This window comes from Triticum aestivum, chromosome 5B, assembly GCF_018294505.1.
Source record: "Triticum aestivum cultivar Chinese Spring chromosome 5B, IWGSC CS RefSeq v2.1, whole genome shotgun sequence".
NCBI lineage: Eukaryota > Viridiplantae > Streptophyta > Magnoliopsida > Poales > Poaceae > Triticum > Triticum aestivum.
Window position 1 is genome coordinate 183,600,786 of NC_057807.1, and position 144,179 is coordinate 183,744,964.

The following is a 144,179-nucleotide window of genomic DNA, read 5'->3' on the forward strand; positions in this document are numbered from 1 at the left end:
ATTTTTTCTAGGGTAAATGACCTTATATAAGAAGATGGGCACCGGAGGCTGGCCAGGGGGCCCACTACCCACTAGGGCATGCCAGGGGGCAGGCGCTCCCTCGTGCCTAGTGGGCACCTTGGTGGCCCCCTCTGGTATTTCATTTCTTCAATAATTCTTATATATTCCAAAATAAATCTCCGTAAATTTTCAGCTCATTTGGAGATGTGCAGAACATGTATCTCTGACATTGCTTTTTTGGGTCTAGGATTCCAGCTGCCGGTAATCTCCCTCTATGTGTAAACCTTGCATATTATGAGAGAAAAGGCATTAGAATTACTCCCAAAAGTGTTGTATTAAATAAAAACACTATAAATAATACTAGGAAAACATGTTGCAAAATGGACGTATCAACTCCCCCAAGCTTAGACATCGCTTGTCCTCATGCGAAAGCCGATATCGAAAATCTTGTCCACATGTTTAGAGAGAGAGATGTGTCAATAAAAACAAAACATGGACATAGTAGCATCATCATCATTATTTTAAAGGCAATAAACTTTATCATAAAACTTCTCATGAGCAAGTAACAATGCATCACAACATCGAAGTATAAACCATAAAATTTCTTGAAAACTAACAAACTATGTTCTCACCAACAATGCAATTGCAATTTATCATATTTTCAGGAAGGGTCTCATGTCGGAGCTTTTTAGCAAGTCCTTATACTCAACCATCATTTAGTCTTCTATGATTGCTAACACTCACAACATATATACGGAGCAAAAAGTTCCAGCCGTACACATAGAAAGTTAGGCACTTATAGTTTAGCCTCCCAACTTATTCACCTCAAGGGTGATGTCAACAATAATAAATCATATCCAACTGGATATATGTGCCTTAATATTTCCCCACCACATGATGCTTGCAAAAGATAAAATAGAAAGGAACAGAGGAGAACAATTTGACTCTTGCATAGAAAGTAAATACATAAGAGTAAAAGATAGGCCCTTCGCAGAGGGAAGCAGAGGTTGTCATGCGCTTTTTGGTTTTGGATGCACAATCTCTTAATGCAAAAGACCGTCATGTTATATCCCCCTTATGATAGCAACCTTTATTATGCAGTTCATCTGTTTTATTACTTTGCCAACACAAGTTTGTACAACGCTTATTTTCCCTTACAATAAAATATCAAACATATTTAGAAGAAATTTTTATTGCCTTATGCACCGATGACAACTTACTTGAAGGATCTTATTTAGTCCATAGGTAGGTATAGTGGACTCTCGAAACATGAAGTTGGGTTCAAGGTTTTTGGATACACAAGTAGTATCTCTACTTGGTGCGGATTTTTGGCTAGCAAAGATATTGGGCTAGCACCACATGTTGGAGGATCTATGACAATATAACTTCTATGTGAATATGAACAAACATAAATCATTACATTGTCTTCCTTGTCCAACCTTCACAATTTGACATAAAATACTAGAGCCCACAATCGTAAAATATGTCCAAGATAGTATATTTGCATGTGAATCTTCTCTTCCCTTATTAATTCTTTCATGAATGGCATCATTGACTAATGCTATGTTTGTCACTTTCAATTAATTTCACCACTTATACTTTTCCTTGTGTAATGTCATTACTTTCCATAAGATTAGCATATGATCCTTTTCATTATTTTCTTTATTTTGATTGAAACATAAAAGTAAAGAAGCAAAATCTCAAACTAATCTTTATTATATAGCTCTCAACTTGATTACATACACTACTGCAGGATGCTGCTAACACGACACTACGATGAGATACCCTTCGAGAAAACTGTGTGTAATGCAATAATCGCAAATAGTGATGTAAAAAACCATCAAAAAAGATGGAAAATGTTTGCGATGGCGGAGACATCAAACACGGTTCAGATTTTAGTTACGTGTGCGATGTGGGGCATAGATTTCAATTCCATGAACTGTTTGCGATGAGGCAGAAGAACAGAAATGGGCAGCCAGATGAAGGTGTGTGCGATATACGACATACGGTTCACTTGGATGAACTGTTTGTGATTAGGCGGAACAAAAGAAACGGTCAGCCAGATCAAGGTGTGTGTGATAGAGGGCAAACAATTCACTCGGATGAATTGTTTGTGTTGAGCCAAGATAACAGAAACGGTTCAATATGTGATACGTGGCAAACAAGTCTGTAATCAGAAATGTGTGCGAAGACCGATAATAACACAGACGATTGCTGCTAATAAGACGTTTGTGTTGTGCGTTGGGATTGCATACAGAACAACAACATATATACACACACACTTATAAGGACATGTTGCATAACCAAATTAAACATCCAATTACATAGGTGACTACTACACACACATGACATTTGCACACATCAAAGTAAACTATTACATGCATAATTACATAGGCGGATACTACACACATGACATTTCCACACACGAAAGTCAACTATATGTTACATGCATAATTAACTAGGATAAACGATCATCTGATCATCATTTACTTCTTGTGACGCTTGCCAGTACTGCTCTGTTTGTGGCTCGATCCGTCCTCATCAATTTTGGTAACGACGCACTTCCTCATGTCAAAGATCCGCTTGTGCATCTCGTAGCATGTGTACATGCTCTTGGCCGAGAACTTGAGGTGAGGTTCACTAATTGCCGCAACCAGGCCCCGTGCCAGGATACAGGACGTGTTCTGTTGGCATCCTGCTTCATCTTTTCATAGTATGGGTCGATGATGGTCGAGGCGAGTTCAACCATGGAGTCCTTCTTCGTGCTGCCCCAGACCCATTAGTGCTCACGGATTTCGACAAGATTCTTGCAGGCCAAGCCCGTAACTCTGAGCTATTTTACATCGTCGGTGGTTTCCACCGTAGCGAACTTGTAGTCGGTGCTGTTGACAAACTTGGCAAAACAGTCGCAAGGCTCTATGGCCATGCAGTAGTGGTAGATGAGGACGTGATGGCGCACTCACAACTAGGCGACGCCAACCTTCTGATCTATGTTGGGACAACTGTCGGTGTACAGGAGGTCGATGCCGACTACCTTGTACTTGTTTCGAGCAAGCAACTACTCAACGGTGTTGATGTAGTCATCCACCATGGTTGGGTCGGTACACCACTGAGAGATTTGTCTCCCTCATGTGGGTCTCCACTTTATGCTCGCCAAAATTCATTGGAGTGCTGCTAGACATCCCCTCTCTATGTGTCATCGTGGGTGTGCTTGTTGTGTTGTCGGGCGCGATCGAAAGGTTGAAGAGACTAAGCTTATTATAATGGCCGCGGGAATTAAAGGGGAAGTCGGACGACTTGCAATATCGGCACACTCGGATGGCAGTTCTAATTTGCAGCGCGTAACTCCATCGTGCCGCACGAAACTGCATCATGGCGATGGGCGCGGTGCAACTGCATGCACATGGCACTACTGGAATCTGTCATGTTGCCGTCCGCCATGTCTTTGCCATCGGCCAGCTGACGGCAAAGAAGCTCTTTGCCATCCGCTTCCGCAAAGCGGACGACAAAGAAAGTGCAGATGGCAAAAATGCTATTTGCCGTCAGCTGCTTCTTTGCCGTCTGTCAGCTGACGGCAAAAAGCTAGAAGGCAGACAGCAAAGAGCCAGGTGGGCCCCACAGGGCACGGCGTGGCTTGGTTAGATTCTTTGCCGTCAGCTAGCTGACGACAAAAGAGGTCATTACTTTGTCGTCTACTGGCCGACGGCAATGTTAGTCCTTTGCCATCTGCTTGCGGATGGCAAAGAGGAGACGTGGGCCCTAACGGTGGCCCTTGTTGCCATCTGCTAACCGACGACAAAGAAGGCCATCTTAACGGGCCGAGCCATCTCCCCCCTCTCTCTCTTTCTCTCTCTCCCTCGCGTGCGCCCGCCTCGATCTCCTATGTCGTCGCCGCCGCCCATCCCCGCCCCACCGCCCCGTCGCCCCGCTGCGCCCCGTCACCCCGTTGCCCCGTCCGCCTGTCGCCCCGTCCGCCCCATCGCCCCGTCCGCCTGCCGCCCCGTCGCCCCATCCCCGCCCCGTTGCCACGCTGCCCAGCCGCCCAGCCGCGCCTCATCGCCCCGTCGCGCCAAGTCGCCCCGCCGCCCAGTCGCGCCCCGTCGCCCCGTTGGCCCGCCGCCCCGCCGCGCCCTGTCATCGGAGTGGCCTGCGCCGGGCCGCCCCGGTGCCGGACCCCTCCCCGAGGTCCCTACGCCGCCCCGCCCCGCTGCTGTCCTCCTCCCCGCGGCCCCTGCGCCGCCCCGCCCCACCGGCAGACCTCGCCGAAGAAGAGGTAATTTTTTCTGTTTTTTTCCTGTTTTTTTGTTCTCTATTTTCTTGATTTGTTTTAGGTTAGTGCTAGGGTTAATTAGGTGTAGGTTAGTGCTAGGTTTAGGTGTTGTTTTGAGTTTTTAGGTTTAGGTTAGTGCTAGGTTTAGGTGTAGTTTTGAGTTTTTAGGTTTAGGTTAGTGCGAGGTTTAGGTGTAGTTTTTTCCTGTTTTGTTTTAAGTTAGTGCTAGGTTTAAGAAGAGGAAAAAGGAGAAGGAAGAAGAAGAAGAAGAAGAAGAAGAAGAAGAAGAAAAGGAAAAAAGAGAAAGAAGAAGAAGAAGAAAAAGAGGGTTCCTCGATGTCGATGGTACCCTAAATAGTAAGTATCGTCAGTGCGAGGTACATGTGGCCGTCGGTGTCGAATACTACATCCACGTCCCACAAGTGACACAGGGGTCCTGCGTCCAGCAGCAATAGTTCTCGGCGTCGGTGGCGGTCGAACACCATTGCGAATTTGTCTAGCAGCCTCAGAGATGACGATTGAAAGGTAAGTGTTGAAACTTGAAACACCCAAACTAACTCAAGTCGGTTTGGTTGTTTGAAAATTTCAAAACTTGGCTTTAATCCTCATCGCAGAGGCTGCCAGACAAATTCACCAAGGTGTTGGACCATCATCGGCCACCAGAACTATTGTTGTGGGATGCCGGGCGCCGGCTTCACTTGTGGGATGTGGATCTAGTGTTCAATGCCGACCGCCTCATGTACCTTGCACCGATGGTAGTTGCTATTTAGTTTACCCGGGGATGAGCGGGTTAGAGGGTTCCTCGGTGCCGATGGTACCATAAATAGCAAGTATCATCAGTGCGAGGTACATGTGGCCGTCGGTGTCGAATACTTGCTATGTTACTCATCTTTCGATTTAAATAGGCAGTTATTTCATCGTTGCGAGGGTCTAGTGTTCGATGAGCTCCGCCCCTGCGTTCGTTGGTGAGGACAAATGACATCTCCTCCCCCCTTCATTTGCTCTATTCAGGTCATCGTGCCGATGAAACTTGCTAGCTATAGGTGTTAATCATCAGTATGCGTAACCACTATGCGTCTCCCGTTCGAAAGGGTTACATCTATAAATATGCATGCATTTGCATATTTATAATCGTGAGTCTTTCAGATTGTCCAACGTTATCCATGGACAACCTGAGTATGTGTAGATTGGGTTCGTTTTCCCATATGCTCAGCTCCGGATCCGATGCAGAATTTCGTTAGTGCCTCCCTGTTGTTCTCTGGGTACACATCCTCTCTGGTTATTTCCGAGACGTGTATCAAGAGAACAGGCGGGAGGTTTTGCCGAAATTTTGCGTCAGATCAGGAGCAGAGCATTGGAAAACAAACCCGATCTACACATACTCGGGTGGGATTAGGACCTATCCTTACCTATTAGCGTGTAGGTTGCATGGACGTAATAAAACTAACAAACTCCATTAACTGATGGGTATGGTTTGCTTAATTATATATATATATTTCTCATGTGTCCAGTAGGAAGTCAATATGAGTGATCATTTATGGATGTACACCGATTACACTAGTCAATATGTGTGGACCAAGGAATGGTTAACAAAAACTAAGGGGTTTGTTAGAGCCGCATTTGCAAATGGCAGGACATTTAGCTGGTGCCCCTGTGTCCGGTGCGACAACTGTAATCAGAGGGACGAGCTTGAAATGAGTAAACACCTGCAGAAGTTTGGTTTTACGCCTGGTTACACGGTCTGGACATTACATGGTGAGTCTGCCCAACGTGCCAGAGCCGAGGTGGTTCGTCGTTGCACCGACGAGCATGGTATCGGGACTGCAGACATGGTGCATGACTTTGATGATGCTCGGGCCTCGGACGAGGAGATGGAGGAATCTGCAAAGGCCTTCACTAAAATGTTGGAGTCCTCAAAACATCCTCTCCACGAGCACACTGAGCTTTGTCAGCTAGATGCCATCTCACAAATAATGGCTTTGAAGGCTGAATTCAACTTGGGCAGAGAATGCTACGATGCGATGATGACAGTATTCAGACGATTTCTACCCAAAGGCCATGTGCTACCTCCAAAACTGTACCAGTCAGACAAAATCCTCCATGCTCTTAAGATGCCCTATGAGAAGATACATGCCTGTGAGAAAGGATGTGTCTTATTTAGGCTTCAGTATGAGGACTTGAACTATTGTCCCATTTGCAATTCTTCCAGGCATGTTGTGGTAGACAACGGTATGGGTGAGAAGACGCAGACCAAAATACCCGTTAATGTTCTTTGGTATATGCCAATCGTACCAAGACTTCAACGTCTTTTCATGGTCGAAGAGACGGCCAGACAGATGACATGGCACAAAACGGGCAAAAGAACCAAACTAGATGCAGATGGGAATGTGGTGATGGTGCACACATCGGATGGTGAAGCGTGGAAGCGCTTCGATGCATTACATAAGGAAAAAACGTCAGATCCAAGGCATCCTCGAGTCGCCGTCAGCACAGATGGGTTCAGTGTGTTTGGTCAGATGGCAGCCTCACACAACTATTGCCCGTGTTTGTCATTCCACTCAATCTCCCCCCGGGCAGATTAAGCAAAGAAAGAACATTTTCCTGACATTGATAATTCCAGGCCCCAACTATCCGGGGAAGAATATGAATGTGTACATGCATCCGCTTAAGGACGAATTGCAAGAAGCTTGGGATAATGGGTTCAAGACATACGATGCCTTTAGCAAAGAGAACTTCATAATGCGTGCCTTGTACATGTACTCAACGCATGACTTGCCAGCGTATGCGCTAATCATTGGCTGGTGTGTGCATGGAAGGTTCCCGTGCCCCACATGCAAGGGAGCTCTTGAGTTTCGTTGGCTGACGGCGGGGCACAACTATAGGTGCTTCGACTTGCATAGACATTTTCTAGATCCTTGCCATAAGTTCAGGAAAGACAAGAAGAACTTCATGAAAGGTAGAGTTGTCAAACACTCTGCACCACCTGCGCTGACAGGCCAATAGACCCTAGATTAGTTAAACACTCTCGAGCCAGATCCAGATCGTCCAGGGTATTTCAAGCGGTATAATAAGGAACACGCTTGGACTCACAAGACATGCTTCTGGGATCTGCCTTACTTCAAAGACCTCCTTTGCCCACACAACATCGACGTGATGCACACTGAAAAGAATATCGCCGAAGCCATTTTTGGTACATTGTTCGGCATAGAGGAGAAATCAAAGGATAATACTAAGGCTAGAGACGATCAAGAGGAGCTCTGTGATAGAAATTACAAAACATGCAAGGTCCGAAAGGAAGGCGGAACTAGAATAAGCCAAAGGCACGGTTCTTGGAAGGCCAGCTATGAAGGAAATTATTTTGTGGGTGAAAATGCAGTTGATGTTCCTCGATGGGTATGCAGCAAATCTAAAGAGGGGAGCGAGTCTTGATAAATTGAAAATATTTGGTCTAAAAAGTCATGATTGGCACATATGGATAGAGCGGATAATGCCAGTGATGTTGCGTGGCTTCATCCCTGAGGATGAATGGCTTGTACTGGCAGAGCTGAGCTATTTCTTCCGTGTTCTTTGTGCGAACGAACTATCGCCTGGCCTCCTAGAATAAATGGAACAGTTGGCGCCAGAGTAGATCTGCAAGTTAGATATGATCTTTCCACCAAGCTTCTTTAATCCAATGCAACACTTGATTTTGCATCACCCGACCGAGGCACGATGGGGGGGGGGCATGCAAAATCGTTGCTGCTACTCAACTGAGAGGATGCAGAAGACGCTTCGAGAAAAATGTAAAAATAAACATAGAGTAGAAGCATCGATGGTCGATGCATTCATCACTGAGGAGGCGTCAAACTTCATGACAGCACACTACGAAGCCAAAAATCGTCATTTGCATAATCCGAAGCCTCGGTACAATGCTGACGAGCCTAAAAAGGGTCAATCCAACCTCAACCTATTCGAAGGGAACCTTGCACCATCCAGTGCTTGGAAACCAGTATCGTTGGATGTTGAAGAATGGCGGACCATTTAGCTCTATCTCTTTAACAACCTAACAGAAGTGCGGCCGTACATCGAGTAAGATCTTGTTACATTGTTTCGCAACTTCTAATTTCTTTGAACTACTCTTATTCCTAGATATTTGATGCAGTCGATACGTTGCCATATTCTCGTATTGAGCGGTGATCCAAAAGGATTCCTTCGAAGAGTATGAGCTTCTAGCAAAGCAAGGAGGCGAATATCCCGGTTTCATCTCTTGGTTCAAAAAAAACGGTAATTTCCATTAGGCCCTTTCATTTCTTTGGCTAATTTGCGACTAATGCAACAATCCTTTCTTATTAAACTTGTTGGCTAATTCAGAGATTATGGATGCCGAATTGAGACAAGTAGATAATTGTTTTGACTGTAAGGTCCGTCCATTTGACAATTATGACAACAACGGGTATCGCTTTCGTACCTATGGCAAAGAGCTATCTATGGCCAACCAAAAGTCTACAAATTGTTTTGTCTCTGCTATCGGCGAAGGAGGTGTCGTGTATTATGGAAGAGTTGAAGCAATTTATGAACTTCAATTCTATGGTGATAAGCCACCAAACGTCGTACTCTTCAGATGTTATTGGTTCCAGCCGAGGGAGACTAGAAGGACTCATGAACATATAGGGCTAGTCGAAATCAAACAAAGCACACATTTGGATGTTCCCGATGTCTATATTACGGCTCAACAGGCAACCCAAGTTTTATATCTAACGTGGGCCTGTCAAAGCGATCCAAATCTCAGTGGTTGGGATGTCGTTTATGAAGTGCCACCACATGACCTCCCCCCAATGAAGAGGATTATGAACATCACATTAACCAAGACACATATGACGAAGGAGAATTCTTCCAAGAAACACGTCTTGCCAAAAAACGTTTCAAGAAATGCTCTACTCCACCCCAGAACATTGAAGTAGACAACGATTGTGAATCCGACCCTGAGCCGGAACAAGAAGAGCCGGAAGAATAAGAAGTTACTGCTGCAGATGACCTGTCAATGCTTGAACGATTACGTAAAGGTGGCCTTCCACATGATGATGCATTTATTAATGATGATGATGAGCACGTCATTACTGATAGTGATGTGGATGATGCATTTATTAATGATGATGATGAGCACATCATTACCGATAGTGATTCTTAGGTATTCAATTTTTTATGTTGTACTTTGTATGATTTATATAGTTGGTATGTATAATTTTCTTACTTCGTATGATTGTTTCTTATACATAGTGCCATGGTATTGATTTCCGTCCCCGTCGGCCCTCGCCCGCTTTATGATTTGGATGTGGTAAATTCTATGTCATAACTATCTGTTGCATTTCACATTTATGACAATTATGGCCATCAAGTTGACATAGAGATATTTTAATCTAGGAGGTATGTGAACCGGAATTTGAAACCGACCCTCTTGTTAATAAATTAAACTTAGTTGAAAAAGAAAATGAATATTTTAAAGAAAAATTAAATGAATTGAAGAAGAGAAGATGACATTAGAGTAGTATGTTGCGGATGTCATCGATGATCACAAGATGAAGATGAATGCAATGCGCTTGAAGATGGGTGCAATGCGCCTGAGGCCTAAGAAGATTAGAAAATATGCCATTGATAATGAAGCTTGGTATCATTATGCCGTTGGATCAGTTGTTACCTTAGTTGTGATCTTCATCATATTTGTTGTGATAAGGGTAAGTTTTCTCTAATGTTTTGCTTTACAAATGGATACTTAGCTTATTTTCCTTCTAAATGGCATAATTACCTAAGTTATATAAAAAATGAGCTATACTTAGCTTATTCAGTTCATTTATGACATACTTAGGCATACTTAGGTAAAAAATGGCATGATAATCTTACGTCCAAAATGATATAGACTTACCTTATTAAAATGACATAATAACCTTACTAAACTCCAAAATGACCTATTTGCCTAGCTTAGCTCTAAAATTACCTACACTTAGCATTTTTACCTAGCTTAGCTCTAAGAAGAGGAGAGGAGAAAAAGAAAGAGAAGAAAAAAAATCTTCTTCTTCTTCTTCTTCTTCTAACTAGTCTTCTTCTTCTAACTAGTCTTCTTCTTCTAACTAGTCTTCCTCTTCTTCTAACTTTCATCTTTCCCAATTTGCAGATTTTCTTTACATGAGGAAGGCTTGGATTCATGGAGTGTACTATTCTTCTGGTGCTTCCTTGTTGTTTATGAAAACTTGTTATGTATGTCTATATGGATATGTTGTTGGAAACTTGTTTGTGGTTATGTATATATGGATATGTTGGACTTTCTTGAACTATGTTGTTGGATTTGATCAAATATGTTGTTGGACATGCTGTTGGATATGTTGGATATGTATGCATGTATATCTGTGTTTGAAACCATGTCTAATTAATTGGATTTAAATAAAAACACAGGATGTGTAGCCTCTTTGCCGTCATCTAGCGAACGACAAAGAGGACACATGGCAGTCACCTATGCAAACCGGCAACACTGGCTGCCTATTTGATCATTTTGCCGTCTGCAAGTGGATGGCAAAGTGACCAAATAGGCCTGGTAAACAGGGCCATCTATGCCATCTGCTGGCCGACGGCATAGTTGGCCATGTGGCAGCATCCCAGTGCCGCCCTAGCTAAGCTCTTTGTCGTCCGTCAGCGGACGGCAAAGAGCGCCGTTAACCCCCTAACGGCTCTCGCCCCACACCGCTGTCGTCAGACGCCGTTGTCGTCTGCTGGCCTCGGATGGCGGACGGCACAATCCTTTGCCGTCTGTTTCTACGAAGCGGACAACAAAGAAGGCCTTTGCTGGCACGTGTTCAGCCAGAAGTTTTCCGTCCGCTGGCTGACGACAAAGGACTTTGCCGTCCGGGATCGGTAAAGAAGCTGATTCCAGTAGTGTGGGGCCCCAACGTGATTGTGTGCAGGACCAACTGATGGCAGAACACGTGTGGAGGGACACGAGCAGAGTGCTCCACGGTCGCCTCAACGACGAGCCACCAACTATATGCATAGCAGTTGAACATGCAAGGAAAATGATGCGGAGCATCCCATGATCATCCCCATGGATGTATCTACATCTCCCACGACACCACTTGGACCAATGACAAGAGCTCGAGCAAAGGCTCTCCAAGATAAGGTGAACTCACCCCTCTCCGAACTACCACTTTCTACACATGAGACATGGCTACTACCTCAAGCGGAAACACTATGTGTGATCAGGTACTTGGAGGAAGGCCACGGAGCATCTACACCCAATGGACAAGACGACGAGGAAACCGAGCATGATGGACAAGAAGAAGAGCTACTGAAGAAGCTCCAGCCACCAGACGACCGGTTGGGACCGGACGTCCGCTGCTTGAAGCTCCAGCCACCGGATGACCGGTCGGGGCCAGACGTGCGACGCCTGAAGGCCCAGCCAACCCAAGTCCCAGCCAACAAAAACTACAGCGAGCGGACGTCCATCCAGGACTGGACGACCGACAACCTCTCCCAGTGAGAGGACGTCCAGCTCCCTTTGGACGACCGACTATTCTACACCTGAGCTAAATCTGCGGAAGTCCGGAGCGACCGGACGACCCGCCGTCTCCGGATGTCCGGTGTCACTTTTACAAAATGAACATAGCGGAAGTCCGAGGCCTACCGGACGTCCGGACCCTCGCGAGCGACCGGACGACCGGTAAAGGTCGGACATCCGCTGCCTGTGTGTGCACAGTTTCGGGCCCGAGGCCCATGTATCCTTTCGTTTCGCTCCCATTTGCACTTAGACGATAAATAGACCTCCTCCTGCTCCTAGCATTGGTTTAGCTCATATTTGAGAAAGAGCTTTGCTCATCCACTTGGTTACTTCTCCATCAGAGTTCATGACCTCTTCAGAGAAGATCCCCCGAGGGGATTCAAGACCCCATCATGGGAAGACCCTTCAAGACCTCCTCACGGAGAAGACCTTTGTATCGTCCTTTGTTGACTTTGGATCATGTATCACTCTTTGTGTTTCAAGGATCTATCATATGTGTGACCGAATCTTGTGGGTTCGAGTGATTATATCGTGTTTCCCCTCGTGATTTCTCCTCGTGTTCTTCGTGTTCTTTGTAGGATTCCCTCCAAACGTGAAAGATCGGGCATCTAGGGTTCTACCCTACATCATCTTGGTATCATGAGCCATGTTGATCACGTATTTGGAGCCCTACCCTTTGTTTTCTAGCTTGATTTTGTTGTGTTCTTCCCCAATTTCGAAAATCCCCACCGAAAATAGCCCTAGTCTTTTTGTGATTTTTTGGTGTGATGAAATTTTGTTGGATTTGATCCATGGATTGGCTTTGGCACGAGTGGATCTAGCTTTCCCCCATCATCTCCACCATTTCCATCCAGAAAATCGCTCGAAATTGACCAATTTCTCCACCTCCACCACGAACCCTAGCTGTTCATCCCGTGCCCAAAATCGCCCAGGCACCGGACGACCGCTTCACCTCCGGACGTCCGACATTTCCTAACAAAACTGGATTTTTTTGCTCGAAAATTTTCAGCCACTGTCCCCACTTCCGCATACGCACTACAATCCCCATTGCACCACTGCATATGCACTCCGATACCACCACCGCTTTTTGCAAGCACCACCATCGCTTACCCGCTACCAACTCCATCAATTTTGACACGTTTTGGTCTTTGAGAATTTGAGTTGTGGTTCCAGTGTCCTATTGTGTTTCGGCTATATAGGTATGGTTCGACATCAACATCACCACCGCTTATCCTCGCCAAGGTCTCGTCATCGACAACAACCATTCGACAATTTTGACACCTTTAACCGTAAGCAAGGACGGTAACCTCGATGACATCTTTGTCTACTCCTTGCCATTACATTGATAACCCCATAGCCTTACTTTTCCGTTGCTTAGCCAAGGCTAGCCTTTGAGTAGTGCCGGCAACGTGACTTGTGCACATTAGTGATCATACTTCCCATAGCATACATACCATATCATCGTGGTGCATACCTTGGTATCATCTCTTGTGTCACAAGGTTGTCATCCTATACACAATTGCTATCTTGGCTCGTGAAGTTTTGCATGAGAAAAGAGCTCAAAAGAGAAAGAGCTAAACAAGCTTTTAAGCAAAAGGGAAAGATAAGCAAAGAGCTTATAAGCAAGAACCATAGCATCATACTACATTAAGATTGTCATACTTGATCATCTTGGATCATATATATCACTGGAATACCATACATATAGCATACTTGGGATAGAAGTTGTTGCATTTTTGCTTAGGATGTTGTGCACAAGTTTCGTATCCGCCTATTGTGCAATCGTGCTAGCGTCTCTCTAGTGTTGTGCAACAAGAGCATTTTCGTGGATTCCACATTTTGGCTAATTCCTTGGTTGCACGACCCCACTTATCTATTTGCGTGTGTGTTTCCGTGTACCAAATCTTGCTATTGCTCTAATTGTTGCATTTGCAAATTTGTGAATATTTTCCAGCATTACCGAGGCTCACTAACAATTGCATCAAATTTTGTTCCACCATCCTAACCGAGCTCCATTATAAGCTTTTACTAGTGTAGGTGTGAGAACCGACAAGAATTGGTACCAATTGTGCTATTTCCTTGTTCCACATTTGAGTGATCATTGATCCATCTTCAACATCGGTCAAGGTATATTTGGTATAAGCTCTTCTCTTTCTCCCACTCACATATTTACTTGGAATGATGGATAGGCCAAGTTCTTCTACCAACCCACTCTTCATCGAGCAAGACGACGACATGTCATCCTATGTCACCAGGAGCCACCTCTTCGGTGCACAAAGAGCTTTGCATCAAGAACAACAAGCAATGATCGACCGCATCAACAATCTCGCCGCCGACTTGCGACTCTTTGAGCATCGAACAAGAGACTAGTTCGACGACAAGCTCGACGCACACAAACAAGAGAATGATGCAAGAATGGACGATATTCGTACCTTGTTGGTAAACCTCTCTTCTACCACACCGTCCTACTCAAGATGGAGCCGCTCGAGTCGACACTCCGACGACACCCTATTCGGCTCAAGTACACTGGCATTGAACACTCTATGTCGAGGTTCGCGCCAAGACTGTCAAGCAACTCACAATCCTCTACACGACAATCATCCACAAGAGCAATTCGACGAGCAAGCACATTGTCATCTCCGAAACCAAGCTATTCTTGCACAAGCACAAGAAAGGCAACATCAAAATCACCAAGAGGAAGAGCGAGCGCACCAACACCAAGACGAACAAGATGCCGAGGCTCAATGTCTTCAACAACAACAACGTGAAGCACAAGCACTTGAGGCGCAATGTGCCCTTCGAGAGTCAAGTCGAGTCGTCGCCAACCGCAACCGAGATACGTGTAATCAAGAAGAAGCACTTCGCAAAGAAATTCAAGAGCGAAACTACCAAGCAAGAGTGCATTGTCAAGTTCCTCAAGCTCCTCCACAAGCTGGATAAGCTCCTCTACAACCTCAAGTTCACCAAGAGCATGATGACTATGGAAAACCTCCACACCAAGAGCAATATCAGGTTGAAAATCATCCACGTCAAGGGCATCATAATCACCCTCGACCCCAACACAATGAAGAGCAACGCTACGGCAAGCTCAATTCACCATGCCCAAGTTCACCGGAAGCAATGATCCCGAAGAGTACCTTTCATGGGCATTAAAGGTCGACAAGATCTTTCGTTTGCACAACTATGAGAAAACAAGATCGCTATGACATCCCTTGAATTCCATGACTATGTGCTCATATGGTGGGAACAAGTCCTTGAGTGCCGAGAAGCAAGAGGTGAACCACCAATCACCACATGGGATCAAATGAATGATGTCATGCGAGCATGCTTTGTGACAACATACTTCAACCGCGACCTCTTCAAGAAACTGCAACTCCTCAAGCAAGGAACAAAGGGCGTTGAAGAATACTCCAAGGAAATGGAGATTGCCGTGATAAGAGCCAATCTCACAGAAGATGATGAGCAAACTATGGCCCGTTTCTTGAATGGCCTCAATCATCCCATCAAGAAGATTGCCGACTTCCAATCCTACTCCAACCTCATTGAGCTAGTGCATCAAGCTACCAAAGTGGAATGCCAAGTGCAAGATGACTTCAAGTATGCCAAGTACTGGTCCAAGAGCTACGGTTTCTCCAACAACCAAGCTTCAACGACTCCAACACCTTCTCCCTCAACCAAGCCATCTACAAGCAACGACGACAAGTCAAGTTACAAGAAGACTTCGACAACCTCAAGTCGCCCTCATACTACAAGCAACTTCAAGCCGAGAGTTTCATCATCTACTCCAACCGATGAGACCATCAAGATAAGTTCCATCAAGTGTTTCACATGCTGCGGCCGAGGCCAAAAGTCCTTTGAGTGCACCAACAAGCGCACCATGATCCTCAACGACGACGTAACCTATGACTCCATGAGTGAAGAGGAAATGGAAGCCCTTGAGCAAGTGGCCATGCACCGGCACGTGAACGAAGATGAAGATGATCAAGTCTTTTGTGATGAGGATTCAAGCCCCGCTCTCGTTGTCACCAAGGTCTTGACTCTTCAACATCAACAAGATGAAGACCAAAGATGCCATATCTTCCACACCAAGGCCGGCATCAATGGAAGTTCCGTCAAGGTCATCATCGATGGAGGTAGTTGCCATAACTTGGCAAGTGAGAACTATCTCCAAGCTCCAATTGGTCAAGATGAAGCACCCGCACCCCTACAAGGTTCGATGAAGACGCTTCTGACACAATCCAAGTCGAGCATATGGTACAAGTTTCCTTCAAGATAGGAGCATATGAAGACGCTTTGGAGTGTGATGTCATCCCGATGTCCGTTTGCCACCTCCTTATTGGTTGACCATGGCAATTTAACCGAGGCGTCATCCACAATGGGTGTACCAATCACTATAGCTTCAAGATGAAGGGAAAGGAGTACGTGTTACCTATGTCTCCAAGTCAAGTAATCGCCGACAAGCAAGCCACTCATCATGGAGAGAATAGTGAGAGAGCGAACCACCACAAAGAGAGTGAGCGCCACAAGCCAAAATCAAGTGCCTCCATGATGAGAGACAAGAAAAACTTAGTCCTATTTGCCACCAAAAGTGAGATGAGAGAAGTGTGTGAGAACCCATCAAGTGTTATGCACTTTGTCCTTGTGTGCAAAGATGAGGCACCAAAAACTAACACCTCTCACGATCTACCTTTAGTGTTGTCTTCTCTTTTGCAGGAATTCCAAGATGTTTTCCTCGATGAGCTACCTCCGGGTCTACCTCCACTATGAGGCATTGAGCACCGAATCGACCTCATGCCCGGAGCACCTCTACCTAACAAAGCTCCCTACCACGTCAACCCCGAGGAAACTTAGGAGATCCAATGGCAAGTGCAACAACTCATCGACAACGGTCAAGTACATGAAAGTTTCAGCCCTTGTGTCGTTCTGGTCATACTTGTTCCAAAGAAAGACAGTACTTATCGCATGGTCTCTGATTGCCGTCCCATTATCCTTTTCCACGCTTAGATGATACGCTTGGTGAGCTTAGCGGAGCCTCCATTTTCTCTAAGATTGATCTTAAGAGTGGCTACTATCAAATACGCATCCAAGAAGGTGATGAATGGAAAACCACATTTAAGACCAAATTGGCTTATATGAATGGCTTGTTATGCCAATGGGTTTATCCGAAGCACCCGGTTCTTTCATGCGAGCCATGCATTTTGTTCTTCGACCCTATATTGGTGTATTTGTTGTGGTCTATTTTGATGATATTCTTGTCTTTAGCAAATCCCTCAAAGATCATGTCACCCATCTTAGAACCATGTTGCAATCCCTTAGGAAAGAGCGCCTTTATTCTAATATGGACAAATGCCTTTTGGTGTTGATAAGTTTGTTTTCTTGGGTTTCGTTGTGTCTTCTAAGGGTGTACATGTAGATGAATCTAAGATCAATGCTATTAAAGCTTGGCCCCAACCAACCAACTTGCAACAAGTGCATAGTTTTCTTGGTTTAGCCGGTTTCTATCATAGATTTGTGAAGGATTTTAGCACCCTTGCTTCACCTTTGCATGTTTTGAGTAAGAAAAATGCGCCATTTGTTTCAGGACCATCCCAAGATACCGCATTTAATGAACTTAAGAATTTGCTTACCCATGCTCCTATGCTTGCATTACCCAGCTTTGGCAAACCTTTTGAAATTCATTGCGATGCTAGTGGTACTGGCATAAGAGGTGTGTTAACGCAAGAGAAGCGCCCCATAACATATTTTAGTGAGAAACTTTCCAGAGCGCACCTCAATTATCCCATCTATGACAAAGAGCTATATGCTTTAGTGCAAGTTTTGCGTGAATGGGAACATTATCTTCGCCCTCATGAATTTATCATTCATACTGATCATGAAACGCTTAAGTACCTAAAGGGTCAAATTAAGTTGAACAAGAGTCATGCTAAGTGGAGTGAATTCATTGAGTCATTTCCTTATGTCATCAAGTACATCAAATGTAAGGAAAATTTTGTGGCGGATGCTCTTTCCCGCATATGCATGCTTGTTACTAAACTTGAATTAAATGTCATTGGCTTTGCGCACATAAAAGACTTGTATGCACATGATCCTAATTTTACAATTCCTTATGCCAAGTGTTTGACACATACATCTTGGGAACGCTATTACATCAAGGATGATTACCTCATGAGAGCTAACAAACTTTGCATCCCCGAGTCTTCTCTTTGTTTGTTACTTTTGCAAGAATCTCATGGAGGGGGGCTAATGGGACACTTTGGATGCAACAAGACATTCACTATGCTCTCCAGGAACTATTTTTGGCCCAAGATGTTCCGCGACGTCTCATGCTTCACCAACCGATGTTCGACATGTTGCAAAGCTAAGTCAAAAGCTCAATCCCACGGTCTTTACATGCCACTTCCTATTCCATATCAACCTTGGGAAGACATTAGCATGGACTTTGTACTTGGTTTGCATAGAACTCCAAATGGAAAGGATTCCGTCTTTGTTGTTGTGGATAGATTCTCTAAGATGGCTCATTTAATACCATGCAACAAGATAGACGATGCTTCACATATTGCAAATCTTTTTTGTAGGGAAATATTGCGCCTCCATGGAGTGCCGAAGACGATTGTCTCGGACTGCGACGTCAAGTTCTTGAGTTACTTTTGGAAGACTCTATGTGCCAAGCTCGGAATGAAACTCTTGTTCTCTTCGGCATACCATCCTCAAACCGATGGCCAAACAGACGTGACGAACTGAACACTCTCCACTCTACTACGCGTGTTGATCAAGAGGAACATCAAGGAGTGGGAGGAGTGCCTACCCATCGCCGAGTACGACTACAACCGTGCAAGGCACTCTACAACCGGCAAGTACCCCTTCGAGGACGTCTACTGTTTCAACCCATTGTCCCCATTGGACATTCTTCCTCTTCCACTACAAAAGCGCATCAATATGGACGCGAGTGCACGAGCAAGATACCTCAAGAAGATGCATGAAGATACAAGGCACACCGTCGAGCGCCAAGTACAACGACTCACGACCAAGCTCAACATCAACAAGCAACCCATGATATTCAACTGTAGCAACCCGACCCGAATGGATCAAGTCTCTGTGCTTACGTGTCATCCCTGGATCAGTATGCTGACACACACAGTACTCGAGGATTTATAACAGAGGTAAATCACATGTATAAAGTAACGTAAATACTATTACCTCAATCCAAAATAACAGAAGTAACAAGGTTGTGGATTCCCATCAACACCAACGGCAAAGTTGAGTATAGGAAATCGTAACCCTAATGTATCACTTACTCGTCGTAAGATCCTGCAACATAAGACGTTGCAGCCACAAAGGGTCAGTACATTGAATGTACTGGCAAATTCACACCATAGAGCAATGATGAATAAAGGCTATCACTACATGCATATTTGGCTGGTGGAAAAGCTCTATGGTTACAGTTTTGCATAAAGCCAATTTTTCCCTACTGCAAAGGAATAAATTTATTTAACTATCATGGTGCTTGTTAAACATTGAGAATGGTTGACAGCATTCTCAATCCCAATTAAAAGTACTCATTAAAACCCAACATTATTGATTATAGTAACGTGATGAGATTCACATGATATCCAAGTTCTAGATACTCAAGATGTCCATAACCGGGGACACGGCTAACCATGATTAGTTTATACTCTCTGCAGAGGTTTGCGCACTTTTCCCCACAAGACTCGATCACCTCCATTTGATTTCTCGCACTACATGATGTTTGAGAAATGGATGACCGAGACATAGTCTTTCGGAAGCGCTAGCACCTTACATGTGGGTAGACCCGTACACCTACTTTCCCCTACATCTGCTAGTCTACCTATAAGAGTTCGCACAACTTAATCAACTATGCCAGAGCCCATAATGGCTTGTGGCTGCACACGGAAGTTTCTAGTTTGAATAATCTCATGATCCCTTTGAGCCTGGGTGGCGGTCCGAAGAAAAACAGGCAAGTCCTGGAAACCCAGGTGCCTAGACAGGCAAGTCCTGGAGTAACCAGGTGCCTCAATCCACCCAGATGTGTGTTTAAGTTGCCACCTTAAATAAACCATTAATTAACAATCTCACATCTGTCATGCAAATTCACTCACCCAATCCACGTCTATGAGCATAGCATGGCATAATAAGCAACGTAGAAGTAACTCCAGGGGTTTGAAACTAAAACAGGTACTAGGTACTACCTCAACTACTTCCCATCCCACAATTTAATTAGATCCTAGTCATGCAATGTTTGAGGATTGATCTAATGCATAAAAACTGGGTATGAGAAGAGGTATGATCAAAGTGTGAACTTGCCTGCAATGTTGATGAAGATGATTCGCACTCAAAACTCTTGATAGTTCTACTCGTCACACTCCGGTCAATCTATCGTGAGCAAGCAATGGTAACCACACATAAGCAATCACTCAAAAGATTGGAAAGAATGAAGAAGACGATTCGGAAAACATCAAAACCAAGCAAATAACTCTTGCAACATAAAACAATTTCTAACAGTACCAAAATTATTTGAATTTGGCCTTATCAGAAAGTCTAGGTCAAGAGCTTCGCTTTGCAAAAAGAATCAACTCAAACGGAGCTACGAAACTCAAGTTACGATCAAACGAAGTTCAAATACAAATATGATCTAATTCAAATTTTAAACTTTCAAAAACATGTTTAAGTTGTTTTACTGGATATAGGGGATCAAAACAAAGAAGTGGGTGTTGTTTTCGTTGGATTTGGATAAACGAGCAAAAAGTTGGGAGAGTTTGAAAAATAGGGGCCAATCTGTAAATAAAATATTCACGGATGGGTCCCTGGCCGAAAATAAAAAGAAAAAGAAAAAGCTAAAAAGTGAGAGTTTGTTTCCGATTGGTAACGAATGAAAACTGCTCACTGAAACTAACTAAACGGAAAGCGTTTGATAAATAACAGAAACGAAACGGTTTATAAGAAAAACCGATCTAGAGGATAAACCGACTAAATAAAATAAAACCGAGCGGTTTTATCGGCTTTACCGGCTCGGGTGAAATAAACCAGCGGCAGATGGATCCGGCCGGCGACGAACTCCAGCGCGGCGTTGGGATGATGGCGGCGTCCGGCGAGTGCGGGCGACGACGAGGTGGCGCGGTGGCGAGGCGCGGCGACGGCGTCGTCTCGGTGGCGCGGTGGAGCAAGGCGGCAGCAGTGGATCTCACCGACGGCGACGGCGGGTGAGACGCGCCGGCACGGCGAGATACGGGAGAGGCGGCGGTGCGATCAGAGAGAGAAGGGCCCAGGGCGGCACCCTTTGTAGGAGGGAAGGGGAGGCGCTGGCGTGGGGAAGGGGCGACCAGAGGCGGGCGGCGCTCCGACTCCGGCGAGTCCGGGTCACGCACGGGAGGAGGAGGCGGCGGCGCTGACGGGCTGGCTGGGCCTTCAGCCCAGTTCGGTCCGGAGAGGGAGTTTTTTTTTAAACAAAATTTCAGAGAACTAAATAATAAAAAACAAAATAACTAAAAACATTATATAGGCATATAATATACCAAAATTTTCAGAAAAACATTTCCTACAAGATGGACATTATTCTAGCATCAAATAAAGTCTACACAAATTCAGATAATTCAAACAGTGCTCCTGCTCTACTAAAATCCAATAAAAATCATTTTAAAAATACCAAAATGAATTCAAATTTATTTCTCTCAAATTTTATGATGTAGGGAATCATGTTACCCTAATTTCTGTATATTTTATTTTTGGAGAAAAATAACTTGAATAAAACCCAAATAACTCCAAATTGAAAATAAATTCAAAAGAACTTTGAATTTAATTGTTTGAAACTCCCAACTCATATTTCATATGTTTTGAAGAAGTCATTTTATCTTCGCTCGTGAAAATCATTCAGTTGCATAAAGTTCCTAGGTTGGAAATATTTTCCAAATGAAATTCAAATATTTTCAAATACCCTTTCATTTAATTAAATGGAAGAAGTCATATCATCTTCGCTCAAGGGTTTTGTATTTGAAAAGAATTTGAACTCACGGAGATCATAAACGCAAGATGAAAGTTTGGGAAAGTCCTTTTATTCCCTCTCATTTAACTTCCAAAAGTTTCGAATTTCACTCAATCAATCACACAACAATCAAACAAGCAATAAATCTATCTATTTATTATAACATTCCAAAATTTAGAATTTTGGGATGTTACAAACCTACCACCCTTAAAATGAATCTCGTCCTCGAGATTCGGAGAGGCTAGCAAGAAATAGGTTAGGGTTTGGGGTCTCCTCAAAAATCCATCAATCGTCTCCGAGCTCAGGTGCTACCACCCTTAGAAGCATTGTTACGGTCCCATCAATACTCATATACTCCATCCTTATTCATGACTGTGTTGGTCTTCTCAGTTCTTTAGGATAATTCCTTCTCTGGGTTCTTCCGGTAGTGGCATAACCTTTTTGTCAATTCTTCGGTCCTTTCATCTTGGTAAGATTATTCCGAGACTGGGTCTTCTTAGCTGACGGGTCTGGCGCCAATGCTAAGCAACTATCGAAAGATGCCACGTGCAAAGGCCAAGTTTTATTGGCCGACCACTCCAATGGTCGTCTTCGGATCACCAAAAAATGCCACGCCAAAGAATAATTCTTCGGCACCTTCCCCTCATACGGTAATTTACCATATGCTAACGTGATGAACCACGTTGACTAGACTCCACGTGGTAAACCATCACGCCAACACCGTGTGATATAATCACACCTATGGACAAGGCCGAACCCCGCCCTTAGAGCGGAAATCATACAGCTGCCGGAGCAGCAAGTCGTGCATGCCTGTCAAAATTTTGATATGACACCCAACTATCCGGACACCAACTGAGGAGTCCGCGGTACTTCACGATATAACGGCTGGGTTAACCAGGGTCCGATCAGGAACCCTCGGACCAACCACAAGAGGACGTTCAGCTGCCTCCAAGTATTTTCCTTTACAAACTAACTTTGACGCAGAACATGATTGGTGACGTGGAATCGGCCCGGATACACAAAGGCAGGAACATGCATGTAAATCCCCCCCCAAAGAAGGCAGTCCGGATTCACTTTAGATCAACTCACAGCCCCCTCCAGTCCGGCCATCACAGGTTCCGCCAAAAACACCTCTATTCATAATCATAAATCGTACTCATATGCATAGACATATCATCATACTACAATGTGTAGACTTAAATAACACTTACCGGCCGTTGTTTCTCATCGACGCCTCTTCGTAAAAAGAAGGCAGCCACGCCTCGTGTTACGCCCGATTATGCCAGGGGCTTTATAGTACGACAATAAAGTCCGACCACCTTCTCAGTCGCTCGGCACCTCGAACTTATAGCACTATATGCATCAGCTCCGAATCATGTCTTGGGTCATTGGTTGGGTTTGCCCGGCTCCCATGTTTTGGTACCTTACGTTCCGCTCCATCGGCTAAGGTAGCGCTAGGAGAACTACTGCGATTGTGTCCCGGTTCTGCCGGATGAGCACCTCAGTAGAGAATGCCGAAAACTGACTGTCATGATACAGTGAGAGCTGGTCAGCTGTTCGAGAGGTTGTAAAATCCTTAAAGATTTATTCCACATAACGCCATTATAAATGCAGAGTGCGACGGATCGATCTTCCAATCAGGCGCCAATAGAGCCCCTAGTTCGGCCTTCTGAACACTAGGGGTTGCGCCAACCATACTCGAATTCCTATGGCTAAGTGAGAGTGGTAAAGCCCTATAGTCCGATTGCCTGGTTCGTGGTGAGGAACACCTCCTTAAAAGGACCCAGCCATGGGATAAAGAGTGTTCAGGTATGACCCGAACACCCCCCGAATTTCCTTCATGGGGGCAGAAGCCGACGACTGGCCAACTCTCAGGATTTACATACACTAAACAGCCACACAGGAAGAACAAATGTTCAAACAAAACAGGCAATAAATAGTAAAAGTGCCATTATCCCATATTACAAATAACGGCACGAATGCCCTCAGGGAAATATAATGTCTTTGGTACACTTATCCGCCACAAGGCGGGCTCCCTTCGGTACACGTTCATAGTACAGCTCGGGCTTGTGGTGCTCCTTACCCTTTGGCGGCCCCTCAGTCATCAGCTTCTCCGTGTCAACCTTCCCCCAACGCACTTTCGCACGGGCAAACGCCATACGCGCACCCTCTATGCAGACCCATCGCTTAACAGCATCAAGCTGAGGACAGGCGCCCACAATCTGTTTCACAACTCCGAAGTAACTATTTGGAATTGGCTCCACGGGCCACAATCGGACAACCAAGTCCTTCATGGCTAGTTCGGCCGCCTGGTGCAGTTCGACCAGCTACTTCAGCTGATCGCTAAAGGGCACCGGATAGTTCGATGCCAAATACTGCGACCAGAAATCCCTCTCTGCAGACTTCTTCTCCCCGGTCCGGTAGAATTGGGCGGCATCTGATATGCTGCAAGGCAGATCCGCAAATGCCCCTGTAAAAACATGAATTCAGCTTGTCGCTTTGAGTTCTTCCCACTATCATGTAAAAATGGCCATGAATACAAAAAGCATTACCAGCCGCCACTTTTCGGGCCTCCTGAATGTCCCGCACAGTACCTTGGGCTTCTTCCCGAGCATCTTCCACGGCTTGGAGAGCTTGGGCGAATTCAGATTCTTTCCCTACTAGACTCTGCTCCAAGCCCTCGCTTTTCTTTACAGCCTCCTGGACCTCTCGCTCAGCTGCGATGACCCTGGCCTCGTGTTTCTCACGATGTGCTTGTTCAGCGATAGCCTTCTCATTGGCATCAGCCACTGCCTTCTTTAGTGCCTCATATTCGGCACTCGCTCCTAGAGCATACAATACAAATACTTTTCACTAGGCACAATTACTCATTCGTGCCAAATTCAAGACAATGTTTCAACATACCTTGCTTGTCCTCGAATTGCTTCTTCACACGGACAAGTTCCTCCTCGGCCCATTCCAGGCTCTGCTTCAGTCCGGACACTTCCGCATTATGAGAGGCCGTCTTCTCTGCAGACGCCTGTTTTCACACAAAGGGGTATACGTCATTAACAAAGACTCTTGCAAAAGCAGAGGATTTGATCCCCAGCCCGGCTCTCTCTCTATCACCGGACAGTGTATCAGGGGCTACTACTCATATTATGATGATTCCTCAAAGGTTTCTTAGGAAACATACCTCAAAGGCCTTTATAAGGCCAAGGAAGGACTCATTCAGCCCGCTCTCGGCGGACTGAATCTTTTCAACCACCGCACCCATGAGGGTCCGATGTTCATCAACGATAGACGTGTTCTTTAACGTTGTGGATAGACCGCCTAGAAGCTCTTCTTGGACAGAGGTTGCTGGCAGAGTAGGCAAGCCTCCCACCGCCGAAGGTGGCTGCTCGCCCAATCCTGGAGCCTTAGAGGTCTCCAGGACCTTGTCCGGCTCCGGGCCGAACCCGAGATCGCCCCCGCCATCGACACGCTTGGGGTCCATCGCTCCCGTGTGTCCGGCTCCAGAGATATGCCCCCCTGGTCCGTGTCCCGTTGAGACGACACCTCAGTGTCGCACCAGGGCTTTGGGGAAGGGGCCTTTGGAGGCGTCTCGCTCGCCAAGGCGTCTGAGCTTAGCGAATCCTCCGAGGAGGACTGTCCGGCGCGAGACCTCGCCGGGCTGTACGAAATATGGCGACAGTTAAAACTACTATACCCAAATAACCCCCAGACGCATGTGCGTGTTCAGATTTCGTATACTTACGACTTTTCCAGGGGCTCGGCCCTGGGGTCCCACTCCAGGTTGCTATCGGCAACCGTGGTGGATGCCTCTGGGAGGGAACCTTACCCCCTCTTGGGCGATTCGGCCTCCAGTGATGAGCAGGCCACCCTTTTCTTCCCACCTCCAGAGTGAGGCTCGTCCTCCTGTGCTTCCTCCTCTTCGTCTTCGGAAGAAGGAGCGTTGCTGGAGTCTTCGGATTTTGCGTCCAAAGCCTCACGGCGACGGAGGCCACTCCGGGTCTTTTTGACCTTCTTGGAGGCCTCTTTCTTTGGTGCCTCGTAAGGCGCTGGGACCAGCATCTTCGTCAGAAGAGCTCCGGCCGATTCCTCCAGCAGCGGGGTCGGACAATGTATCCGCTCCACCTTTTTTATCCATCCCTGGGGTTGTGATAAAGCATGATTAAAATATCTCCCTCAGGACATGCCAACCGAAGCATGGATGGACAAAGCATAGCAATAACTTACCGGGCTTGCAGAATGGGATAATTGATACCCACGGTCCTCGGAGGAGCCCGACCATGATTTGCCGGACTTAAAGAGCACCTTCCAGATATCCTTGTGGGAGGAATCATAGAGCTCCCGAAGGGTCTGGTGCTCGGTTGGGTAAAACTCCCACAAATTGCAGGCTCGACGCTGGCAAGGGAGAACCAGGCGAACTAACATCACCTGGACTACGTCGACGAGCTTGACGTCCTTGCCGACCACACTCTGAACGCACGTCTGTAGCAGCGACAGCTCATCAGACGAGGACCAGTTCGGGCCTTCTTGGGCCAGGATGTGAGCCGCAGTGGGGCTCCGGATCTGAACTCTCGAGATGCAGCCCACTTTTTGCCGCGTGGTTCGATGATATAGAACCACTGCTGCTGCCACTCCTAATGGAGTCATTGAAGGCACCCGTCGGCCAAACGACCTTGGGCATCTTGCTCACCATGGCGCCGCTGCACTCGACGTGCTCGCCACTCACCACCTCAGGCTTCACATTGAAAATCTTTAGCCACAGGCCAAAGTGAGGCGAAATCCGGAGAAAAGCCTCGCACACAACGATGAACGTCGAGATATTGAGGAAGGAGTTGGGGGAAGATCATGAAAATCAATCCCATAGTAATACATGACTCGACGAACAAATGGGGAAGGAACACGACTCTCTCGTGAGGATCCAGAGTAGGGACGACCTGTCCCGCCGGTGGGAGACGGTGGCCGATCTTCTTGGCCAGATTCCCGGCCTCCCGGAGCCTCTTGATATCCTTCTCCTGGACAGTAGAGGCCATCCATCTACCTCCTGCTCCGGATCCGGACATCTTCAGAAAACCTTTCTTCGATGCAAGAGAAGAATGCCTGGGCGTTAGGGCTCGAACAGAGGGGAATGGGCTAGCGGAAGGAGAAGGCGTGGGTAAAGAGGAAGAGACCTTATCTCTTTATAAGACGGTACAAGCTTTTTGCGCCTCCCCACTTGCCTGGTGAAACCCGCTCGCTCCCCACTCGCCGCGATTAGCGGTGCGGTTGGATTACCCATACCCGTATTGATGAGAATCCCGTGATAAGGGGACACGATCTCTGCTTTGACAAGACGTGTCAAGGAAACCGCCTCACAATATGTGTTGTGGCTGGTTGTGGGAAAACGGTTCAAATAATAACCCGACCGTAATGACACGTTGAGTTGTCTAAAAAAAAGTTGTCAGCAGATTGCATTTGTGAAATATCATTCTCTCTACGGTGGTATGTGATGATCATTTTGTAGATCTGGACACGGTCTACGTGTTCGATAATTACTTTGGAGTATTCGGAGAAGGAACCCGCCTTGCAATGCCGAAGACAAGACTGCACGCCGGACTCATCGTCATTGAAGCCTGGTTCAGGGGCTACTGCGGGAGTCCTGGATTAGGGGGTATCCGGACAGCCGGACTATATACATCGTCCGGACTATTGAAGCATGAAGATACAAGACTCAAGACTCCATCCCGTGTCCGGATGGAACTCTCCTTTGCGTGGAAGGCAAGCTTGGCGATCCGGATATTGTATTTCCTTCCTTGTAACCAACTCCATGTAAACCCTAGCCCTCTCCGGTGTATATATAAACCGGAGAGGTTGGTCCTTAGAAGGCCGATCACAATTACAATCATAATCATATAGGCTAGCTCCTAGGGTTTAGCCTCTATGATCTTGTGGTAGATCTACTCTTGTACTACTCATATCATCAATATTTTTCAAGCAGGAAGTAGGGTTTTACCTCCATCGAGAGGGCCCGAACCTGGGTAAACATTGTGTCCCTTGCTTCCTGTTACCATCAGCCTAAGACGCACAGATCGGGACCCCCTACCCGAGATCTGCCGGTTTTGACACCAACAGCTGGGCGTCAACCTGTCTATGTAAAGGGATGACCCAGCGGTGATTCAGGGCAAGAAAACAAGAGACCGAAAGCTAGGTCAAGCGTATTCGCTCCCTGGTAATTGAGACATAAGCAATACCACCTCAAACTTGATTAGGCCTTTACCTTCACCACAAGGGGCCGAACCAGTATAAACTCATGTGTCCTTTGTCCCGTTTTAACCCCTTTAATCTAAGCTAGTTGCGATGGCTCCACGACTAAGTCCTCACACTAGGACATATGCCGTGACTATTCCACGACAAGCATCTAATCATCTGCATCTTGTTGCGATGATGTTGGCCATTGCTCTCCTTCCGGATGGGTCCCTGGTCATGAATGGTTAATAAAATCTTTGTCTATTGCATATTATGGTCAAAATAGTACTACCAATCTATGAGTCCTATACGATGCGATTTCAATGAATGTACCACAAAAGCCCGAAATGTTACAAGGTTCAAATTCCAAAGTTACATGGCTCAAATTCAAAGATTACAAGGTTCAAACTGATATTTGAAATGAAATTCAGCTCATTCAGCTGGAAACGCTCGTGCTGATCAGCTGAACATGGATATAAGAGAGGTTCAAACTAAAAATTAAAATAGTAAGGCCGCTTTTGAAACCTCGTCATTTCTGCAAAGGGATCAGCCGCTGACAAGTCATGTATGGGTTTGACACAATGACTTTCAATTACTCTGTCATATGCTCTTCCAATGCGAAGTGTAGCTTTTTGGAGCCTCTTCCATTCTGCAGTAGCTGTCGGCTCTAATCAACAAGCCATTCATCTTTCCTAATTAAGTGCGTGTTCAACCTCAGTACCTTCAGCACCCTTGCTCTGGAAAGAAAGAACCTGGCGAATGTAATCTCTGGTAAGGTCCCTCGGTAGGAGTTCAAAGTAATTTTTGAGAGATGCAGATCCAGGCATTCGATGTGATTGTCGTTATAAACATTATCAATCCGGGCCTATTATTATCTGCAAAAGAAGAGAACGTGTTAGTGCCTACATGCAGTTTTGAACACAACAACATGCCTATTTGGTTTGCAGGATTTGTAAAATGCACCAACATGCCATCTTTGATCTGACATGATTAACATGGGATTTGATTACAATCTAGAAAAATGTAGCCTTCTTCACAAGAGGTTGCAGTGGATGAAAAATTCCCTAAGAAAACTAGTGTAGATGAATCTAAAGGAGAAATGCTTATGGATTGTAACCATATGAATCAAGCAAGCAATATGGGGTGGCGTTGGTGCAATAGACCCTGTGTATGTTGCTCTGACTGTGCACGGGCACGGGAACAAGATTATGGCATCAAGCCATTCCAGAATACCAGAGACCAAGATCTTCGAAATACCAGCATGTAGAACAAGAGGACCAAGATCGAGCCAGAGAAGCAAGATACCACCAGGAGAAAAGCCTCCCTTGTCGTGCAATCGGGCTTGGCAAGGACAGAGCCACCCCCGGAAGAGAGCATCCAAGATGTCCCAGCATAGGCAGGACCTGCCGGGACTCACGGAGGCGAGAAACACCTCATCAACCACCCCCCACGACCCACGTCGTCAATCAGTGCGGTGTAAAGCCACAAAGTGATTAAGTGTCAGCCATTCGCCACATGGAAGCCTATTTCTACAGGAAAACCTACAGATGATACCCGTCCTGCCACATGTTGAACAAACAGGCGTGTAACTGGAAAAACAAGCCCGACATGGCTTGCCGGGAGAGCGACGATGTGACGTTGAGCGACGCATTTAATGTGCTCTGTCAGCCTGCAGAGTTATGTATGATAGCACTGTTTGATATCTTTTTAGTGCATAATGATTGATTTGCCATTGTGGTAACCCCTTAACCTATAAAAGGAGGCCCATGGCAACCGTAGAAGGGGTTCGTGAGGCTGGAAAGTTAGGCACCCATATGCGCGTAGCCACTGCCGCCCCTGCCAGACAAGTGTACTATGCTCCACCACCATTCTTCCACCAGCAATCTACCAAAGCAGGAGTAGGGTTTTACGCCTCGCGGTGGCCTGAACCTGGGTAAAATTGCTCGTGTGATCCCTGCCGTGCTGCCCCACGCTCCTCCGCTCTTCGCGCAACATGGCATCCCTCCTGCCGAACCAGCAAGGAGCCCTGAAGGAGTCCTAGACTAGGGGGTGTCCGGATAGCCGACCTATCATCATTGGTCGGACTCCAAGACCATGAAGATACAAGATTGAAGACTTCGTCCCGTGTCCAAATGGGACTTTCCTTGGCGTGGAAGGCAAGCTTGGCGATACGGATATATAGATCTCCTACCATTGTAACCGACTCTGTGTAACCCTAGCCCTCTCCGGTGTCTATATAAACCGGAGGGTTTTAGTCCGTAGGATGAACAACAATCATACCATAGGCTAGCTTCTAGGGTTTAGCCTCCTTGATCTCGTGGTAGATATACTCTTGTACTACCCATATCATCAATATTAATCAAGCAAGAGTAGGGTTTTACCTCCACTGAGAGGGCCCGAACCTGGGTAAAAACATCGTGTCCCTTGTCTCCTGTTACCATCCACCTAGACGCACAGTTCGGGACCCCCTACCCGAGATCCGCCGGTTTTGACACCGACATTGGTGCTTTCATTGAGAGTTCCTCTGCGTCGCCGCTCATAGGCCCGATGGCTCCTTCGATCATCAACAACGACGCAGTCCAAGGTGAGACTTTTCTCCCCGGACAGATCTTCGTATTCGGCGGCTTTGCACTGCGGGCCGATTCGCTTGGCCATCTCGAGCAGATCGAAAGCTACGCCCCTAGCCATTAGGTCAGATTTGGAAGTTTGAATTATACGGCCGACATCCGCGGAGACTTGATCTTCGATGGATTCGAGCCACAGCCGAACGCGCCGCACTGTCACGATGGGCATGATTTAGCTCTGCTGTCGGACAGTGCCCTGGAGGCCGCACAAGAGTCCGCTCCGACCCTTAACTCGGAGCCGACTGCGCCGGTCGAGGATGGGTGGCTAGACACCGCCTCGGGGGCCGCTACCTCTACGGCGATGGAGCCGAATACCGACCCTTTCCCTTGCGAAGCTCCTGACTCTGAGGTGCCGGACTCCTCGCCGGACTCCGAACCTCCTGCGCCCCTACCAATCGAATCCGATTGGGCGCCGATCATGGAGTTCACCGCTGCGGACATCTTTCAGCACTCGCCCTTCGGCAACATCCTGAATTCGCTAAAGTGCCTCTCCTTATCAGGAGAGCCTTGGCTGGATTATGGCCAGGACGGTTGGGATGCGGACGACGAAGAAATTCAAAGCCCACCCACCACCCACTTCGTAGCCACTGTCGATGACTTAACCGACACGCTAGACTTGGACTCCGAAGATATCGATGGTATGGACGACGATGCCGGAGACGACCAAGAACCAGCACCCACAGGGCACTGGAAAGCCACCTCAACTCACGATGTATATATGGTGGATACACCAAAAGGAAGCAATAACAAGGAACAACGGGATGCTGCAAAGGATAATTCCCCCGAAAAACAGCCAAAGCGGCGCCGCAAGCGCCGCCCAAAGTCCCGCCTCGACAACGACAGCACCCAACAGACCCAGCCGTAGAGCAGGGCGAACCAGTGGACAACGAACATGTCACAAAGCAACCATCCGAACAGGATGAATTGGATAAACAACCCATCCCCAGCGAAAACAACAGTCCGGATGATCTCACGCCGGACACATCATTGGAGCAGGAAAACCTTCACAAAAGGCTCGTCACCATTGCACGAAGTCTGAAGAAGCAGAAGCGGCAGCTCAAAACAGCGGAAGACGTACTCAGAATGAGATAGAGCAAAGTACTCAAGACCGCAGACAAATACGGCGATAGCCGCCAAGCAAAGAGCTACCCAAAATGCAAACTATTGCCCGAATTTGACGAGGAGGCCGTAGAGCCCCCACAATCAAAAAACAAAGAGGCCGCCCGGTCGGATAGACGACCACATGACAAACAAAGAGCGGCAAGCGGCGCCGCACACAAGCCGGCATGCAATCCACATAAGGATCCTCGCAAAAAGGATGGCCCGGTCAGGTCCATCTATGGGCCAAGAAAGAAAGCTCCAGAAAGCAACACAACACGTCGAGTATTCGAAAATCACGGTACACCCAAATACAGGGGCGCCGCACACCCCCTATGTTTCACCGATGAGGTACGGGATCATGAATTTCCAGCGGGATTCAAGCCTGTAAACATAGAGGCATACGACGGAACAACAGACCCCGGAGTCTGGATTGAGGATTACATCCTACACATACATATGGCTAGAGGAGATGACCTCCATGCCATAAAATACTTACCGCTCAAGCTCAAAGGGCCAGCCCAGCATTGGCTCAAAAGCCTCCCAGAAAATACCATTGGAAGTTGGGAAGAGCTCGAGGATGCGTTTCGGGCAAATTTTCAGGGGACTTATGTCCGCCCTCCGGATGCAGATGATTTAAATCACATAACTCAACAGCCCGGAGAGTCAGCCCGCAAATTCTGGAACAGGTTCCTCACCAAAAAGAACCAAATAGTCGACTGTCCGGACGCCGAAGCCTTAGCAGCCTTCAAACATAACGTCCGAGACGAATGGCTCGCCAGACACCTCGGCCAGGAAAAGCCAAGGACAATGGCTGCACTAACAAACCTCATGACCCACTTTTGCGCGGGAGAAGATAGCTGGCTGGCAAGATGCAGCACCAGCGACCCAAGTACATCTGAGGTTAGGGATGGAAATGGGAAACCACGACGCAGAAAAGACCAGCGCCGGACTAAGGAAAATTGCCCAAAGAGCACGGCAGTCAACGCCGGGTTCAAAAGCTCTCGGCAGAACAACAAAACACTGCCTCTCAAGGACAATAGCGAAGAGCTATCCAACCTAAACAAAATCTTGGACAGGATATGTCAAATCCACAGTACCCCCGGGAAGCCTGCAAACCATACCCATAGAGATTGTTGGGTCTTCAAGCAGTCCGATCGACTTAACGCCGAACACAAGGGGCTCGACACACCAAGTGAGGACGATGACGAACCCCACAAGCAGAGCACCGGAAAACAAAAGAATTTCCCACAAGAGGTCAAAACAGTGAATTCACTTCAAGTGATAACAAGGAAAAATAGAGCGGCGCCCACTAAAGTACGCGTCGCACGGTCCACCCCAGCGGAGTCCCGAAACTGGATGTCAAAACCAATAACTTTCGACCATCAGGATTACTCCAGAAGTATCCGAAATGCGGGATGGACTGCCTTGATATTGGATCCTATAATCGACGGACTGCAATTTACACAAGTCCTAATGGATGGCGGCAGTGATCTAAACCTGCTATACCAGGACACAGTCCGCAGAATGGGGATAGACCCAACCAAAATTCGCCATAGCAACACTTCCTTTAAAGGAGTGATGCCAGGCCCATATGCCAATTGTACGGGCTCCCTAATACTAGAAGTTGTGTTCGGTTCATCTGACAACTTGCGTCGCGAAAAGTTAATCTTCCATATCGCCCCATTTAAAAGTAGCTATCAAGCACTATTGGGATGCGAAGCTTTCACCTGCTTTAACGCAATACCGCATTACGCGTCTCTTACACTTAAAATGCCCGGTCCACACGACATCATCTCATTAAAGGGTAACTTCGAGTATTCCTCGACTGCGGAGGAACGTGAGACTGCCTTGATAGGCACACACTAATCCGGCTTTGCTGATCAAAGCCCCTAAAATAGGTCATTCAGACCCCGGACACGGTTTGGCGAGTCCGGTATAAATAAACAAGGGGCTTACCAGCTGCATACCCCTTTACAAGGGGCTGCACGCATGTACAATAAGAGCCAATAAAGCTCAATTTTATTCATTTTTTGAATCATACTCTGTTTATTTTAAATACATTTTTCGCATGATCCTATTTTCAAACTAAGTTCTTCTCTTTTATAGACGAACAACGTGCTACACCCGTCCAGGATACGGCACAATGGAGACACAGGCGCAGACGTGCAGTAGGGACCCGTCGCAAGGATTCTTTTTAGATTAAGACCCTGCGTAAACCTTTTTTACTGTCTCTTGTTGATACACATCCCCCGGTTTTTTACCATAACCGAGGAGGAGGCTGGCGTTTTGGCATCGGCCGCGTCAGAAGTTTTCACGCGTACCTAGACACTAGGGGCTTAGGGCATCGTTTTGCCCGTTTTCATAAAGACCGAATACCTTAGGGAGTGTTCGGCGTCTCGAGTTAGGCCTTATATGCATCAGCTCCGAATCATGTCTTTGGTCAAATGTTAGGTTTGCCCGGCTCCTGTGTTTTGCTGCCTTACGTTCCGTTCTATCGGCTAACGCGGCACCAGGAGAACTACTACAATTGTGCCCCGGTTCGGCCTGGTGAGCACCTCAGTAGAGAAAGCCAAAAACTGATTGTCATGATATAGGAGAGACTAATCAACCACTCGATTGACCACTGGAATGTTTAGAATTCCTCCGCTTTGATGAAGGACTGTTTCCCGGTCAGGCACATACGCGCCCCGAATTCGGGGAGCGCGGTGCCCCTAGGGGCTATATAGTAGCCCCACCATAAAACTCCTATGGCTAAGTGGAAGTGATAAAGCATTATAGTCCAGTTGCCTAGTTTGCTACGCTATCACCTCCTTCACAGGACCAAGACGTTGGATTAAGTGTGAAAATGCGCTTTTTTGCAAACACCCCCGCACTATGTGCATGGGGGCTGAAGCCGAAGACTGCCATCTTTCAGGTTATATACACATATACATTAACGGCCGCACAGGAGGTATTTCAGTACTTGAAAGCACAAGTATAAAAAGCCATTATATTATATATTTGAAACATGGTTTCACAAATCATACATGTCATTTGAACATAACGGTTTTCGAGCACTGCGACTCTATCAAATGAGCGCCCTGCAGGACTTCCTCAAAATAGTTTTGGCACGGGTCTCGGGATGGTAATCGGCTTCTGTCTGAGTCTCGGGATGCAATGTCGGTGGCCTCCATCTCTGCCCAGTATGTTTTGACACGGGCGAGAGCCATCCGTGCACCCTCTATGCATGCCGACCGCTTCATCGCCTTGATATGCGGCACCACATCAAGGAACTGCTGCACCAAGCCAAAATAACTCTTCGGCTCGGGCCTTTTCGGCCACAGATGAGCCACAACATCCTTCATGGAAAGTCCAGACAACCTATTCAGCTCAGCCCACTCAGCCTTCTGATCGGTTAATTGAAGTGGACGCTCCGGACTATGGAATTGAGACCAAAAAAGCTCTTCCATTCCGTGATCCTTTTGGCCTCGGAAGTGTGCGACTGCGTCCGCCACACTCGCCGCCAAATTCAGATAAGCATCCTCCGCACCCCACAACTGGCCCAACTGAGCATACTTCGGATCCGTGAACTTCCTACGCAGCAGAAAGGGCTTTCCAGCCGCAATATCCCCGGCCTGACGTAGCTCTTCCTTTATAGCTCTCATCGCGGAGCGGGCATCCTTGGCTTCGGCGGTGGCCTTCTTTAGGTCCTCTCGCTCCGCTCGGCGTTCTCCTTCAAGAAACTCATAGCAGTCGGTAGCATCCTTCAGCTTCATGGCCATTTCGGCCATTTCCTCCCTGCTTCGGCAGTGAGCAGCCTGTTCAGCTTTTAGCTCTTCGGCCGCCTTCAAGGCAGCCGCATCACTTTTTCTGGCTTGCTCCTTGGCTCGGGCAAGCTCCGCCCGAAGGTCCTCCATAGCAGCGGCGCCATCTGCATTAAGCATACATGTTGTAAGGCATGGGCGTCAAGCTCCCTTACAAGGCGTCCGCGGAGAAGCCACATACCTTGTGACTCGTCAAGTCATTTATTGACCAGCGCGATGTCCGCATCCGCAACGTCAAGTTGCCGCTTCAGTTCGGCAACTCTATCAGTCCGGCTGGCCACCTTACGTTCCGCCACCTGAATAGGAGGGGCGACATCTTATAACTGAGATCATGATCCCTCGGCACGCTGTCGCTTTTGACAATGTATCGAGTCTCAGGGGCTACTATCTATATAGGGCGCACTTTATGTGCAAAACTGTCCAAAGGTGCATCATTTTTACGTACCTCAAACCCCGTTAGTAAACTTCTGACGGCCTCATGCAACCCGCTCTCAGCGGATGAAATCCTTTCAATCACCGTACTCATCAACGTACGGTGATCTTCTGAGATAGACGCCCGCCCGAGTAGATCCTTCAGCTCCTCCGGCCGTACACCAGTTGGTGCCGAACTCTCCGGCCCCGCCGGACTTGGGGAGACCCTCCGCGACGAGACTTCAGGGTCGTCCGCCCCGCCTGATGGTGCGGCAGATGGAGGCGTTTTTCTCTCCATCATCTCCGGACGAAGATCCCCCGAAGATGAGCTCTGCCGAGAAGGGCTGAGATCCGAACTACAAGGTAAAAACTTTGGTTATCCTCAGAAATAAAAATAGGGATGTCCCTTATTATAAAACTCCCCTTTCTACTTACGGCTCACTGGAGGGCTGATTCCCTTGGGGAAATAGTGCGACCGGGGTTTCTCCTGGCTCAGGGCCCTCTGCTGAAGACTTCTTCCCCTGCTTTGAGGCCTTGGCCTCCGGATCTTCAGAAGCGGTCCTCTTCTCCCCCTGGAGGGAGGGATTCTCGATCCCCCCTTTCTTAAGAGCCTCCTTAGCGGAGGCGGTGGTTTTTCTGTTTTCCCCTTCGCCCTCCTCTGAAGGCGCAACCTCCAGCATCTTGATTAACACAGGATCCGGCGTGGTCTCAGGGAGGGGAGCCGGACACCGTATGAGCTTTGCTTTTGCTATCCACTCCTGTTCAAGGGACAGCTGGTTAAAGGGCAAGTTTATGGTAAATGTATGGACAGCGTGTCCAGGCACAGGACTACTTACTTGAGTATCCAGGCGATTGCAGCTCAGGCCTGCATCCTCGGTCAAGTCCGGACACATCTCTTGTGATCCGAAGAACAATTTATACATCTCCACGAGCGTCGCACCCATGAAGTGTTGGAGAGCTCGCGGTCCCTCCAGATTGAATTCCCACAGGTGGAGGAGGCGACGTTTGCAGGCAGAAGGCGCCGAATCAGCATGACCTGCGCCACTACAACCAGATTGATCTCCCTCTCTTGGAGGTCTCGAATACGGCCCTGCAATAATGGCACGTCCTTGGACGGCCCCCAGTCAAGCCCTTTGTTGACCCATGACGCCAGCCGTTGTGGGGGGCCCGAGCGAAAGGCAGGCGGCGCCACCCATCTGGTGCCCCTGGGAGCGGTGATGTAGAACCACTCCTGTTGCCAAAAACTGAGCTCCTTTTGAAAACAGCCCACGGGCCACGGAGCGTGGGCACTCTTGCTTATAACTGCCCCTCCGCACTCTGCCTACCACTTCTCGATCAGATCATCTTCGGCTCCACGTTGAAGGTTTTGAGCCACAATCCGAAGTGAGGAGTGGTGTGGAGGAAGGCTTCGCATACCACAATGAACAATGAGATGTGGAGGATGGACTACGGATCCAAGTCATGGAATTCCAGCCCATAATAAAACATGAGCCCCCTCACGAAGGGGTCCATCGGGAAGCCTAAACCCGACGGAAGTGAGACGTGAACACCACGCTCTCACCAGGCTCGGGAGTGGGAATGACTTGCCCTGGGGCGGGCAGCCTATGCGAAATTTCGCCGGTTAGATACCTGGCGTCTCTCAGCTTTAGCACATCTTCTTCCGTGACGGAAGAGGGCATCCACCGGCCCTGAAGGTCGGAGCCGGACATTGTCGAAGGTCCGAAGCGCCTGAATCTGGAACCTTGGGTGTTGGAACTCGGGGCAAGGGGCGGATTCGATTGAGGATTGAAGAAAAGGAACATGCCTTGGTCTCGTTATAAAGGGGTTGAATACCAAGAGCCGTCCCCGTAACCGTTTGGGACTCGCCTTCGATGGAGGGGCCGTGCCAATCGGCGCGGTTGGGTTACCCACGTCCGTATTGATGAGAATCCCGGAATAAGGGGACACGATCTCTCCTTTGACAAGACGTGCCAAGGAAACCGCTTCGCTAAACGCGCTGAGGTGGAACAATAAAAACGATTCGAGTAAAGGCTTGGCCGTGGTGTGACGTCATGTCACGAAATACGTCAGCAGATTGAACTTATGTAGATATTATTCTCTCCACGGTGGTATGTGGAATTTATTTTGCAGAGCCGGACACTATCCTGGTTTTCACAATCTTCTATGAATTATTCGGAGGAGGAACCCGCCTTGCAATGCCGAAGACAATATGCGCGCCGGACTCGTCGTCATTGAAGCCTGGTTCAGGGGCTACTGAGGGAGTCCTGGACTAGGGGGTGTCCGGATAGCCGAACTATCATCATTGGCCGGACTCCAAGACTATGAAGATACAAGATTGAAGACTTCGTCCCGTGTCCAAATGGGACTTTCCTTGGCGTGGAAGGCAAGCTTCACGATACGGATATGTAGATCTCCTACCATTGTAACCGACTCTGTGTAATCCTAGCCCTCTCCGATGTCTATATAAACTGGAGGGTTTTAGTCTGTAGGACAAACAACAATCATACCATAGCCTAGCCTCTAGGGTTTAGCCTCCTTGATCTCGTGGTAGATCTACTCTTGTACTACCCATATCATCAATATTAATCAAGCAGGAGTAGGGTTTTACCTCCACCGAGAGGGCCCGAACCTCGGTAAAAACATTGTGTCCCTGGTCTCCTGTTACCATCCGCCTAGACGCACAGTTCGGCACCCCCTACCCAAGATCCGCCGGTTTTGACACCAACAGGCCCCTTGGTCCCATAGGTGGCCGTGGTTTCCTGCGACATCTTTGACGCTCCAGGTAGGGGATCACTTGCACAAACCTGAAAGCATGTGCAGCTCATCATGTTCATCGCCATCTTCATATTCGACGGTGCCATCAACCATGGCGACCAAGAAGAAGTCCAGTGTTTCAGCCCAACCGTCCACCTCAAAGGCCCCACCACCCGCAGCTACCAATGCTATGGGAGGTGCGGAGGCATGCGAGGATGTGGACGCCACTGGGTATGTGGTCTGTGTAAGCGGCACTGCCACCATTTTCCCAGAGGCCGAAGCAGGAGCAGGAGACATCGAGGGAGAGCGACATCAGCAATTACCCGACGGCCATGGTCCACGAGGTACGGGTGGGGGGGAATACTCTATCCACACCTCTTCCTCTCGCGGACGGGCACAACCGCAGTGATGGCGCATGGTCTGGGGCGAACCGCCGCCCTCGGTTTCCCCTGTCATGGGAGTGACCGTTGTGCATGCGCCTTCCCCTGGGCGAGTCTACCAAGCCGATGCGCCCGACGGAGCCGCTGGTCCTCAAGCGCCTTTACCGCAATGCCACACTATCCAGGTGGCCACCCCACAACAGTGGGGGTGCGGTACTGCCACTGCTGGCACCGTTAGAAGCCAAGCGATGGTACGATCCATGTCATCATCACCCATGCCGAGCATGGCTACAGAGGCCATGGTGCATGCTCAGCTGCTACTCAGGTTCCCGCTAGCAGCTGAGCAGATGGACGAGTGGTGTGCCACCATCCAGAGCCTGCTTGGTTTTGCCGAGGCCGGGGGATCATAGCGAGCTGCCCCGCCACAGCCTCCCCATGCGACGACAACGGCTCATGCTGCTGGTCAAACGAAAGGGGCCACCCCCCATGGTGCAGTCCCCGCCACGGCCACTAGTGCGAGCTCGACAACATCAAGAACCTGATAATGTCTCCATGGTTTCTTCTAACACTCGAGCGCGTCCAGATCGATGGCAAGCCCCGGAGGACAGGCGGGAGGAAGACGCGCGTGTTATCGTTGAGCAACGCCGTGACGACCGCCGCCGAACCAATGGGTGCAACGGTCCTGACGTCGACGAGCCCGTGCTCGATATCGGCGGGTGCCTTCCTTTCGAGGTTGGGTGCCCTGCCTTTAATGGTGAGCTGCACAAGTCCGTTTGCCATCCGTCCGCACATTCAAGCCAGAGATACCCGAGAAGTATGATGGGAGGCTCAACCCGGCAGAGTTTCTGAGCATCTACAACATTGCCATCCAAGCTGCCAGGGGAAGAGATGAGAAGGTATTCACCAACTACTTTCCTGTGGCTCTCAAATCCAAGGTGAGGTCTTGGTTGATGCATCTGCCGAAGAACTCCATTTCGTCATGGGCTGACCTTTCCATGAGTTCATTGGCACCTTCACTGGCGGCCATTAAGAACCAGGCTGACCCTACGATTTGCAGCTTCTCCAGCAGAAAGAAGGAGAGACACAAGAACATCCCAAGCATCCCAAACATCCATAGGAACATCCCAAACATCCATCCAACAGCTCTGATAACCGCCTTCCAGTCCAATGTGCGCAACCGCAGAATTCGTTCCTAGATGAATGTGCGGTTGCCCAAGACTGTGAAGGAGCTTTACACCCTGGTGGACAAGTGTGCTCGGATGGAGGAAGGAAGGAAGTTGCCCGGGGAGGAGCACTGCATCAACATTCATTCAAAAGATGATGATGAATCCACCAGTCAGAAGAAGAGTAAGAAGCGCAACAAGAGGCGCAAGGATAAGGCAGTTATGACTGTTGAAGGATCGGGTATGCCTAGTACCCGCAAAACTGCTAAGGGAGTCCTGGATTAGGGGGTGTCCGGATAGCCGGACTACCACCATCGACCGAACTATCATCAGCCGGACTATCATCATCGACCGGACTCCAAGACTATGAAGATACAAGATTGAAGACTCCGTCCCGTGTCCGGATGGGACTTTCCTTGGCGTGGAAGGCAAGCTTGGCGATACGGATATGTAGATTTCCTACCATTGTAACCGACTCTATGTAACCCTAGCCCTCTCCGGTGTCTATATAAACCGGATGGCTTTAGTCCGTAGGACAACAACATCAACCCTTACAATCATACCATAGGCTAGCTTCTAGGGTTTAGCCTCCTTGATCTCGTGGTAGATCCACTCTTGTAAACATCCACAATATCAATATCAATCAAGCAGGACGTAGGGTTTTACCTCCATCAAGAGGGCCCGAACCTGGGTAAAACATCGTGTCCCTTGTCTCCTGTTACCATCCGCCTAGACGCACAGTTCGGGACCCCCTACCCGAGATCCGCCGGTTTTGACACCGACATTGGTGCTTTCATTGAGAGTTCCTCTGTGTCATCACCGATAGGCTTGATGGCCTCTTCAATCAACAACGACACAGTCCTGGGTGAGACTTTTCTCCCCGGACAGATCTTCGTATTCGGCGGCTACGCACTGCGGGCCAACTCGCTTGGCCATCTGGAGCAGATCGAAAGCTACGCCCCTGGCCGTCAGATCAGGTTTGGAAGCCTAAACTTCACAGCCGATATCTGCGGGGACTTGATCTTCGACGGATCCGAGCCGCAGCCAAGTGCACCGCACTGTCACGATGGGCACAACCTAACTCTGCCGCCGGACAGCGCCTTGGAGACCGCACACGAATCTGCTCCGACCCATAGTCCGGAGCCGATCGCACCGATCGAGGACGGGTGGCTGGACACCGCCTCGGGAGCTGCAACTTTCACGGCGATGGAGCCGAACACTGACCTTCTCCTGCATAAAGCTCATGACTTCGAGGTGCCGGACTCCTTGCCGGACTCCGAACCTCCTGCGCCCCTGCCGATCGAATCCGATTGGGCGCCGATCATGGAGTTCGCCGCTACGGACATCTTTCAATACTCACCCTTCGGCGACATCTTAAATTCGCTGAAGCATCTCTCGCTATCCGGAGAGCCCTGGCCGGACTACGGCCAGGATGGTTGGGATGCGGACGACAAAGAAATTCAGATCCCACCCACCACCCACTTCGTAGCCACTGTCGACGATCTAACCGACGTGCTATACTACGACTCTGAAGACATCGACGGTATGGACGACGATGCCGGAGACGATCAAGAACCAGCGCCTATAGGGCACTAGAAAGCCACCTCTTCACATGACATATATATGGTGGACAACCCAAAAGGAGGCGATAACAAGGAACAACGGGACGCGGCAGAGGATAATCCCGCCGACAAACAACCGAAATGGCGACGCAGACACCGCCCTAAGTCCCGCCTCGATCAAAGCAGTATTCCTAACGACCCAGCAATAGAGCAGGGCAAACCAGTGGACGACGAACATGCAATCAAGCAACCGTCCGAACAGGACGAACCGGATAATCAACCCCTTCCCGGAGCAATCAACAGTCCGGACACACCACCGAAGCATAAGAACCTTCACAAAAGACTCGTCGCCACCGCAAGAAGTTTGAAGAAGGAAAAACGGAAGCTCAAAACAGCGGAAGACATACTCAGAATGAAGTGGAGAAAAGTACTCAAGACCGCAAGCAAGTATGGCAATGGCCATCAAACAAAGAGCTACCCGAAGCGCAAGCTGCTGCCAGAATTTGACGAGGAAGCCATAGAGCCCCCACAATCAAAAGATAAAGAGGCCACCTGTCCGGATAGACGGCCAGATGACAGGCCAAAAGCGGCAAACGGCGCCGCGCTCAAGCCGACTTACGATCCTGGGAAAATAGACGGCCCAACTAGGTCCATCTACGGGCCAAAAAGAGGGCCCTAGGAAGCAACACAACACGACAAGTGTTCGAAGACAGCGGCACACCCAAATACAGGGGCGCCGCACACCCACTATGTTTCACTAATGAGGTGCTGGATCATGAATTTCCAGTAGGGTTCAAACCCATAAACATAGAGGCATACGACGGCACAACAGACCCGGGAGTCTGGATAGAAGATTACATACTACACATACACATGGCTAGAGGAGATGATCTCCACACCATAAAATATCTACCCCTCAAGCTCAAAGGGCCAGCTCGGCATTGGCTCAAAAGCCTCCCAGAAAACACTGTTGGAAGTTGGGAAGAGCTTGAGGACGCGTTTAGAGCAAATGTTCAAGGGACTTATGTCCGCCCTCCGGATGCAGACGATCTAAGTCATATAACTCAACAGCCCGGAGAGTCAGCGCGCAAATTCTGGAACAGGTTCCTTACCAAAAAGAACCAAATAGTCGACTGTCCGGACGCGGAAGCCTTAGCAGCTTTTAAACACAACGTCCGAGACGAATGGCTCGCCAGACACATTGGCCAAGATAAGCCAAGAACAATGGCCGCGCTAACAAGCCTCATGACGCGCTTTTGCGCAGGAGAAGACAGCTGGCTAGCAAGATGCAGCACCAGCGACCCGAGTACATCCGAGATCAGAGATGGAAACGGAAAATCACGGCGCAGGAAGAATCAGCGCCAGAATAAAGAAAAAATCCCAAAGAGCACGGCGGTCAGCGCTGGATTCAAAAGCTCGAGGCCAAACAATAAAACACTGCCTCTTAAGGACAACAGTGACGAGCTATCCAACTTAAACCAAATTTTGGATCGGATCTGTCAAATCCATAGTACCTCCGGAAGGCCTGCAAACCATACCAACCGAAATTGTTGGGTTTTTAAATAGTCCGGCAGACTCAACGCCGAACACAAGGGGCTCGGTACGCCAAGCAAGGACGATGATGAACCCCACCAGCAGAGCACCGGAAGTCAGAAGACTTTCCCACAAGAAGTCAAAACAGTAAACTCACTTCATGTGATAGTTCGGAAATACAACACGGCACTCACTAAGACAAGTGTCGCACGGTCCACCCCAGCGGAACACCGGGATTGGATGTCAAAAACAATCACTTTCGACCATCTGGATTATTCCAGAAGTATCCGGAACGCAGGATGGACTGCTCTGATATTGGATCCCATAATAGACGGACTGCGATTTACGCAAGTTCTGATGGACGGCGGCAGTAACTTAAACTTGCTATATCCGAACACAATCCGCAGGATGGGGATAGACCCTACTACAATTCGACATAGCCGCACTTCCTTCAAAGGAGTGGCGCCAGGCCCTTACGCCAGGTGCACAGGTTCATTATTACTAGAAGTTGTGTTCGGGTCACCTGACAACTTCCGACGAGAAAAGCTAACCTTTCAGGTCGCCCCATTCAAAAGTTGCTATCAAGCACTACTGGGACGTGAAGCTTTCGTCCGCTTTAATGCAATACCACACTACGCGTCTCTTATGCTTAAAATGCCCGGTCCACGTGGCATCATTTCATTAAATGGTCGGCTAAGCCCCCAGACACGGCTGGACGGGTCCGGAATAAATAAGCTAGGGGCTACCTAGCCGCACACCCCCTCACAAGGGTTTGTGTATATAAGCTATAATGAGCTAGCATAGGCTCAGCTTTCTAAATTTATAATTCAATTTTTTATGTACCTTTTTGCATGATTTCTTTTCAAACTAAGTTCCTCTCTTTTTACAAATGAACAACATGCACACCCGTCCAGGATACGGCACAACAGAGACACAGGCGCAGACGTGTAGTAGGGACCCGTTTCAAGGATTCTTTTTAGACTAAGACCCTACGTAAACCTTTCTTACTGTCTCTTGTTGCTATAATCCCCTGGTTTCTCATTATAACCAGAGGGGAGGCTGGCGTTTTGGCATCAGCCGCGCCAGAGGAACCTGCCCGTACCTGGACACAAGGGGCTTAGGGCATTATGCTGCCCGCTATTGTAAAAGACCGAACACCTTCGGGAGTGTTCGGCGTCTCGAGTTAGGCCTTATATGCATCAGCTCCGAATCATGTCTTTGGTCAAATGTTGGGTTTGCCCGGCTCCTGTGTTTTGCTGCCTTACATTCCGTATCATCGGCTAACGCGGCACTAGGAGAACTACTGCGATTGTGCCCCAGTTCGGCTGGGCGAGCACCTCAGTAGAGAAAGCCGAAAACTGACTGTCATGATACAGCGAGAGACTGGTCAACCACTCGATCGACCAAGGGAATATTTAGAATTCCTCTGCTTTGACGAAGGGCCGTTTCCCGGTCAGGAACATACGCGCCCCAAATTCGGAGAGTGCGGTGCCTCCAGGGGCTATGTCGTAGCCCCACCCTTGAACTCCATGGCTAAGTGAAAGTGATAAAGCATTATAGTCCGGTTGCCTCGTTTGCTACGCTACCACCTCCTTTACAGGACCGAGACGTCGGATTAAGTGTGAAAACGTGCTATTTTTTTGCGAACACCCCCGCACCTTGTGCGTGGGGGCTGAAGCCGACGACTGCCATCTTTCAGGTTATACACACATATACATGAACGGCCGCATAGGAGATATTACATTACTTGAACGCACAAGTATAAAAGGCGATTACATCATAAATATTGTTTTACAACATAAAATATTCATTTGAACGTAACATTTTTTGAACACTGCGACTCTATTACACGAGCACCACGCAGCACTTCGCCAAAATAGTGCTCGGCCGGTAACCGGCTATCGTCCGAACCCGGGGTTGCAACAGCGGTGGCATCCATCTCTGTCCAATGTGCCCTCACACGGGCGAGTGCCATCCGCGCACCCTCTATGCATGCCAACCGCTTCATCACCATCATATGCGGCACCGCCCCAAGAAATTGCTGTAATAAGCCAAAGTAACTCTTCGGCTTGGGCCTATCCGGCCAGACATGGGTCACGATATCCGTCATGGCAAGCCCGGACAACCTATTCAGCTCAGCCCACTCGGCCAAACGGTCGGTCAGCGGAAGTGAACGCTCCAGACTATGGAATTGAGACCAAAACAGCTCTTCCGTCTCGTGATCCTTCTGGCTTCGAAAATGCACAACGGCATCCGCCGCACTCGCTGCTAAGTCCATATAAGGGTCCTCCGGACCCCACAGTTGGCCCAGCTGAGCATACTTTGGATCCGTAAACCTTCGGCGCAGCAGAAAAGGCTTGCCAGCTACAATGTCTCCGGCCTGGCGCAGCTCCTCCTTTATAGCCCGCATTGCAGAGCGGGCATCCTTGGCTTCGGCGGTGGCCTTCCCCAGGTCTTCTTGCCCCGCCAGGCGCTCCTTCTGAAGAGCCTCATTGCGGTCGGTAGCATCTTTTAACTTCACGGCCATTTCGGCCATCTCTTCCCTGCTTCGGTAGTGTGCGGCCCTTTCGGCCGCTAACTCTTCGGCCGCCCTCGAGGCCGCCGCATTACTCCTTCGGGCCTGCTCCTTGGCTTGAGCAAGTTCGGCCCGAAGGCTCTCCACAGCAGCGGCACTATCTGCATTTCACACACATGTTGTAAGAAGCTGGCTTCGGCTCCCTTACCAAGTGACCGCACAGAAACACTTACCTTGCGACTCATCAAGTCGCCTGTTGACCAGCGTGATGTCCGCATCCGCAACGGTGAGTTGCCGCTTTAGTTCAGCAACTTCATCAGTCCGGCTGGCCCCCGGACGACCCGCCACCTACATAGGCACGGCAAAAATTTAAACCTGCGATTTTGATCCCCGGCACGCTGTCGTTTTCGACAACCTACCGAGTCTCAGGGGCTACTATCTATACAGGGCGCATTCTATATGCAAAACTGTCAAAAGGTGTGTCATTTTTACGTACCTCAAACCCCGCCAGCAAACTCCTGACGGCATTATGCAACCCGCCTTCGGCGGATGAAATCCTTTCAATCACCACACTCATCAATGTGTGGTGATCTTCTGAGATAGACGCCTTCTCAAGCAGATCCTTCAGCCGTACACCAGTTGACGCCGAACTATCCGGCTTCGCCAAACCCGGGGGCTACCTCCTTGACGACACTTCAGGCTCGTCCGCCCTATCCGACGGCGCCCCGGACGGAGGCGTCTCGCTCTCCACCATATCTGGACGAAGGTCCCCCGAAGACGAGCTCATTTGCGAAGGACGGAGATCCGTACTACAAGGTAAAAACTTTAGTTATCCTCAGAAGCACAAATAGGGATGTCCTTTATTATGAAAATCCTTCCTTTCTACTTACGGCTCGTTGGAGGGCTGATCCTTTAAGGGAGACTGTGCGGCCGGGGCCTCCCCGGACGCAGGACCCTCTGGCGAAGATTTCCTCCCCTGTTTAGGGGCTTTGGCCCCCGGGTCCTCGGAGGCAATCCTCTTCTCCCCTTGGAGGGAGGGATTCTTGATCCCCCCTCTTTCAAGAGCCTCCTCAGGCGAGGTAGTAGCTTTTCCACTTTCCCCTTCGCCTTCCTCTGGAGGCGCAACCTCCAACATCCGGACCAGCACGGAATCCGGCGCGGTCTCTGGGAGGGGGGCCGAACACCATATCAATTTTGCTCCCGCTATCCACTCCTGTTTAGAAGGAAATTAGTCATAAGGCGAATCATCTAAAGGCAAACAAACGGTATGTCCGGTCTTGGAGCAACTTACTTGAGTATCCGGGCAATTGCAGCTTAGGCCAGCATCCTCGGTCAACTCCGGACGCGCCTCTTGCGATCCGAAGAATAATTTGTGCATCTCCAGGGGTGTCATACCCATGAAGTGTTGAAGAATCCGTGGTCCCTCCGGATTAAATTCCCATAGTCAGAGAGGACGGAGTTTGCAGGGCAAGTAACGCCTGATCGGCATAACCTGCATCACCACGACCAGATCGATTTCCCTCGCCTGGAGATCTCGAATCCGGCCCTGCAGTAGGGGCACATCCTTTGACGGCCCCCAGTTGAACCCTTGGTTGACCCACGACATCAACCGTTGTGGAGGTCCCGGGCGGAATAAGGGCGGCGGCTTTTGTTTGCGGCCCCTCGGAACGGTAATATAGAACCACTCTTGCTGCCACAAGCCGAGCTCCTCTTGGAAGGAGCCTGCGGGCCACGGGGCATCGGCCCTCCTACTGATGGCCACCCCGCCGCACTCCGCTTGACGCCCCCCGATCATCTTCGGCACCACATTGAACGTCTTCAGCCACAGGCCGAAGTGAGGGGTGACGGGGAGGAAGGCTTCACAGATGATGATAAATGCGAAGATGTGGAGGATGGACTCCGGAGCCAAATCGTGGAATTCCAACCCATAGTAAAACATGAGCCCTCTCACAAAAGGATCCGTCGGGAAGCCTAAACCCCGACGGAGGTGGGATACAAAAACAACATACTCGCCGGGCTCGGGGGTGGGGATGGTCTGCCCTTCGGCAGGCAACCTGTGCAAAATCTCGTAAGTCAGGTACTTGGCCTCCCGCAGCTTTAGCACGTCCTCCTCCGTGACAGAGGAGGGCATCCACCGGCCCTGGAGGTCGGAACCGGACATCGTTGAAGGTCCGAAGCACTCGAATCTGGGGCTCTAGGTGCTGGAACTTGGAGCAGGGAGAGGATTCGATGGAGGATTGAAGAAAACAAATGATCCTTGGTCCCGTTATAAAGAGGGAAAATACCAAGAGCCATCTCCGTGACCGTTCGGGACCCGCCTTCGATAGAGGGGGCGTGGCGACGGGCGTGGTTGGGTTACCCACGTCCGTATTGATGAGAATCCCGGGATAAGGGGAAACACGATCTCTGCTTCGACAAGACGTGCCAAGGAAACCGCTTCGCTAAATGCGCCGAGGTGGTAAAGTAAAAAACAATTCAAGTAATGCTTGGTAGTGGTGTGACGTCATGCCGCAAAAAACGTCAGCAGATTGAACTTGTGTATATATTATTCTCTCTACGGTGCAATGTGGAATTTATTTTGTAGAGTCGGACAATATCCTGGTGTTCACAATCTTCTACGGATTATTCGGAGGAGGAACCCGCCTTGCAATGCCGAACAATATGCGCACCAAATTCATCGTCATTGAAGCCTGGTTCAGGGGCTACGGAGGGAGTCCTGGATTAGGGGGTGTCCGCATAGCCGGACTACCACCATCGGCGGAACTATCATCGGCCGGACTATCATCATCGACCGGACTCCAAGACTATGAAGATACAAGATTGAAGACTCCGTCCCGTGTCCGGATGGGACTTTCCTTGGCGTGGAAGGCAAGCTTGGCGATACGGATATGTAGATCTCCTACCATTCTAACCGACTCTATGTAACCCTAGCCCTCTCCGGTGTCTATATAAACCGGATGGCTTTAGTCCGTAGGACAACAACATCAACCCTTACAATCATACCATAGGCTAGCTTCTAGGGTTTAGCCTCCTTGATCTCGTGGTAGATCCACTCCTGTAAACATCCACAATATCAATATCAATCAAGCAGGACGTAGGGTTTTACCTCCATCAAGAGGGCCCGAACCTGGGTAAAACATCGTGTCCCTTGTCTCCTGTTACCATCCGCCTAAACGCACAGTTCGGGACCCCCTACCCGAGATCCGCCGGTTTTGACACCGACAACTGCCAATGCTGAAGTCTCCAGCAAGGAAGCTGCCGTGTGCGTTGACTGCTGGGAAGCGGCGGCTGCCGAGAAGGCCAGGGAAGACGATGGGCCGTATTGCAAGATCCATGGGACCAAGGGCCATGACCTTCAAGAGTGTTATCAGGTTGAGAAGCTTGTCAAGAGGCAAAGAGCTGAGTACGAGAAGTGTGACAAGGAAAAGGGTCATAATATTGATGGCGGTAAGGGTCGAGGCGGTGAAGCAAACTGCCCCGGAAAACCTTTTCGGAACAAAGGAAAACCCGCCAGAGGTCAAGACGAGGAAGTTTGTGATAATGAGAGTGATGGAGAGGATGAAGAGGAAACTAGTGAGCAAGAGTTTCAGAAGGCCAGTGATGCCCTATGCATTAATGGGGGTGCATCCTTGCACACCTCTCACTGCCAACTCAAACGGTGGGCGTGTGAGGTCAATGTCGTGGAACCAACACCAGAGGAGCGGAAACCACTCAAATGTTCACGCACGCCCGTCATCTTACACAAAGAGGATCATCCTGACCGTACTACAACGGTAGGGTATTTGCCATTGTTGGTCTCTCCAACAATTCGCAACCTCAAGGTCACTAAGATATTGGTGGACGGCGGGGCCGTGTTGAATCTAATTTCCCCAAAGGTCATCAGCAGGCTTCAGATAGCAGAAGAAGAGTCAAAGGTCACCATCACATTTCAAGGAGTTAATACCGGCAGGAGTCATCCTAGGGGAAAGATCATGTTGCGTGTGATGTTTGTGGGGGAGTTGAACTATCGGAACAAAAGGATTGTGTTTGATGTGGTCGACCTCCCCTTGCTGTACAATGGGAGCCTTGGACAACCAGCCCTGGCCAAATTCATGGCAGCATTCCGCTATGCCTACAATACTTTGAAGATGCCTGTGCCACTTGGAATCAGCTCCGTCCCATTAGATGAGAAGGACGCAATCATTTGTATGGACAAGATGACCCAGAGTCGGTCGCGGTAGAGGCAATGGCAACAATAGTTCCTGCCAGGAAAAGCAGAGGAGAGAAAAAGGATAGCAAGGACTCTAGCAAAGAATCCTGGAAGGGTACCTCTTCAGAGTGTGCTGCACCTATTGATGATTTGCCGGAGAGTTCCAACAACAAAAGGACCAAGGTTACTGCTCCACAAGTGAAGAAGGTCCCGACAGGGCTGGCTAGCGTTGATGGTACCTTTACAATCAACGCCAGCCTCGATGACAAATAGGAAAGTGCGCTCATTGCCTTCCTGTGGGCGAATATCGATGTATTTGCCTGGCAACTATCTGATATCCCCGGTGTTCCCAGGGAGGTAATCGAGTACCACCTTGCTGTCTGCCCACACGCCAGACCTGTCAAGTAGAAAGTCCGAAAGTAGGCCTTGGAGAGGCAGCAATTTATTGCAGAAGAGATCAAGAAGCTTGAAACAGCTGGTTTGGTTAGAGGAGTGCTACATCCCACTTGGCTAGCGATTCCAGTAGTAGTCCGGTAGACCAACGGGAAATGTTGGCTTTGCATAGATTTCACATATCGCAACAAGGCTTGCCCATAGGACCGGATCTTCATGTCCAAGGAAGATGAAGAGAAGACCCCCTTCATCACCCCATGTGGTACGTACTGTTTTATCTGCATTCCATTCATATTAAAGAGTGTCGGGTCTACTTTTGCAAGGGCAGTCCAGATTGGTTCCGAGCCACGGCTGCACAGAAACATTGAAGCTTATATGGATGACATTGTGGTCAAAACCAAGGAGAGAGCAACTCTTATCCAGGATTTGGAGGAGACATTTGCAAATCTGTGCAAGATCAACTTGAAGCTCAACCCAGGGAAGTGTGTGTTTGGCGTTCCCTTTGACAAGCTACTTGGGTTATTCATGTCCCATCGGTGGATCAAAGCCAATCCCGACAAGATAAAAGCAATCGAGCAGATCCAAGCGCCAAGGATGGTTAAGGATGTGAGACGTTTGACAGGGTGTGTTGTCGCGCTAAGGAGATTCATTTCCAAGTCTGGCGAGCGCTCCCTGCCGTTCTTCAAAATCTTGAAGAAGGCAGGAACCATGAAGTGGACCCGCGAAGCTGATGCGGCCCTACAAGAGTTAAAGGCCTATTTATCTTCTATGCCCACCTTGGTGGCTCCCAAACCACAAGGGCCGTTGCTTCTATACTTAGAGGCAACCAACCAAGTGGTCAGTGCAGCCTTGGTGGCATAGCGGGAAGTGGACGAGGCAGGGAGTGAGCAAGGACCGGCAGAGTTAGATAAGGATCATATCAGAAGTGAGCACGACAGCGATGGCAACCCCAAGGACACGACAAGGAGGAAATTTGTGCAGCGCCCTATGTACTTCGTCAGTTCCTTGTTACCAGGAGCTCGATCGAGGTACTCTGGCATGAAACAATTAATCTTTGGTCTCATTATGGCCTCAAGGAAAATGCGCCACTACTTCCAAGCCCATGAGATTACGGTTGTCATCCGCTTCCCGTTGCAAAGGATACTCCAAAACACTGAGGCTATTGGCAGAATAGTGGAGTGGGCTTTGGTGTTATTGCAGAATGGACGTTGGCAAGTTTGAGAGCACATCAACAATTCAGAGCAGGGCGTTGGCAGAGTTTATTGCAGAATGGACGCCGACCCCTGATGAGGAAGTGACAGAAACAATTATCACCGGCAAGGAAGCGCCCCTAGAATGGATTATGTATTTTCATGGCGCCTTTTCCATACAAGGTGCAGGGGCTGGCGTGCTTTTTGTAGCACCCTCAGGGGAGCACTTGAAGTACATCGTCCAGATGCATTTTACCTAGGAAGAGGCAACCAACAATACAACAAAGTATGAAGGGTTCCTTGCCAGGCTCAGGTTTGCCACAGAATTGGGAATCAAGAAACTGATCATTCGAGGAGATTCACAACTTGTGGTGAGACAAGTCAGCAAGGATTACTAAAGTCCATTGATGGAGGCATACGTTGAGGAAGTGAGAATATTGGATTGCAAATAGAGCACGTACCCCGTGCAGAAAACAATATAGCTGATCATCTATAAAAGTGTGCTACACAAAAGCTTCCTGTGGAACCAGGAACTTTTGTTCTCCATCTTACTCAGCCCTCCGTATCCCCAGCAACAATGTCCTGGAAGAGGAGAAAGATGGACTCCGATAAGCCTCTCCCGGTAGAGCCTCGTGCTCCTGTTAGGGACCCCGCTAGAAACTCACAACTTGCAGGCTCGCACCCTCCCGCCGGGACCACGGTCCCGCGGACGACGAGTGTGCTCCCACAGTTGAGGAGGTGCCGCTAGTCCTCGTTGCCGAGCCCAGGCTCCAACTTGGGCAAGGCACATAGTCCACTTTCTCCAAATTGGAGAACTCCCCAATGACCAAGATGAGGCTGAAAGAGTAGCCTGGAGGGCCTGTATGTACCAGTTTGTCGATGACACACTATACAGAAGGAGGCCCAACAGTGTGAAATTGAAGTGCATTTGCCGGGAAGAAGGAAAGGAACTGCTAGCTGAGATACACAGAGGCATGTGCGGCTCCCACATTGGATCAAGGGCATTAGTTGGGAAAGCATTCCGTCAAGGATTCTATTGGCCCACAACCCTCCAAGATGCGGTCAAGCTAGTAACGAAATGTGAAGCCTACCAGTTCCATTCCAAGAACATCCACCTGCCTGCTCAAGCTCTTCAGAATCCCTTTATCATGACCATTTTCAGTCTAGGGGCTCGATATCCTATGCCCTTTTCCCCGAGCAATCCGGGGCCTTGATTTCTTGTTCGTGGTCGTCGACAAGTTTACAAAGTGGCCGGAAGTGACTCCCGTGAGAAAGGTGACTGCTAAGTTAGCTATCAAGTTCTTGAAAGAACTGGTGTGTCGTTTTGGAGTTTCGGCAAGGATCATTACTGACAATGGCACCCTGTTCATGAGCCACGCCTTCAATCAATATGTTCGGACCCTCAGAAGCAAGGTATCATTTGCCTCTATGGCACACCCCAGAAGCAATGGACAAGCAGAGAGGACGAATGCTGAAGTGTCGTGGGGCCTCAAAACAAGAACCTTTGATGCGCTACGGAAGCACGAGAATGGTGGATCAATGAGGTACCGGTAGTCCTCTGCTCCCTCATAACGACACCAAATCGAGCTACCGGGCAGACTCCCTTTTCCCTAGTCTATGCGGCGGAAGCGATTATCCCCACAGAGCTCATTTATGGGTCTCCTCGGGTGTTGCCTACGATGAAGTAGCACAAGATCAACACTGGCGTGATGATGTAGTGCTACTCGAGGAGAACCGTCTCCGGGCTGCTACGCGTGCTGCACGCTATCAGCAAGCCATGCGTCACTATCATAGCCGTAGGGTTCATACCCGGTGTTTTGAGGAAGACGACCTTGTCCTTAGGCGTGTTCAGTCAGCCAAGGGTACAAACAAGTTGATGCCAAAGTGGGAAGGCCCTTACCGGGTAGTAAGAGTCACCATTCCTGCCGCACTCCGTCTGGAGACCGGAGATGGCATTAGATTGCAAAACTTATGGAATATTAAGCATCTCCGCAAGTTCTACCCATAAGGTGCAGCTATTGGGCCCTTCCCAACAGCCACCCATTTGTACAGGCCTTGCCACGGCAGCATGTAACCCCTTGTACAAAGCCAGGGCGATGACCCTGTTCTCCAGAGAAATAAACAAAGCGCTGGGGGGGGGGCGACCAAGTTGCATGCATGCATGAGCATTCCAAGAGCATTTGCATAAGCATTTCATGAGCATCTGCATATGCATAGAGATAGGATCGCATCCTGGATCATTCTCATCTGCATAAAGTTGCAGGTTCCTACCATGAACTTGGCTTCTACAAGGAGTTGAGAAGATGGACCAACACTACGATCCCCGGCAAGCCCAACAAATAAGTTCTACCTCTTGTGCATAAGTGTCCTGTAAGCTAAAACTTGTGCATGAGAAAGCTTCACCACTCCTGGAATCTTAGGTGCTCCCACTGTTGGCTCGAACATTGCTTCAGCCTAGGTGGTCATAGTGGCCTTTCCTGAGAAAGGGTTGGCGGGGGGCTGGTCCCTTTATTTTTTGCCCGGTAGACTCCGGTCCCCCAGCAACAAAATAAAAAAGGGTACCGACAGGGCCTGCCGGGGTAGGCTCATTTATTTAACTAAAGATGCATCCCACCTCTGCATGGACATACACTTGGATGAGTTCCCAGCAAGGCTCATCTTTTTCATTAACATGATGATTATACAAGTACAAGCCTTACAGAACACATACATGGACTCGAGAGATTACATTATTTGAATTAAAGTTTGGCAAATGCCCACAAGTTTAAGATTAAGAAAAGATAAGTGCCCCATGATGCCTTTGCCACTGTCCATATCCTTCAGGAAGAGGTCGAGGAGGCCTATGGCAGACCCGGCTGGGATTCGGCGCCTCCCCAGGATCAGGATGGCGCCGCTTCTCAGCAAGGAGGAAGAAACCGGAGGGCAGGCGCGGGCGGTGACTCTACCGGAGGACCAGATAGAGGACACAGAGTCACCGACAAACACAACTCGTCGGAACGGACGCCCCCATTCTTGACGCATCATGGGTTGCCGCCACCGTCCGCATCACTACCACCCGAAGACCTCAGTTTGGCAGGCACGCCAGACACCATGCTCTCTGGTTTGCCACACAGAGAGCATGGTCGTCCCCAACGACCCTGACGTCAAAAACCACCGCACGTTCCGAAGAAATGTATGGAAACAAGAAGCCCTCCTTCACGACAAGAGGATGATGCCCAGGGGGAGTCAGATTCACCTTCGATGCCGGTGAACCTCCCCAGGACTCTTTCTCAGCATCGCACAAGAATGAAGAATGAGGAGCAACCGACTACCACGCCCCGCGTCCGCTGCAGGCCTCGGCATGGTGTTGTTCATGTCCCCTCCCACCACAATTGAGGCCACGGGTGACCCGGCGACGAGCGCACCGGAGTCGCCACCTCCGTTGCTACGACCGCGGCGCCCAAGTACCCTCCTAAGATCCAAAGGAGGTTCTGAGCTAAAGCCCGGGGGCCGGCCCCGGGCTCTCCCTTCCAACATACTCAAGACGAAGCAAGGCGGAGGAGAAGAGGGATGTGGATGAACGCCTCCACTCCTCCTCCGCTCCTCCTTTTATAGGCGGGGGACTGGGGCTGATTCCACGACGAGTAACCACCATCCTCCTCCACCAATTCAAGAAGACCGGGCCCTCGCCATAATACTCTCCCGTGCCACGTGCCTCCGTTACCTACCCTGCACGATGCATGCAGCATACGTGGCTAAGGATAAGGGCGTGGTGGGAAGAGTGAATTGGCAGTTTCTACCCCATGTGTTAAACTCATTCATAGGCCATCAAAGAGTGGTCCCACCACTATTGGCTTTACACGACGCGCGGGAAAACTAGAAACGGGCCCACACTCAAGATTAATGAAGAAGAAAAGAAGACCCCAAGAGGCTAGCCTCTTCAGCAACCCTGCCTGTGCACTTATTAGGGCCTACCCCGACGATGCCCGGCCGCACGATCAGGGCAGGCCAAGGCTTCTATCGGTGCAACAGACCCTGGGTATGTTGCCTTGACTGTGCACAGGCACAGGAACAATATTATGGCATTAGGCCATGCCAGAATACAAGATACCAAGATCTTCGAAGGACCATCATGTAGAATGAGAGGACCAAGATCGAGCCTGAGAAGCAAGATACCACCAGAAAAGAGTATCCAAGATGTCCCGGCAGGGCCTGCCGGGACTCACGGAGGCGAGAAACACCTCATCAACCACTCCCCCACAACCCACGTCCTCAATCAGTGCGGTGTCAAGCCGCAAAGTGATTAAGTGGCAGCCATTTGCCACATGGCAACCTCTTTCTATAGGGAAAACCTACAGATGACACCCATCCCGCGACATGTCAAACAAGCAGGCTTGTAGCTGGCAAAACAAGCCCAGCAAGGCTTGCTGGGCGAGCGATGATGTGACGTTGAGCAGCGCATTTAATGCGCTCTGTCAACCTGCAGAGTTAGGTATGATAGCACTGTTTGCTATCTTATCAATGCATAATGACTGATTTGCCATTGTGGTGAGCCCTTAACCTATAAAAGGAGGCCCATGGCAACTATAGAAGGGGTTCGTGAGGCTGGAAAGTTAGACACCCATACACGCGTAGCCACTGCCGCCCCTGCTGGGAAAGTGTACTACGCTCCACCACCATTCTTCCACCATCAATCCGCCAAAGCACGAGTTGGGTTTTACGCCTCACGGCGGCCTGCACCTGGGTAAAATTGCTCGTGTGATCCCTGTCGTGCTGGCACACGCTCCTCTGCTCTTTGCGCAACATGACATCCCCCCTACCGAACTAGCAAGGGGCCCCTTGGTCCCATAGGTGGTCGTGGTTTCCCTCGACAGGCGGAGGGGGGTGTATGTCCTGAAATCCTCCAAAATTTCTTCAGAAATCATAGTACATTGTCATTGTAAACTTGGGAAAAGGTGCAAAAAATCAAACACCCTTATGGTTAACATTTAACAAGAAAGGAACATCACCTCGATATACAACTTCTTTAGGCACGGAAGGCATCTCAGGAAACTGACAACTTGGTCCAGGTTGGAGCCGACAGATTCTAGTGCCAAGACCTTCACTGTGCGCAGAATCTAGGTGAAGCTTTGCTGGATGACAGACGAACATACATCTTCAAAACTAGAAATAATGTTGATATCAAGAAGGAGAGGTAGAAGGCGACTGTTGGACCTGAAAGTAGTAGTATTTAATAGAAGAGTAGCCCACCACTGTCAATTTTGGCATTGAAATGACATTGATTCTTGTTGGACCTTGTTGATCAACTACAAGTAATCTCTCAACTGAATATGTGTCCTTAATGAGCATATTGTGGTCCACCTTTTGTGATCTCTCGTTGCAGCACCAGCAACACACATAAATAGTCCGGAGAGTCCTGGAGATGATGTGGAAGGTAGTCGACCAATTCATCGCCTGAAGACGAAGGAACTCGAGTATAGTACAGCAGCGGAGCAGGCGCTCATTTTCATCCTTTGAGATGCAGACGATGACAAGCTTGAGGTGCTTCAGTCATGGTAGAAAAAGAGCGGGCGCGTTAGTAAAGGGGGGGAATGGAAGTTCATGAACTTGGCGAGGCGCAACGTGGGTGCGAAGAGGAGCGCGGACATTGGCAGCGAGTGCATATACCCATCATTAAAACTGAGCTCATCGAGCTGATCTAGGGCGGGGGATCAGAACCACTCGTCAAGCTAGGCTCGGTCCTTGCGATTGGAACCAAACTTGCCCGTGATAAGGCCTCTGATTGGTCCATGGTGACTGCAGAGGATCTGGGAAAACATATCCAAGCTTTTGCAATAGCCGTGGCAGAGCTCGTGGGCGTCGAGGAGGTTGAGAGGGATGGAGAGCCATAGGGGGCGCCACCGCCGGGAAAGGGCAGTTGTCCTTGCCCCATATTTGATTGGGAGGAGGGATATGATTACTATCAACATATCATCGGGGAGACTACCGATGAAGTCTAGGCCTGCTCGAGTCACTTGCGGTTCTTTCTCGGCCCACCTCTGCTTGTTGGCAGCCTCGTGCTCCACCTCGTCGGCGGCAAAGGAAAACTCTGTCTGCATATTCACGCCATGCTCTGGTGCTTCAGCAGCCCTGGCGTTGCCACTCCCTCCGATGGGGCGCTTTGGCGGCATCCTCATACACTGACGGCTTTGAGGACTAAGAGCGGTGTTGAGGATGCGGGCAGAGAGAGAGGATTGTGTGTATGGTGACGATGGGGGATGCCAACTTTGACGACTAAGAGCGGCGTCGAGGATGCGGGCGGACAGAGAGGATTGTGTGTGTGGCGAGGATGGGGAGGGGGTGCGGCCACTCCGGCGCACCCTTAATATGGATCTGTGGGAGCAAGGCGGGCGGCGGTTAAAGGCTGTCTTGCTTCTCGAGGAGCCTGTGCGGCGGACTTCTGACATTCCTATACCATCATTTCACGGAGCGAGGCGGGCGTGCCATTAATATGGAGCAGTGGGAGCGAGGTGGGCGGTGGTCAAAGGGCTGGCCCGCCTCCCAGCGATCCTGCGTGATGGACTGCTGGCACGCCTATTGTCATTTCACACATCTACTAGCACGCCCCACGGTGAGTGCGTAGCGAACACGCGCATGCCTCGGCCTCCCGGTCTAGCATGTGTCTCGTCAACTCACGCATGCTCGTACAGCACACCGGACGCGTGCGCGGCATATATTATATTGCTTTTTCTTTTTGATGATTAATTTTGCCGCTTTATTGCTTAACCGAAGCACGACACTTACATTGTTGGTCTAACGCACACGGTTTGAATAAAGAGTTCATTTGTGATATTGGTTGATAATTATTTATAATTTCCTGTATGTAAGAATATTATATCAAAACATGTCTCAAATTTGAAAATAATAATAATATCACGGTCTATTGGTGTCTATATGACACAACGATAAGTTTCATGAATTTCAGTTAAGTTTTGGATTTATTGAATTTTAAAATCAAGATTCTAGATGTTAGAAATTTCTTGCATGGGGACTAAACATGCACCAGGGACACGTACACATCTGATTTTGCAATCGATTTTCATGCACTATCACGGGTCTCATGTACATCAAATTTGATTTTTGCACATTTAAATCTCTAGGAAATCAATCAATGTATAAAAAACGGATAGATGTTATCTATGTTTTTCAATTTTCAACACTAAACTCCTTTGGTCGCATGTTCGCTGCCGAAAAAACTTTGACATGCATCTTTGGGCCACATGCATGTGGTGGTCCTAGGACACGCACTCGCGTGGGCCTGCAAGGTCGCTGTCCAGCACTATGACATGCGATGAGAGAGGTTAATTTGACCAACAAGGATGGTCATTTTTTGGTTTTTGTTATACGTACGGTAGGAGTATATATATAGTATACGTTGAAGAGGGTGGCCGGGGGCAATACTACTGTCGGCGTTCTGGATATGGGGGTATCCAGCCATGCCTGCATGCGGCCCACCACGTGGCTCCATCGACGGCCTGGTACGGCTCAGCTTCAGCATCAACAGCACAAGACCCTTGAGAGGGGCCAAGCCTCGCGAGGCGGACGACGCCAAGACCCACGAGGGGATCGGCCTCTTTAGGCTGGCTCCCGAGGGGCGGAGAGATCTATGCAAGGTATACCTCACGAGGCTCAGCTGACGTGAGCCATGAAGACCAAGGCCAGGCGGGCGCCAGGCGGGCGCAGAGCGCACGTTTCCTCTTTGGTGCAAAGGAGGCAGGCCGTAGGCGCTGAGTCCCGAGGAATCAGCCAAAGGTTTCCATTCGGGTGAAACAAGACCAAGACTGCCAGGACGGCAGGACGGAGGTCATCGCCGAGCCCACTGATGATGGCATAGACCTAGGGTAGGGTCATAGGCCTGACCTATACGCCCTACCCAAGGTCACTACTCTAGAAGCAAAGACATTCAAAGAACAACAGATAATACCAATTGAAGTCACCGAGTGCAATCTACTCGACCAGTCATCCCACTTGGATACCCCTCCCTCCTGGTATCACTCGACCAAGATGAAGCCATTCAAATATATGAGAAACCACTCGGCCTACAGAAGACCAGGAGTCACTCGGGACAGCAACGGTCAGGCATTCACTCCGTAGCTTTGAAACTTATTAAATACACTTTATAGCTGGCGTTATCAGTAACGTCTTGTCTTAATGTACATTGAACCCCTGTAACGGAGGTGGGATGGGGTCCTGGCGCACTCTATATAAGGCACCCCCTCCTCTAGGACAAGGGTTCGCACCCCCTGTAACACACACTCCCATATTCAAGTCGACCGCCTCAGGGCACCGAGACGCAGGGCTTTTACCTCCTCCGAGAGGGGCCTGAACTCGTAAACTCTTGCGTACAATCTCGCCATAGCTAGGGCCTTGCCTCCTCATACGTACCCCCTATTCTTACTATCAGACTTACTACCACGACACCCACCACAGCGTCACAACCAGAGGCTTTTTGCAGGAGAAGAGTACTTTTGTCAGGATAAGCGATACTACTTGTCCCCTTTCAAATACGGCCATTGTGGGATCCCTTACCACCAACATTTGGGAAGAGGACCAAGGCCACTATAAATAGGACTTAGTCACCACCATAGAGCGGCATCTGATCGGATCTGATCTAATCTGGTAGACATCTCCTCAGCTCTATCGAGCTCAAGAACACCTCACCTCCTGAGGCCAGTTCATCCTCAGCCCTCCGAGGAAATCCACCAAAACGCTAGAGTAGGGTATTACACCGCAAGGTGGCCCGAACCAGGATAAACTGTCGTGTCTCTTTGTCTCTTCGAGCTCGTCGCGCTAGGCTTAGGAGGATCGTGAATAGGCAGGCTGGGTAGGCTAAGATATCCACACGCACCCCAGAGTTTGAACCTCTCAAGGGTTTGCGGAACCCGTAATCCCATATTTGGCGCGCCAGGTAGGGGTGCGTCAGATCTTATCTTCCGTCGATCAATCCACCGCCACTCCGACACCTCCATGGCCGACGCACACCGAGCTTACGCCGAGCGTCGGGCCGCAGTTGCCGCTCGCGTTGCTCGGACGGCTCCAGCGGGTGATGGCTATGCTCGTCATGCTCCGTCTCCGATAGCCAATGCCGCCACGGGCCCTACCAGCTACGAGCAGCAAGCTTCATCGCTGCACCCGTCGGTGCACCACGACGGGCGCACCTCTACTCCGTCACTGACCCCAGCAGCTTCGTCTTCCCACACGCGTCACGGTCAGGCGGACGCCCAGGCCGCTCTACTCATTGCACAGGAGCTCCTTCGCTACTGCCCAGTTCGTGACCTCTACGAGGAGTGGCTCGAGCGGATCGCTGAGCTCATTAGCATGGCCGAGGGCTCCGCCACTCCGGCTTCCTTACTGCCTCAGCAGCCACCTACAGCGGGCGACGTGGCTCACGGGGCTCCTCCACCACCTCCGGCCCAGGGCGTCATCGTCGGGCCAAGGCGTGTGGCGCCACGGCGTGACCCACCGTGACCTGTGCCACCTCGGGAGGATGTGAGCTGCCAGGTGGTGCAGCGACTTCAAGGAGAAGTGCGCGTACTTCCAGCACCCCCGCACCAGGCCTGCATACCGCCGCAGGAGGTGGTGGTACGCGTGCACCAGGACCAGGTTCCACCCCCTCGACGGTCTGCAGTGGCCACAGCAGGATGCCGTGCATTCACCCCTGAGCTCCGCAACGTCTTCTGGCCAAGCAAGCTCAAGCCTGACCTACCTCCGCGGTACGACGGCACCGCTGAGCCCACCGAGTTCTTGCAGCTCTATGAGCTCAGCATTGAGGCGGCCATCGGCGATGAGAAGATCATGGCAAGCTGGTTCCTGATGGCCCTCAAGGATGGCGCGTGTTCTTGGCTCCTGAACCTCCCGAGGGTTCGGTTTCTTCCAGGGAGGAGATGTGTGACTGCTTCATCGCCAACTTCTAGGGCACTCGCGACCGTCCATCGACCGTGGGTGACTTACGTCGCATCAAGCAACAACCTGGAGAGACCCTGCAGAAGTATATCCAGCGCTTCAACAATGTTCGCCTCAAGATTCCCAAGGTGTCGGACGAGGCCATCATTTCGGTGTTCACTGATGGCGTCTGTGATGTCAAGATGAAGGAGTAGTTCGCTATCCATAAGGATCTCTGCACTGCTTTGGAGATGTTCAACATGGCGAACAAGTGCGCAAGGGCTAAGGAGGGGCGCCTCTCCCTCCTCGAGCTCCCTGATGTTGATCCAGAAGAGAAGAACGCCAAGCACAAGGATGTGAAGCGCAAGGGGCCGGTCATGCTTGCGGTCGAGCCAAAGACGAAGCGCGAAGCGCGGCTGCGACCACCCCAAGTCATCCAAGAGCAACCGGCCGTTCTGCGTCTTCCACAACGTTCACAGCCAGAACTGTCAGGAGCTCAGGGGCCCCCGCAATGGGCGCCTCGGTCGACCTCCCGAGCGCAATGATCGAGGCTATGGTCGTGGAGGTGGCCGAGGCGGAGGATGCTGGGACGGACGCGACCACCGTCAGGAGTGGGACGACCACCCTCAGGAGTACCGCTGGTAGGGTCAACCTCATGAGGGCACCTGGAGGGAGCAGCCTCGTGAGGAGCACCCTTAGGGCAATGCAGCTCTCCCTCCACTACCTCCACCAACAAGAAGGAATGAAGATCACCACCAGGACGAGGGGGCTGGGGGCTTCCAGGAGCCTCGAGCCAGGGCCTGCATCTTGGGCGGCTCACAGGCCCCGGCTTCCCACCGCATCTTCAAGCAGTTCACGCGTGAGGTGAATTCAACGCTCCCCAGGCCCGAAGCAACATGCCCTCTCAGGTGGTCCAAGTGCGCCATCACCTTCAGCTCCTCAGACCAGCTCAAGTGCGTGACCATTGCTGGCGCGCTCCCCATGCTCTGCTCCCCCGTCATCAGCAACGTGGTCGTCACCAAGACTCTCATTGATGGCGGAGCAGGGCTCAATGTTCTGTCTGTTGAGACATTCGACAGACTCCAAGTGCTGTACTACCAGCTTCACCCAACCAAGCCATTTTCAGGAGTGACCGACGGTTCTACACATCCGATAGGGCAGGTCCGCCTCACTGTCACCTTCGGTGAGCGCAACAACTACCGCACCGAGCTCATCGACTTCGATGTTGCCGACATGTGTCTAACCTACAATGCCATCCTAGGGTACCCAGCACTGGCCAAGTTCATGGCAGCTACGCACCACGGCTACAACATCCTCAAGATCCAGGAAGTGGCGGCGTCATCACGGTAGCGTGCCAAGAGAAGGATGCGGTGTCCTCCCTCAAGCACGCCATCCAGGCTGCAGCGGTCGAGAACCCTAAAGACGAGGGTGGTGCCCTCCCTCCTAAGGTCGCCCCCAATACGAAGAAGCTGCAGCTGGGACAGGGGTCTCATGAAGGAGCATCGCCCGAGGACGCCGCGCTGAGCCTCGCGTCCCCGGGCGCGGCACCATCACCCATCGCATAGGAAGGTGCGCCCGGTGCCCCTCTCAGGCTGGGCTCGGGGGCTCTCCTTGGGAGGGCCTCAGACCTAGCCATGGTCATGAGGGAGGCGCTCGGGCACCAAGTGGAGGTGCTCTTCAGAGCATGCTTCCCAGGAGAAGGCAACAGGCGGGAGGCACGAACAATTCAGGAGTTCATCATCAAGGCAATCGAGGAGATTCAAGAGGCAAGGGTTCTGCAAGGCGACCATTGCCTGCCACGGGGCGTGGCTCACTGCCCCGGCGATGGTAAGGAGTTCCGCGTTTGCATCGACATCCCAGGGCTCAACAGGGCCGCGTCTCGGCAGCTCAACTGGCTGTCTTGTGTCGGCCGATGCGAGGGTCCACCCCACAGTTACGTCCGCATGCCCTTCGGCCTGCCTCGCACGGCTGTGGCATTCCAACGCTACATGAGGGACGCCCTGGCGGCTCGCGAGGCCAGGCATCAGGCGATCTAGGTGGAGATGGAGGAGCACCTCCAAGAGCCTCCCGAGGCTCGGCACCAGAGTGGCTCGTGAGGAACGACTCCAGCAGTGCGCGTTTTTGGCTACCTCAACACCTCTTCAGTGACGGTACTAGGTGACATCTGTCTAGTTCATTCAGTTTGGGGGCGCCCCTGGGGCTGCATCATCCCCGGGCCGTGTGGGTCCATCCCTACGGCATGTATTCCTTTTGCATCTATTAGAGCTGGTTTACAATCCTTTGCCAGCTACCTTTAAATTATTAATTGCCTGACCAGCGCTTTGTCGCTAAGAACGTCTCGTGCCCTAGAGAGCCCTCCCGCGACCGCCTCATGATTAAGGACTGGCACGGCCTCTGTGCTTGGGTCTGTCCCTGCAGCGTCGCTAAATCCAAGAGGCTGAGCTCTGGCTCATCGGCCAGTCCCCGTGTACGTCACCTCCCATGGCCCTTGGTGCCTTGTTCTCACATGAGCTAATCGCGGGTGGATGAGTAAGGGCGCGTGACCTGGTGCCCCCGTGGCCACGGGAACCACGCGCCGATAGTTTTTCTTCAGGACCATTGCTTGCGAAGACTGGGCACGGAGTCTGTGCTCGGGTCCGTCCCTGCAGCGTCGATAAACCCAACGGTTGAGCTCTGTCTAGCGGGCCGGCCCCGTTCATGTCACCTCCTGGGGTCGTTGGTGTCTGGCCTTCTCATACAATAACCTCAGGAGACTCATTCGACGAAGGCTGCCTAACCATCTTGCAGGACTAATACAAGCACCCCCAATCAAGACCAGGTGCAACTCGCCTTGAGAAAGGGCCTCGTGAGTCCCGCGCTGGCTCATGGGTGACCATATACACCTCCTCGTGCCCTGCCGTGCAAGCCATGTGTCAGGGCGGTGCTGTACATGCCTTGGGGGTTCTTCCGAGAGGGAGGCCCCTCCCACGCACCAGTGGAAGCACCTGTCGGTGTTCTGGGAACGGGGGTCCCCAGACTTGCCTGCCTACGGCCTGCGGCGTGGCTCAAAGGGGGCCCAGCGCGGCCCATCTCCATCAACACAAGCTCAAGACCCTCGCGAGGGGCCAAGCCTCGCGGGGCGGATGACAAGGAGCTTCCTCAGGCACAGCCTCATCAGGCTGGCTCACGAGGAGGCAGAGAGTTCAAGGCGGGGTACCTCGTGAGGTGCCCATGACGCAAGCCATGACGACCAAGGGCGCCGGTCGGGCGCTAGCACGCGCAGTGTCCTCCTTTCCTCTTTGGTGCAAAGGGAGCATGCGTAGGCGAGAGCATCAAGCAAAGGCATCCATTTCGGTGCAACAAGACCAAGACTAGCCCAACGGTAGGGACAAAGTCATTGTGGAGCCCAAGCAAGCATCTCCACCAGAGCCTTTGACAGGCGAGGACCAACTTTAGTCAGGATAAGTGTACACGTTGTTCCCATTCAAAATGGCCAATTGTTGGTGCCCTTCCCGCTCAATATTTGGGAAGAGGCCCAGGGCCTTTGCCTATAAATAGGACTAGCCACCTCCAGGGTAGGGGGGATCGAGTACCTGGCATACATCTAGAATCGAGAGAGAGAGAGTATTTGGCATACATCTGGAATAGAGAGAGAGAGAGAGAAAGAGAGAGAGAGAGAGAGACTGAACTCCTCCTAGCAATGCATCGCACCAGCCAAGAACAGACCCTCGCGAGGCTGTTCTTCCTTGTATTGTTCATCATCAGCCCAAGAGGCAATCCACCACACCACACACTAGAGTAGGGTATTACACCACAATGGTGGCCTGAACCAGTATAAATCATGTGTCTCTTGTGTTGTTTCTTTCGTAGTTTAGATCCTAGCGATTCGGCGAGGAGCAGGTAGATAGAGGGCGAAATCTCCGCGTGCACCCCAGTGTTCGAACCTCAAGGATCTGTCGGAACCTGAAATCCGACATTTGGCGCGCCAGGTAGGGGTGCACCGGAATTTGCCTTCCGTCGTCCTGTTCTTCTCCGACCATCGCATCCATGTCTGACGCACGTCGGGCTCGCGCCGAGCGCCGAGCCGCCCTCGCTTCCTGCGTCGCCCAGACGGCTCCCATCGGCGGGCGCCCCCGTCGTTCCCTGTCACCTGTCGTCAACGCCGCCACCGGCCCGGCGGGGAACGAGCAGCAAGCATCGTCCCAGCATCCATCCATGAGGCGAGACGGCCACACTGCTACACCCTCGCTCACCCCCGCTGATTCTTCGTCCCGCACGCCCCGCGTGACCATGGAGGCTCGAGCTGCGCTCATCGCGGCAAACGAGCTCCTGCGCTACTGCCCAATTGAGGACGTCTATGAAGAGTGGCTCGACCGAGTCGCCGAGCTCGTCCGTGCCACTGGGGGCTCCCCCGCGCCGTCCTTCTCGCTGCACCGCGCCCCGCCCTGCGCGGACAATGAAGCTCCTGGGGCGCCTCAGCCGCCTCCCCCTCAAGAAGGCGCCCTGGCCCCGAGGCGCGCGGCCCCTGGGAGGAACCCGCTCTGTCAGGCACCAGCGCGGCAAGAGCAGAGCTGCCAAGAAGTCCCTCGCCCTCGAGAAGCTGCCCGAGCGCTCCCTGCTCCAGCACGTCAAGACCCTGCGCTGCTCCCAGCTGCAGCGCATGGGGAACCGCAGGACCAAGCTCTTCGTCGCCCAAGGCCTCCTGTGGCCACAGCGGGCTGCCGCACCTTCACCCCCGAGCTATGCAGCGTCGCGTGGCCCGGCAAGTTCAAGCTAGACCTGCCTCCTCGCTACGACGGCACGGCTGACCCTGCAGAGTTCCTCCGGCTCAATGAGCTGGGCATCGAGGCTGCCAACGGAGACGAAAAGGTCATGGTGAACTGGTTTCCCATGGCGCTCAAGGACGGGGCCCGCACCTGGCTCCTGAATCTGGCTCCAGGCACGATCTCCTCCTGGGACGAGATGCGCACCCGCTTCATCGCCAACTTCCAGGGTACTCGTGAATGGCCACCCGCCGTGAGCAACATGAGCCGTATCAATGCAGCAACCCGGGGAAACCCTGCAGAAGTACATCCAGTGCTTCAACAACGCACGCCTCAAGATCCCCAAGGTAACGGAGGAGGCCAAAAAGTCAGCCTTCTCCGGTGGCGTGCGCGACGTCAAGATGAAGGAGGAGCCGGCGATGCATGAAGACCTGTGCACCTCCTTGGAGCTGTTCAACTTGGCGACCAAGTGCGCCAGGGCTGAGGAAGGACGCCTCTCCCTCCTCGAGCTGCCTGCCGCAGACCCAGAAGAGAAGAAGCCCAAGGCCAAGGACGTGAAGCGCAAGGGGGCTGCCGTGCTCACGGCAGAGCCAGACACCAAGCGAGGCAGAGATCAGCCCGAGTCCTCCAAGGGCAGTCGGTACTGCGTGTACCACAACCTCCACACCCACAACACCAATGAATGCCAAGAGCTCTGGGCCGTGCGTGAAGGAAGGGTCGGCCGACGTCCCGACCACAGCGACCGGGGCTACGGCCGAGGAGGAGGAAGGAACGCAGGACGCTGGGAAGACCGCGGCCCACGTCAAGGGTGGCGCGACCAACCTTGCGAGGATCACTGGCAGGACCCGGCTCACGCGGGAGGCTGGAGGGATCAGCCTCGCGAGGATCGCCTGCAAGGGAACGCAGGCCTCCCTCCGCTGCCGCCGCTGCCAAGGAGAAATGAGGACCGTCATCAGGACGAGGGGGCTGGGGGCTTCCTGGAACCTCGGGCAATCGCCTGCATCCTGGGCGAAGCTCAAGCCCCAGCCTCTCAGTGCATCTTCAAGCAGTTCGCCCGCGAAGTGAATGCAGTCCTCCCCAAGCTCGAGGCCACGCGCCCTCTCATGTGGTTGGCATGCGCCATCACGTTCAGCTCAGCGGATCAGCTCAAGTGCGCGGCCACAGCCGGAGTCCTCCCGATGCTTTGTTCCCCAATCATCAACAACGTGCTAGTCACCAGGACCCTCATCGATGGCGGAGCAGGCTCAACGTCCTGTCCGTGGACACATTCAACAATCTCCAAGTACCCTACAATCAGCTTCAGCCAATCAAGCCTTTCTCCGGAGTCACCGACGGCTCCACGGTCCCAATCGGGCAGGTCCGCCTCCCTGTCACCTTCAGGGCACGCGACAACTACCGCACCGAGCTCATCGACTTCGACGTCGCCCACATTCGCCTGCCGTACAACGTCATCCTCGGGTACCCGGCGCTAGCCAAGTTCATGGCCGTAACCCACCACGGCTACAACGTTCTCAAGATGCCATGAAGTGGCGGGGTCATCACGGTGCCCTGCGAAGAGAGAGACGCAGTGTGCTCCTTGGAGCCAGCCTTTCAGGCCGCATCACTGGAAGACCCGGATCGCGGAAGCAGGAGGCTTCCCGAGGCCGCCCCCAAGAAGAAGAAGACATCGTCCGGCCCGTCCCCTCAGGAGGCAGGCCCCTCAGGGCCCGCGGCTGCTCAGGGGGAACCTCCTTCCATCGCATAGGGAAGCACGCCCTGCGCCCTCCTCAGGCAGGGCTTGGGGGCTCTCCCCTGGAGGGCCGCTGACCTCGCCAAGGTCACGAGGGAGGCGCTTGGGCACCATGTGGAGGCGTGTTTCGAAGAACGTTTCCCTCAAGAGGGAGCAAGGCAAGGAGGGCCAAACCCTCAGGAGTTCGTCAGCAAGGCCATTCAGGACCTACAGGAGTCAAGAGTCATGAGAGGCAGCCGTCGCTTACCCGCTGTGGCCCCCCATCCAGGCGAGGATGGTGGGCTGCGCGTCTGCATCGACATACCAGGGCTCAACCAAGCTGCGTCTCAGGAGCGCCTCTGGCCCTCACAAGTGGGACGCTGCAAGGGTCCGCCCCACAGCTACGTTCGCATGCCTTATGGCTTGCCGAACGCGGTTGCCGCGTACCAGCGCCTCATGAGGGCCATCCTGGAGGCTCAAGAGGTCAGGCGTTCCACAGCCCTGGTGGAGATGGAGATGGTCCGCGAGGGGCCACCAGCGCCTCCGGAGCCTCCCAAGGCCCCTTGGCCTGGGGGCTCGTGAGGATCGGCTCCCGCAGCCCACCGAGTCTGCTACATGAACACCCCTTCGTCCCCAACATCATCAGGTGACATCTTTCAAGTTTCATTTCCAGCTGGGAGCGCCCTCAGGGCCGCATTATTCCCAGGCCGCGTGGGTCCGTCCCTGTGGCGTGTATCCCTTTTTATTTCTTGTTATTAGCTTATTTTATTGGGGGCGCCCCTCGGGCTGCATCATCCCCAAGTCGCTCGGGTCTGACCCAGCGGCGTGTACGCTTCTTGCGTTTATCTTAGGGCCATGCTTCCGACCCATCATGCTTGTTATTTGGTGCCTCTCCGTGGCACCTTTTCTTCCTGGATGTCGAAAGCTTGCACGTTAAAGGGGGGGTACCTGAGCATCATGACTCAGGGCTCCTACCGGCTCTCCAGCCCTCACCCGCTGGTCTTGTCCACGGCATTGCAACCTGGCATACCAGCGACGGCTGAGACCAGCTCGAGGGCCGGGACCCGAGGACGTAGAGCACCGGCATCTAGCCAAATTTGCAGGAACACACTCCAAGATAAGGCCCAGTGCCAGGCGCAACCCGCCTTGGGGTTGGGCCCCGTGAGTCCCACGCTGGCTCATGGGTGCCCCAGTACACCTCGCTAGGCCTTTCATGCCTCGTCGCCTTTCCAAAGCAACTAACGGCTAACTATCGATTGTCACGGCGAACTCTCGTTCCTTTTGTGATGAGCCTGCAGGGTCCCCCCAAGGAGCATCGTCAGGGGAGGCCCTCACGGTGTCTTCTTCACTCTCGTCCGCGCAAACTGCTTGCACGTTAAAGGGGGGGGGGGTACTAGAGCATCGCAACCCAGGGCTCCTACTGGCTCTCCAGCCCTCACCCCCTGGCCTTGTCCACGGCATCGCGACCTGGCATACCAGCGACGGCTGAGACTCGCTCGAGGGTCGAGACCCGAGGACGTAGAGCAGAAAGGGGAGCGAAGGCGAGAGGGGAGGAGCACGCGAGGACCTCGCCAAGCAACCCCTCACCGGCCAAGGCACGGACCTGGCGCCGCACCAGGAAGCGTTTCCTGACCCTCGAGATAAGTCGCTCTCCGGAAACACTAGTTATCGCAGCACCATCCCCGCACCTAATGCAATCCCGTGTTAGCAACGTCGCTCTCCTTTCTCACCGAATGATGGCTGCTTGAGCGCTAAGGGGGACCTCCTGAGCATCGCGACTCAAGGGCTCTTACCGGACCTCGGGCCGCTCACCTCCTGGCCTTGAACACGGCATCGCGACCTGGCATACCAGCGACGGCTGAAGCCGCCTTGGGACTGGGACCTGTCGGCGCAGAGCATCAAAGCCTCACGAGGTCTGAAAGGAAGAAACTAAGCTAAGACGGATGTACAAACATCTTATTGTCAAACGGAGCTACAAACATCTTACAAGCCCCCGCGGGGTATATTCTTGGCTCCTCGCAGGAACAAGAGACGCGAATCCTAAGGAGTCCTAACTACAGGGACCATCGCGGCAGACGCCATCATCAACAGTGGGCCGTCCAGCACCGGCGCCAACCCCATCCAGATCAGGGGCGGTGACGGCCTAACGATCCTGCCCTGCTCCGGGAGGGGCGCAGGCTCGGGGGCTCGTAGCTGTCGTCACTTGTCTCCGGAGTCGCAAAGAGCTCAGCGGAGTCGCTGGATCCTCCGGTGCCCCCATCGCCTGAGGAGGTGCCAAGGGAGTGGTTGGCCGGCCTCTGTCTCGCCGCCGCAGGGTCCCGACTGCTTCTTCCGGGGCAGCACTCCAGCCGGCGACCCTCCGAATCGAAGACCTTGAAGGACATCACCGAAGCACCGTCGTACTCCAGGTGGATCGCGAGGGCGCCCCTTGTCCTACAGACCCGGGCGGCCTCACCCCAGCCTCGAGTCATGGAGACCTCGCCCGGGGCAACGACCGCGACCCCTGCCCCGGTCGCGAGGGTGCTGCAGCCGTTGTGCTGCAGCCAAAGCCCTAAGGGTTCCCCCTGCAGGATGACGAAGGCGAAGAAAGGGGGAAGGCAAATCCAAGACTTAGGAGGCGTGGCGGCGTGAAGCACGAACTCTCGGGAGGAGGCTTCAGCATGGACTCCAGGGGGAAAGACGCACACCTTCATGACCCGCCGGCACCGACGGCAGCGCCGCCCGTGGCGTTCGGCGTCGACTCCTTCAGAGCCCTCGATATGGGCGTACAAGGGAAGTGGGAACCCTGGTGGTGGCCGCTCACACCAAGTCCTCGGCACTTCCTGGCAGGCGCCCTCACCCCAATGGAAGAGGGCAAGCCGTTTCTTCGGTGGAAGCGGGTCAAGATCCTCTTGGGGAGCCTTTCCCTTCTCTGCCGTGGAGAACCGGAGGATCGGAGCCATTGAAGCAAGACGGAGCAAGGACCAGGAAGAAGGAGAAGCAAGGAGAGATAGACTGGAAGGGCACACGCCATTCCGTACATATAGCTGGCGAAGGCCAACCATCGACCTCCATGATCGCAGGTAATCATGACCTGCTTTGCATGCAGGGACTTGTCGAATCCGTGCAGTTGCCGAGGCGTCGTGGGGAAGCGGAGGCACCCACGTCCAATCAACCGCCACGCGGCGCCCAATGCCGCAGGCTGTTAGGGCCCGCGACGCTTCGCACTTGCCCTTTCGCCTCTCTGCTCGGCCAAGTCTGGGCGCGCCGTGGGCCCGGGGGCTACTGTCGACGTTCTGGGAACATGGGTCCCCAGACTTGCCTGCCTGCGGCCTACGGCGTGGCTCAAAGGGGGCCCAGCGTGGCCCATCTCCATCAACACAAGCTCAAGACCCTCGCGAGGGGCCAAGCCTCGCGGGGCGGACGACAAGGAGCTTCCTCAGGGACGGCCTCATCAGGCTGGCTCACGAGGAGGCGGAGAGTTCAAGGCGGGGTACCTCGCGAGGTGCCAATGACACAAGCCATGACGACCAAGGGCGCCAGTCGGGCGCCAGCCCGCGCAGTGTCCTCCTTTCCTCTTTGGTGCAAAGGGAGCAAGCGCAGGCGAGAGCATCAAGTAAAGGCATCCATTTCAGTGCAACAAGACCAAGACCAGCCCAACGGCAGGGAGGAAGTCATTGTGGAGCCCAAGCAAGCGTCTCCACCAGAGCCTTTGACAGGCGCGGACCAAATTTAGTCAGGATAAGTGTACCCGCTGTTCCCCTTCAAAATGGCCAATTGTTGGTGCCCTTCCCGCTCAATATTTGGAAGAGGCCCATGGCCTTTGCTTATAAATAGGACTAGCCACCTCCAGGGTAGGGGGGATCGAGTACCTGGCATACATCTAGAATCGAGAGAGAGAGTATCTGGCATACATATGGAATAGAGAGAGAGAGAGAGAGAGAGAGAGAGAGAGAGAGAGACTAAACTCCTCCTAGCAGTTCATCGCACCAGCCAAGAACAGACCCTCGCGAGGCTGTTCTTCCTTGTATTGTTCATCATCACCCCAAGAGGCAACCCACCACACCACACACTGGAGTAGGGTATTACACCACAATGGTGGCCTGAACCAGTATAAACCCTGTGTCTCTTGTGCTATTTCTTTCGTAGTTTAGATCCTAGCGATTCGGCGAGGAGCGGGTAGATAGAGGGCGAAATCTCCGCGTGCACCCCAGTGTTCGAACCTCAAGGGTCTGCCGGAACCCGAAATCCGACAGCACCATGCTCCGCGCTGGCCGTCGACACTGCCGAGGAGCAGCTATGCCCATGCAAGAGCGGAAGCGCTATGCTCCGCGCTGGTGAAAAACAACTGAGGGTGGCCTCATGGCCACATTAACCTCAAGGAGCTTCCGGACTCGGTGACCAGCCCCACCTCGCTGCTCTGGCTCAGGAGGGTAGTGAGAGGGGGCTGGGCACAAGGGCTATGCTCAGGTCACGCCTGACGTACCCCACCTCACAAGGCCTCACGGGCCTGGTCTTCGCGCGCCCCTCCCGAGCGAGAGCTCGGCGAGGAAAAGGTATGTGTCGGCGTTCTAGGAACGGGGGTCCCCAGACTTGCCTGCCTGTGGCCTGCGGCGTGGCTCGAGTGGTGGCCCAGTATGGCCCATCTTCATCAGCGCAAGACTCAAGACCCTCACGAGGGGCCAAGCCTCGCGGGGCGGACGACACAGGGCTTCCTTTGGAGCGGCCTCGCCAGGCAGGCTCGCGAGGAGGCAGAGAGATAAAGGCAGGGGTACCTCACGAGGTGCTTGTGACGCAAGCATGACGATCGAGACCAGGCGGGCGCCGGCCTGCGTAGTGTCCTTGTTTCCTCTTTGGTGCAAAGGGGGCAAGAGCAGGCGTGGAATACCGAGGCATTAGGCAAAGGTTACCATTTCAGTGCAACGAGACCAAGACCAGAAGAGCAGCAGGATGGAGGTCACCGTGGAGCCCAAGACGGCGTCATCACGAGTGCCTTTGGCAGCCGAAGACCAACTTTAGTCAGGATAACTTGTACTAGATGTTCCCCTTCAAAATGGCCGTTGTTGGCGCCCTTCCCGCTCAATATTTGAGAAGAGGACCAAGGCCTCTATAAATAGGGCTAGCCACCACAGTAGAGGCATCGAGTTCTCATCAGATCCGGAGACGATCGAACTCACCCAGGTAGCTCATCGAGCCAACTCAAGAACACCTCTCGCGAGGCTGTTCTTTCCCTGTACTATTCATCATCCGCCCCTGAGGCAATCCACCACACCACGCACTGGAGTAGAGTATTACACCACAATGGTGGCCCGAACCAGTATAAATCTTGTGTCCCTCGTGTTGTTCATCGTTTAGCTTAGATTCTCGCGAGGCGATCGGACGTGGATTGGTAGGGGGAAGATCTTCACGCCTACCCAAGAGCTCGAACCTTAAGGGTCTGCCGGAACCCAACATCCGACATTTGGCGCGCCAGGTAGGGGGGCGCCGAAGCTCTCCCTTCCGTAGGCTCACTCTCCATCAGCACCACTTCTCCCTCATGGCGGACATCGTGCTTCTGGCTCCGGCCGCTGGCGCCAGCGCTGGGGCCAGGGGGCTCCGGGCCTTGGCCCCCGCCTTACGGCAGGTGTAGTGGCCAAACAAGTTCAAGCCAGACATGCCGCCACGCTACGACGGCACGACGGATCCGCTAGGCTTCCTGCTGGCATATGAGGAGGCCCTCCTCGAGGCAGGGGGCAACAACAGGTTCATGGCTAACTGGCTGCCCATGGCCCTCACCGGCGTCCCGCGCATGTGGTTGCTCCACCTGCCAGCGGATTTTGCCGCCTCCTGGGAGGAGTTGCGTAGCCTCTTCCTCGCCCAGTATGCTGCGCCGGTGCCCCCAGGCGTCGCAGCTCTCCTAGGTGGCTCGCTGGCGCCACCTTCGAGCCGCCACGTCAAGCCATTCGTCCACCGGATTGGTGCCGTCCTCAAGCGCCGTGAAGCTCCCCCGGGCTGGGTGGCACCCAAGGCCGATTTGACCTTCAGCTCGGATGATCACCCCTCCAACACCGCCTGCTCGGACGCGCTCCCAATGCTATGCACCCGCACCATCTGCCAGGTGGTCGTCACCAGGACCCTCAACGACGGTGGTGCCGGCCTCAACATGCTCTATGTGGAGGCCTTCAGCCTCCTTCACGTGCCGCTGGAGCGACTCCAACCCAGTAGGTCCTTCTCGGGCGTCGGAGGCAGTTCCACCGGCTCCCTGGGGCAGATCCGCCACTGGGTGACCTTCGGCACCCACGACAATTTCCGCACGGAGCTGGTCGACTTCGACATCGCCCCCATCGGTCTCCTGTATAACGCCATCCTCGGCTATCCTGCCTTGGCCCAGTTCATGGCGGCGACTCAGCCGGCCTATAACCTCATGAAGGTGCCCGGGAGCAGCGGCGTCCTTACCGTGCATGGAGACGCGAGGGATGCACTGCAGGCACTCAAGCTCGCTTTCAAGGCGGCCGCAGTGGCGCAGCCCGCCAGCGCTGACGCCCTCGAGCCCAAGGGGGCTGCGCCGGCCAAGAAGAAGAGCTATTCACCCAAGACAAGGCGGAGACCAAGCAAATACCAATCGATGAAGATGCATCCTCTGGCGCCACCTTCACCATAGGCGCCAATCTCGACCCTGAGCAGGAGGAGGCCATGGTGAAATTACTGCTCACAAACAAGGAGGTGTTTGCATGGGAACCTGATAAGTTAGCAGGGGTCCGAAGAGAGGTGATTGAGCATCATCTGAATGTGTGCCCCAACGTGCGCCCTGTGAAGCAGAAGGCAAGGCGACAATCCACTGAGAAGCAGGCCTTCGTCGTCCATGAAACCCACAAGTTAGAGGCTGCAGGTGTCATTCGCGAGGTTCACTATCCTGAATGGCTGGCCAAGCCTGTTGGTGTGCCAACTAAGGGAGGGAAGGAGCGCATGTGCGCCGACTTCACCAACCTCAACAAGGCCTGCCCTCAGGATCCATTCCCACTCCCTCGCATCGACCAGATCATCGATTCCACCGCCGAGTGCGACTTGCTGTGCTTCCTCGATGCCTTCTCAAGCTATCACCAAATTAAGATGGTGGTAGAAGACATGGAGAAAACAGCCTTCCTGACCCCGTGCGGAGTACACTGCTATACCTGCATGCCGTTTGGGTTGCGCAACGCGGGCGTGACCTTTCAGCGACTGATGCACATCGCCTTGGGCCGGCAGCTCGGAAGAAACGCCGAGGCCTATGTCGATGACATCATGGTGAAGTCTTGGGAGGTGAAAACCCTGATACAGGACCTGGAAGAAACCTTCGCGAGCAACCGCGAAGTGGACCTCCGGCTCAACCGGAGAAGTGCGTATTCGGAGTCCCCTCGGGCAAGCTTTTGGGCTTCCTCGTGTCCCACGGAGGTATCGAGGCTAACCCAGAGAAGGTCAAGGCAGTCAAAGACATGAGTCCGCCGAAGACCCTCAAAGAAATGCAGAAGCTCACCGGGTGAGTAACCGCGTTGGGACGCTTCATCTCCAAGCTGGGGGAACGAGCACTGCCCTACTTCAAGCTGATGAAGAAGAAGGGCCCTTTCGAATGGACTGAAGAGGCTGACAAAGCATTCCAAGATCTCAAGAAGTACCTTACCAGCCCTCTGGTGATGGTAGCTCTGCGCCCTCAGGAGCCCTTGGTGCTCTACCGTGCAGCCACGCCCTACTCCGCCAGCGCAGCCCTGGTGGCGGTTCGGGAGGAGCGCCGGGCCAAGACCGCGCCAGTCGCAGCCCCAGCCGAAGTGGAACAAGGCCAAGAAAGCCTCGCGAAGGCCATGACCGCATCAGATGGGGATCAGCCTCAGCAGGGGGACGCACCCAAGGCGGAGGAGGCCCCGCCAGGCAATCAAGCGCTGGGGGCTCCGTCATCTCGGGAGGCGCCTTGACCTCTGGAATACGCATGCCACACCAGCACTCTCAACCTCGTCGAGCACCCTGTGTACTTCGTTAGCACAGTGCCGCGGGACGCGAGGGCGTGATACCCCATGCCTCAGAAACTCCTCCTTGCGTTGCTAGTGGCCACACGCAAGCTGCAGCACAACTTTCAAGGTCACCACATCAAGGTCGTCTCGGCATACCCCTTGGAAAGGGTACTCAGGAGCCCCAACTCAGCTGGAAGGGTCGCTGAACGGAACATTGAGTTGCAAGCATTTTAGCTGGAATTCAGCACGACTAGGGTCATCAAGTGAGCCGCACTTGCAGATTTCATGGCGGAATGGACGGAGGCACCAGGGCTCGAAGCGGGCGAGGATCGGTCACTTTCCCGAGGAAGTGAAGCACCGGACGGCTAGGTCATGTACTTTCACGGGGCGTTCTCGCGACATGGCGCAGGGGCAGGCGCAGTTCTCATATCTCCCACTCAGGACAAGCTCTATTATGTCGTGCAGCTCTGCTTCCAGCATGGAGAAAAGGTCTCCAATAACATAGCAGAATATGAGGGCCTGATAGTAGGCTTGAAAGCTGCAGCCGCTTTGGGGATAAAGCGCCTCGTCATCAAGGGCGATTCACAACTCCTCGTCAACTTCCCTAACGAGGTGTACGAGCCGAAGGACGAACACATAGAAGCATATCTTGCGGAGGTCCGCAAGATGGAAAAGCAGTTTTGGGGTGTAGAGTTGCAGCACGTGCCCTGCGGCACCAATCAAGAGGTTGATGACATCGCCTGGAGGGCGTCCAGGCGGCTGCCTCAGGAGCCCGGTGTCTTTGAGGAGACACTCTTCGGACCCTCAGCAGCACCGACACTACCAAGTATAGTGCAGCCTCGGGAGGAGCTCGCTCAGCCGCCTGCCTCGGGAGCCCCGACCTGCGGCCCGACCTCGAGAGCTCGCCCGCTCTTGGCACTAGAGCCTCAGGAGGGATGTTGGACCGCATAATTCAAAGACTACCTAACACAAGGGACTCTGCCAGAGAAGGAGGAGGATGAAGAACGCGTGGCGTGGTAGGCCATGGCTTACTGCATCCAAGACGGAGAACTCTACCGAAAGCGGCCGAATGACGTTTCCCTGCGTTGCATCTCTAGGAAGCAAGGGAAAGAGATACTGGCAGACATTCACGGTGGGGACTGTGGGCACCACTCGTCTTCGCGAACCCTCGTCGGCAAGGCGTTTCGGGGCGGGTTCTATTGGCCAACGGCACTCAATGACGCGATCGAACTGGTAAAAGCTTCTGAAGCCTATCAATTCCATGCTAAGCAGATTCATCAGCCGGCTCAGGACCTGCAAACCATCCCCCTTTCATGGCCATTTGCTGTTTGGGGACTGGACATCCTTTGCCCGTTTCCCCGGGCGCCAGGGGGCTACCGCTACCTCTACGTCGTCATTGACAAGTTCACAAAGTGGGCAAAGGTGGAAGCTGTCCGCACCATCCTGGCTGGCTCAGTGGTCAAGTTCATCAAGGGCCTCGTGAGCCCGTTGGGTGCCTAGTCGCATCATGACCGACAATGATTCGCAGTTCACCAGTAATCTCTTCAAAACATATTGTGCTAACCTTGGAATGCAGATATGCTATGCTTCGGTGGCACACCCTCGGAGTAACGGCCAGGCTGAACGCGCCAACGTGGAGGTCCTGAAAGGCCTCAAAACCCGGACCTTCAAGAAGAAGCTGGAGGCCTGCGGCAGGGGCTGGCACGACGAGCTTCAGTCCGTGCTATGGTCCATCCGCACAACCGCTACCAAGTCGATCGGCAAAACCCCGTTCTTCCTCGTCTACGGGGCTGAGGCGGTCCTTCCTCACGAGGTCAGGCATCGCTCCGTGCGGGTCCTGGCTTTCGACGAAGCACAGTAGGACGCCATGCGGGGGGTGGACCTCGTGCTGGGAGAGGAACGCCGTCGGGAGGCTGCGCTTCGGGCAGCAAGATACCAACAAGCGTTTCGGCAGTACCACTGCACAGCATCTGCCCCAGGACCCTCGAGGCCTGGCGCCACACGCTTGGAGATTCAGGAGGGGGTGCCCATCCCGAATGCGTGGAACGTCTAGCACCTCCAGAAGTTCTACCCTTGAAGAAAGGCCCAGCGCCTGTAAAGATGGCCCGGCGCATGTGAAGCTAGTCGTACCAAGAAAGGCCCGGTGCCTGTGAAGAAGGCCAACGCCTGTGAAGCCCATCGTACCAAGAAAGGCCCGGTGCCTGTGAAGAAGGCCAATGCTTGTGAAGCCCATCGCCCCAAGAAAGGCCTAGAGCTTGTGAAGAACGCCAATATGCCTGTGAAGCTCGCCGCCCGTGACACTCTCACGTAATAATGAGTTGGGGCTGTACACGCCCCGGAGTCTCCAGAGAGCCGCCCTCAGGCCTCGGGGGCTCCCGCCCACGCCCTGTGGCAGCACTTAGATCCACGCTTGTGAGAAGACGTAGAAGACTAGATTAGGTGCCGGACGTGGCCTTTTGATTTGCTTTCTGCAGTTGGCTTGTTCATCCTTATTTGAAATTTTATTGGAGTTGCTTTTAGCGTTGTTGCCATCCCCGACCCGTGATTCTCTGTCTTTGTCGCCCACCTGACTCGTTTTCTCTTTCACAAGTCTCGCGAGGGGGCTGCGTGGGTGCCCTCGCGAGTGTTTTCTGACCCAGTCTCGTGAGGCTTTCCTATCCAAGTCCACCGCGGGAGCACTCCTCCCGGTCCATGCCCCACGGGCATCGCGACGCGAACACAGGACCTGAGTCGGTTGCCCTCACGGCCAAGACCGAAAGTTACCTCTCCTGACTAACTCTTGCAGGCCACAAGGCGCATGACGAGGCCTCAGCCTCGAGAAGTAAAGACTGTGGCAAGTCCCTCCGAGCTAAGAAGTTCCTACACACGAGCACGCAACACCAAAACACAGCACGAGAATAACGAAAATAACATAATAGTTAAAGGAAACAGTCCAGCACACCCCTACGGGGCCCCACACTACTCTCTCTTTGTGCAGGAAAGGGAGGAAAACAAAATAGAGACGGCTTGCCTGGCACCGACTCATGATGAGGGCTCGTACTGCCTCCGGAGCTCAGTCAGACCCCTCCACATGCTTCATCGAGGCGCGACGACGGGCTAACCCGCTACCTCCCTCAAGGCGAGTGCGATGGTGCGTTGGCTGGTCACGGCCACTGCTGCTTGAGCTGCCACCCGAAGGGAAGCCGCCGAGGCTTGGCGAGCCGCGAACACCGCCGGCCATGCGCCCACCTTCGTCTTCATCTCGACCATCACCGAGGCTGGGCACCCGGTTGCCGTCATCATCTTCGGGGCAGTACCCAACGCGACGGCCATCTTCTCGGAACACCCTCACGTAGAGGGTGGCATCACCGTCGAACTTGAAATGCAGGGTGCACCGCCGGCTCAGGCCACGCGCGTGGGCAAACGTTTGCCAGCCGCGGGCCAGAGCCACGTTCCCGGCGACGGAGATCTCAAGTGAGGCCCAGGAGGCCCTGCTGCAGCAACCGTCCGCTTGAAGCGAGAGGCCGCCAGGAGCGCCGGCTGGGAGTTCGCCTGCAAAGAAACGGGGAAGCTAGAGCCAGCTGCCGGTTGGGTCCACTGACCACACGACAAACTCCGGCAGCACCTCCGCTGAATGGAAGCGCGGCCTGGGAGGCCGCGCAGCCACGACGCGCCTTCCCTCACCCACTAGGCGTCCATCGCCACATAGGAGAATGCAGCCGCGACCGCGGGGAGCCGCTGCGGGACTCGCAGGATGCTTGCAGGGACGACCCCGGCCGTGCTTGGGCGGGGGAGAGTGAGGCCCTTCCTGATGAGCCTTTCCCTTCTCCGCGGCCGAGAACCTCTTCGGCAGCACCATAGAACATGGCGAGCAGCTAGGATGGGGAGAAGGAAAGAAGCAAGGAGGGAGATGTACAGCAGGGGCTTGCGCTCTCTCGCATTTATAACCGGAGGAGGCCAACCATCGGCCTCCACGATCTCAGGTAATCATGGCTCATTTCTGCATGCAGGGACTTTCAAGTCGGGCAGTTGCCGAGGCAGCGTGGGGAAGCAGATGCGCCCACGTCCAATCAACCGCCACGCGGCGCCCAAGGCCGCAGGCTGTTGGGGCCCGTGGTGCTCCGCACTTGCCCCTTCGCTTCTCCGCTAAGCCAAGTCCGAGCACGCCTTGGGCCCGAGGGCTACTGTCGGTGTTCTGGGAATGGGGGTCCCCAGACTTGCCTGCCTGCGGCCTGTGGCGTGGCTCGAGTGGTGGCCCAGTACGGCCCATCTTCATCAGTGCAAGACTCAAGACCCTCGCGAGGGGCCAAGCCTCACGGGGCGGACGACACAGGGCTTCCTCACGAGCGGCCTTGCAAGGCAGGCTCGCGAGGAGGCGGAGAGATCAAGGCAGGGGTACCCGCGAGGTGCTCGTGACGCAGCCATGACGATCGAGACCAGGCGGGTGCCAGCCTGCGCAGTGTCCTTGTTTCCTCTTTGGTGCAAAGGGGGCAAGCATAGGCATGGAGTACCGAGGCATTAGGCAAAGGTTACCATTTCAGTGCAACGAGACCAAGACCAGCAGAGCGGCAGGACGGAGGTCACCGTGGAGCCCAAGACGGTGTCATCACGAGTGCCTTTCGCAGCTGAAGACCAACTTTAGTTAGGATAACTTGTACTAGATGTTCCCCTTCAAAATGGTCGTTGTTGGCGATCTTCCCGCTCAATATTTGGGAAGAGCACCAAGGCCTCTATAAATAGGGCTAGCCACCACAGTAGAGGCATCGACTTCTCATCAGATCCAAAGATGATCGAACTCACCCAAGTAGCTCATCGAGCCAGCTCAAGAACACCTCTCGCAAGGCTGCTCTTTCCCTGTACTATTCATCATCCGCCCCTGAGGCAATCCACCACACCACACACTTGAGTAGGGTATTACACCACAATGGTGGCCCGAACTAGTATAAATCTTGTGTCCCTCATGTAGTTCATCGTTTAGCTTAGATTCTCTCGAGGCGATCAGACGTGGATTGGTAGGGGGAAGATCTTTGCGCGCACCCCAGAGTTCGAACCTTAAGGGTCTGCCGGAACCCAACATCCGACAGTATGATGGTCAGTTCGTATCTGAAGGGGGACTCCTGAGCATCGCGTCTCAGGAGCCTAACTGGCCACGTAGCCCCTCACCCCTTGGGCTCATCTTGGCGATCCGGATGACCCAACAGCGGTTGAGGAATGTGCAGGGCCGGACCCTGCCGACGCAGAACGCCAAGGCCTGACTTTCACTTTTTCAAGCCGTTCGTACGTCAAGGGGGACTCCTGAGCATCGCGTCACAGGAGCTTAACTAGTCACGTAGCCCCTCAACCCTTGGGCTTGTCCTGGCGAGCCAGACAACCTAATGGCGGCTGAGGCATGCGCGGGGCCAAGCCCTACCGATGCAGAACATCAAGGCTTGCCTCCACGCCTTTTCCTAAGCTGTTCGCACATCAAGGAGGACTCCTGACCATCGCGTGTCAGGAGCCTAACTGGTCATGTAGCCCCTCACCTCTTGGGCTCATCCTGGCGATCCGGACGACCCAACGGTGGCGGAGGTATGCGCGAGTCTGGGCTCTGCCGGCGCAGAACAACAAAGCAAACGGAAAAGTTGAGGGACCATAATCTAATTATTACAAAACGTGTTGTTCCAAGCAAATAGTTTTAAATGCCTCCCCGAGGCATGCTACATGATACAGTACGAACAGGGAAGAGCAGAGTTACCAAGCCGCCTCTTCAGACCTGGTGCCGCCGTCACCCGCCAGCGGAGCCCCATCGTCAGGCGCGCCACCCATCCCCTCGGCCCCGGTCGGAGGACCGACGACCAGAAACTTGCCCAGCTTGGCATCCATGGAGCCCTTCACGGCGGCAGCAGCAGCGTCCTGGGAGCCGGAGTCCATGGCAGCAAGGATGGAGGAGAAATCAAAGCTGGCGTCCCGGACGTAGAGATGGCTGAAGACGCACATAACGGCCGAGGAAGAAAGCGAGCGCGCCTCACTTTCCACCAAAGAGCCAAACCCGTCGATAGCATCCTCGAGCACTGCAAGGACTTCAGGGAGCAGAGCAGCAGGGCTCTCCCTCGGGGTCGTCGATGTCGCCTTCTTCAAGGGATCGTCCCCAAAGAGCGGCCGCTGAGCCTTGTGGAACCTCGCCTCGAGGGAGGCGACATTGTTGCGCTCCATGGCGGCCACCTTCTTGGCCTCGGCATGGGCCGCCTGGGCCGCCTCCACCTTCTCCTTCAGCCTCGTTAGGCGGTCACACTCCGCAGCCTACCCCAAGGCCTCCTTCTTCACCTAGACGTCTTGATCGGCGACGGTAGCCTCCTGGGCCTTCAGCTTCTCCTCACGCAACTGGAGCTGGCTGGCCTGGGCAGCCTGCTGATCCTAAAGAGCCTTCAGTTCAGCCTCCACCACGCGGCACCGATCCTCGGCTTCCGTGGCCTCCTTCTGCGTGAGGTCGAGCTCGATGGCAGCCACCCCGAGCACCTTCTGGGCTTCCTCCACAGAGCCCCAGGCCGCGCGGATAGACACGTCAGCCTGAAGCCCACCAGAAATCAGCCCCAGGCGTCCCAACGCCGAGCGCCTATACGAGCCCTGAAGTTCACCCTGAAGGAGATTCAGCGCCGCCCTTGCCTCCTCCAGGGCCCCGGAGGTGGCAGGAGCGCCATGGCCCGGCTGCACACCTGCCAGGGGAGAAGACGTCCTCGGCACCAAGACAGAAGAAGCCTCAGCATCAGGAAGGACCAGGGGCTTCGGAGGCTGGGCAACCTCAGTAGCCGCAGCGAGGATGGGCGCCGGCGGGGTCAGCCCCGCGGAAGACGTTGGCACCTTCTGAGGACGGGCTTCCACGCCCTGGGGAGATAGCATCACCACCGGAGCTGCAGGGCCGCGGCAGTCTCCTTCGCCAGGGCCGTGACGGACACTCCGACGCCTTCGACCACGATGACTTCCGTGCCCACCTTCTGCTTCTTTGACGACTGCTGCCTAATGACATACGAAGACGCTAAGCATTGCATCAAGAATCAACAAACAAGGCCAATGAGAAGACTTACTGGTCGGCGAAGACATAGCTCCTCTTTAGGCCCTGAAGTGGGTGCCGAGACGGGGCATCTAGAGCTGAACTCTTGGGAGCAAGAGAACTCGCGGTAGGTGCCACTCGAGACGCCGTCGGTGAGGAGGAACGCTGCTCGGAGGAATCAGCACGGTCCTGCCCTTCTTCACGGCCGTCTGCTTGGGCTGCTTCGAGGAGGACACCCTGGATCTCGTGGTGACACCATAAGGGCGAGCCACCTCCCCCACCGGAGGCGCATCATCATCATCGTCGTCAGGACAGTCGCGGAGGAGCTCCCTCTGTCGTGGGGCAGAGGATTCCTCCACAACCTCATACTCGGTGGACTCGGAGGATTGATCGATGGAGGACAGGTCCACCAAGGAGGTAGGCAGCGGGGGATGCCCCGCCCGCATGAGCCCAAACTCATCGAAGAACGGCATGGCAGCGGCGACCTCATCCCCATCGACCTGATAGTACAACGCGAGCCAATCCTCTGGAGGATTGCTCGGGTCCTTCCCCATCAACTAAAGCAACACCTTGCTCAGCTCCTCCTCGGGAAGGGTGTCCTGGCGCAGGTGAATCCTGTCGTCGGCGCCCCCAAGCTTCCACAAGGGGCGGGAGCGATCTTGGAGCGGCGCCAAGCGCTGCGTCAAGAACTCCTTGATGAACATGGCCCCCTTCAGCTTCTCGCTCTTCAGGCCCCCTCCATCTTCTTCACCAACGGCTTCAAGGAAGGGTTGGTGATCTTTTCAGAGAGCCACCCCTTCCCGGAGGAGGGGAACTCGGTTGGCAGCTCCAGCGAGCCCTGGGAGCACATGGCATCCATCACAACCCACCTCTTTAGGGCATCCTCCACCTTCCTGACGTGGGAGATTGCGTTGCCGCCCCGGGCTGCAACGAAGCCAACGCACCCAGCGGGATGGTCGCCATTCATGTGGAGGAAAAGGAGGTGGAGGAGCATGGCGACGGAGGGCATCACCCCCACGAATGCCTCGAAGTAAAAGGCAAAAATGGACTAGAGGAGGATGGAGTTTGGATGAATGTGGAGCGCGCGGAGGCCATAATGGTGAAGGACAGCGTAGAAGAAGCGGGAGAATGGGGGCACCAGCCCTGAGTAGATGCTGTGCAGAAAGAAAGGGAAGACTGTGTTGTTCGCGGGCTCCGGCATAGCGACGGCGACCCGGAGCGCCGACCCCTTCCACTCATTGTCCTCGCTTGTCGTCAGGAGGAGCACGTTCTCGAGCTTCTCCCCGGCGACGAAGGGCGAAAGTAGCACCGGTTCATACCAGGCGGGGCCGGCAGCCGAGGCTGAGGCCGCGGTCTTCTCAGCAGCCATAGGGCGAAAGATTGGAGGGGAAAATCGGCAGATCTGGTGAATTCTTCCAGAGCTGGGAGAAGGGGATCTGGAGCAAGGCGAAGAAGATGCAATGAGAGCCTGGCGGTAGATGGCAGCCCTTTTGTCAGATGGGAACAGCTGCCGAGGCAGCATGGGGAAGCGGAGTCGCCCACGTCCCATCAATCACCGCGTGTCATCAAGGCTGCTGGCAGTTAGGGCCCGCGGCGCTCCGCACTTGCCCTTTGGCTTCGCCTCGAAGCCAAGTCCGAGCTCGCCTTGGTCCCGGGGGCTACTGTCGGTGTTCTGGATATGGGGGTATCCAGCCCTGCCTGCCTGCGGCCCACCACATGGCTCCATCGACGGCCTGGTATGGCCCATCTTCAGCATCAATAGCACAAGACCCTCGCGAGGGGCCAAGCCTCATGAGGGATCGGCCTCTTCAGGCTGGCTCCCGAGGGGCGGAGAGATCTATGCAAGGTATACCTCACGAGGCTCAGCTGACGGGAGCCATGTCGACCAAGGCCAGGCGGGCGCCAGGCGGGCGCAGTGCAGGTTTCCTCTTTGTTGCAAAGGAGGCAGGCCGCAGGAGCGGAGTCCTCAGGAATCAACCAAAGGTTTCCATTCTAGTGCAGCAAGACCAAGACCACCAGGACAGCATGACGAAGGTCATCATCGAGCCCACCGCAGCGTCATGACGAGAGGCTTTTTGCAGGCGACGACTACTTTTGTCAGGATAAGCTGTACTACTTGTCCCCTTTCAAATCCAGCCATTGTGGGATCCCTTCCCGCCAACATTTGGGTAGAGGACCAAGGCCACTATAAATAGGACTTATCCACCACCATAGAGCGGCATCTGATCGGATCTAATCTGATCTGGTAGACATCTCCTCAGCTCTATCGTGCTCAAGAGCATCACACCTCCTGAGGCCAGTTCATCCACTGTACTAGTTCATCCTCAGCCCTGCGAGGCAATCCACCAAAACGCTGGAGTAGGGTATTACATCACAAGGTGGCCCGAACTAGGATAAACTGTCGTGTCTCTTTGTCTCTTCGAGCTCGTCGCGCTAGGCTTAGGAGGATTGGGAGTAGGCAGGCTGGGTAGGTTGAGATCTCCGCACGCACCCCAGAGTTTGAACCTCTCAAGGGTTTGTGGAACCCATAATCCGACAACTACGCGTCATATAGGACACTCACTCGCATGCGATACTTCCATCCATGGGCCCGCGAGGTTGTCCTCCATCACTTTGACCCAGCAAGGAGGTTTCCTTTTGGGTTGTGTTGTGGTAGGAGTATATAGTACGCATCAAAGAGGGGAGGAGGGGGCCGGGGAAGCAGATATATACACTACAAAAAAAGACATATCCGTGACATTTTGGGCTGAACGAATTTTTTTCCTGTCATGCTTATGACACTTCTATGACGATAATTGTGACAAAACCCGGTATCATCATAGATGTGGTGGGCTCCTACTTCTATGACAAAAAATCATGACTAAAAATGAGGTTTTCAACCAGGGCGGGCCGGAGATGCAGCTGCATGACATTCTTTGGGCCGTCCACGACGGAAAAACCGTGGTAGAAGCGAGGGCAAGGAAAATATCGGGGAGTTCCCGGTTACGGTGGGTGGTCGGGACCGAGCGATGCATGGAGGGATTGCGCGTTTCTCTCATACACGGACACGTGTGGGTGCGAGGCGTTGGGCTCTAACTGAACCCAAGCGAGGCGTTCGCCTACTGAACCCGAGCGATTGCACTGGCTACGCATTACTAAACCCGAGCGATCGATCAATCCCTGGCTGTTAACTGAACTCGATCGAGTGATTCCTTCGCTACTGCTGTTAACTGAAGCTAATCGAACCTGCTGCCTCTTGATGAACAGTGAGTGTTGTTGGGGGTTGGATGAAAAGTTCCCAGTGGGGGTTGGATGAACAGGACCCCGTGGTAGTAGAGTCCATTGCCGCTGGATGAACATAACCCTGATCGAGCCGGTTGGGGGTGGATGAGCAGGACCCCCATGGAGGGCTGGTTGAATAGTAGCTGGTGGAGGGATGGACGAACAGTAGCCCGTGGAGGGCTGGTTGAACAGTAGCCCGTGGAGGGCTGGTTGAACAGGAGCACATGGATGAATAGCAGTTGGTGGAGGTAGGTGGGAGACGCCGTGGATGAACAGTTACAGGTGGAGGCTGGAGGAAGTCGACGCTAGATGAACAGTCGCCCGTGGAGGCTGGAGCGAGGCAGTAGACGGTGGATGAACAGTAGCCCGTGGAGTCCCGTTTTGCGGTATGCCACACCCCTCCCGATGAATAGGACCCCCATTTCGACCATATGAGGTCGAAGAGAAGTTCGTTTCCTCCGTTTTGCGGTACGCCACTGTTGGTGTTCTGGGAACGGGGGTCCCCAGACTTGCCTGCCTGTGGCCTGCGGCGTGGCTCAAAGGAGGCCCAGCACAGCCCATCTTCATCAACACAAACTCAAGACCCTCGCGAGGGGCCAAGCCTCGCGGGGCGGACGACAAGGAGCTTCCTCAGGCACGGCCTCATCAGGAGGACTCGCGAGGAGGCGGAGAGTTCAAGGCGGGGTACCTCGCGAGGTGCCCATGACGCAAGCCATGACGACCAAGGGCGCCAGTCGGGCGCCAGCCCGCGCAGTGTCCTCCTTTCCTCTTTGGTGCAAAGGGAGCAAGCACATGCGAGAGCATCAAGCAAAGGCATCCATTTTGGTGCAACAAGACCAAGACCAGCCCAACGGCAGGGAAGAAGTCATTGTGGAGCCCAAGCAGGCGTCACCACCAGAGCCTTTGACAGGCGAGGACCAACTTTAGTCAGGATAAGTGTACCCACTGTTCCCCTTCTAAATGGCCAACTGTTGGCGCCCTTCCCGCTCAATATTTGGGAAGAGGCCCAGGGCCTTTGCCTATAAATAGGACTAGCCACCCCTAGGGTAGAGGCATCAAGAATCCAAGTGCCAGAACCAAGTAGCACCAGCCAAGAACAGATCCTCGCGAGGTTGTTCTTCCTTGTATTGTTCATCATCAGCCCAAGAGGCAATCCACCACACCACACACTGGAGTAGGGTATTACACCACGATGGTGGCCTGAACCAGTATAAATCTTGTGTCTCTTGTGTTGTTCTGTTTGGTAGTTTAGATCCTAGCGATCCGGCGAGGAGCAAGCCGGCAGAGGGTTAAATCTCCACGGGCACCCCAGAGTTCGAACCTCAAGGGTCTACCGGAACCCGAAATCCGACATTTGGCGCGCCAGGTAGGGGTGCGCCGAAATTTGCCTTCCGTCGTCTCGTTCTTTTCTGACCATCGCATCCATGTCTGACGCTCGTCGGGCTCGCGCCGAGCGCCGAGCCACCCTCGCTTCCCACGTCGCCCAGACGGCACCCGTCGGCGGGCGCCCTCGTCGTTCCCCGTCACCTGCCATCAACGCCGCCACCGGCCCGGCGGGGAACGAACAGCAAGCATCGTCCCAGCATCCATCCATGAGGCGGGACGGCCGCACTACCACACCCTCGCTCACTCTCGCTGGTTCTACGTCGCGCGCGCCCCGCGCGGCCATGGAGGCCCGAGCCGCGCTCATCGCGGCAAACGAGCTCCTGCACTACCGCCCCATCGATGATGTCTACGAAGAGTGGCTTGACCGAGTCACCGAACTCATCCGCTCCGCCGGGGGCTCCCCCGCGCCGTCCTTCTTGCTGCACCGTGCCCCGCCCTGCGCGGGCAATGAAGCTCCCGGGGCGCCTCAACCACCTCCACCTCAAGAAGGCGCCCTGGCCCCAAGGCACGTGGCCCCTGGGCGGAACCCGCTCCGTCAGGCGCCAGCGCGGCAAGAGCAGAGCTGCCAAGAAGTCCCTCACCCTCGAGAAGCTGCCTGAGCGCTCCCCGCTCCAGCATGTCAAGACCCTGCGTTGCCTCCAGCCGTGGCGCATGGGGACCCGCAGGACCAAGCTATTCGTCGCCCCAGGCCTCCTGTGGCCACGGCGGGCTGCCGCACCTTCACCTCTGAGCTGCGCAGCGTCGCGTGGCCCGGCAAGTTCAAGCCAGACCTGCCTCCTCGCTACGACAGCACGGCTAACCCTGTAGAGTTCCTCCAGCTCTATGAGTTGGGCATCGAGGCAGCCAACTGAGATGAAAAGGTCATGGCAAACTGGTTTCCCATGGCGCTCAAGGACGGAGCCCGCACCTGGCTCCTGAATCTGGCCCCAGGCACGATCTCCTCCTAGGACGAGATGCGCACCCGCTTCATCGCCAACTTTCAGGGTACCCGCGACCGGCCACCGGCCGTGAGCGACATGCGCCGTATCAAGTAGCAACCAGGGGAAACCCTGCAGAAGTACATCCAGCACTTCAACAATGCGCGCCTCAAGATCCCCAGGGTAACGGAGGAGGCCATCATCTCAGCCTTCTCCGACGGTGTGCACGACGTCAAGATGGAGGAGCTGGCGATGCATGAAGACCTGTGCACCTCCTTGGGGCTATTCAACTTGGCGACCAAGTGCGCCAGGGCTGAGGAGGGACGTCTCTCCCTCCTCGAGCTGCCTGCCGTGGACCCAGAAGAGAAGAAGCCCAAAGCCAAGGACGTGAAGCTCAAGGGGGCTGCCGTGCTCGCGGCAGAGCCAGACACCAAGCGAGGCAGAGATCAGCCCGAGTCCTCCAAGGGCAGTCGGTACTGCGTGTACCATGACCTCCACACCCACAACACCAATGAATGCCAAGAGCTCCGGGCCGTGCATGAAGGAAGGGTCGGCCGACGTCCCGACCGCAGCGACCGGGGCTACGGCCGAGGAGGAGGAAGGAATGCAGGACATTGGGAAGACCGCGGCCCGCGCCAAGGCTGGCGCGACCAACCTCGCGAGGATCGCTGGCAGGACCCGCCTTGCGAGGGAGGCTTGAGGGATCAGCCTCGCGAGGATCGCCCGCAAGGGAACGCATGCCTCCATCCGCTGCCGCCGCAGCCAAGGAGAAATGAAGACCGTCATTGGGATGAGGGGGCTGGGGGCTTCCAGGAACCACGTGCAATCGCCTGCATCCTGGGTGGAGCTCAAGCCCCAGCCTCTCAGCGCATGTTCAAGCAGTTCGCCCGCGAAGTGAATGCAGTCCTCCCCAAGCTCGAGTCCACGCGCCCTCTCAGGTGGTCGGCATGCGCCATCACGTTCAGCTCAGCAGATCAGCTCAAGTGCGCGGCCATAGCCGGAGTCCTCCCGATGCTTTGTTCCCCATTTATCAGCAACGTGCTGGTCACCAGGACCCTCATCGATGGCGGGACAGGGCTCAACGTCCTGTCCGTGGAGACGTTCAACAATCTCCAAGTGCCCTACAGCCAGCTTCAGCCAACCAAGCCTTTCTCCGGAGTCACCGACGGCTCCACGGTCCCGATTGGGCAGGTCCGCCTTCCTATCACCTTCGGGGCATGTGACAACTACCGCACCGAGCTCATCGACTTCGACGTCGCCCACATTCGCTTGCCATACAACGCCATCCTCGGGTACCCAGCGCTGGCCAAGTTCATGGCCGTAACTCACCATGGCAACAATGTCCTCAAGTTGCCAGGTAGTGGCGGGGTCATCACGGTGCCCTGCGAAGAGAGAGACGCAGTGTGCTCCCTGGAGCGAGCCTTTCAGGTCGCATCACTGGAAGACCCGGACCGCGTAGGCAGGAGGCTTCCCGAGGCCGCCCCCAAGAAGAAGAAGACATCGACCGTCCCAACCCCTCAGGAGGCAGGCCCCTCAGGGCCCGCGCCCCCTCAGGGGGAACCTCCTCCCATCCCATAGGGAAGAGCACCTGGCGCCCTCCTCAGGCAGGGCTCGGGGGCTCTCCCCTGGAGGGCCGCCAACCTCGCCAAGGTCACGAGGGAGGCGCTTGGGCACCACGTGGAGGCGTGTTTCGAAGCATGCTTCCCACAAGAAGGAGCAAGGCAAGGAGGGCCAAACCCTCAGGAGTTCGTCAGCGAGGCCATTCAGGAGCTACAGGAGTCAAGAGTCATGAGAGGCAGCCACCGCTTACCCGCTCTAGCCCCCCATCCAGGTGAGGATGGTGGGCTGCGCGTCTGCATCGACATACCGGGGCTCAACCGAGCCGTGTCTCAGGAGTGCCTCTGGCCCTCGCAAGTGGGGCGCTGCGAGGGTCCGCCCCACAGCTACGTTCGCATGCCTTATGGCTTGCCGAACGTGGCTACTGCGCACCAGTGCCTCATGAGAGCTATCCTGGAGGCTCAAGAGGTCAGGCGTTCCGCAGCCCTGGTGGAGATGGAGATGGCCCGCGAGGAGCCACCAGCGCCTCCAGAGCCTCCTGAGGCCCCTGGGCCTGGGGGCTCATGAGGATCGGCTCCCGCAGCCCACCGAGTCTGCTACACCAACACCCCTTCGTCCCCAACATCATCAGGTGACATCTTTCAAGTTTCATTTCCGGCTGGGAGCGCCCACAGGGCCGCATTATTCACAGGCCGCATGGGTCCGTCCCTGCGGCATGTATCCCTTTTGTTTCATGTTCTTAGCTTACCTTATTGGGGGCGCCCCTCGGGCTGCATCATCCCCAAGTCGCTCGGGCCTGACCCAGCGGCATGTACCCTTCTTGCGTTTATCTTCGGGCTATGCTTTCGACCCACCATGCTTGTTATTTGGTGCCTTTTTCCCTTGGGTGTCGGAATCTTGGGCGTTAAAGGGGGGGTGCCTAAGCATCGCGACTCAGGGCTCCTATCGGCTCTCCGGCCCTCACCCTCTGGTCTTGTCCACGGCATCACGACCTGGCATGCCAGCGATGGCTGAGACCAGCCCGAGAGCTGGGACCCGAGGACGTAGAGTTTCGACATCTAACCCAGCTTGCGCGTTAAAGGGGGGTGCCTGAGCATCGCGACTCATGGCTCCTACCGACTCTCCAGCCCTCACCCTCTGGTCTTGTCCATGGCATCGCGACCTGGCATGCCAGCAACGGCTGAGACCAGCTTGAGAGCCGGGACCTGAGGACGTAGAGCACCGGCATCTGGCCAAATTTGCAGGAACACACTCCAAGATAAGGCCCAGAGCCAGGCACAACCCGCCTAGAGGTTGGGCCCCGTGAGTCCCGATCGGGCTCACGGGTGCCCCAATGCACCTCGCCAGGCCATTCGTGCCTCGTCACCTCTCCGAAGCAGCTAACGGCTAACTGTCGATTGTCGCGACGAACTCTCGTTCCTTTTGTGATGAGTCTGCAGGGTCCCTCCAAGGGGCGTCGCCAAGCAACCCCACATCGGCCAAGGCGCGGATCTAGCGCTGCACCAGGAAGCATTTCCTGACCCTCGAGATAAGTCATTCTCCATAAACACTAGTTATCGCAGCACCGTCCCCGCACCTAATGCAGTCCCATGTTAGCAGTGTCGCTCTCCTTTCTCACCGAATGACGGCAGCTTGAGCGCTAAGGGGGGCCTCCTGAGCATCGCGACTCAGGGGCTCTTACCGGACCTTGGGCCGCTCACCTCCTGGCCTTGACCACGGCATCGCAACTTGGCATACCAGTGACGGCTGAAGCCGCCTTGGGACTGGGACCTGTCGGGGCAGAGCATCGAGCCCTCACGAGGTCTGAAAGGAGGAAACTAAGCTAAAACGGAATAAGCATCTCGCACTGCTTCGCAATAAGGATCGTATTAACAAACGGAGCTACAAACATCTTACAAGCCCCTGTGGGGTATATTCTCGGCCCCTCGCAGGAACAAAAGACGCGAATCCTAAGGAGTCCTAACTACAGGCGCCATCACAGCAGACGCCATCATCAACAGTGGGCCGCCTAGCACCAGTGCCAACCCCATCCAGGTCAGGGGTGGCGACGGCCTGACGAGTCCGCCCTGCTCCGGGAGCGGCGCAGACTCGGGGGCTCGTAGCTGTCGTCGCTCGTCTCCGGAGTCGAGAAGTGCTCGGAGGAGTCACTGGATCCTCCGGCGCCTCCACCACCCAAGGAGCAGCCAAGGGAGTGGTTGGCCGGCCTCTGTCTCACCGCGGCAGGGTCCCACGCGCCTCTCCCGGGGCAGCACTCCAGCCGGCAACCCTCCGCATCGAAGACCTTGAAGGACACCACCGAAGCACCGTCGTACTCCAGGTGGATCGCGAGGGCGCCCCTTGTTCTGCAGACCCGGGCGACCTCGCCCCAGCCTCGAGTCATGAAGACCTCGCCCGGGGCAACGACCGCGATCTCTGCCTAGGTCGCGAGGGTGCTGCAGCCGACGTGCTGCAGCCAAAGCCCCAAGGGTTCCCCCCTGCGGGATGACGGAGGCGAAGAAAGGGGGAAGACGAATCCAAGACTTAGGAGGCCTGGCAGCGTGAAGCACGGACTCTCGGGAGGAGCCTTCGGCGTGGACTCCCGGGGGAAAGACGCACACCTTCGTAACCCGCCGGCGTCGGCGGCGGCACCGCTCGTGGCGTTCGGCGTCGACTTCTTCAGAGCCTTCGATGTGGCCGTACAAGGGAAGTGGGAACCCTGGTGGTGGCCGCTCACACCAGGGCCTCAGCACTTCCTGGCGGGAGCCCTCACCCCGATGCCGGAGGGCGAGCCGTTTCTTCAGTGGAAGCGGGTCAGGGTCCTCTTGGGGAGCTTTTCCCTTCTCTTCCGCGGAGAATCGGCGGATCGGAGCCATTGCAGCAAGACGGAGCAAGAACCAGGAAGGAGGAGAAGCAAGAGGGGATAGACTGGAAGGACGCGCACCACCCCGCACTTATAGCCAGCGAAGGCCAACCATTGACCTCCACGATCGCAGGTCATCATGACCCGCTATGCATGCAGGGACTTATCAAATCCATGCGGTTACCAAGGTGTCGTGGGGAAGCAGAGGCGCCCACGTCCAATCAACCGCCACGCGGCGCCCAAGGCCGCAGGCTGTTAGGGCCCGCGACGCTTCGCACTTGCCCTTTCGCCTCTCTGCTCAGCCAAGTTCGGGCGCTCCATGGGCCCGGGGGCTAGTGTTGGCGTTCTGGGAATGGGGTCCCCAGACTTGCCTGCCTGCGGCCTGCGGCGTGGCTCAAAGGAGGCCCAGCACAGCCCATCTTCATCAACACAAGCTCAAGACCCTCACGAGGTGCCAAGCCTCGTGGGGCGGACGACAAGGAGCTTCCTCAGGCACGGCCTCATCAGGAGGGCTCGTGAGGAGGCGGAGAGTTCAAGGCGGGGTACCTCGCGAGGTGCCCATGACGCAAGCCATGACGACCAAGGGCGCCAGTCGGGCGCCAGCCCGCGTAGTGTCCTCCTTTCCTCTGTGGTGCAAAGGGAGCAAGCGCAGGCAAGAGCATCAAGCAAAGGCATCCATTTCGGTGCAACAAGACCAAGACCAGCCCAACAGCAGGGAAGAAGTCATTGTGGAGCCCAAGCAGGCGTCACCACCAGAGCCTTTGACAGGCGAGGACCAACTTTAGTCAGGATAAGTGTACCCGCTGTTCCCCTTCAAAATGGCTAACTGTTGGGACCCTTCCCGCTCAATATTTGGGAAGAGGCCCAGGGCCTTTGCCTATAAATAGGACTAGCCACCCCCAGGGTAGAGGCATCTGGATCCTCACCAAGAAACCAGTAGGGCCACAAGCCAGCCTCCAAATCTGGTGGGCCCCGGCTATCATGGGGAGCACTCATTATTTTTCGCTTAATAAGGAGGTAGTTCCTTCCGTGCCAAGATATAGCTGGTGGGTCCCAACTGTCGTTGGGAGGATTCATTCTTTTTGGTGTAATAATGAGGTACTTGCTTGCGTGCGGCCATGGACCATGTGGGTCCCAATTTGTCGGATTTCGGGTTCCGGCAGACCCTTGAGGTTCGAACGCTGGGGTGCGCGCGGAGGTTTCGCCCTCTATCTACCTGCTCCTCACCGAATCGCTAGGATCTAAACCACGAAAGAATCAACACAAGAGACACGGGGTTTATACTGGTTCAGGCCACCATTGTGGTGTAATACCCTACTCCAGTGTGTGGTGTGGTGGATTGCCTCTTTGGGCTGATGATGAACAATACAAGGAAGAACAGCCTCGTGATGGTCTGTTCTTGACTGATGCGATGAACTGCTAGGAGGAGTTCAGTCGCTCTATCTACTGGTTTCTTGGTGAGGATCCAGATGCCGCTACCCTGGGGGTGGCTAGTCCTATTTATAGGCAAAGGCCCTAGGCCTCTCCCCAAATATTGAGCGGGAAGGGCGCCAACAATTGGCCATTTTGAAGGGGAACAGCGGGTGCACCTATCCTGACTAAAGTTGGTCCTCGCCTGCCAAAGGCTCTGGTGGTGACGCCTGCTTGGGCTCCACAATGACTTCCTCCCTGCCGTTGGGCTGGTCTTGGTCTTGTTGCAGCGAAACTGATGCCTTTGCTTGATGCTCTCGCCTGCGCTTGCTCCCTTTGCACCAAAGGGGAAAAAAGGACACTTCACAGGCTGGCGCCCGACTGGTGCCCTTGGTCGTCATGGCTTGCGTCATGGGCACCTCGCGAGGTACCCTGCCTTGAACTCTCCGCCTCCTCGTGAGCCCGCCTGATGAGACCGTGCCTGTGGAAGCTCCCTGTCATCCGCCCCGCGAGGCTTGGCCCCTCGCGAGGGTCTTGAGCTTATGTTGATGAAGATGGGCTGTGCTGGGCCCCCTTTGAGCCATGCAGCAGGCCGCAGGCAGGCAAGTCTGGGGACCCCCGTTCCCAGAACGCCGACAGTAGCCCCCGGGCCCATGGCACACCCGGACTTGGCCGAGCAGAGAGGCGAAAGGCAAGTGCGAAGCATCGCGGGCCCTAATAGCCTGCGGCCTTGGGCGCCGCATGGCGGTTGATTGGATGTGGGCGGCACCGTCCCCCCACGCTTCCTTATTTTATGCAATGCTAGGCATACTCATAGCCGCACACAGCCGCTCCCCTTTCCGCTGCTTGAGCGCTCTCTGTCCATTCTCCTCTCGAACTCCAGTTTCCGCATCCAATCCAATCTCGAACCTCCCCCCCCCTTCTCTGCCGTCATGGCTACGCCAAGGAAGGGAAGAGGGAAGAAGCCCATGCCGCCGCCTAGCTCATCATCAGCGGCGGCCCCCGCCGTCGATCGGCCAATCATAATCAATCAGGAGGGCTTGGGCAAGGTCAGTTCGGCCCTGGCCACCATCTTCAACGAATGCGGGAGGACGACGGCCTGGCCCGCGTCCCGCTTCTCCATTGACAGGATTGCTACTGAGGTCTGATACTTCATGGATGCCCTGTGGGCGGGACTGGTTCCCCCCTTTTCTGATTTCTTCAACGTCGTGCTTTCCCATTATCAGATCCATATGATGCATCTGGGTCCTGAATCCATCACTCTTCTCGTGGTATTTGCTTTCGTTTGTGAGGCAATGATGGGCATCCTTCCTTCGATTGCCTTGCTGCACCATTTCTTCTCTCTGCGCCTTGTCGACCCCACCCAATGTTCGGGGTGCGTGAGCTTCGTCGCTGCGCCTGAGACAGCGGCTTCATGGATTGACTTCAGTCTTCCTCCGCCCGCGCCTGGGTTTCGCGAGTAGTGGCTGTATGTGGACGTAGGGGTGCCCAGCCCCCTCCTGACGGAGCCATCTTCGCCTGCTGTCCCCAACTTAGGCTGGGGCCAGGAGACGCTCGCAAGCCCCCGGCTCGCCTTTGTCTGGCGTCGCTTCGAGTTCTTGAGGGAGCTCGGCGTGACGGCGCCCAAGGTGGTGAAGGAGTTCTTGCTATGCCGCGTTGCCCCTCTCCAACGCCATTCTCATTGGATGTGGGCCTTCAGTGGACGTGGGGATCGTATGCGGCTCCAGGAAGAGGACCGGACGCCTGAAGCACTAAGGAAGGTGCTCTTGGTCTTGACTGGGGATCCTTCCCCCGGCGGCATCCGGGAAGGGGGGGCCTTGTTGTACCTCTGCTCGAATAGAGGTGACTTCTTGAGTCAGATGCCCATCTCCGATGAATGGGGGCCGCGCCCTGCTGGCCTCCAGGGGCCTCGCGAGAACCCAGTGGTGGTGGTCGCCCTTGCAGCCGGCCAGGGCGACTCTTCCTCAAGTGGCGGAGCAGGGAGGCATGGGCCTCCGGAGGCCGAGGGTGCCCATGTTGAGGCGACAGCGCTAGGCGGCACTCATGAGGGAGCAGCCCCTGGGGCCCGTGCTGCCGTGGCTGAAGGTGGCGAGCAGCCGCCCGTAGTGCCTGCGGCTAAGGCCCCCGAGGCCCCAGCTTCTCTTCTTGGTGGGGCGACCGGCGGCGCGCATCAGGTAGATGCCCCCGATGCAGGTCGCCTTGGTGCTTCCTCCTCGTCACAAGCTGACCCCTGCGCTCAACTCTTGGGTCGCTTCCGCGTGGACTTTGAGGCCCTCTGGAAGAGAAGGGAGGCTCTGGGCGATGATTACCCTTGTCGCCTGCTGAAGCGTAGGAAGTACTTCGCCATCGATGAGTAAGCCTTCTCCCTTCCCAGCTCCTGATTCTTCTGTTGCCTTTCCTGATCCTTGCTCCGCCCTCTCCGATCGTTCCGAGCAGCAGGGCCCTTGTGGTGAGGCCGGTTGGTGAGACGAACCATCCCGAGGCGCAACGCGGCCCTGCGCTCCCCGCGGCCTTCCTTCACGAGCCTTCTCGTGGCATAGCCAGCATGCTGTGGGCTTCTCGTCTTGTGGTGGACCGTGATTGGCTGGGGTACTCCCTGCGCTCTTCACTTGGAGATGGACTGTCTCCAGGTCGGGCTTCTGGCAGGGCGTGCCCGGTCGCCTCAAGGGCGCCAGCCCCCAGCCCCATGCCCGGAAGGGGAGTGCTGATCCGTGCCCCACGGCGCTCGCTTGGGGCGGATGATGGTGTGGAAGACGTACTCGAGCGCGCCCGGGAGCATCGCGCTCTTTGCCAAGGGTTTCTCCGGAGGGAGGATGATGTGGTGATCCTGCTTGGTGAAGAGCTCGCTGATGAGGACGCGCGCCTTGAGGCCGAGGGCCTGCGCCTGGTTGCAGAGAGGCGCGAGCTGGAGGTGGATGTCGCCCTCGCGCGCCATCAGCGCGATCTCGACGATGAGGAGGCCAAGGCGTCGCTGGCAGCCTCTCGGGAGGTCCGTTCCCGGGCCGTCGAAGAAGCCCGGGAAGCTGACCGGCGGTGAGAGGCCACGGAGGAGCGGGCACGGGAGGCCAAGGCGTCGCTGGCAGCTTCTCGGGAGGTCCGTTCCTGGCTCGGTGCCGTTCATTGGAGGAGCAGGTGGAGCTGCGTGACGCGGCCCTTGCATCGATGAAGGTGGTCTCCGGCGACCCAGCGGAGCTCCAGAAGCGTGAGGAGGCACTGACGCTGGAAGCCGCCAACCACGCACGCAAGTACGAGTGCCTGGAGACGAGGGAGCACTTGGTGACACGGGCGGAGGACGATGTCGCTGCGCGGGAAACCCGTGTCTCGGAGGAGGTCGGACATCGGGTGGCGATGGCGCGCCTGAACCTCGAGCGCGAGTTCGAGGAGAGGCTGGAGTTGATCTGGACTGAGGCCGAAGGTAGGACCACCGTCCTGAGGACCAAGCTGGAGGAAGCGACGCGGCGGGTTGATGCTTTGCGGGCCGCACTTCAGCTGGCGCAAGGGGAGTCAACTACTTCCCACGCCGAGGCGCTTCTTCTTCGCCAACGGGTTGACGAGGCTGAGGCCGTCGCGCGCCAGAATACGGACGAGATACGTCAGCGGCTGCTCCTGGAACATGAGCACGCCCCCATGCTCACCACGCTTCGGGAGAGAGCCAACACGGCCTTGGGTAACATCTGCGAGGCGGCCGTTGGCGAGCCGCACGCCGTTAACTACGCCGGCAACCTTCAATTCTTCACCGACATCGTGACGCAGCTGGAGGCGCGGTCGGTCAGGGCCAACAGGTTGGTGGAGGAGAGGAGCCGAGCCCTGCTCGGGCGGGCCTTTTCCCTTGTCTTTAGCCATCTCCGGAACATGGATCCTCACTTCGACTTTGACGCCGCCATCGCCCCAGTCCCCCAATCCGTCCGGGACGACCTGGCGTACTGGGTGTAAGACAACATGGACGCTCTTGTCAGGGCCTTCACTTCATATGACAATGACGCGATCGTGGCCGCCGACAAGGGCGGCTTGGTCAATGGCCCTGACACCTCCGACAACAATGTGGAGGGCGATGGTGAGGCTAGCAATGCCAGCGACAGTTCGTGCGGCGTTCCTGAGGATGCATTGGGGGATTTATCCGACTGATAGCGCATTGCTCCTGTTTCCTTACCCTGCATGAATAGAACTCAGGCTTTTGTCCTTATGGTTGTAAGAGCATTTTTGGGAGGGGGTGCCCCTCGTGTAAAACCAATGTTCAGCGTACTAGTCAATGCTACATCACTCATATGCCCGTGCCAAGTGGTCGGCGAGGTGACAAGCTGGCTGGCTAGTTTACCTTTGTCCCGTGCGGGTCCTGAGATAACTTGTGGGAGGCTGTGGTGCCTCGAATGCCTCCTGATCGAATCCGTAGGATCTGAAGTGGAAAACCTCCTGAGAGGATATGACGGCGGCAGTCTAGGCTGCACGCAAGCTAGGCCAGACCCGACTCGCGAGGGGCTCACGAGGAGAGGAAGCTGAGGTGAGGTTGCAACCGAAACGCGAGAGATTGCTCGAACGAGACTAAGCACCCCTTCCCCAAACACACGCAAATCTCAAATTCGAGTCCAACTTAAATCCAGCGAGGGAAAGCAACAACCAAGTGAAAAGCAATGAAAGCAAACAAAAGGCCGCGTCCGTCACCTAGTCTAGTCTTGGACGTCTTCTCACCAGTGCGGAGCTAAGTGCTTCCACTGGGCGTGGGAGGGAGCCCCAGGGCCTGAGGCCGGCACCCCAGAGACTCCGGGGTGTGTACATCCCCACTCATTATTACGTGAGAGTGTCACGGGGCGGCGAGCTTCACAGGCACCGGCCTTGCTTCATATCGCCAGACGAGGGCCCCGCCTTGCGCCACACTCTAGTGCCATCAACGACGATCGGAAACCAGGACACCGCCGATGGGGTAGAGCGGTCGCCCGCAGTTCCCCCGATGACCACGGGTCCTCCGCCAGGGGCAGGCCCTGAGGCGCCTCCCCAGCGGAGGGCCTACTTCCTAGGAACGCCTTGCTCCGAACGCCGCGGTGGTGATGTTGGATCTCGGCCCCTCTCCTACAGCCCTCGACGCCTTCCTCCTGAGGGGTAAGAGACTGCGGGAGCGGGGCAGCTGCTCGCTGTGGCGACCTGCACCTCCTGCGACCCATGATTAGTGTATGCCTGCTCCTGAGGGATTAGTGGTACCCGATAATCGTCGCTTCCAGCGTGGCCGGTGGGGCCGTCCCTGGGTTCCTGGAAGAGCTCAGCTTCTGGCACCTCGTCCTGTTCGCCCTCACGCGGGTGCCCTTGATCCATCATGTGGGGCACGTACTCTTCTGGGGCCGTCATCCCGAAGGCTGCACCATAGGGCTCCGCGTGCCATGCAGCTCTGCTTGATGTGCCAACCTGGGGATGGTAGCGCGGCGACCCATGGGGGCCGTGGGTCGCGACGAGTACTTCGTCGCTGGCGGGGAGCGGAGTCAGTGCTGCCGCCGGCCCGGTGCTGATAGCTTCGCTGGTGTTGGAGTAGCCTTGGAGCCCGCGGTTGCGCGTGGGGCCCCCGCGCGGGCCGCCCTGGGCCTGAGACGGGAGTTGAGTGCAGAAGGGGTGAGCCCCCGAGGCGGCGAAGCCCAGGAGCTCTGCCACCCGCTCTAGCAGCACGTCGCGGCCGCCTTCCATCAGCCTGCACTGCAGCAGCTCTCGGGCCACCGTGAGCGCGGCCCTTGAGTTTGCCTGCTTCCAGCGGGTGTACGTCGTCGTGGCTGCTGCATGGTTGGAGGCCCTTGCTGCCGACCGCGTCTGCCACGGTGTGAGAGCTGTCGAGGACTGTCCGCGCCACCCACGGCCCACAGCGCCCTGCGGACCGCGAGCTGCCTGGGGCATGGGGTCGCCCGGGGCGAGCGGCTCTGCGTGGGCGGGCCAAGCCGCCCAGGGATCAGGGTTGCCCGCCTGGTCGCCGGACATGGTGATGACGATACGACGGGACGTGAAGTGGCAGAAGGTGGATCCCGGCGCACCCCAGCCTGGCGCGCCAAATGTCGGATTTCGGGTTCCGGCAGACCCTTGAGGTTCGAACACTGGGGTGCGCGCGGAGGTTTCGCCCTCTATCTACCTGCTCCTCGCTTAATCGCTAGGATCTAAACTACGAAAGAATCAACACAAGAGACACGGGGTTTATACTGGTTCAGGCCACCATTGTGGTGTAATACCCTACTCTAGTGTGTGGTGTGGTGGATTGCCTCTTTGGGCTGATGATGAACAATACAAGGAAGAACAGCCTCGCGAGGGTCTGTTCTTGACTGATGCGATGAACTGCTAGGAGGAGTGCAATCGCTCTATCTGCTGGTTTCTTGGTGAGGATCCAGATGCCTCTACCCGGGGGGTGGCTAGTCCTATTTATAGGCAAAGGCCTGGGCCTCTCCCCAAATATTGAGAGGGAAGGGCGCCAACAATTGGCCATTTTGAAGGGGAACAGTGGGTACACCTATCCTGACTAAAGTTGGTCCTCGCCTGCCAAAGGCTCTGGTGGTGACGCCTGCTTGGGCTCCACAATGACTTCCTCCCTGCCGTTGGGCTGGTCTTGGTCTTGTTGCACCGAAACGGATGCCTTTTCTTGATGCTCTCGCCTGTGCTTGCTCCCTTTGCACCAAAGGGGAAAGGAGGACACTGTGCGGGCTGGCGCCCGACTGGCGCCCTTGGTTGTCATGGCTTGCGTCATGGGCACCTCGCGAGGTACCCTGCCTTGAACTCTCCGCCTCCTCGTGAGCCCGCCCGATGAGGCCGTGCTTGTGGAAGCTCCCTGTCGTCCGCCCCGCGAGGCTTGGCCCCTCGCGAGGGTCTTGAGCTTGTGTTGATGAAGATGGGCTGTGCTGGGCCCCCTTTGAGCCACGCCGCAGGCCGCATGCAGGCAAGTCTGGGGATCCCCGTTCCCAGAACGCCGACACAATTGTCAGCCACTCCATGTACGTCCCTCTTCCGATGTTGTCGTTTGTTGACAACGTTTACCACGCCATGCCGAGAACACCAGTGCAATGGACGACAGCGAGACCCAGGAAGGGAATGACCTGGAAGCGACGAAGCCACAACAATGGAGGGATGTGGGTGGGGTGAGGGATGTCCTGGCCAGTGGTGGGAGTAGTAGGGGGCGATGAGGCCTGCTCGGCAGCACACCGGCAACGGGTGGCGAGGGCAGGCGGTCCCGCCGACACTGGATTTTGCGGCTGGAGCAAGAAGATTAGAGATTGAAGAAGCACGGCGGCTGTTGGATTGATATCCAACGGTTACGTCTGCTAGAATCGTTTCTTGACGTATATCATAAGTAAAAAAATCTTGCATATGCATCAACTTAATAGGCCCACAAGTCAGACCATTCCCTATTTTAAATAATTTACAGCTCATTGCAACTTCTTATGCAATTTATTGCAGTCCCTTGTTTTTGTTGGCCAGAGCCAGGGTTAAAAATTAAACAAAATTTCGCATATTTTGGTGGGGTCCAAACTATTTTTAATACCGAAATGTCGAGCCAGATTTAAAGTACCTTGAAGATATATTTAAATTAGGTTAAAGCTCAGTAAAATTGGAATCTGAAAATGTGAAAAAAATCAGAAATTGTAAAGTAATTGCTAATTTGTCGTCTGTTTTTCATACTTACAGCCCATTTCATATTACTTTCAAGATTTGCAGCCGTCTTGAAAGAGTTGCAGCCCATCAGGGCGTAGAAAAATAAGTAGGTCTGGATAGGGTATTCTTCATAAAAAATAAACAGGTTCCATTTTCACAAAGAAAAAATAGCTGGGCTGGTCATGTGGTGAACTTAAAATATCAGACTGGGCTAGACGGGCCACAACCTAGTTGAAACCCCGCTCCATCTCAACAATAACAAAAAAATACTTCTCGAGCAATTACGTCCCAGGTGTCAGCCGATATTGTGATGTTCTCTTGTCTATTGACTGTATGCGCTGACAATGTCGTGGGTCCCGGATGTCAAGAAACCATTAGGAGGAAGCATTTTCTTTTTCTATACGCTGACAATGGAGAATATAAAAAATGAGGAACTTGCTTGCGTACGACCATGGACATGTGGGGTCCCTATGGTCATCCTCTCCACGTACAATCCTCTCCCGATCCCTCTTGTTTGTTGACCATGTTGACAACATGAGAGGGCAGCGCCGCGGCGAGCGCACCGAAGCGCGCAGGGGACGATGGCAGGCCTCGGACACTGGAGTTAACGATTTAGGAGAGGATGTGGCGGTGATGCATGCGCTGAGGTGCAGCTAGCCGTGGGAGGCAGAAGCAGGCAGCCCCACAGGCGCTGGTTTGGTTTTGGCGGCTGGAAGAAGACGAGACTGAAGAAACATGACAGATTGTAAAAGCAGCAGGAGTACTTAACAACCTTAACTCAAACCAGTAGGGGCACTTAAGAACCATAACTGAAAGCAGAATGAGTACTTATACAGGTTTAACCATACAAAGCACGCCTCGAATAATGCTACTTCTCCTAGAGTTAACCAAGGGTGAGGCCAGCAAGCCCCAGGAGAAGGCCCAGACACCACCCCGCGCATCCACAACCTTTTGAAAGCGGCTTCATCTCACAATGTGGTCATTAAACAGGATATTCACTTTAGAGCCATGGAGAAGAATGAGCGTAACCGTCTGTCCTATTCTCCAAGATGGATGTGCCTTCATTATTTGAGACCACCCATGAATAAGTATCTTTTCGCCTCCAAGGGGAATGGAGTAGGTCGACATAAACGTCATGTTGTGACCAAGCAAAAGTCTGACCCGACCATGGTCAGGCATATGTATTGGAACAATAGAACTGGGTAGTTTCTGTTTCAAGAAGACCACAGCTGTAAAACTGTGGATAAGCAAAAGTTTATGAACAACATATATAACAGAAAACAACTCGTCCCATAAGTTTCTCGACATAGTTGGACCCGTTCAACGTGTGTAGCAGTGGCACACATATCCCATGTGTCCTTCCACCATTGAAATGCCCCACAAGCACCTCAAGACGATCAATAAAGTGTAGGAACTTCTGTATGTCATCCCATTCAACTTCAGTGCCATCAGTAATAGTCGAGTTCTTATAGAATAACAAACGAGTAGCATGCTTAACATTGAAATAACCTACACGTGTCACCAATTGTAAGAAATATTATGTCGATGTACATAAGTATGGGCCTTTCTGTACCCCTTACTTGTGCACGGGCAGTCAAGTCACACCCGCAGCAAGTCTTGGCGGGGAAGTAAAAGGTAAGGGACAAGACTACCAAGAAAACATTCAAGCCAGTGAATAAAGAGCAGGAGACAAGCTAGGCCTCCCCAGGCAACACCCTCGCCAGGGCGGCCTACGTAGCCCTGGCAAGAGCCTTGCCGAGGCGGCTTGCGAAGCACCTGCAAGGACACTGCCCTTGAAGCTAAGAGCTCTGGCACCATCAACATCGCCAAGACTAAGACTCGAGGCGCGTGCATAGTAGCATGCAGATCTTTGTGAAGACTGGTGGCCTGCAGGTCTACGTGGAAACCAGAAGGCAAAGGCCCCCGGCAAAGCCCTTGCCGGGGACGACTTTGAGGCCCCGACCAGACCCTTGTCGGGCACAATTGAGGGGCCATGCCTGGGCCCACACCCGGCAAGGTTCTGCCACCCCACAGTTGTTCCAGCATGAGGACCAGCTTGCCAATTAGGCAGACGCCTGTGTTGCGGCATGCATATCCTTGGGTAACTAAGAAAACACCTGCGTGGTGGCATGCAGATCTTCATGAAGATCCCACCACCGCGCCAGCGCAGCGGCTAGCTAGTTAGCTTGGCGTTACATGCCTCGTTAGCCTGGACACGTGTCAATGTAGGGTGAGGCGGCACGGACGGGACGGTTTCTATTACCGTCCCGATAAAGTTGGAGGGCACGTAAGAAACACATTTAATGCGTTTGTCCTACAACGTCAGCGATAAGCTTGTACACTATAGCTACTTTACACCTTCTGTGTGCCACTTTGGTGACCCCTTTGACATATTAAAGGAGGCCCGAGGCGTACTAGAGAAGGATTCAAACTTTTTGGACTGGGCATTGATGACCCACAAGTATAGGGGATCTATCGTAGTCCTTTCGATAAGTAAGAGTGTCGAACCCAACGAGGAGCAAAAGGAAATGATAAGCGGTTTTCAGCAAGGTATTCTCTGCAAGTACTGAAATAAGTGGTAACAGATAGTTTTGTGATAAGATAAACTGTAACGAGCAACAAGTAACAAAAGTAAATAAAGTGCAGCAAGGTGGCCCAATCCTTTTTGTAAGAAAGGCCAAGCCTGGACAAACTCTTATAATAGGAAAAGCGCTCCCGAGGACTCATGGGAATATTGTCAAGCTAGTTTTCATCACGCTCATATGATTCGCGTTCGGTACTTTGATAATTTGATATGTGGGTGGACCGGTGCTTGGGTGCTGTTCTTACTTGAACAAGCATCCCACTTATGACTAACCTCTATTGCAAGCATCCGCAACTACAACAAAAGTATTAAGGTAAACCTAACCATAGCATGAAACATATGGATCCAAATCAGCCCCTTACAAAGCAACACATAAACTAGGGTTTAAGCTTCTGTCACTCTAGCAACTCATCATCTACTTATTACTTCACAATGCCTTCCTCTAGGCCCAAATAATGGTGAAGTGTTATGTAGTCGATGTTCACATAACACCACTAGAGGCTAGACAACATACATCTTATCAAAATATCGAACGAATACCAAATTCACATGACTACTAATAGCAAGACTTCTCCCTTGTCCTTAGGAACAAACATAACTACTCACAAAGCATATTCATGTTCATAATCAAAGGGGTAATAATATGCATAAAGGATCTGAACATATGATCTTCCACAAAATAAACCAACTAGCATCAACTACAAGGAGTAATCAACACTACTAGCAACCTACTAGCACCAATCCCGGACTTGGAGATAAGAATTGGATACAAGAGATGAAGTAGGGTTTGGAGATGAGATGGTGCTGGTGAAGATGTTGATGGAGATTTCCCTCTCCCGATGAGAGGAGCTTTGGTGATGACGATGGTGATGATTTCCACCTCCCGGAGGGAATTGTCCCCGGCAGAACAGCTCTGCCGGAGCCCTAGATTGGTTCCGCCAAGGTCCCGCCTCATGGCGGAGGAGTCTCGTCCCGAAAGGTTGCCTTCTATTTTTTTATCATCGAAAGACTTCATATAGGAGAAGATGGGCGTCGGAGAGCCACCAGGGGGCCCACGAGGTAGGGGGGCGCGCCCCGGGGGCGCCCCCCACCCTCGTGAGCAGGGTGTGGGCCCCCTGGCCTTCATCTTTGGCGATGATTTTTCTTTATTGTTTTGAAGATATTTCGTGGAGTTTCAGAACTTTTGGAGTTGCGCAGAATAGTCCTCTAATTTTTGCTCCTTTTCCAGTCCAGAATTCCAGCTGCCGGCATTCTCCGTCTTCATGTAAACCTTGTAAAATAAGAGAGAATAGCCATAAGTATTGTGACATAACGTGAAATAACAGCCCATAATGCAATAAATATTGAATAAAGCATGATGCAAAATGGACGTATCAACTCCCCCAAGCTTAGACCTCGCTTGTCCTCAAGCGAAAAGCTGATAACAATAAATATGTCCTCATGTTTAGAGGTAGAGGCGTCGATAAAAATAAAATACGGACATTAAGGCATCATGATTATTTCCATAACAGCAACATATATAGATTTTGTCATATGATTACTTATGTTCAAGTGATGATATTTTCACAAAGCCAAAGTATGAATCAGAAACCTTATTGAGCACCAACAAATTATAACCTCAGTCATTGACGCAATTGCAATTTATCATAACATCGGAAAGAGTCTATGTCAGAGCTTAAAAGCAAGTCCACACACTCAACTATCACTTAGTCCTTAATAATTGCTAACACTCACACAATACTTGTGGTTACGGAGCTTTAATCGGACATCGAGAAAAATAGGGGCTTATAGTTTTGCGCCACAACCTTTTACCTCAAGGGTAATGTCAACAATAATAATTCATGCTCCCCTGCATCCAATTAGATATATATATATATATATCATGTTCTTTCCAACATGCTCAGCTTGCCAAAGGATAAAATGATAAAGGAAAGGTGAAGATCACCGTGACTCTTGCATAAGGTAGAGGATAATAATAAAAGATAGGCCCTTCGCAGAGGGAAGAAGAGGTTGTCATGTGCGTTTAGGGTTGATGCACAAAATCTTAATGCAAAAGAACGTCACTTTATATTGCCCCTTGTATGTGGACCTTTATTATGCAGTCCGTCGCTTTTATTACGTCCACAACAAGTTCGTACAAAGTTTATTTTCTCCGCACTAGTAAGTCATGCATATTTATAGAGCAATTTTTATTGCTTGTACCGATGACAAATTACTTGAAGGATCTTACTCAATCCATAGGTAGATATGGTGGACTCTCATGGCAAGACTAGTTTAAGGGTATTTGGAAGCACAAGCAGTATTTCTACTTGGTGCTGAGAATTTGGCTAGCATGAGGGGGAAAGGCAAGCTCAACACGTTAGAGGATCCATGACAACATACTTTATCTCAGATGTAAGAAAACATAACTCATTATGTTGTCTTTCTTGTCCAACCTCTACTCTTTAGCATGTCATATTTCAATGAGTGCTCCCAATCATAAAAGATGTCAATGATAATATATCTATGTGTGAAACCTCTCTTTCCTTATTACTTCCTATTAATTCCAACGATGACCAAAGCTATATTTGCCAACTCCCAACAACTTTTAATCATCATACTCTTTCTATGTGAAGTCATTACTTTCAATAAGATCAATATGGACTCTTTGATTCTTTTTATTCTTTTTCTTCTATTCACCCAAGATCATGGCAAAAGAATCAAGCCCTTGACTCAACACTAATCTTCATTATATAGCTCATGGACTCGATTACAAAGAAGGATCATAAAGCAAAACTCAAAACTAGATCATTCCATGACTTTATTCTACTAAATCAAGATACTACTAATAGGATCAAACTAAGAAAAACGGTAAAGATATGAGTTGTGATGGTGATACGATACCAAAGCACCTCCCCCAAGCTTGGCAGTTGCCAAGGGGAGTGCCCATACCCATGTGATTATGTATCTTTCTTTGTTGTTGGTGGTGGAGGCGTTGTTGATGATGGAGTTGTTGCATTTTTCTTCTCTAGCTTGCGTGTGAGGCTAAAATTTTCCTCCCTCAGATCCTCATTCTCAAGCTCAAGTTTCATTATCTTTTTGGATAGTGCTGCCTTGCTCTCCTGCAAAAAACGAGGTGGGATAGATTGGACCTTAGGGAGGCTTGACTTCTTGAACTCCACATGCATATCACCAGGTTGAGGTAGTGGATCGTCCTCTTCATCGGATCTTGTTTCCTCCTTCCTCTTTGGATCATAGTCTTCTTCTTCCTCCGTGGTCCAGCCGTAATGTTCTACATCCCCATATACTTTTGGGATTGCAATATAATCAGCCATGTAGCTCTCTCTCTCCGAATCTTGGGACAACATCTTGTTCTAAATGTGCAACAGGAACAACTCGAAACAAAAACAGGGGAGATTTGCGTGATACGGGAGTCAAAACCTTCGAGAGTATATATAATGAATTTTTATCGACCAAAATATGTATCGTGCAAGAAAACAGAGTCCGGAGGGCACATGAGGAGCTCACGAGGTAGGGGGCACGCCCTCCACCCTCGTGGAGGCCTCGTGTCCTTCCCAGACTGCCACTTATTTTTCTATTTTTCTCAATATTCCAAAATAGAGAAATATTGCCTAAAAATTGTTTTGGAGTCAGTTTACTTACCGTACCACATACCTATTCCTTTTCGGAGTCTGGAATGGTCTGGAAGGTGTCCCTTGTGTAATCCTCCGGGGTTACGGTTTTAATAATATTGGTTTCAACATTTATGGGATTACCTGAGATATAGTGTTTGATCCTTTGACCGTTTACCACCTTCGGATTCGTGCCTTCGAAATTGTTGATTTTTATGGCACCGGAACAATACACCTCCTCGATAACGTCGGGACCTTCCCATTGAGAGAGAAGTTTTCCTACAAAAAATCTTAAACGAGAGTTGTATAGCAATACATAATCACCTACATTAAACTCACGCTTTTGTATCCTTTTGTCATGCCATCTTTTAACTTTTTCTTTAAACAACTTGGCATTTTCATAAGCTTGGGTTCTCCATTCATCAAGTGAGCTAATATCAAATAACCTCTTCTCACTGGCAAGTTTGAAATCATAGTTGAGCTCTTTAATAGCCCAATATGCCTTATGTTCTAGTTCGAGAGGTAAGTGACATGCTTTTCCATAAACCATCTTGTATGGAGACATACCCATAGGATTTTTGTATGCAGTTCTATAGGCCCATAATGCATCACCAAGTTTCTTGGATCAATTCTTTCTAGACCTATTAACAGTCTTTTGCAAAATTAATTTGAGCTCTCTATTGCTCAATTCTACTTGCCCACTAGACTGCGGGTGATATGGAGATGCAATTCTATGATTAACGTCATATTTAGCAAGCATCTTACGGAAAGCACCATGAATAAAGTGTGAACCACCATCAGTCATTAAATATCTAGGGACTCCAAACCTCGGAAAAATAACTTCTTTAAGCATTTTAATAGAAGTGTTATGATCATCACTACTAGTTGGAATAGCTTCTACCCACTTAGTAACGTAATCAACAGCAACTAAAATATGTGTATATACATTAGAGGGAGGAAAAGGTCCCATATAATCAAAGCCCCAAACATCAAATGGTTCAATAACAAGTGCATAATTCATAGGCATTTCTTGACGTCTACTAATATTACCAATTCTTTGACATTCATCGCAAGACAAAACAAACTTACGGGCATCCTTGAAGAGAGTAGGCCAATAAAAACCAGGATTGCAATACCTTATGTGCAGTTCTGTCTCCAGCGTGGTGTCCTCCATAAGCTTCGGAGTGACACTTGCGTAGGATCTGTTCCTGTTCATGCTCAGGTACACAACGTCTAATAACACCATCTACTCCTTCTTTATAAAGATGTGGGTCATCCCAAAAGTAATGTCGCAAATCATAGAAAAACTTTTTCTTTTGTTGGTATGTGAAGCTAGGTGGTATAAATTTAGCAACAATATAATTAGCATAATCAGCATACCATGGAGTGCTACGAGAAGTGCTTATGACATTTAATTGTTCATCAGGAAAGCTATCATCAATAGGTAGTGGGTCATCAAGAACATTCTCTAACCTAGATAAGTTGTCTGCAACGGGGTTCTCAGCTCCTTTTCTATCAACAATATGCAAATCAAATTCTTGCAGCAAGAGAACCCATCTAATAAGTCTAGGTTTTGCATCTTTCTTTTCCATAAGATATTTAATAGCAGCATGATCAGTGTGAATAGTTACTTTAGAATCAACAATATAGGGTCTGAATTTATCACAAGCAAATACAACTGCTAAAAGTTCCTTTTCGGTAGTAGCATAATTTCTTTGAGCATTGTCTAGAGTCTTACTAGCATAATGGATAACATTTAATTTCTTATCAACTCTTTGCCCTAGAACAACACCTACAGCATAATCACTAGCATCACACATAATTTCAAAGGGTAAATTCCAATCAGGTGGCTGAACAACAGGTGCAGAGACTAATGCTTTCTTAAGTATTTCAAATGCTTCTACACAATCATCATCAAAGACAAATGGTACATCTTTTTGTAATAAATTAGGCAGAGGCCGAGAAATTTTTGAGAAGTCCTTAATGAACCTCCTATAAAATCCGGCGTGACCAAGGAAACTTCTTATACCTTTGATGTCCTTGGGACATGGCATCTTTTCAATAGCATCAACCTTGGCTTTATCAACTTCAATACCTCTTTCAGAAACTTTGTGCCCCAAGACAATACCTTCATTAACCATAAAGTGGCACTTTTCCCAATTCAAGACAAGATTAGTTTCTTCACATCTCTGCAAAACTCGAGCAAGATTGCTCAAGCAATCATCAAAAGAGGAACCATAGACGGAAAAATAGTCCATGAAAACCTCACAAATCTTTTCGCAAAAGTCAGAGAATATAGCCATCATGCATCTTTGAAAGGTAGCAGGTGCATTACATAAACCGAAAGGCATACGTCTATAAGCAAAAGTACCAAAAGGGCATGTAAAAGTAGTCTTTGATTGATCTTTAGCCGACACAGGTATTTGAGAGAAACCAGAATAACCATCTAGAAAGCAATAATGTGTATGTTTGCATAATCTTTCTAGCATTTGATCAATAAAAGGTAAGGGGTAATGATCTTTCTTAGTAGCCTTATTTAATTTGCAGAAATCAATTACCATCCTATAACCTGTGATAATTCTTTGCGGAATCAATTCATCTTTATCATTAGGGACAACAGTAATACCTCCCTTCTTAGGGACACAATGGACAGGACTTACCCACTGACTATCAGCAACGGGATAAATTATACCTGCCTCCAGAAGCTTGAGTATTTCTTTTCTTACCACTTCTTTCATTTTAGGATTCAAACGTCGTTGAGGATCACGAACTGGTTTGGCATCCGCTTCCAAATTTATTTTATGTTGACATAGAGTGGGACTGATGCCCTTAAGATCATCCAGAGTATATCCAATAGCGGCACGGTGCTTCTTCAGAGTTTTCAATAATCTTTCTTCTTCATGCTCTGAAAGGTTAGCACTAATAATGACAGGATATATTTTCTTTTCATCAAGATAAGCATATTTAAGATTATCAGGCAACGGTTTAAGCTCAAACACGGGATCACCCTTGGGTGGAGGAGGATCCCCTAGGATTTCAACAGGCAAATTGTGTTGCAGAATAGGTTCCTGTTTAAAGAATACTTCATCTATTTCCCTTCTTTCATTCATGAACATATCATTTTCATGGTCTAGCAAATAGTGTTCTAAAGGATCACTAGGAGGTACGGCAATAGAAGCAAGACCAATAATTTCATCCTTACTAGGCAATTCTTCCTCACGATGTTGTTTACTAAATTTAGAGAAATTAAACTCATGAACCATATCATCCAAGCCAATAGTAACAACATTCTTTTCGCAGTCTATCTTAGCATTAACAGTATTCAAGAAGGGTCTACCAAATATAATGGGACAAAAGCTATCTTGTGGAGAACCAAGAACAAGAAAATCAGCGGGATATTTGGTTTTTCCACACAAGACTTCAACATCTCTAACAATTCCATTGCAGATATAGTATCTCTATTGGCAAGTTTAATTGTAACATCAATATCTTCTAACTCAGCAGGTGCAATATCATGCATAATTTCTTCATACAAGGTAATAGGTATAACACTAGCACTAGCACCCATATCACATAAGCCATGATAACAATGATCTCCTATTTTAACAGAAATAACAGGCACGCCTACCACAGGTCTATGTTTATCTCTAGCACAAGGTTTAGCAATTCTAGCAGTTTCACCACAGAATTGAATAACATGCCCATCAATATTATCAGACAAGAGATCTTTAACAATAGCAATATTGGGTTCTACTTTGACTTGCTCAGGAGGTGTATAAGTTCTAATATTGCTTTTACGAACAACAGTTGAAGCTTTAGCATGATCCTTCATTCTAACAGGGAAAGGTGGTTTCTCAACATAAGAAGTGGGAACAATAGGATCATTATAAGTGACAGTCTTTTCTTCAACTTTAATAGGTGCAGCTACTTTTACTTCTATGGGAGGATGATATTTAAACCACTTCTCCTTGGGGAGATCAACATAAGTAGCAAAAGATTCACAGAAAGAAGCTACTATCTCAGAGTCAAGTCCATATTTAGTGCTAAACTTACGGAAAATATCGGTATCCATAAAAGATTTAACACAATCAAACTTAGGTGTCATACCTGACTCCTTACCTTCGTCGAGGTCCCAATCTTCAGAGTTGCGTTTAATTCTATCCAATAAATTCCATCTAAATTCAATAGTCTTCATCATAAAAGAGCCAGCACAAGAAGTATCGAGCATGGTGCGATTGTTATCAGAAAGCCGAGCATAAAAACTTTGCATAATTACTTCTCTTGAGAGCTCATGATTGGGGCATGAATATAACATTGATTTAAGCCTCCCCCAAGCTTGAGCGATGCTTTCTCCTTCGCGAGGCCAAAAATTATATATATAATTGCGATCACGATGAACAAGATGCATAGGGTAATACTTTTGATGAAATTCCAATTTCAATCTTTTATAGTTCCATGATCTCATATCATCACATAGCCTATACCATGTCAATGCGTCTCCCTTCAAAGATAAAGGGAAGGCCTTCTTCTTAACAACATCATCGGGTATACCTGCAAGCTTAAATAGTCCACAAACTTCATCCACATAGCGTAGATGTTCATCAGGATGCTTTGTTCCATCTCCTGTAAAAGTGTTAGCTAGCAGTTTTTCCATCATACCCGAAGGAATCTCAAAAGGAGTTTCATTTTCAATAGGTTCAGTAGGTTCAGTAGGTTGAGGAGCAACTCTTTGCTCTACTGGACGGGGTGAAGATACCCCGAACAAGCCCCTCAGACAATTACTTTCCATAGTAACAAGTGACAGAAAATTTCAGCACACTAAATAAATTTTTCCTTACCAAATTCCACCTACCAAAGGCGCTTCACTCCCCGGCAACGGCGCCAGAAAAGAGTCTTGATGACCCACAAGTATAGGGGATCTATCGTAGTCCTTTCGATAAGTAAGAGTGTCGAACCCAACGAGGAGCAGAAGGAAATGATAAGCGGTTTTCAGCAAGGTATTCTCTGCAAGTACTGAAATAAGTGGTAACAGATAGTTTTGTGATAAGATAAATTGTAACGAGCAACAAGTAACAAAAGTAAATAAAGTGCAGCAAGGTGGCCCAATCCTTTTTGTAGCAAAGGACAAGCCTGGACAAACTCTTATAATAGGAAAAGCGCTCCCGAGGACACATGGGAATATCGTCAAGCTAGTTTTCATCACGCTCATATGATTCGCGTTCGGTACTTTGATAATTTGATATGTGGGTGGACCGGTGCTTGGGTGCTGTTCTTACTTGAACAAGCATCCCACTTATGATTAACCTCTATTGCAAGCATCCGCAACTACAACAAAAGTATTAAGGTAAACCTAACCATAGCATGAAACATATGGATCCAAATCAGCCCCTTACGAAGCAACGCATAAACTAGGGTTTAAGCTTCTGTCACTCTAGCAACCCATCATCTACTTATTACTTCCCAATGCCTTCCTCTAGGCCCAAATAATGGTGAAGTGTTATGTAGTCGACGTTCACATAACACCACTAGAGGCTAGACAACATACATCTTATCAAAATATCGAACGAATACCAAATTCACATGACTACTAATAGCAAGACTTCTCCCTTGTCCTCAGGAACAAACGTAACTACTCACAAAGCATATTCATGTTCATAATCAGAGGGGTAATAATATGCATAAAGGATCTGAACATATGATCTTCCACCAAATAAACCAACTAGCATCAACTACAAGGAGTAATCAACACTACTAGCAACCTACTAGCACCAATCCCGGACTTGGAGACAAGAATTGGATACAAGAGATGAACTAGGGTTTGGAGATGAGATGGTGCTGGTGAAGATGTTGATGGAGATTGCCCTCTCCCGATGAGAGGAGCGTTGGTGATGACGATGGTGATGATTTCCCCCTCCCGGAGGGAAGTGTCCCCGGCAGAACAGCTCTGCCGGAGCCCTAGATTGGTTCCGCCAAGGTTCCGCCTCGTGGTGGCGGAGTCTCGTCCTGAAAGGTTGCCTTCTATTTTTTTTCTCATCGAAATACTTCATATAGGAGAATATGGGCGTCGGAGAGCCACCAGGGGGCCCACGAGGTAGTGGGGCGCGCCCCAGGGGGGTGGGGCGCCCCCCACACCCTCGTGAGTAGGGTGTGGGCCCCCTGGCCTTCATCTTTGGCGATAATTTTTCTTTATTTATTTTAAGATATTTCGTGGAGTTTCAGGACTTCTGGAGTTGTGCAGAATAGGCCTCTAATATTTGCTCCTTTTCCAACCCAGAATTCCAGCTGCCGGCATTGTCCCTCTTCATGTAAACCTTGTAAAATAAGAGAGGATAGCCATAAGTATTGCGACATAACGTGAAATAACAGCCCATAATGCAATAAATATTGATATAAAAGCATGATGCAAAATGGACGTATCAGGCATGCTTCGCAGCTAGTATAGAACTCAAGAACACCCAATATACACTCAAAGCAGGACAAGGGTTTTACACTCCTCAGTGGCCCGAACCTAGGTAAAAATCCCTCGTGCTGATCACTGGACTTGCTCTTTGTGCATTCCTGCTCCCCACCAACCGTAGAAAGGATCCTGGTGATCCCATAGGTGTCGTCCCCCCGGAGCCAGAGAAGCAAGATACCACCAGGAGAAAAGCCTCCCTTGCCGGGAAAACGGGCTTGGCAAGGACAGAGCCACCCCCAGAAGAGAGCGTCCAAGATGTCCCGGCACCGGCAGGGCCTACCGGGACTCACGGAGGCGAGAAACACCTCATCAACCACTCCCCCACGACCCACGTCGTCAATCAGTGCGGTGTCAAGCCACAAAGTGATTAAGTGGCAGCCATTCGCCACATGGCAGCCTCTTTCTACAGGAAAACCTACAGATGATACCTGTCCCGCCACATGTCGAACAAGCAGGCGTGTAACTGGCAAAAGAAGCCCGACAAGGCTTGCTGGGAGAGCGATGATGTGACATTGAGAGACACATTTAATGTGCTCTGTCAGCCTGCAGAGTTAGGTATGATAGCACTGCTTGCTATCTTATTAGTGCATAATGATTTATTTGCCATTGTGGTGACCCCTTAACCTATAAAAGGAGGCCCGTGGCAACCGTAGAAGGGGTTAGCGAGGCTGGAAAGTTAGGCACCCATACGCGCGTAGCCACTGTCGCCCCTGCCAGGCAAGTGTACTACACTCTACCACCATTCTTCCACCATCAATCTACCAAAGCAGGAGTAGGGTTTTATGCCTCGCGGTGGCCCGAACCTGGGTAAAATTGCTCGTGTGATCCCTATTGTGCTGCCCCACGCTCCTCTGCTCTTCGTGCAACATGACATCCCCCCTGCCGAACCAGCAAGGGGCCCCTTGATCCCATAGGTGGTCGTGGTTTCCTACGACATCTTTGGTGCGCTAGGTAGGGGGATCACTTGCACGAACCTGAAAGCGTGTGCAGCTCATCATCTCCATCGCCATCTTCATATTTGACGGTGCCATCGACCATGGAGACCAAGAAGAAGTCCGGTGTTTTGGCCCAACCATCCACCTCAAAGGCCCCGCCACCCCGCAGCTACCAATGCTATGGGAGGTGCGGAGGCGTGCGAGGATGTGTACGCCACTAGGGATGTGGTCGGAGCAGGCGGCACTGCCACCATTTCCCCAGTGGCCGAAGCAGGAGCAGGAGACACCAAGGGAGAGCGACATCAGCAATTCCCTGATGGCCATGGTCCACGAGGTATGGGTGGGGGGCTACTCTGTACACACCTCTTCCTCTCGCCGATGGGAAAAACCGCTGTGATGGCGCTCTGTCTGGGGAGAACCGCCGCCCTCGGCCGCCTCTGTCACGGGAGTGACCGCTGTGCATGCACCATCCCCTGGGTGAGTCTACCAAGCCGCTGCGTCCGACGGAGCCGCTGGTCCTCAAGCGCCTTTGCCGTGCCACCACATATCTAGGTGGCCACCCCGCAACAGTGGAGGTGCAGTACTGTCACTACTGGCAACGTTAGAAGCCGAGCGATGGTACGATCCAAGTCGTCATCACCCATGCCGAGCATGGCTACGGAGGCCATGGTGCGTGCTCAGCTGCTACTCAGGTTCCTGCTAGCAGCTGAGCAGATGGACGAGTGGTGTGCCACCATCCAGAGCCTGCTCGGTTTCGCCGTGGCTGGGGGATCACAGCGAGCTGGCCGGCCACGTCCTCCCCAAGCAACGACAATGGCTTGTGTTGCTGGTCGAATGGAAGGGGCCACCCCCATGGTGCAGTCCCCGCCACAGCCACTAGCGCGAGCTCGACAACATCAAGAACTTGATGACGTCTCCATGGCTTTTTCTGACCCTCGAGCGCGTCCAGATCGACAACAAGCCCCGGAGGACAGGTGGGGGGAAGACACGTGCGTTATCGTTGAGCAACGCCACGACGACCGCCGCCGAACCAATGGGTGCAACGGTCCTGACGTCGACAAGCCCGTGCTCGATATCGGCAGGTGCCTACCTTTCGAGGTTGGGTGCCTTGCCTTTACTCGTGAGCTGCGCAAGTCCGTTGGCCGTCCAAGCTAGGAGTATGATGGGAGGCTGAACCCAGCATAGTTTCTGAGCATCTACACCATTGCCGTCCAAGCTGCCGGGGGAAGAGATGAGAAGGTATTCGCCAACTACTTTCCTTTGGCTCTCAAATCCAATGTGAGGTCTTGGTTGATGCATCTGCCGGAGAACTCCATTTCATCATGGGCTGACCTTTGCCATGAGTTCATTGGCGCCTTCACTGGCGGCCATCAAGAACCAGGCTGACCCAGCGATTTGCAGCTTCTCCAGCAAAAAGAAGGAGAGACACAAGAACATCCGAAGTATCCCAAACGTCCATAGGAACATCCCAAACATCCATCTGGCAGCTCTGATAGCTGCCTTCCAGTCCAATGTGCCCAACCGCAGGATTCATTCCTAGATGGATGTGCGGTTGCCCAAGACTATGAAGGAGCTTTACACCCTAGTGGACAAGTGTGCTCGGATGGAGGAAGGAATGAAGTTACCCGGAGAGGAGGACTGCATCAACATTCATTTAGAAGATGATGATGAATCCACCAGTTAGAAGAAGAGCAAGAAGCACAACAAGAGGCACAAGGATAAGGCAGTGATGACTGTTGAAGGATCGGGTGCGCCTAGTACCGGCAAGACTGCCAATGCTGAAGTCCCCGGCAAGGAAGCTGCCGTGTGCGCTGACTGCTGGGAAGTAGCAGCTGCCGAGAAGGCCGGGAAAGACGATGGGCCATATTGCAAGATCCATGGGACCAAGGGCCACGACCTTCAAGAGTGTTATCAGGTTGAGCAGCTTGTCAAGAGGCAAAGAGCTGAGTACGAGAAGCGTGACAAGGAAAAGAGTCAGAATATTGTTGGCGGTAAGGGTCGAGGCGGTGAAGCAAATTGCCACGGAAAACCTTTTCAGAACAAAGGAAAACCAACCAAAGGTCAAGAAAAGGAAGTTTGTGATGATGAGAGTGATGGAGGGGATGAAGAGGAAACCAGTGAGCAAGAGGTTCAGAAGGCCACTGATGCCCTATGCATTGATGGGGGTGCATCCTTGCACACCTCTCACTGCCAACTCAAACGGTGGGCGCGTGAGGTTAATGCCGTGGAACCAACACCAGAGGCCCGAAAATCACTCAAATGGTCACGCACGCCCCTCATCTTTCACAAAGAGGATCATCCTGAGTGTACCATAGCAGTAGGGTATTTTCCATTGTTGGTCTCTCCAACAATTCACAATCTCAAGGTCACTAAGATTTTGGTGGACAGCGGGGCCAGGTTGAATCTGATTTCCCCAAAGGTCATCATCAGGCTTCAGATAGCAGAAGAAGAGTCAAAGGTCACCGACACATTTCAAGGAGTTAATCCCGGCAGGAGTCATCCTAGGGGAAAGATCATGTTGCCTGTGATGTTTGGAGGGGAGTTGAACTATCGGGACGAAAGGATTATGTTTGATGTGGTCGACCTCCCCTTGCTGTACAATGTGATCCTTGGACGACCAGCCCTAGCCAAATCATGGCGGCATCCCACTATGCCTACAACACTTTGAAGATGCCTGGGCCACTTGGAATAGTCTCCATCACATCGGATGAGAAGGACGCAATCATTTGTGTGGACAAGATGTACCGAGACGCAGTCGCGGCAGAGGCAACGGCAGCAGCAGTTCCCGCCAGGAAAAGCAGAGGAGAGAAAAAGGATAGCAAGGACTCTGGCAAATAATCTGGGAAGCGTACCTCTTCGGAGTGTGTTGCACCTATTGATGATTTGCCAGAGAGTTACAACAACAAAAGGACCAAGGTTCCTGCTCCACAAGTGAAGAAGGTCCCGACAGGGCTGGCTGGTGTTGATGGTACCTTTACCATCAACGCCGGCCTCGATGACAAATAGGAAAGCGCACTCGTTGCCTTCCTGCGGGCGAATATCGATGTGTTTGCCTGGCAACCATCTGATATCCCGGGTGTTCCCAGGGAGGTAATCAAGTACCACTTTGTTGTCTGCCCACACGCCAGACCTGTCAAGCAGAAAGTCCGAAAATAGGCCTTGCAGAGGCAGTGATTTATTGCAGAAGAGATCAAGAATCTTGAAACAACTGGTTTGGTCAGAGGAGTGCTACATCACACTTGCCTAGCGAATTCAGTAGTAGTCCGGAAGGCCAATGGGAAATGTAGGCTTTGCATAGATTTCATATATCGCAAGAAGGCTTGCCCATAGGACCTAATCTTCATGTCCAAGGAAGACAAGAGAAGACCTCCTTCATCACCCCATGTGGTACGTACTATTTTATCCGCATGCCATTCGGATTAAAGAGTGTCGGGTCTACTTTTGTAATGGTAGTCCAGATTGGTTTCGAGCCATGGCTGCATAGAAACATTGAAGCTTATATGGATGACATTGTGGTCAAAACCAAGGACAGGGCAAATCTTATCAAGGATTTGGACGAGACATTTGGAAATCTGTGTAAGATCAACTTGAAGCTCAACCCATGGAAGTGTGTGTTTGGCGTTCCCTTCGACAAGCTACTTGGGTTCTTCGTGTCCCATCGGTGGATCGAAGCCAATCCTGACAAGATAAAAGCAATCGAGCAGATCCAAGTGCCAAGGATGGTTAAGGATGTGAGAGGTTTGACAGGGTGCATTACCGCGCTAAGCAGATTCATTTCCAAGTCTGGCGAGCGCGCCCTGTTGTTCTTCAAAATCTTGAAGAAGGCAGGACCCATGAAGTGGACCCCAGAAGCTGATGCGACCCTGCAAGAGTTGAAGGCCTACTTATCTTCTATGCCCACCTTGGTGGCTCCCAAACCATAAGGGTCGTTGCTGCTATACTTAGCGGCAACCAACCAAGTGGCCAGTGCAGCCTTGGTGGCATAGCGGGAAATGGATGAGGCATGCAGTGAGCAAGGACCGGCAGAGTCAGATAAGGATCAGATCAGAAGTGAGGACGACAGCGACGGCAACCCCAAGGATACGACAAGGAGGAAAGTTGTGCAGTGCCCAGTGTACTTTGTCAGTTCCTTGTTACAAGGATCTCGATCGAGGTACTATGGCATGCAACAATTGATCTTTGGTCTCATCATGGCCTCAAGGAAACTGCGCCACTACTTCCAAGCCCATGAGATTACGGTTGTCACCCACTTCCCGTTGTAAAGGATACTCCAAAACCCTGAGGCTACTGGTAGAATAGTGGAGTGGGCTTTGGAGTTATCTAGTTTTGGTCTGAAGTTTGAGAGCACATCAAAAATTCAGAACATGGTGTTGGAAGAGTTTATTGCAGAATGGACGCCAACACCTGATGATGAAGTGACAGAAACAGTTATCACCGGCAAGGAAGCGCCCCAAGAATGGATTATGTATTTTGATGGCGCCTTTTCCATACAAGGTGCAGGGGCTGGTGTGCTTCTTGTTGCACCCTCATCGGAGAACTTGAAGTACATCGTCCAGATGCATTTTACTCGGGAAGAGGCAACCAACAATACAACAAAGTATGAACGGCTCCTTGCCAGGCTCAGGTTTGCCGCAAAATTGGGAATCAAGAAACTGATCATTCGAGGAGATTCACAGCTTGTGGTGAGACAAGTCAACAAGGATTACCAAAGTCCATTGATGGAGGCATACGTTGAGGAAGTGAGAATATTGGAGGAGGGCTTTGATGAATTGCAAATAGAGCACGTACCCCATGCAGAAAACAACATAGCTGATCATATGTCAAAGTGTGCTGCACAAAAGCTTCCTGTGAAACCAGGAACTTTTGTTCTCCATCTTACTCAGCCCTCCGTATCCCCAGCAACAATGGCCCGGAAGAGGAGAAAGTTGGACTCCAGTAAGCCTCTCCCGGTAGAGCCTCGTGCTTTTGTTAGGGACCCTGCTAGAAACTCACAACTTCCCGGCCGGCACCCACCCGCCGGGACCACGGTCCGGCGGACGAGGAGTGTGCTCCCACAGTTGAGGAGGTGCCGCTAGTCCTCGTTGCCGAGCCCCAGGCTCCAACTTGGGCAAGGCACATATTCCACTTTCTCCAAATCGGAGAACTCCCCAATGACCAATATGAGGCTGAAAGAGTAGCCCAAAGGGCCTGTATGTACCAGTTTCGATGACACTCTATACAGAAGGAGGTCCAACAGTGTGAAATTGAAGTGCATTTGCCGGGAAGAAGGAAAGGAACTGCTGGCTGATATACATAGAGGCATGTGCGACTCCCACATTGGATCAAGGGCATTAGTTGGGAAAGCATTCCGTCAAGGATTCTATTGGCCCACAGCCCTCCAAGATGCGGTCAAGCTAGTCATGAAATGTGAAGCCTACCAGTTCCATTCCAAGAAAATCCACCTGCCTGCCCAAGCTCTTCAGACAATCCCTTTATCATGGCCATTTTCAGTCTAGGGGCTCGATATCCTCGGCCCTTTTCCCCGAGCAGTTGGGGGCTTTGATTTCTTGTTCATGGTCGTCGACAAGTTTACAAAGTGGCCAGAAGTGACTCCCGTGAGAAAGGTGACTGCTTAGTCAGCTATCAGTTCTTGAAAGAACTGGTGTGTCATTTTGGAGTTCCGGCAAGGATCATTACTGATAATGGCACCCTGTCACGAGCCGCGCCTTCACACAATATGTTCGCACCCTCAGAAGCAAGGTCTCATTTGCCTCTATCGCACACTCCAGAAGCAATGGACAAGCTGAGAGGACGAACACTGAAGTGTTGTGGGGCCTCAAATCAAGAACCTTTGATGCGCTGCGAAAGCACGATAGGCGGTGGATCGATGAGCTACCGTAGTCCTCTGGTCCCTCAGAACGACACCAAATCGAGCTACCGGACAGACTCCCTTTTCCCTAGTCTATGCGGCGGAAGCAGTTATCCCCATGGAACTCATTTACGGGTATCCTCAGGTGTTGCCAACGACGAAGTAGCGCAAGATCAACACTAGCGTGACGATGCGGTGCTACTCGAGGAGAACCGTCCCTGGGCTACTACGCCTGCTGCAAGCTATCAGCAAGCCGTGCGTCGCTATCATAGCTACAGGGTTCATGCCCGGTGTTTTGAGGAAGGCGACCTTGTCCTTAGGCGCGTTCAGTCGGCCAAGGGTACAAACAACTTGACGCCAAAGTGGGAAGGCCCTTACTGGGTAGTACGAGTCACCATTCCCGGCGCAGTTCGTCTGGAGACCGGAGATAGCATTAGATTGCAAAACTCATGGAATATTGGGCATCTCCGCAAGTTCTACCCGTAAGGTGCGGCTGTTGGGCCGTGCCTGGCAGCCACCCATTTGTACAGGCCTTGCCTCAGCAGAATGTAAGCCATTGTACAAAGCCAGGGAGATGACCCTGTGCTCCAGAGAAATAAACGAACTGCTGGGGGGGCCCCGACCAAGTTGCATGCATGCATGAGCATTCCAAGAGCACTTGCATAAGCATTTCATGAGCATGTGCATATGCATATAGATAGGATCGCATTTTGCATCATTCTCATCTGCATAAAGTTGCAGGTTCCTACCATGAACTTGGCTTCTACAAGGAGTTCAGAAGATGGACCAACACTACGATCCCCGGCAAGCCCAAAAAATAAGTTCTACCTCTTGTCCATAAGTGTCATGTAAGCTAAAACTTGTGCATGACAAAGCTTCGCCACTCCTCGAAGCTGAGGTGCTCCCACCTTTGGCTCGAACATTGCTTCAGCCTAGGTGGTCATAGTGGCCTTTGCTGAGAAAGGGTTGGCGGGGGCCGGTCCCTTTATTTTTTGCCCGGAAGACTCTGGTCCCCCAGTAACAAAATAGAAAAGGCTACCGGCAGGGCCTGCTGGGGAAGACTCATTTATTTAACTAAAGAGGCCTCCCACCTCTGCATGGACGTACACATGGATGAGTTCCCAGCAAGGCTCATCTTTTTCATTAACATGATGATTATACAAGTACAAGCCTTACAGAACACATACGTGGACTCGAGAGATTACATTATTTGAATTAAAGTTTGGCAAATGCCTACAAGTTTAAGATTAAGAAAAGATAAGTGCCCTGTGATGCCTTTGCCCCTGTCCATCTCCTTCTGCAAGAGGTCGAGGAGGCCTATGGCGGACCCGGCTGGGATTCAGCGCCTCCTCAGGATCAGGATAGCGCCGCTTCTCGGCAAGGAGGAAGAAACCGGAGGGCACGCGCGGGCGGTGACACTACCGGTGTCACATCCCAAGTTCTGGTATGACCTAGACTAGCTAGTCATTTGTGCATCATGTTTAAATTCCATTTAAGTTTGAAATGAGGATTTGTGAAACCCTCAGAACCATTTTTTTGGAAATGACCCAAATAAAAATTGCTCCAAAAAGGTCCAAGAAAATGCTCATGTTGCCCTCTGAAAATACTGGACAGAGATAAAAATCAAACCAATATTTTTGGGAGGTCATAAGTATTTATTTTGGGCATTTGGAATTAATGCATAATTATTTGCATTGGATATATAAATGTTATATATATTTTATATGTCCAAAAAAAAATTTGCCATTGTTGAGGAGCTCTGGAAGAATACCACTAGCTCCTACAAAAAATTGGCATAAGAAAATAAAATAATTTAGTATTTTTTTGTTAAATCAAGCAAATGTCAGAAAATAGAAAAGAGAAACAAAATGGAAAAAAAACCTACCTGTGCTTACCTGTGCAGCCACCTGGCGGCCCAAGTGGCCAGCCCAGCAGCAACCCAGCCCACTGGCGCCTCTATCGTCTTCCTCCCCCTCGCCCCAAGCAGCTGCGTGGCCGGCATGCTGCAGTCGCGCCACGGCCTCCTGCCTGCCTGTCCTCCCCTCCGTCGCCCTGGATGCCCCGCACGTCGCCACGTGTCCCCCCGGACCCTCTCACTCTCCCCAGTCCTCTCCTCTCCTCTCCCTCGCTCTCTCTCTCGCGCGCCCGAGAATCGCCTTCGCCGCCACTCGCCGTTGCCGCGGCCACCGGCCACCTCTCGCCCTGCCGCTGAGCACAGAAGAACCACCGCGCCTCATTCTCCCTCCTCGTCGAGCCACGCACCTCCGGACGGCCTCCATCATCGTTACCGTCGCCATATTCGCCTTCGGCCGGCGAAGATCATCCCCGCTGTTCCGCTCGCGTCCGGCCTCCCCCGAGCTCGCTGAAGGCTCCATCGGAACCGCAGTGAGCTCCTGCCCCGTCCCCCTCTCTCCGCTTAGCTGTTAGCACGCCGTAGCTCCTTCCCCCATTACGGCCGAAGCCTCTCACCGCCGTCCATGTCGCCGCCGTCGCCCTGGCCACCGCAGCCCGCAACCGAGCACATCACCATGCTCCTGGTGCCACGAGGGTGCCGCAGAGCCCCTCGGATGGCCTCCCCGTGCCCCACAGCCCGCTCCCGCTCGAAGCCCGAGCTTCGGCCGCCGCCGTGAGCCTCACTCCGGCGAGCTCCGCCGCTCCCGCAGCCTCCCGCCTGCTCCCCTGGATGCGGACGAGCCAGGGCTACGCCTTGGTGGTCTCCGCGGGCCATTTGGATGCCGGAGATGCGATCCCGAGCCCCTCCGCCGTGTTCGGCCTCGCCGGCGGTTAAACGCCGGTGGGGTTTGACCCTTTGACCTCGCCGGCCCGTCAGGTGGGCCCCGTGGGTCAGGTGATTAGCTTAAGGCTAATCAGCACTAACTAACCCCCCTGACACTGACCAGTGGGCCCAGTGCCACTAATTCTTTAATTAAGATTAAACTAACCCCCTGTTTAACCCGTGTCACTAACGTGTGGACCCCACACGTCAGGTTTGACCAGTCAGCGCTGTTGACTTGCTGACACAAGCATGACGCAGTGCTGATGCAATTATTTATTTTCTGGATTAAAAATAATCAGGAAAATCCAGAAAATGATTCAAACTTCAAAAATTCATAGTAATTCAACCGTAGCTCAGATTGAAATAATTTATATATGAAAAATTATCAGAAAAATGCAATCTATCCATCTGTACTAGTTTCATGCATGACAAACCAACTTATACCTATTGTATAAGTGCAACACTAAAATGGCTTATATAAAGAGCTTATTTTCGAGATGCATTTGAATCTTTGGTTCAAATGGATTTCATCCAAATAAAAGCTAGTTGCACTAGCTCAAACAACATCACATATTCATGCCATGTTCATGCATCATATTGTTGCATATGATTGTTTATTTATTGTCGACACTGTTCCTTCTCGATAGGTCCTGCTCCGGAGTCCATTCCAGAGTACCTGTCTGTGAAGCAGTGCCTTCCTTGTTGATCTACTAGGCAAGCAAACCCCCTTGTTCATTCCAATACAATCCTTCTCTCTCGCTCGTGCTCTCAGTTATTGCATTAGGACAACAACGATTCATCTGCTACTTTGTGCTGCGGTAGTTGAACCCATTCCTCTGCATGACCTGTCATTGCCACAGTAAATAGTTGAAACCCATTAGCATGTGTAGCAGTTGATTGAGCCATGTTGTGTTCCTACCATGCCATGCCTGCTATTGCTTAGAGTTGTGTCAGGTCTGATTCATTGGGAATGAATTGGAGTACAATGCTCTATGTTCTGATGCTGAGAGTGAACGTGTGAACACGATTTGGTAAAGGTAGCCGTGAGAGGCCATGTAGGAGTACATGGTGGGTTGTCTCACTGGAACCATCCTTAAGCACTGAGTTCTGTGTATGTTGTCCAATGACTAGCTACTACCACACATTGGAATGCTTAAGTGCCCCTCTCGACTTATTAACCAACTTGATCTCTGTCCAGAAGTTGCAACTAGTTTCTGGTGTTTGTAGGTAGTGTTAGTAGTCTACCAAGTCGCACTCGGCCAGGTGGGCTTGGGACAGACTAGGCACAAGTGGGACGTTGTACCAAGCATAGATCCATCCGGCGAGGTGGGCTTGGGAACCCTGCACACATCGTTTGGGGCCGTGAGCGACACCCCGACCGGATCTCCTTGTGGATGAAACCCGAATAGGCGATAAACCTGGACTAGAGTCTTGTGTGGTTAGTCAGGTCGTGGCCGACACCCTCGCCAGGCTTCCGCTTGAAGGTTGCCGAGATACATGACGTGTACATGGCGATAAGTGGCGAGAGCATGTGTGAAGAAGTACACCCCTGCAGGGTTAACATGATCTATTCAAATAGCCGGGTCCGCGGTTATGGACTTCTTGGATGCTTACATGGTACATAGACAACTTGAAGTGGATACTATAAAATGATCAAGACAAGTGTGAGTGCTATGGACGGCCTTCTCGTAAGGAGACGGGGATGAATCCATAGTAGTCTATTGTGTGGTGATTAGTGGACTCGTGTGCGCCATATCACCTCAAAGAAGTTCTGGTAGTCGTAGAACAGGATAGCCACAGAGTCAAAGCTGGCTTGCTGCAACTAAACCCCACATTACCTTCTTGATACAAATGCATGTATGATAGGATCTGATGTAAGTCTTGCTGAGTACCTTTATACTCATGTTGCTTTATTTATGTTTTTGCAGCGGAGACTTCGGTCTTACTAGTGTTCTTGTGGACTTCGACAAGTAGCTTGTACCTCAGCTATGATCTTGATCGGATGTTCTAGATAGTCAGGCTCTTCAGACTTTTTCATTTGTAGATGTCTGTACTTAGACATGTAATGCTTATGCTTGTTGCTTGTTTGCTCTGAATGTTGGGTCATGTGACCCCTGTTTGTAATAATGCTATGATGGCTCATCTGAGCCTTTATCTATATGAGTTGTTGCGTTATGCTGTGATGCCATGTTGTATAGCACATACTTGCATGTTATGCGTACGTGCAATGTGTATTGCTATGTGTGGGATCTGACTATGTAGTTGTTTATCCTTAGTAGCCTCTCTTACCGGGAAATGTCTCCTAGTGCTTCCACTAAACCCTGGTAGCTTGCTACTGCTCCAGAACACTTAGGCTGGCCGGCATGTGTCCTTCTTCATTCCTGTGTCTGTCCCTTCGAGGAAATGTCACGCGGTGTCTACCGGAGTCCTATTAGCCTGCTACAGCCCGGTTTACCGGAGTCCTGCTAGCCCAGTTGCTACAGCCCGGATTCACTCGCTGATGACCGACACGTCCGTTGTTGGGTCATGTATGCCTGTCCCTGTAAGCTAGTGCCACTTTGGGTTCACGACTAGCCATGTTAGCCCGAGTTCTTTGTCAAATGGATGCTAGCGACACTGTCATATACGTGTGCCAAAAGGCGCAAACGGTCCCGGGCATGGTAAGGCGACACCCGCGGGAATACCGTGCGTGAGGCCGCAAAGTGATATGAGGTGTTACATGCTAGATCAATGTGACTTAGAATCGGGGTCGTGACAGCTTTGGTATCAGAGCCTGACTGCCTATAGGATTACCAAGCCAAACTGGTCAAAGTTGAGTCTAGAAATTCTTTAGTTATGTAAGGGAATTGATTGTGGGAAGGAACGTAAGGCTCATTTTACTCCTTTACCTCATGGCCTTCTGATCCGAGTCATCCTATCTTTCCAACGGGGTTAAGGAACTAGGCTTTCTCTTCCGTCTATCAGGATCACGTGTTACTACTCCGTAGTCCCATAGGATTGGTTGGTCAGAGTCATATTCCAGTTTCGAGTACTTCCAGTGTAGCCTGTTTAGTACTATCCCAGAACCTTGAGTGATGATGTTGAGTATGTTACTACCCCATTTTAGCAGGATGTCTCATACTGAGCATTTTACTGCCGTTATGCTACCGGAATTGCCCTAGCAGTTCAAGAGATACTAATTCCTTCGTCCTACATTCTACAGTCTATTGTAGATGCTGATCCGTCCTTGGTTTCGTTTCTCAGGATGTCATCAGTTAAGCGAAGTTCTGTTGCTCGTAGCCAGAACCACGGAGATGGTAGGGATGAGGATCCTCCCGACCAGCCTTCGTTGGCAGAGTTCTTGTTAGAGATGGAGAGGAACAAGCGCGAGTCTAACCGCTTGTTGGCACGTATCGAGGAGAACACTGCACATCTGTTCAAAGGGTCTGCAACCATTCATGACTTCATTCGCTTGCACCCACCTACTTTCCATCATTCCATCGAGCCACTCGATGCAGATGACTGGCTCCGTAGCATCTCCCAAAAGCTACGTTCCGCGAACGTAGCTGAAGATGACAAGGTCACCTATGCCACATACCACCTGGAAGGTCCTGCTAGTCTTTGGTGGCAGAACTATGAGGCTATTCTTCCAGCTGGCCAGACTCCTACCTGGAGGGATTTCATTGAGGCTTTTCGCGAGCATCACATTCCCCAGGCCCTCATCGATCGCAAGAGAGAAGAGTTCTATAGTTTCACCCAGAGTAAGATGGCTGTTGATCCTTACAGCAGAGAGTTCGAGAACCTTGCCCGCTATGCTTCAGAAGAGGTGTCCATGGACGCCAAGAAGCAGGCTAGGTTCCGGAAGGGTCTCAACCCCAAGTTGCGTCATGATCTCCACCTGCATCATTGTGATACATTCCAAGCTCTTGTGAACAAGGCCATTAATGCAGAGACAGCTCAGCTCACTTACGAGGAGTCTCGTAAGCACACCCGTGATTTGGGATCTTCCTCCGGTTGTAGTTCTCAAAAGCGCCGGATTTGGGTTTCGAACTCCGCTCTTCCACCCAGATATGTACCGTGGCCATCTTATGTGGCACCCCATCCGGTTCAGCAGTATGCTCCACCCAGGCCTATTGGTGGACTGCCTGCCAATGCGGGTCCACGTCCTACCTCCAAGATCTGTTACAAGTGCGGAGAGCCAGGCCACATTGCCCATATTTGCACTCAGACCAGAGTTGCTCCACCCCATCCCGAGAAGTCTGTTGGCTGTGGTAAGCCATCACGCAAGATGATTAGTGCTAAGTCAGCTCACCCTAAACATGGGCGTGTGCATCACGTCTCAGCTAAAGACGCTCATGGTGATCCAAATGTCATTCTGGGTACACTCCTTGTCAACTGTCATCCAGCATCGGTTCTGTTCGATACTGGAGCGTCTCATTCCTTCATTTCTGAAAGCTATGCCCGCTTGCACGACATGTCATTTTGTGATATGCCCTCCCCGCTACTTATTCAAACTCCTGGATCCAAATGGCAAACCTCTAGGATAAGTTATGGCAATGAAATCCATGTTGACAGACTTGTATTCCTTGCTTCCTTGATATCTCTCAAGTCTTCGGATATTAACATGATCTTGGGTATGGACTAGATGACAGCTCATCATGCCAAGATTGATTGTTTCACCAGGTCTGTTCAGCTTACACATCCATCTGGCAAGATAGTCATTGTCTCCACTAGAGTTGCAAAGCGCCAACTCTATTCTCTTAATGCCAGCCCTCTTCCAGACCTTGAAGATATCCCGGTAGTCCGTGACTTTCCGGATGTATTTCCAGAGGAACTGCCAGGTGTTCCACCTGACAGAGATGTAGAGTTCGTCACAGATCTTACCCAGGAACTGCTCCAATCTCTAGGAGACCTTACAAATGGCACCCTTAGAACTAGCCGAGCTTAAGAAACAACTTGATGAGTCCTTGCAAAAGGGTTTCATCCATCCTAGTTCTTCGCCTTGGGCTTGCCCCGTCCTCTTCGTCAAGAAGAAGGATGGTACGGACCGGATGGTTGTAGATTATCGTCTCGTTAATTTGGTCACCATAAAGAACAAATATCCGCTCGCCAGGATCAACGACCTGTATGATCAGCTCGCTGGATCCTCAGTCTTCTCCAAGATGGATTTGAGGTTAGGCTACCACCAAATCAAGATCAGAAACGGGGACATTCCCAAACAGCCTTTGTCACTCGTTATGGTCAGTACGAGTACACCGTCATGTCCTTCGGTCTAACCAACGCCCCAGCCACTTTCTCCCGCATGATGAACTCGATCTTCATGGAGTACTTAGATAAGTTCGTCATGGTTTACCTCGATGATATTCTTATTTACTCGAAGAACGAGGAAGAGCATGCCGAACATCTTAGACTTGTGTTAGAAAAACTCAGAGAGCACCGCCTTTATGCCAAGTTCTCCAAGTGTGAATTTTGGTTGCCAGAAGTGACCTACCTAGGCCACGTAATCTCTGGTAAGGGCATTGCTGTCAATCCCGAGAGAGTTAAGGCCGTTCTTGATTGGACTCCACCTGAAACCGTTAAACAAGTTAGGAGTTTCCTTGGTCTAGCCAGCTATTGTCGCCGCTTTGTTGAAAACTTCTCCAAAGTAGCCAAACCCCTCACGGAACTTCTCAAGAAAGATAAAAAGTTTGAGTGGTCCCCACAGTGTGAGTACAGTTTTCAGGAACTGAAAAGACGCCTGACTTCTGCTCCCATACTTGTGCCACCGGATTTCACTAAGGACTTTATTATCTATTGCGACGCCTCACGACAGGGACTAGGTTGCATTGTTATGCAGGATTGTCATGTGATTGCCTATGCATCTCGAGAGTTGCATCCACATGAGGAGAATTATCCTACACATGATCTAGAGCTTACAGCCGTAGTCTATGCACTCAAGACCTGGCGACATTACCTTCTTGGTAAACGTTGCGAGATTTACACCGATCACTAGAGTCTCAAGTATATCTTCACCCAACCAGATTTGAACCTTAGGCAAAGATGTTTGTTGGAGTTGATCTCAGATTATGATCTAGGGATTACCTACACCCCAGACAAAGCTAATGTCATGGCTGATGCGCTAAGTCGTAAATCCTATTGCAACAATCTCATGTTGCAGCAGGGCCAACCACTTCTCCATGAGGAATTTTGTAAGCTTAACCTTCACATTGCTCCTCACGGATTCCTTTCTACCTTGGTGGCGAAACCTACCCTCGAGGATCATCTCATTACTGACCAGAAGTTTGATAGGGGTGTTATCCGCATCAAGAGAAACATTAAGAAGGGAGTTGGTGGATGTTTCTCTATGGATGATCGTGGTGTCGTTTTCTTTGAGAATCGCTTGGTGGTTCCCAAGAATCAACATCTGCGACAATTGATTCTTAAGGAGGCGCATGAATCCCCTCTCACGATTCATCCCGGTAGTACTAAGATGTATCAGGACCTACGCCAGAGGTTCTGGTGGACTAGGATTAAGAGAGAAATTGCTGACTTCGTTGCTAATTGTGACGTTTGTCGTCGCGTTAAGGCAGAGCATCAGAGACCTGCTGGCACCCTTCAGCCTTTAGCTATTCCTGAATGGAAATGGGATAAAGTTGGTATGGACTTCATCACCGGCTTTCCCAAGACCAAGAGAGGGAATAATGCTATCTTCGTAGTCATTGATCGTCTCTCCAAAGTGGCGCACTTCCTACCTATTCGAGAGAGTATCACTGCTAGTCAGCTAGCTGACTTATATATTTCTCGAATAGTATCACTTCATGGTGTTCCACTAGAGATCAATTCACACCGTGGTAGTCTTTTCACTTCTCATTTCTGCGAGAGTTTCCAAACTGCCAAGGGAACCCATCTTTCCTTCAGTATCGCTTTCCACCCTCAGTCGAGTGGTCAGGTGGAAAGGGTCAACCAAATTCTCGAAGACATGCTTAGAGCTTGCGTTATCTCATTCGATATGGATTGGGAGAAATGTCTTCCTTTTGCCAAGTTTGCTTATAACAATAGCTATCAATCCAGTCTCAAGAAAGCTCCTTTTGAGATTCTCTATGGATGAAGATGTCGAACACCATTGAACTGGTCAGAAACCGGTGAAAGACAATTCTTTGGATCGGACATGATCCAGGAGGCAGAAGAGCAAGTTCGCATCATTCGTGAGAACTTGAAAACAGCCCAGTCTCGTCAAAAGAGCCAGTATGATCGTCATCATAAGGATATGATTTATGAAGTTGGCGACAAAGCTTACCTTCGGGTTACCCCTTTGATGGGTACCCATCGTTTCGGTATCAAAGGCAAGTTGGCTCCTTGTTACATTGGTCCCTTTCACATTCTCGCTAAACGAGGAGAGGCTGCCTACCAGTTGGAACTACCCCCACATCTTTCCAAAGTGCATGATGTCTTCCACGTCTCCCAACTCAGGCATTGCTTCTCGGATCCTATCCGCGGAGTGGACCACGAAATGCTTGATCTCCAAGATAACCTCACATACCGAGAGTACCCGGTTCGCATTCTTGATCAAGCAGAGCGTGTCACTCGACGTCATAACATCAAGTTTCTCAAGGTTCAGTGGTCTCATCATTCCGAGAGAGAAGCTACTTGGGAGCAAGAAGATCATCTTCGACTGGAGTAACCCACCTTCTTTCCGTCGACCCCTGAATCTCGGGATGAGATTCTTTCAAGTGGGGGCGAGTTCTCACATCCCTAGTTCTGGTATGACCTAGACTAGCTAGTCATTTGTGCATCATGTTTAAATTCCATTTAAGTTTGAAATGAGGATTTGTGAAACCCTCAGAACCATTTTTTTGGAAATGACCCAAATAAAAATTGCTCCAAAAAGGTCCAAGAAAATGCCCATGTTGCCCTCTGAAAATACTAGACAGAGATAAAAATCAAACCAATATTTTTGGGAGCTCATAAGTATTTATTTTGGGCATTTGGAATTAATGCATAATTATTTGCATTAGATATATAAATGTTATATATATTTTATATGTCCAAAAACATTGTGCCATTGTTGAGGAGCTCTGGAATAATACCACTAGCTCCTACAAAAAATTGGCATAAGAAAATGAAATGATTTAGTATTTTCTTGTTAAATCAAACAAATGTCAGAAAATAGAAAAGAGAAACAAAATGGGAAAAAACATACCTGTGCTTACCTGTGCAGCCACCTGGCGGCCCAAGTGGCCAGCCCAGCAGCAGCCCAGCCCACTGGCGCCTCTGTCGTCTTCCTCCCCCTCGCCCAAATCAGCTGCGTGGCCGGCATGTTGCAGCCGCGCCACGGCCTCCTGCCTTCCTGTCCTCCCCTCCGTCGCCCTGGATGCCCCGCACGTCGCCACGCGTCCCCCCGGACCCTCTCACTCTCCCCAGTCTCTCCTCTCCTCTCCCTCGCTCTCTCTCTCGCGCGCCCGAGAATCGTCGTCGCCGCCACTCGCCGTTGCCGCGGCCACTGGCCACCTCTTGCCCTGCCGCTGAGCATAGAAGAACCGCCGCGCCTCCCTCTCCCTCCTCGTCGAGCCACGCACCTCCGGACGGCCTCCATCGTCGTCACCGTCGCCATCTTCACCTCCGGCCGCCGATGATTGCCCCCGCCGTTCCGCTCGCGTCTGGCCTCCCCCAAGCTCGCTGAAGGCTCCATCGCAACCGCAGTGAGCTCCTGCCCCGTCCCCCTCTCCCCGCTTAGCTGTTAGCACGCCGTAGCTCCTTCCCCCACCATGGCCGAAGCCTCTCGCCGCCGTCCATGTCGCCGCCATCGCCCTGGCCACCGCAACCCGCAACCGAGCACATCACCGTGCTCCTGGTGCCACGAGGGTGCCGCAGAGCCCCTCGGATGGCCTCCCCGTGCCCCATAGCCCGCTCCCGCTCGAAGCTCGTGCTCCGGCCGCCGCTGTGAGCCTCGCTCCGGTGACCTCCGCCGCTCCCGCAGCCTCCCGCCTGCGCCCCTGGATGCGGATGAGCCAGGCTACGCCCTGGTGGTCTCCGCGGGCCATTTGGACGCCGGAGATGCGATCCCGAGCCCCTCCGCCGTGTTCGGCCTCGCCGGCGGTTAAATGCCGATGGGGTTTGACCCTTTGACCTCGCCGGCCCATCAGGTGGGCCCGTGGGTCAGGTGATTAGCTTAAGGCTAATCACCGCTAACTAACCCCCCCTGACACTGACCAGTGGGCCCAATGCCACTAATCCTTTAATTAAGATTAAAATCACCCCCTGTTTAACCCGTGTCACTGACGTGTGGACCCCACACGTCAGGTTTGACCAGTTAGCGTTGTTGACTTTCTGACGCAAGCATGACGCAGTGCTGACGCAATTATTTATTTTCTGGATTAAAAATAATCAGGAAAATCCAGAAAATGATTCAAACTTCAAAATTTCATAGTAATTCAACCATAGCTCAGATTGAAATAATTTATATATGAAAAATTATCAGAAAAATGCAATCTATCCATCTGTACTAGTTTCATGCATGAAAAACCAACTTATACCTACTGTATAAGTGAAACACTAAAATGGCTTATATAAAGAGCTTATTTTGGAGATGCATTTGAATCTTTGGTTCAAATGGATTTCATCCAAATAAAAGCTAGTTGCAGTAGCTCAAACAACATCACATATTCATGCCATGTTCATGCATCATATTGTTGCATATGATTGTTTATTGATTGCTGACACTGTTCCTTCTCGATAGGTCCTGCTCCGGAGTCCGTTCCAAAGTACCTGTCTGTGAAGCAGTGCCTTCCTTGTTGATCTACCAGGCAAGCAAACCCCCTTGTTCATTCCGATACAATCCTACTCTCTCACTCCTGCTCTCTGTTATTGCATTAGGACAACAACGATTCATCTGCTACTTTGTGCTGCGGTAGTTGAACCCATTCCTCTGCATGACCTGTCATTGCCACAGTAAATAGTTGAAACCCATTAGCATATGTAGGAGTTGATTGAGCCATGTTGTGTTCCTACCATGCCATGCCTGCTATTGCTTAGAGTTGTGTCAGGTCTGATTCATTGGGAATGAATTGGAGTACAGTGCTCTATGTTCTGATGCTGAGAGTTAAGTGTGTGAACACGATTTGGTAAAGGTAGCGGTGAGAGGCCATGTAGGAGTACATGGTGGGTTGTCTCACTGGAACCGTCCTTAAGCACTGAGTTCTGTGTATGTTGTCCAATGACTAGCTACTACCACACATTGGAATGCTTAAGTGCCCCTCTCGACTTATTAACCAACTTGATCTCTGTCCAGGAGTTGCAACTAGTTTCTGGTGTTTGTAGGTAGTGTTAGTAGTCTACCAAGTGGCACCCGACCAGGTGGGCTTGGGACAGACTAGGCACAAGTGGCACGGTGTACCAAGCATAGATCCATCCGGCGAGGTGGGCTTGGGAACCCTGCACACATCGTTTGGGGCCGTTAGCGACACCCCGGCCGGATCTCCTTGCGGATGGAACCTGAATAGGCGATAAACCTGGACTAGAGTCTTGTGTGGTTAGTCAGGTCGTGGCCGACACCCTCGCCAGGCTTCCACTTGAAGGTTGCCGAGATACATGACGTGTACATGGCGGTAAGTGGCGAGAGCGTGTGTGAAGAAGTACACCCCTGCAGGGTTAACATGATCTATTTGAATAGCCGGGTCCGCGGTTATGGACTTCTTGGATGCTTACATGGTACATAGACAACTTGAAGTGGATACTATAAAATGCTCAAGACAAGTGTGAGTGCTACGGATGGCCTTCTCGTAAGGAGATGGGGATGAATCCATAGTAGTGTATTGTGTGGTGATTAGTGGACTCGTGTGCGCCATATCACCTCAAAGAAGTTCTGGTAGTCGTAGAACAGGATAGCCACAGAGTCAAAGCTGGCTTGCTGCAACTAAACCCCACATTACCCTCTTGATACAAATGCATGTATGATAGGATCTGATGTAAGTCTTGCTGAGTACCTTTGTACTCATGTTGCTTTATTTATGTTTTTGCAGCGGAGACTTCGGTCTTACTAGTGTTCTCGTGGACTTCGACAAGTAGCTTGTACCTCGGCTACAATCTTGATCGGATGTTGTAGATAGTCAGGCTCTTCAGCCTTTTTCATTTGTAGATGTCTGTACTCAGACATGTAATGCTTCCGCTTGTTGCTTGTTTGCTCTGAATGTTGGGTCATGTGACCCCTGTTTGTAATAATGCTATGATGGCTCTTCTGAGCCTTTATCTATATGAGTTGTTGCGTTATGTTGTGATGCCATGTTGTACAGCACATACTTGCATGTTATGCGTACGTGTAATGTGTATTGCTATGTGTGGGATCTGACTATCTTGTTGTTTATCCTTAGTAGCCTCTCTTACCGGGAAATGTCTCCTAGTGCTTCCACTGAGCCCTGGTAGCTTGCTACTGCTCCGGAACACTTAGGCTGGCCGGCATGTGTCGTTCTTCGTTCCTGTGTCTGTCCGTTCAGGGAAATGTCACGCGGTGTCTACCGGAGTCCTATTAGCCTGCTATAGCCCGGTTTACCGGAGTCCTGCTAGCCCAGTTGCTACAGCCCGGATTCACTCGCTGATGACCGACACGTCCGTTGTTGGGTCATGTATGCCTGTCCCTGTAAGTTAGTGCCACTTTGGGTTCACGACTAGCCATGTCAGCCCGGGTTCTCTGTCAAATGGATGCTAGTGACGCTGTCATATATGTGTGCCAAAAGGCGCAAACGGTCCCGGGCACGGTAAGGCGACACCCGTGGGAATACCTTGCGTGAGGCCGCAAAGTGATATGAGGTATTACATGCTAGATCAATGTGACTTAGAATTGGGGTCCTGACAACCGGAGGACCAGATAGAGGATAAGGAGTCGCCGGCAAACACAACTCATCAGAACGGACGCCCCCGTTCATGAGGCATCATGGGTTGCCACCACCGTCCGCATCACTACCACCCGAAGACCTCAGCTTGGCAACCACGCCGGACACCATGCTCTCTGGTTTACCACAGATAGAGCATGGTCGTCCCCAATGGCCCTGACGTCAAAAACCACCGCACGTTCCAAAGAAATGTATGGAAACAAGAATCCCTCCTCCACGGCAAGAGGATGACGCCCAGGGGGAGTGTTATTCACCTACGATGACGGAAAACCTCCCCAGGGCTCTTCCTCAGCATCACACAGGAATGAAGAATGAGGAGCAACCGACTACCACACCCCGCACCCGCTACAGGCCTCGGCATGGTGTCATTCACGTCCCCTCCCACCACAACTGAGGCTACGGGCGACCAGGCGACGAGCGCACCGGAGTCGCCACCTCCATTGCTACCACCGCGGCGCTCGAGTACCCTCCTGAGATCCAAAGGAGGTTCTGAGGTAAAGCCCCGGGGGAGGCCCGGGCTCTCCCTTCCATCATACTCAAGACGAAGCAAGGCGGAGGAGAAGAGGGATGTGGATGAAAGCCTCCACTCCTCCTCCTCTCCTCCTTTTACAGGTGAGCGGGGGACTGGGGCTGATTCCACGACGAGTAACCACCATCCTCCTCCACCAATTCAAGAAGACCAGGCCCTCGCCATAATGCTCTCCCATGCCACGCGCCTCTGTTACCTACCCTGCATGATGCATGAAGCATACGTGGCTAAGGATAAGGGCGTGGTGGGAAGAGTGAATTGGTGGTTTCTACCCCGTGTGTTAAAGTCATTCACATGCCATCAAAGAGCGGTCCCACTACTATTGGCTTTACACGATGCGCGGGAAAACCTGAAACTGGCCCAGACTCAAGATTAATGAAGAAGCAAAGAAGACACCAAGAGGCCAGCCTCTTCAGCGACCCTGCCTATCCACTTATTAGGGCCTACCCCGACGATGCCCGACAGCACGATCAGGGAAGGCCAGGGCTTCTATCGGTGCAACAGACCCTGGGTATGTTGCCCTGTGTGCACAGGCACAGGAACAAGATTATGGCATCAGGCCATGCCAGAATACAAGATACCAAGATCTTCGAAGGACCATCATGTAGAACGAGAGGACCAAGATCGAGCCTGAGAAGCAAGATACCACCAGGAGAAAAGCCTCCCTTGCCGGGAAACGGGCTTAGCAAGGACAGAGCCACCCCCGGAAGAGAGCGTCCAAGATGTCCCGGCAGGGCCTGCCGGGACTCACAGAGGCGAGAAACACCTCATCAACCACTCCCCCATGACCCACGCCATCAATCAGTGCGGTGTCAAGCCGCAAAGTGATTAAGTGGTAGCCATTTCTCACATGGCAGCCTCTTTCTACAGGAAAACCTACAGATGACACACATCTTGTGATGTGTCAAACAAACAGGCTTGTAGCTAGCAAAATAAGCCCGGCAAGGCTTGCGGGGCGAGCGATGATGTGACGTTGAACAGCTCATTTAATGCACTCTGTAAACCTGTAGAGTTAGGTATGATAGCACTGTTTGCTATCTTATTAGTGCATAAGGACGGATTTGCCATTGTGGTGACCCCTTAACCTATAAAAGGAGGCCCATGGCAACCGTAGAAGGGGTTCGCGAGGCTAGAAAGTTAGACACCCATACACGTGTAGCCACTGCCGCCCCAGCCGGGCAAGTGTACTATGCTCCACCACCATTCTTCCACCATCAATCCACCAAAGCAGGAGTAGGGTTATACGCCTCGTGGCGGCCTGAACCTGGGTAAAATTGCTCGTGTGATCCCTGTCGTGCTGCTCCATGCTCCTCTTCTCTTTGCGCAACATGACATCCCCCTACCAAACCAGCAAGGGGCCCCTTGGTCCCATAGGTGGTCGTGGTTTCCCGTGATAGGTGGGGGGGTGTATGTCCTGAAATCCTCCAAAATTTCTTCAGAAATCATAGTACATTGTCATTGTAAACTTGGGAAAAGGTGCAAAAAATTGAACTCCCTTATGGTTAACACTTAACAGGAAAGGAACATCACCTCGATATACAGCTTCTTCAGGCACGGAAAGCATCTCAGGAAACTGACAACTTGGTCCAGGTTGGGGCCGACAGATTCTAGTGCCAAGACCTTAACTGTGCGCAGAATCTGGGTGAAGCTTTGCTGGATGACAGACTAACATACATCTTCAAAACTAGAAATAATGTTGATATCAAGAAGGAGAGGTAGAAGGCGACTGTTGGACCTGAAAGTAGTAGTATTTGATAGACGAGTAGCCCACCACTCTCAATTTCGGCGCTGAAATGACATTGGTTCTTCTTGGACCTTGTTGATCAACTACAAGTAATCTCTCAAGTGAAGATGTGTCCTAATGACCATATTGTGGTCCACCTTTTGTGATCTCTCGTTGCAGCACCAGCAACACACATAAATAGTCCAGAGAGTCCTGGAGGTGATGTGGAAGCTAGTCGACCAATTCATTGCCTAAAGACAAAGGAACTCGAGTGTAGTACAACAGCGGAGCAGGCGCTCCTTTTCATCCTTTGGGATGCAGGCGAATGACGAGCTCAAGGTGCTTCAATCGTGGTAGAAAAAGAGCGGGCGCGTCATTAAAGGGCGGATGGAAGTTCATGAACTTGGCGATGCGCAACATGGGCGCGAAGCGGAGCGCAGACATTAGCAGCGAGCGCATATACCCATCATTAAAACTGAGCTCATCGAGCTGATCTAGGGCAGAGGATCAGAACCACTCGTCAAGCTTGGCTCGGTCCTTGCCATTGGAACTAAACTTGCCCGTGATAAGGCCTCTGATTGGGCCATGGTGACTGCAGAGGATCTGGGAGAACGCATCCAAACTTTTGCGATAGCCATGGCAGAGCTCGTGGGCGTCGAGGAGGTTGAGAGGGATGGAGAGCCATAGGGGGCGCCACTGCCAGGAAGGGGCGGTTTTCCTCGCCCCATATTTGATTGGGAGGAGGGATATGATGACTATCAACATATCATCGGGGAGACTACTAATGAAGTCTAGGCCTGCTCGAGTCGCCTGCGGTTCTTTCTCGGCCCACCTCCGCTTGTTGGCAGCCTCGTGCTCCACCTCGTCGGCGGCAACGAAAACCTTTGTCTCCATATTCACGGCATGCTCTGGTGCTTCAGCAGCCCTGGCGTTGCCACTCCCTCCAATGGGGCGCTTCGGCGGCATCCTCATACACTGACGGCTTTGAGGGCTGAGAGCGGTGTCGAGGATGCAGGCAGAGAGAGAGGATTATGCGTATGGTGACGATGGGGGGGTGCCAGCTTTGACGACTTAGAGCAGTGTCGAGGATGCGGGAGGAGAGAGAGGATTGTGTGTGTGGCAAGGATAAGGAGGGGGTGCGGCCGCTCAGGCGCGCCCTTAATACGGACCTGTGGGAGCAAGGCGGGCGGCGGTTAAAGGCCGTCTCGCTTCTCGGGGAGCCTGCACGGCGGACTTCTGGCATTCTTATACCATCATTTCATGGAGCCACGCGGGCGCCATTAATATGGAGCAGCGGGAGCAAGGTGGGCGGTAGTAAAAGGGCTGGCCCGCCTCCCGGTGAGCCTGCGCGGTGGACTCACGCCTTTTTTTCATTTCACACATCTACTAGCATGCCCCATGGTGAGTGCATAGCGAACACGCGCATGCCTCGGCCTCCCGGTCTGCCTGCTAGCATGCGTCTCGTCAACTCACGCATGCTCGTATGGCACACGGGACTCGTGTGCGGCATATAGTATATTGCTTTGTCCTTTTTGATGATTAATTCTGCCGCTTTATTGCTTAACTGAAGCACGACACTTGCATTGTTGGTCTAATGCACACGATTCGAATAAAGAGTTCATTTGTGATATTGGTTGATAATTATTTATAACTTCTTGTATGTAAGAATATTATATCAAAACATGTCTCAAATTTGAAAATAATAATAATATCACGGTCTATTGGTGTCTATATGACTCCACGATAAGTCTCATGAATTTCAACTTAGTTTTGGATTTTAAAATCAAGATTCTAGATGTTAGAAATTTCTTGCATGGGGACTAAACATGCACCAGGGACATGTACACATCTGATTTTGCAATCAATTTTCATGCACTATCATGGGTCTCATGTAGATCAAACTTGATTTTTGCACATTTAAATCTCTAGGAAATCAATCAATGTATAAAAAATGGATAGATGTTATCTATTTTTTCAATTTTCAACACTAAACTCCTTTGGTTGCATGTTCGCTGCCAAAAAAAGTTTGACATGGATCTTCGGGCCAGATGCATGCGGTGGTCCTAGGCACGCACTTGCGTGGGCCCGCGAGGTCGATGTCCAGCACTATGACATGCGATGAGAGAGGTTAATTTGACCAAAAAGGATGGCCATTTTTGGTTTTTGTTATATGTACGGTAGGAGTATATGTATAGTACGCATTGAAGAGGGTGGCTAGGGGCAATACTACTATCAGCATTCTGGATATGAGGGTATCCAGCCCTGCCTGCATGCGGCCCACCACATGGCTCCATCGATGGCCTGGTACGGCCCAGCTTCAGCATCAACAGCACAAGACCCTCGCGAGGGGACAAGCCTCGCGAGGCGGACGACGCCAAGACCCCCGAGGGGATCGACCTCTTCAGGCTGGCTCCCGAGGGACGGAGAGATCTATGCAAGGTATACCTCACAAGGCTCAGCTGATGTGAGCCATGACGACCAAGGCCAGGCGAGCGCATAGTGCAGGTTTCCTCTTCGGTGCAAAGGAGGCAGGCCGCAGGCGCGAAGTCCCGAGGAATCAGCCAAAGGTTTCCATTCTGGTGCAACAAGAACAAGACCGCCAGGACGGCAGGACGGAGGTCATCGCCGGGCCCACTGATGATGCCATAGACCTAGGGTAGGGTCATAGGCCTGACCTATATGCCCTACCCAAGGTCACTACTCTAGAAGCAAAGACATTCAAAGAACAACAGAGAATACCAATTGAAGTCGTCGAATGCAATCCACTCAACCAGTCATCCCACTCAGATAACCCGCTCTCCTGGTATCACTCGACCAAGATGAAGCCATTCAACTATATGAGAAACCACTCGACCTACAGAAGACCAGGAGTCACTTAGGACAGCAACAGTCAGGCGTTCACTCCGTAGCCTTGAAGGTCATTAAATACACTTTACAGCTGGCGTTACCAGTAATGCCCTGTCTTAATGTACATTGAACCCCTGTAACAGAGGTGAGCTGGGGTCCTGGCGCACTCTATATAAGCCACCCCCTCCTCCAGGACAAGGGTTCGCACTCCATGTAACACACACTCCCATATTCCAGTCGACTGCCTCAGGGCACCGAGACGTAGGGCTTTTACCTCCTCCAAGAGGGGCCTGAACTCGTAAACTCTTGCGTACAATCTCGCCGTAGCTAGGGCCTTGCCTCCTCATACGTACCCCCTATTATTACTGTCAGACTTAGTACCACGACACCCACCACATCGTCACGACTAGAGGCTTTTCGCAGGCGAAGACTACTTTTGTCAGGATAAGCTATACTACTTGTCCCCTTTCAAATCCGGCCGTTGTGGGATCCCTTCCCTCCAACATTTGGGAAGAGGACCAAGGCGACTATAAATAGGACTTAGCCACCACCATAGAGCGACATCTGATCGGATCTGATCTGATCTGGTAGACATCTCCTTAGCTCTATCGAGCTCAAGAACACCTCACACTACTAGAAAAACCCCTACTAATGGCGCACCTAGTATGGCCATTAATGGCGCATCTGTGGTGCGCCATTAATAGCACGCCATTAGTAATTTTTACTAATGGTGCACCACCTGGTGCGCCATTAGTATCTGGTATACTAATGGCGCACCCCGGTTGCGCCATTAGTATAGGCCAGGGTGCGCCATTAGTATGCCTCCCAGGGGCCATGTATATCCAGGTGCTTTTGCATACTAATGGCGCACCACCACTGGATGTGCCATTAGTAACCGCGGCATACTAATGGCGCACTACCCAGTAATGCGCCATTAGTATGCACTGTCATACTAATGGCGCACTGTCATGTGATGCGCCATTAGTATGAATATTAGGTTTTTTTTGTTTTTTATTTTCTGTTTTTTGCACAGGTTACAAAATGTATAATTTGACAAAATATAGACAGCACACATCAACAACAGATTCATCGAATACAATAGAAGATTAGTCTTTGAATACAATTCATCATATTAGTCTCCGAATACAATTCATCATATTAGTCTCCGAATTGAAAAGACCGAACAAAGATAGAACATTATATTACAAGTCTCGAGACCGCGAGTAGCGAGTTTGTCTTCACATTACAAGTCGATATGGATCATCTAAACTACCATCACATAGAAGAGAGCTGCGGTCATCACGATGAGCATCATCACGATGAAACTCGTCTTCATCCGGTTCCTCCAACGCTCCCTCCCCTCTCCCGCTAGATAGCGGGCGTATCTAGATTCGGCCTCGGCCCTAGTGGTGTACCCTTTGTAACTGTTACCGCTGAATCGGTGAACCTGTCTTCGACACTCCTCCCAGTCATCGTAGACTCCGGGAACCTTACCCTTGTACACGACATACGTCAGCATCACTATGCACCAATTCACAGACAATACATAAGCAATATATAAGTATGCAACAGAACGATCGGAAGAGAAAAGCAAGACATTAATAGCATCGATTACATCTAAGTTGAACGACTCTCGAAACCAAAGAGACATACTACAAGTTCAATAAAATTTAATTACAACATGAGCCAATCGATGTTTCAGAACTAGACACAGCATCACTGCTTTCGACTCGACTCAAGGGACCGGAGCGTGGATGAAGCCGCCGTCTATCGTGGGAGTCATGAAATAATGGTCGTTGTCAGCCTGCATTTGTAGCATTGTGTCGATGTCACTGTTGGACGGTTGATTGTTGAGGTAGAACTGCCCCGAGGTACGAAGGACATCTTGATGGATGATTTCCGCAAACTCCGACTGGATGCGAAAGAATTCTTGTCGGAGGTCCGCGTCCTGGATTGCCGACACGCTCTTTGCCCAATCTTTGAGTTTACTCGGTAGCAGAAATTGATGATGGTCCCGTACGATCGCCCGCATGTGATGGATGGCGTAGTAGGCACCCTTCTGACCGCCAGGCGGCTGCTTGACGCAGCAGAACGTCGTATTGTGGGAGAATACGTGCTTGCCGTACTTACGAATAGGCCTGGTGAAGGTGCCTCCAGATTTGGCGTAGCCGGGGAGAACATCATCAAGAACCTTCTTGACATTTGTGTAATCTACGTTCGACTGACGGTCCGGGTCGAAATACGTGGCCATGGAATATTTGGGGCTTAGGAGGATGAGCATGCAACATGTGTCACTGCAGAAAACACGGAATGTTAAAAGAAAAACGATCGAAATGTAAGAATTCATATGTTACGGGCCGGTTGAGGGGAGGACTTACTCGGGAAAGTAAGGCACAAGGAAGTTATCCTTATCTTGGTTTGCCAGAATGACGCCTTCGAGGTAAGAACTCGCGACTTGCCGGTCCCCAGCGCTGCCCAAGATCTTGGCACACATGTAGAAGGGGTCGACTATCACGATGTCCGGGGTCTTGTCGCGAATGATCCGCATCTCCATACTCAACGAAAATAGCCGAACGAAGGTGTAGTGCAGCGGATGAAGGTTCAACATAGCGTGGATGTCATCAAAACGCAGGACGATCGTACGCCCGATGGAGTTATCCACAAAGCCCTTGCCCTCTGGCACCTTGGCCACGAAAACCGGGTATGCCACATCCTTCTCTCTGAGACGCCGCTTCTCCAAAGCAAGAACACTGTCATGCAGACTCCGCATAGCACCGGTTGCAGCATTGAGCATATTTGTCGGTAGCATCGCCCTACCCGCCACATGCACCCTCCTCGAGATATCCTGCGGTGAAGGTGGCCCGTCCTGAGCACGGATCGTACTCGGTGCCGGCTGGCTCGCACCCTTCTTAGTCTTTCTTTTGCATGCCTTCTTCTTCTCCTGTAATGGGACCGAGTTCTGCTCACAGACCGCCTTCTTGAGTGTGTTGGGGCTGATAATATTTCGCACCTCGCCTATCTGAGGCTCGGTGAAGTCGGCAGCTGGAGGCGTCTCCTGAGAGCTGAACGCCAGACGGTGCCTGTTGCAACTTGGCTTCTCCGCGGTATCAGCTAGATCGCACACGTCTTTTG